The sequence below is a fragment of the Mixophyes fleayi genome, chromosome 5, assembly GCF_038048845.1.
Source record: "Mixophyes fleayi isolate aMixFle1 chromosome 5, aMixFle1.hap1, whole genome shotgun sequence".
NCBI classification, from domain to species: domain Eukaryota; kingdom Metazoa; phylum Chordata; class Amphibia; order Anura; family Limnodynastidae; genus Mixophyes; species Mixophyes fleayi.
Genome location: NC_134406.1, coordinates 74641972 through 74786150, shown reverse-complemented (window position 1 = coordinate 74786150; position 144179 = coordinate 74641972). Strand labels below are relative to the sequence as shown.

The 144179-nt window shown below is 40.7% G+C and overlaps 2 protein-coding genes across 2 annotated transcripts; one reads left to right on the top strand and one right to left on the bottom strand.

Moving 5' to 3' along the window:
- Positions 1 to 45549: 45549 nt before the first annotated feature.
- CMTM6 (CKLF like MARVEL transmembrane domain containing 6) lies at positions 45550 to 75146 on the top strand. The gene is made up of 4 exons (XM_075212392.1): positions 45550 to 45805; positions 70744 to 70920; positions 71860 to 71958; positions 74293 to 75146. Exons 1-4 carry the CDS (start codon positions 45689 to 45691, stop codon positions 74458 to 74460), a joined length of 561 nt encoding a protein of 186 aa, XP_075068493.1. The 5' UTR covers positions 45550 to 45688; the 3' UTR covers positions 74461 to 75146.
- Positions 75147 to 97243: 22097 nt separating this feature from the next.
- On the bottom strand, positions 97244 to 131647 carry CMTM7 (CKLF like MARVEL transmembrane domain containing 7). The gene is made up of 5 exons (XM_075212386.1): positions 131345 to 131647; positions 108440 to 108613; positions 106012 to 106110; positions 102579 to 102660; positions 97244 to 98806 (listed from the first exon to the last, which is right to left on the bottom strand). Exons 1-5 carry the CDS (start codon positions 131468 to 131470, stop codon positions 98793 to 98795), a joined length of 495 nt encoding a protein of 164 aa, XP_075068487.1. The 5' UTR covers positions 131471 to 131647; the 3' UTR covers positions 97244 to 98792.
- Between the last annotated feature and the right edge of the window lie 12532 nt (positions 131648 to 144179).

The window sequence follows — 144179 nt, the reverse complement described above, 5'->3', positions numbered from 1 at the left end:
CTGCAAAGTTAATTACATTTTCATTATTATTTTTTACTTCCATAATATGCAAATGAGAGAGAGCCAAATTGAGAGTATTAGAAAGTGTCACTTTTTTGCTTTTAAAATACAGTAATTAGATTAATAATAAAAAAAAAAAGCCTTACCGTCGACCTAATCTTATTGAGATCAGTGCAACCAGGATATAGGGGAAATATATCAAACCTTAAGGGGGAATTCAATGGTAGAAAAATATGCGCAAGTTGACTCTGGAACTGCCTCGAGACGCCTCATGTGGCTTTTTTTTGTACAGATATAACACTCATTTTTGCTCGCTCTCCATAGAGGTGCGAGCAAAATGGAGCATTATTTTTTTTACCGCGGTAACTATAATAAAGCGCGGCCGCGATGTTCTAAGGAATATCACGGCCAGTTGAATCTGCCCCATAGAGAGAGAGAGAAAGTGGAGAAGTTACACAAAGCAACCAACCACATACATGCCAGCTCTCCCCAAATGTCCAGGAGACTCCCGAATTCCGGGTAGGAATTCTGAGAGAGCTGCCAATTCTCCAACATCTGCCAACTTCACTAGTGATATGGTCATAGTAGAGCCGGCATAACACGATTGTCGGGGAATCGTGCCATTTTGGCCCCCGTGACGTAATGCCCGTTTTGGGTCTTTTAACGGCTGTAAAAAAAAATCCAAAACAGGCATCAAGTCATACACCTCCCCCCTCCAGGAACTCCTGAATGTGGCCAACATAAAGTTGGCAAGTATGACTAATCAGCTTGTGTCCTTTATCTAGCAGAGTCTATAAAATGGCAGAAACCAGCATTGGTTGCTATGGGCAATGTTTCCACCTTATCTATCTTGAAGGTTTAATACAACTCCCATATGTGTGTGTGTGTATATATATATATATATATGAGTAAACAGAACTACTGTATATAGCATGCAGTACTCAGCAGTGCACTGAGCTGACAGCAAAGGGAAGGTATCCTTTGACTTGTGAACTAAATGATCTATATGATTCAAATGAACTATTGAACTCCTGAGCCAGGAGAATGATTTATGACTATATAGTCAGTGATCAGCTCTACAAAGTACCACACAATGTGTGAGCACAGCAGTGCCACCTTTGGTAGATTAAAGGCACTGACTCATGAGTATTGTATATGAGAGCTGAATAGCAGTGCTGCTCTAGTAGCACCTACAAACCCAGTAGCAAATTTAGCACAGATAGGAAGTGTAGGGAGAGGGGAGTTCAGGACCCAGTACTAAAGCCAGAATTAAGACTAATAGGACAGTGATTTTATCACAAAAAGGTGAGTAGCAGGAACATGCACACACAGACACTCTCACTCACACTTAGTCTTTAGCTAGTCAGTGCAATTTCAAGTTTTTTTTCTTAAATTAGATTTGTATTTCATGGACTGGGTTGTGCTTTTTACTTTCCTTTTACATTTAGGAACTAAAGAGCCAGTGTGAGTGAGACAGTGAGCGATGCTGCCGGAGCTGCTGCGCTTTATCTCTGTCTAACTCCTCCCACTTGTTTTAGTTCCTGATGAACTAATCTTTGCCAGAGCTGTGAACTAAATGAGTTAGTTCACTTTGAAGATTAGTTAATTTTGAACTGATCATTTGTGAACTACCCATCACTACTGCACATGATATGATTGCCTTAAACAATGTGCATGGCATCAGCACATCTGGAGATAAGTAATGTAGGCCGACCAACCAGCGTACCACGCAGTGAGCTAATAAAGAAAGACTCTGAGACAAGTATTTGGCAAAATTATTTGGGTCACAGCTTTATTAAACACTTCCAAACTAGGCAGACAAGCGGCGTGCAAGGCTAATAAAACTTACTACCTTTTCCTGTTCCATCTGGAAAAATAGGGCGTGTTCTGCCTACTACCATGTAGGCACCGCAGAAACGTCCTCTTGAGAGCAGCCCCCTTGGCATAAATCACCCTCCAATTGCTGAAACTTGGCACGCCGCCCGTATTGTCCCAACCGTTGAAGCTGGAACCAGGCGTGCGACCGTCTTCCCAGGGTGATACTGCCCAGCCCTGCTGGCTCCCCCCTTTCTATGCCTTGCTTGCCGCTTTCCCGCCAAGCAAGGCCCTCATGAACCTGTCTATGGGGAGCGAAGCCCACCACCGCTACGAACTCCTGTAATAGCAACTTCCTAAGCGCCTCCTGCATATTGTTAAACATATCAAGTGCAACAACTTAAAGGTGCACAATTGAACCACGATTTCCTTTCCCAACTCCATGGCAGCCCTTACAATGGGTTAATACCCCGATCAGCTTAGTGTAGACAGGAAGAAATTTTCCCCACCTGGACCATATAAGGCAGCTTCCTGTCTCAGCAAGTGTATGACAGGCTAGTGCAGTGTAGCATTTTTTTGTTTTGTTTTATATCCGAGGGGGCTTACTCAAGGTTTGTGGCTTTGCTCATGTGCTGGCAGTATGTGCAGTCCAGTGGGGCATGGGCTGGAACTGTATCGTTTTCTCAGCTGGGCTGGTTTGAAGTCTGGATGCTGCCTGGGACTTATGAGTCGGGCGTGCACACAGGGAGGACGCGCGCGCGCATGGATAACACGCGCATGAGCAGTGCCCTGCCTGGTTGCCATTCAGCGCTACTCACATTCATCTGTACACCTGTCAAGGGACAGGTGAAAAGCATTACAGGTGGAAAACATTATCCTGCAATAGACACACTATGATGATGTCAGGACAGGCACCTTTTTAAAGTGACTGACTCCCATTATATTAGGCTCATTGTTTGCTATAGGTGGTTGTATGCTGCAGGACTTGGCAGCTATCTGGATACAGTGTACTATGGACCAGGAGCCCGCCCAGAAAAATCTGAAGGACACCCCAAGGTAAGCCCTTAGAAGTGGGTGTTTGTGTACTTTAGAATTGCTTACTTAGTACCTTTTGTTCTATTGTTTACAGTACCTCTGTGGAGCTTGTGCAGGGAAAAAGAAAATGTAAAGTTAAGAATCGAGTGTGTGCAGCCTGTGATGGCCGATTGCCGAAAGATTGCATTGATATATTATGTGTGTCATGTACCCCTGAAACAATGGAAGAGCCTGGCCCCCCAGAACAATTCAAACAGTTCTTTACATGGATGGTAAAGGCCATGCAGGATTTTCAGGCCCCACCGCAGGGGGTAAAGAGGGACAGGACTCCAATAGCGTAAGAGATGAAGGATGTGAGGCCAGGGCCATCCTCTGAAACATTCAGTTCCCTTCAGGTCTGGGATTCCGAGTCAGATAGTGAGGCTGAAGTGAAAGAGGATCCCAGAATGTTTAATTTGGATACCGTAAATGTTATTCTCAAGCATATTAACAAATCTCTCGGCATTGAGGAACCTACAGTTCCGGTCAAACCACAGGATGCACGGTTTTCAGAACACCAAGTGAAATCTTGAGTGTTTCATACCCATAAGGTGATTAAAGACTTGATCTCTAAGGAGTGGCAAGCCTCAGACATAAGTCATCCTAACATGGGGAGACTGAACCGCATGTAACATTTCCAGAATGAGGATATGCGATGATGCTGTTCGGTACCTAAGGTGGATTCAGCCACAGCTGGCTTATCCTCAAGGACCACTCTGCCATGGGATGATGGGCGACCATTGATAGACACCATGGATAGGAGAAAGGAGACTTCCTTCAGGAAATTACACATCTCCTCAGGCATAACTCTAAAGTCTGGGATAGCCATGGCTTCGGTAGCTAGAACCCTTAGGTTGTGGGCCAGTATGTTACATACAGATATTGAAGATAGAATAAATATATTGTACCTTCTAAAGTCCTTAGAGGTTATGGAGAAGAGCATTGATTTCTTGTGTGAAGCTTCATTGGATACGATTGTTTTCTCTTCCAGGAGCATGGCCTCTGCAGTTGTTGCAAGAAGAGCGCTTTGGTTATGTCCATGGGCGGCAGATCATTAATCCAAAAGCCGTCTGACAATGCTTCCATATGAAGGTAATTTCTTGTTTGGAGAAAAGCTGGATAATCTGATGCAGAGGCTAGCCAGTGGCAGTGCTAATCGTTTACCACAGTGTGACAAGACAGTCCTTTAAGCCCTTCAGACCGAAAAAGGGGAAACAAGGACAACAAGATCCAGTCTCCACTGACTCCAGACGGCGGCAGGATATCACGCTTTGGAATCAGACCACACAAGACAGGTGGGTCCAGGAGATAATTACCAGAGGATATGCCATAGAATTCCATGCCTGGCCAAAAGGAAGCAGATTTGTTCAGTCAAGAAGACCCACGTCCCACGTCCTTCTTAGAACAGCAAGCATTGGAGGAAGGCCTAGAAGGCCTGGTGAGAACAAAAGCTAATGTGCCAGTGCCGACAAATCAGGAAAACAAGGGGTTCTATTCCAGACTGTTCCTCGTCCAGAAAGCGTCAGGTGCCTTCAGAACAGTACTAGATTTACAAACTAAATTGCTATGTGCAAGCAAAACACTTTCGGATGGAGTCTATCAACTCAATCCTCAAAGCAGTAGAAGCAGGAGATTTTCTGATGACGATAGACTTAAAGGATGCATATTTTCATATCCTGGTCACGATCCATCACCAGCAATTCCTGAGGTTTTGCATTCAAGGACGCCACTTCCAGTTTACTTGTCTTCCGTTTGGCCTTTCCATATCTCCAAGAACATTTACCAAAGTCCTTATAGTCCTCATAGCAGCACTCAGAGAGAGAGGAGTAGCTCTGTGGCCGTATCTGGACGATATCCTGATTGCAGCAAAGTCAGAAGAAGCGGCCCTGGAGGTTACATCCCAGTTAATCTAGTTTCTACAACAGCACAGTTGGTTAATCAATGTATCAAAAAGCCATCTGAGACCATCACAACAGCTTGTGTTTCTAGGAGTACAAATAAATACAAGAACGGAGAAGGTCTGTCTCTCAAGAAAGAGTGGACAAAAGCCAGTCCTTAGCTCATCAAATTCAGGTTCAACCTCAAGTTTCGGCACGGACCTGTCCTCGCCTCCTAGGAATGTTTTCCTCAACAATAGAAATACTTCCATGGGCAAGATGGCATATGAGAGATCTTCAATCAAACCTGTTCTCAAAATGAGATCATACAGTGGGGTCGCTAGATTCCAAAATCAACCTCTCAAGGTCAGCAAGACAGTCCCTGGACTGGTGGCAACTACAAGGCTTGAGGAAGCAAGGTGTGACTCTCTCAATACCATACTGGTGTGTTCCTACCACAGACGCCAGTTCAGTAGATTGGGGTGCTCACATGCAAGTGATGGTCATACAGGGCACCTGGCAAGATGAAGAGACACTTCTCCAGGGGATCATGTTGGAGATGAGAGCAGTCTGGCGTGCAGTCCAGTACTTCCAGTCCTCTTTACAAGACATACATCTGCGAGTATTCTCCGACAACGGGACTGTTGTAGCCTTTATAAACAAGCAGAGTAGCACCAAGAGCAGAGCAATGCTGGCCAAAATAACCACTCTGATGGCATGGGAAGAGACAAATCTGAGATTTCTCTCTGCCCTTAACGCAGGCAAAGACAACGTGGTGGCGGACTATTTAAGCAGACACCAAGTCCACCAAGGAGAATGGGAGCTGCACAAAAAAGACTTTCAACTCATACGACACAGGTTTGGAGCACCAGAAGTAGACCTGATGACCACAGGAAGCAATGCCAAGGTACCCCTATTCTACTCCCGTCACAGAGACAACAGGGCCCTAGGAATAGATGCTCTGTCAATACAGTGGAACTTCAAGCTGGGGTCATCCTTCAGGTACTCAGGAAGATAAGGAAGGAAAGGGTAGAGGTGATAGCAGTCCTCCCAACATGGCAGTGTCGCCCTTGGTTCATGGTAGCAAGGAGGAAGCTGCTGGAACGTCCAGGGCGTTGCCGGTCAGACCAGACCTCATACGTCAAGAGCCTATTCTGCATCCAAATCCAGGCTCCCTTGGTTTGATGGCGTGGAGACTGAGCGGCCACTATTAAAATCCAAAGGTGTTTCAGACGAGGTTATTTACATTCTAATTCAGGCAAGGAAATATAATTCCTCTATAATTTATTACAGCATTTGGAAAAAAATAATTTATTGGGCGAAAAACATGACAAAGGATCCCATGTCCGCTAGTGTGCCAGATGTGTTAGAGTTTCTTAAAGATGGTTTTGTGAAAGGATTAGCACCATCTATATTGAAGGTGCAAATATCTGCTCTTAACATCCTTCTTGATACTAAGCTGTCATCTCAGGATCTCCTCTTCCAATTCTTACAGGCACTGAAGAGGTTACAACCAAGAGTGAAACCATTCTTAGCCCCTTGGGACCTTAATATTGTCCTGGACGCCTTAACCACTGACCCCTTCGAACCATTGCAGGACAACTCTCTCAAATGACTCACTCAGAAAGTGCTCTTTCTAGTGGCAATCACTTCGGCTCGTCGTATAGGGGACATACACGCGTTATGGTGTGAAGAACCCTTCCTGAACGTTAATGAAGATAAAGGGATTTTGAGGACGAACCCGGAGTATCTACCCAGACTGTCTCTTCCTTCCACATCAATCAAGGCTTGGTACTACCGTCTCTCTACCCTCATCGTGAGGAGAGGCAACACCATACTCTAGATGTGGTGAGAGCCATATCTAACTACATTGTAAAGACGGAAAAGCTTAGGAAGACAAAGCAACTATTTGTACTTCCTGAAGGTGTGTTTTGGCAAATGTCCCGCCACTGCTTTCAACTCACAACCGACAGCTACGCTTCCTTGTACGAACAAACTTTCTTTCTGCAACTCCACCTGCACAAGTCTATTCCTTACCGCATCCACCCCGGGGCCCACTAGCTTCTTCTTCTTCTTCTTCCTATTATCCCTTACTACGAGCCGCTGCTCCTTCAATGACTTACACATCTGCTCGCTCTCCGACTCGGATGAACTATCTTCACCTGAACTGTAACCTACGCCTCGATCCTTATAAACATCCCTAACCTTAATATTTGCATTACTTATTCTTATCATCAATTGTACATTACAATTTTACACAACGTTATTATTAATCTGACCATTGCCTTGTGATGCGATGAATGTTTTTCTGGCCGCGCTGGAAATGGTGTCAGCCGTAGATGATGCACCGCTAGCTGCGCTGGACTTGGCGTCAGCTCTCCGGTGTACCTTCTCCTGTAATCCAATGAATGACCTTTTGGCTGCGCTGGAAATGGCATCAGCCGCAGATGGTGCACCGCCCGCTGCAATGGACATGGCATCAGCTCTTTTTTTCGGTGGACCTTCCCATATGATGCGATAAATATCCTTTTGGACGCGCTGGAAATGGCGTCAGCTGTAGAAAATGCACCGCTGGCTGTGCTGGACATGGCGTCAGCTTTTTACGTACCCTCCCTTATAATCCAATGAATGACCTTTTGGCCGTGCTGGAAATGGTGTCAGCCGTAGAAGATGCGCCGCCCACTGCGCTGGACATGGCGTCAGCTTTTTGGTGGACCTTCCCTTGTGGGATGCTGCTGCGCTGGGCATGGCGTCAGCTCTCCGGTGTGCTAGTGTTGGAGTCCTGCTGGAGCGGGCGTGATCTCTGCTATGTTAATCAACAGCTTCTGCTGCTATTGCTTAACACCTTGAAGGCCAGATCTTGGTATGAGTGTGTTAGGTGGCTCAGGGATGAGGTTTTAGCTGTATGGTGCAAACTTGTGTACTTTTTGCCACAAGTTGTGCTAAACTCTCCAATCAGCAGGACTTCTGAAAAAGATGCTGTAATTTTTTTCAGTTATCAGACAACTTTAATGGTACTTAGGAAAATTTACGGACCACAGGGTGTTTGTGTAATATTAACTTATAAGTGGTATGCAATCTTTTACCAGAGAATTTATATATTCGGGAATAATATCACTTGTAATTAGATGTAATAAGACACATTGTCCCCAAGTGCTTGTATGGCCATAAAACTTCCAGGAGCATAAACAAACATATAGCAAGAAGGGGTTTAGCTTGTATATTTTGCTTATAGGTGTGATGTGACAACCCCCTATTAAGTCTGTGCTAGCCAACATATTTAAACCCATGCTATTCAATATTTATGATATCTTACAGACTCTTGACCACACAGGATCAATAGTAAAATCAGAGCAATGAGGCATGTTAACTGCGTTATAACACTACTATGGTATTTAACCACATTACATAATCTACAGTCTTCACTGACATACCTATTATTTAGTTACTGTTCTACATGACTATTTTACAAATTACACATATATATGCCTGCTATACTTAGCCCACCACCATAACATATATGCATATGCATTATTATTAATGCTGATAATGAGTCTAGCTTATAAGTGATGACATCAATGCTGCTAATGATATATTTTAAAGGAGTCTAACCGCGTAATAAATTAACCTGTGCAGCATAAATGTATTTTGCATTTACCTTGTAATGAAAATGCATTTGGTTGAGGAACGTTGAATACATTTATTAGCCTTACAGTATAATAATAAATAATATATGTATGCAGACCTGTACCTAATGTCTAATATAATAAGTATCAATAAGGTAGTATTCTATATCTATATATATCACCGTAGTGATAGTAGTAATTATTATTATTAATATTATTATCTTTAATTTATAAGGCACCACTAAAGGGTCTGCAGCGCCGTACATGACATATACAGAAAACAGTGAGCCATAACACAACATGATTTTGGAAGAACAAAAAAAATTATATATATATATATATATATATATATATATATATATATATATATACACAAGTTAACCCGTGCATGATACTCATGCATTCTAGTCAAATCAAGCTACTTAAGGTGTTAAAAAGGTTCTTGTCATGCATTTGGGCCTAGCCCAGGCCTCCTCAGGGGAAGAGCGTTACTTCCCGACGCAAGCGCCCTTTTTTAACGTGGTTTTGTCCACGTGTCACCACCTCATCATTTTTCTCCATCACCTCATCCTTCATCTTCATCGCCACATCCTTCATCAAGCCCTTTAAGGTGTTAAAAACTCCCCACTGTCACCCCCGGCAACCACCAACCACTCCCAACTGTCACTTCTCCTTCAAGAAATATGTAGGTCAGTGTATAACTCTGCCCAGCAGGTGGCGCTGCAGCTTGTTGTTTTTTTTTTACACACACGCCACTAGGCATTTATATAGTAGATATATATATATATATATATATATATTACACACAGACACAGGTAACATGGTAATGCAAATCAAATTATTTCTGGGACAATGAGTGAAAGTGATGGTAGAAATCAGCGAGATGTAGGCTGAAGCTTAAGAAAATAGGGCTAGGTAAGCAGGCCAAGAGGTACAGAGGGTGATAGTATAGTAGAAGGAGCACACAAGGAAAGAGGGCCCTGCTCCCTTACATCCTAAAGGAAAGGGGGAGACACAAATAGGGTGGTACTAACTGGGGGGGGGAGAGCCGGGACAAGGGAGTTAGGAGGAGGACTAATAGACTTGAATAAAGAAATGAGTCTTAAGGGCACGCTTGAAGCCTTTGAGAGTAGATGCTAACCTGATGGAACGTGTAAGATCGTTCCACAGCTGGGGAGCAGCCCAGGCAAAATCCTGGAGACGGGAGTGAGAAGAGGTGATCAATGAAGTAGTGAGGCGGCGGTCGCAGGCAGAGCGGAGCGTGCGGCTAGGAGTGTAGGTAGAGATGAGATTGGAGATAAGTAATTTAAGGTAGAGTATATATAAGACATACTTACCAACTCTCCCTGAAAGTTGGCAAGTAAGCTATAAGACTACATCAGCACAGGACAGACATGTGACCAGGAAGTGGAAGGAATAGATAAAGGAAAAGAAACCACAGCATGTATATATTCTGATTGACTACAAATCTTACTATTAAGAAATAAATGTATATAATAACATATATGATGATTCCTTATTGTAATTGTAACCACAGCCTGGATGTAACCTTGTCCCCTGCTGGTAATCAGCCCGATTAACATACAATTTCACTCCCTGTCTCCTAAACTAATCATGTCAAACAAAAGAATGTCTGAGTAAGGGGGAGGCTAATTGTTAGTACCATCAGCATGCTGGTCTATGCATGAAGTAGATCAATTTAAACATTGTCTCATAAAAAACAAAAACAAAACAACACAAAAAAAAACCCAAAGTCCAAATTATGTCCTTGAACTAAGCAATTGTGCCTCTGCCTTGTCCCACCTTAGATAGTATTATTTTGTTACATACATTAACTTGCAAGTCTCCTAACACAGACATCTCTGCTTAACAATTGCTATATGAGTGCAATACAATTTCTCTAACATTTATACTTTAGTTCTACATAGCTTCTTTATTTTACTTATTTTAATGTATTTACTTTGCAGCATTAAAAAGACACACATTGTTAAATTAATAAAAATAAAATTAATGATTTTACAGATGTCTTCTTTTTTTTTTTTTAAGTTTCTCTTTTAAAATTAATTTATCTTTCTTTTGAATTTATGAATTCATATTTACCAGCCCCAGGGCTGATGCCGTAGAGCGTCGAGGTCTTCCTCTGTTAATTTAAAATCCTTGGAAGTCCAGAGGGTTGTTCAGAGTCCTTGCAAGACTGAAAAACTATGTATAATAAACTTCCTTCCACCTCTCCTTTAAATACCCTCACCTTGTCCTGCCTCCTCCTTTCCCTGATTGGCTACCTGCACTGCTCAGGTGTAACAAAATAGGACGGATTTCGTTGTTTGCACCCCCCTTTCTCCATGTCACTTGCATCGGGCCGCCTAGTGATTATCCTCCCTTATGCTTCTTCGGCGCCATTGCTGTGCCTGCGATTCATTTTATCAGGCCATTTTGGAGCACAATGTTGAAGCCAGTGTCAGAAAGCTGTGTCTTTGTTAAAAGGTCATGGGTCTTCCAGCAGGAACAAAAACCACCCAGGAATGGTTCAAGACAACATGCTGAACATTCTGATGATGTAAGCAATTGGTCTCGATCTAAATCCGAAATAGAACACCTATGGAGAGACCTGATAACAGCAGTTGGGAGAAGTCACCTTTCAAATCTGGGAGTACTGGTCAGAGTACTTGAAGGTGGAAGTAGTATTGTGGCATATTTAGACATTGGAATATTTCAGAAATTGTTGTGAAAGAGGTTGGAGTGAAATCTGTGATCCTTTTTTAAAGAACTGTTTATTGTAGGCAATAAGTGCTGACAATATAGGATACCTTGTACAGTTTACATATGTATATGTCAGAATTAAAACAGCAGACTAGTCAAAGGGGCATTTGATGCTATATGATCTGGATGTAGTTTCAGGTGTGGCATTTGTTTGCTGAATGTTTTATTCTGTGATTCTAGAAAAACTGGTAAGGGCGGTGCAGGGGAAAAATGTATGTATAGATGTTGTATTGTAAACGATAGTAGGTTATTGTGCTACCAGAGAAAGATGTAATTTTTGAATAGCAAGGGACCTAGCCATTGAGCTTTTGGTGGCCCATAGGAACTGAGGAAGAGAATGTCCCAGAACATAAAAAGCTGGGTGAATGGTATAATCAAGTGGTGAAAGCAGAGGTCTAGGGTGAGGCGTAAGGAGACATATTTCTTTGATTTCAAGTCATGAGATCACTGTAAATTTACACAAGTTATGTCTGTGGACTGTAGAGGGCAAAATCCAAGTGGAAGAGGAGATTGTCTGTCATATAATATCAATTTCAGCAATTTAGAGGGCAATGGTAGGAGACGGGGGGTATAGTAATTGAAAATATAATTTTAAGGGTGTGAAGATTATTGTGTCAAAGTATGAAGAAAAGCCAAGCAAATAGAATTAAGTAAGCAAAGGGTGAAGAAAGCATAAGGTAGGACCTGAGCGTGTAGTCCTATATAAACTTGGCACACATGACTTAGCTGTGATTAATTTATTACTCACTCGCTGCTTAGTCTCCTTTCTAGCAGAATATACAAATTAATGAAGACTCCAAATAGACTGCAGTCTTCCTATTGCTGCCTTTACTGATGGTTAACTTAAAATATATAACCTAATGCCTTCTTCTAGCTCATCAAAAATATAGCAATTCAGCAGTCACAGAAAAGTGAATTCTGCTCTACAGCAGACAAATAGTGAATATAACCAATCCCATATTAATTTGTGAACAAAGGCCTTGTTAGCATCAAGGCCACACTATTTTTTCTTGAATTTTTTTCTTTTACCGAAAATTAAAATTGTTAAATACTATCTGCAATGAAACCAATATTGTCCAAGAAAGAGGTGAATTATACGGAGGATAATTCATTTTTCTCAATGTACTCCATGGCCGCCATTACAATGAGCATTACACTGAGTTTGTCCCTTCTAGCTATAGCTAGAGACAGGAAATTGGAAATGCCCCCAACTAGTATATAGTGCAGCTCCTCCTCTACCCCTGTGTCTTTGACTTCTCAAGCTGCTCCTGAAAAATATAAGCATAAACATATCAAACAACATGAGTGGGAAATTTGGACTACCATGGGCAGCACAGTGGCCTAGTGGTTAGCACTTGTGCTTCGCAGCACTGGGGTCATGAGTTCAATTCCTGACCATGGCCTTATCTGTGTGGACCTTGTATGTTCTCCCTGTGTTTGCGTGGATTTCCTCCGGGTGCTCCGGTTTCCTCCCACACTCCAAAAGCATACTGGTAGGTTAATTGGCTTCAATCAAAAATTGACCCTAGTCTCTACCTCTCTGTCTGTATGTATATGTCTATGTCTATGTGTGTGAGTGTGTGTCTATATTAGGGAATTTAGACTGTAAGCTCCAATGGGGCAGGGACTGATGTGAATGAGTTCTCTGTACAGCGCTGCGGAATTAGTGGCACTATATAAATAAATGATGATGATGATGATCTCAAGGAAAAGGAAGTATAGTTCGCCTTATTAATGTAATTTTATCGTTTTCCAATAAGCATTGTCTAATCGATTTGTGTGGTTCCGAAGCACAAGCAATTTATTTAGCAAAAAGCAAGAAAAGGTTTAGCAGTTCCATAAACAAGTAAAATACAGTACAATATAGCCGATACATGATACATATTAAAGATGTTACATTAAAGCAGGAATGTATAAAACACAAAATACATTACATCTTCCTTATAGGGTTCACCCAGGTTCAATGAATGCAGCCATGCCCTCACGTTTCCATCATCAAAGAGAGCTAACAAAAGCCAACATGCTTGTATATACTGTACAAATTACAACTCTTAGTGAGGTCTTCATTGGTCCAGGGATAATGGTACTCCAGTTCCTTGCAAGTTATAGGTCAGTTCATTTGATCCTTACAAAGGGTGAGTGGAAACTTCCCCCACCCTATTGTTCCCATGACTTGACTCTGAATGACCAGTTCAAACTGACCCACACAAGTATTTTTTTTGAGCATTAATCTCATATTGCTTGTATCTTGTGATCGCTAGATGCAATCGCTATTCCGTCCACACCTGGTTAATGCTGGTAAAATAAGCTTTAATATGAGACCAAACTCTTTATCTTTTAAAACACCTGAACCATAAAACCTTTACTACAGTATTATATATGAATAAATATACAATCTAATACCTTTTACTAATAAATGAATGTGGATTGGAACCTTAATAAATATGAAGTATATAAATAACTAAATATGAGAGTGCGAGTGTGTGCGTGCGTATCTTACCGCGTGATCGCACCATGCCACGTGTTACGTGGCATACTGATCGCAATCGCACAGTAAAACAATATTAACCAATATACTTTCCTTCATCCAATTATACGACTTTGACAGCCTCTTCTTCCATTTTCCATGGCAGCCATTAGAATGCAATGTACCCAAGCAATAAGAGTTAGAAGGGCAACAAACACTAGATCAGCCATGTATGCTGCATGATCAAAGACAATTTTATTAAGTAGTTATGTGGAGAATCACTCCCAAACTGTGAATCAACAAATGACATTACATCCAGTAGATAATGTCTGTTGAAGGTATAAATAGATGGCCATCTATCTACTTTGCAGAGATTCACTGTTGAGGCCTGAGCTCTATGTGCTCAAGAATTTGCCGCTCCTCTTGAATGTGCCTTTATGATTCTTGGTACCCTGTGTCCTTTTCTCTTTTATGCCTGTACAATAACTTCTGTGATCCAGCTTGAGTCTGTTTGGATGGAGCACATTCTTTTCTGTGCTCTTGGGGGATCACGAAGAACTGTTCTGTGTTCCAACACCTCTGTTCTAGTAAGTACACAAATATCGCTCTATCTAAATACAATGTGTGTAACTTTCTTTATCATCAGCTAGTTGTAAAAAAAAAAAATGATGGCTATATGATTTATTGATTAATATGAAAAGTGAACACCACTTTAGGTAAGAAGGCTGGATTAGTCCTTAATACTATATTATCTCTGTAAAAAGTTATACCATAGAGTTTGCAGTTCTCCAATTCTCTGGTCAGAAGTATTGCAACTAGGAATATCACCTTCATTATACTGTAAGCCACCTTAGGGAAATCTCTCGCAAAGGCTCAAAGAGATCAGACAGTAGAGTGTTGAGAACTAAATTGAGATCCCAGAGAGGACTTAATATGAGGAGAAATTAATTTCACTGCCTGAAAAAAACCAAACCATAATACAATTCTTATGTACCTCACTTGATATCTAGTAAGACACTGAGCGCAGACACTTGTACTTTTGGAGTGGAGAAGACAAGACCTTTGCTACGGCCATCCTGAAGAAAATCGAGAACATAAACAATACTAGCCAAGGCTGGATCGACTTTAGACTCGCACCATAATGAATTTCTTCCAAATTTTAAAGTAGACTATGAAAGAATTATTTTTATGTTTTTTTCCTGTAGAAGTGTGTCAATCACCTTCTATGAGATTCCTTCACGTCTGAGTAGTAACCGCTCAATCTCCATACCATCAAAGATAGCCTTTTTCGATTTGGATAAAGAATTGCACCTTAGTGTAAAAAGTCTAGCTGAAGAGGTAGAGGCCATGGTTGCTCATGATGCATCTCCCAAGCTACTGCAAACTGAATCTTTCGCCGAGCAGTCTTGAAGGAAGAACAGAATAACAAAGCCGCTGGACATACAGATATTTCTAAAACCCAAAGGGGTATATTTGCTAAACTACGGGTTTGAAAAAGTGGAGATATTGCCTATAGCAACCAATCAGATTCTAGTCATTTTGTAGAGTGCACTAAATAAATGAAAGCTAGAATCAGAATGGTTGCTATAGGCAACATCTCTACTTTTTCAAACTCGCACTATAGTAAATCTAGCCCTAAGGGTCTTGTCTCAATTAGTGAGGATGTCAACCTGTAACCTCAGATTTAAGCAACCATCTGTGAAGTTGGGTCACAGATTCATTGTGCCTTATTAGATCGTTAAAAAGTTAAACCCAGTTTCATTTCAGCTCCTGTTACCTCCATCTCTAAGGATCCCCAGGACTTTTCATTGTCAACTCCTAAAACCAGCTTATCAATCTACATTTTTTTTTCTATTCAAGAGAGATATAGACCGTCTCCTATGCTGGTAGATGGACAGCAAGAGTTTGTTGTGGAGAAGCTTCTTGACTCTAAAAAAGTGCAGGGTCAAGTCCACTATCTAGTGCACTAGAAGGATTACAGTCCAGAAGAAAGATCATGGGTAACAGCCAAGAATCTTCATGCGGAGAAACTTCAACAAGAGTTCCATAGGAAATTCCCACAAATCCCGAATAGTGGGTCCCTTCGACTCCTCCTCAGGAAAGGGAAATGTTAGGACCCACCAGAGACGTGTCATCAGTCCGTGCAGCTGATAATGTGGCTTCAGATTGGTTACTTGGTGATCAGGTAGTTTCTTCACTGGGCACAGCCATGTTGGAATCAGCTGTTCAATGTGTTCAATCATTGCATCTTAGACACAGCTGTTAATCATTCAAATAGGTTGCTGCTATTGGATTCCTGTGCTTGAAAAGGTTTTCTTTTCCTGTGCTGGTTGTAGTATATCTCATCTAGTGTGTGCTTGCCAAGACCTTTGGACTGTATATTGAACTTTGCTAGAACTCCGCCTGCCCTGACTTTGAATTTGTATTGACTTCTGTTGTTCACTCTTCTTTCTGGACTTTTGTTAGACACTGGTGCTTGTTTTCTATGGACCTCCCTGTCTCACGTCCTACCCACATGAGACTTGTCAACCTAAGCCTGCACTACCTAGAATTTAAGACCTGACAGCACCCAAGTGGTGGTGAGCTCCTTGTGCTCTATAGGAATGGTGGCTGCTATAGGTGAAGAAGTCAAAAAGCTGGTTCTGCAGGTCTTAGCATTGGCATATTAGTATCATACCAGTACCAAGATAATAGAAAAGCAGTTAATATGAGTATAATCACAATCTGCAGTTTAGAATAAAAACTGGTACAACTGAATGATATTACCCTTCATGAGATTCATGAGGAGTTCTTTGGCAACATGATTGGCCTATAGCTACAATCCAGACCACCTCTGATGAAGTCAATAATTCATGGAGCCATCATCAAACTGCGCAACAAAAACTCAATAAGCAGTGTAATGTTCAATCTGTACTGCCCTGTGCCTAGCCGGTTGCCAATCCATTCATCAAAGTCTGCTGCATTTACTGAAGCTAATCTGACTGGACTCTTCCTATTGGCCATAACCCTGGCCTCAGTCTGTGTTATGAATCATGCCTTTGACCTCCGCCTGCTCTGACCTTAGGTCAGTATGTGTTTTTATAGGGAAGAAAGGCATGAATTGATCAGTGTTTAAGTCACTTATTCTGTTTGACTTCGCACCAACATATTTTCATTGCTTGGGTATTTCACATTGGTGTGGGCTGCTATGGAATCTGAAAAGGAAATAAGCAAATTATGTTAACCTGACTATTTCCTTTCCTCAAGAAACTCCATCGAAGCCACCTTATTTCCCGCCTATGTTTCTTTGGATATATTTTTCAGGGACAGTTTGGAAAGTCACTCAAAAGATAAGGAAGGAAAGGAGGAAAGGAGTCACAGTCAGAGATTAACCCATTCATGGAGGCTGCCATGGAATTCCTCAAGAAAATAAATTATCAGGTAAATATAATTTGCATATTTAGTGTAGCCAATAATGCATTAATTGGAAACTTTGTATGAGTTGTCATTTATATATATATATTTATTTATTTTATAACTGAAAATAAGTTTATTGAGTTTTATAAAATAATAAAATATTTGCTGGAGGGCAGAAAAAAAACAGTGGAAGGGAAGGGGGAGACATAGATCAGGGGGGAAGGGGTACATAGTGGATATGGAACACAACAATATATCATAAAACAAAGGCAAAATACATAGCCACCTCTCTGAAGTAGTCAAATACTAGTATAGCCAGTTGGCTAATGAAGTTAGAATTCAAAACCATAAACATAAGTCACGTCTTCTTTTACAGTATGGAGACCAGACCATTATAACCATGTACTTAAACCTAAACACTGTGAACCTCTTAGATAAAAAAAAACGTTAAGTCCCAGGTCATGTCTAATTGATGGGGGGACCATTGCGGGGCTCCCTCTCCCTCCGTATCATAACCATAGCGGGGAAGTGGCTGACGTGGAATACAGAACTCCTAGAGTCTCCATCTCAAAACTGAAGTTCACTTTTGCTATAATCTTAGGCAAAGACGGTGGAGTCAGTTGCTTCCAGGCCTGTGCTATGGCAGTTCTCGTTGTGATAAAAACTTGACCCATCACATATCTGTCCCAAGAGGGGATTGAGGGTGGATAGTGGTGTAGTAGGGCAAGGTCTGGGGAGGGGTTTGTTGGATATCCAAGGACCATCTCCAACAGATGAAAAACATCTAACCACAGGGTTATAGGATTGGACATGACCAAAAAATATTGAATTACGCCAGCATGTCAGGGGTACTGAGGGACACATTTTGTGCAACTTCTCAGGGGTCATGAACAGTCTGTTCAAATGTTTAACCAGCATTTTTTGATTGAGACATTTGGACATTGTGAAGGAGTTCCGAAAAATACGTTCCCCTTCTTCCCCTGAGAACTCTACCTGGAGATCTAACTCCCATTGAAGTTATATTTTGGATTTGGAAAGTCAACTTATGAAGTTAAAATATTGTACCAGGTGGTTATACTAGCTCTGTTACTACTATTTGTCAGGTTCACATGATATATAGCCGGAGGGGATCTTATGGCAATATATCTGAGTGAGGGCTCTGCCAGCCAGTGTCTAAGCTGACGGAATCTGTAGAAGTCACTTCTAGGCAAGTGGTATTGCTCACATAAATGGGAAAAGGAGGAAAGTGTACCTGATTCAAACAATTGCCCTAACGTCAAAATCCCTCTAGATGCCCATCCTGAATGGTTTTAATCAGTGATCTGTTGGGCAACAGCTTGTATTGAGACATTTGCCGTAAGTCGGGCAAATCCCTCAGGGCCTGCACACAGTCGGTCCCATACTATCATTGCATCCCTAGTAAGAGCGGGCAGGTTATGGGCTTGAGGTCTCCAGTCTCGAGAAACGCACACTAGATCAACCAATGGAAAATCAGGATTACAAGCCTCTTCTAGGTCGACCCAAGGCTTTCTTCCCCCTGGAAAGAACCAATGGCGCATCTGCGAAAGTAGACATGCTTCATGGTACCTCCCTAGGTCAGGGAGGGCTAGACTTCCCTGTGCTTTTCTCCTAGTCATACGTTGTAGGACCATCCATGGAGGCCTAGCCTTCCACACATATGTTCTCATAACCTTAACTAGTTTATTTATCAGGCGAGCTGGGAGTCGGAATGGGAGCATGCGGAATAAATACATCATCTTTGGGGGGCATGTGTGATGGAAGCAGCGCTGGTACAGGGGGCATGTGGGATGGAAGCAGTGCTGGCACAGGGGGCATGTGTAATGGAAGCAGCACTGGCACAGGGGGCATGTGTGATGGAAGCAGTGCTGGCACAGGGAGCATGTGTGATGGAAGCTGCACTGGCACAGGGGGCATGTGTGATGGAAGCTGCTCTGGCACAGGGGGGGCATGTGTGATGGAAGCAGCGCTGGCACAGGGGGCATGTGTGATGGAAGCTGCTCTGGCACAGGGGGCATGTGTGATGGAAGCAGCGCTAGCACAGGGGGCATGTGTGATGGAAGCAGCACTGGCACAGGGGGCATGTGTGATGGAAGCAGCGCTGGCACAGGGGGCATGTGTGATGGAAGCTGTGCTGGCACAGGGGGCATGTGTGATGGAAGCAGCGCTGGCACAGGGGGCATGTGGGATGGAAGCAGTGCTGGCACAGGGGGCATGTGTAATGGAAGCAGCACTGGCACAGGGGGCATGTGTGATGGAAGCAGTGCTGGCACAGGGAGCATGTGTGATGGAAGCTGCACTGGCACAGGGGGCATGTGTGATGGAAGCTGCTCTGGCACAGGGGGGGCATGTGTGATGGAAGCAGCGCTGGCACAGGGGGCATGTGTGATGGAAGCTGCTCTGGCACAGGGGGCATGTGTGATGGAAGCAGCGCTAGCACAGGGGGCATGTGTGATGGAAGCTGCGCTGGCACAGGGGTCATGTGTGATGGAAGCTGCACTGGCACAGGGGGGCATGTGTGATGGAAGCAGCACTGGCACAGGGGGCATGTGTGATGGAAGCAGCGCTGGCACAGGGGGCATGTGTGATGGAAGCTGTGCTGGCACAGGGGGCATGTGTGATGGAAGCAGCGCTGGCACAGGGGGCATGTGTTTTGGAAGCAGCGCTGGCACAGGGGGCATGTGTGATGGAAGCAGCGCTGGCACAGGGGGCATGTGTGATGGAAGCAGTGCTGGAACAGGGGGCATGTGTGATGGAAGCAGTGCTGGAACAGGGAACATGTGTGATGGAAGCTGCTCTGGCACAGGGGGCATGTGTGATGGAAGCTGCTCTGGCACAGGGGGCATGTGTGATGGAAGCTGCGCTGGCACAGGGGGGCATGTGTGATGGAAGCTGCGCTGGCACAGGGGGCATGTGTGATAGAAGCTGCTCTGGCACAGGGGGCATGTGTGATGGAAGCTCCGCTGGCACAGGGGCATGTATGATGGAAGCAGCGCTGGCACAGGGGGGCATGTGTGATGGAAGCAGCGCTGGCACATGGGGCATGTGTGATGGAAGCTGCGCTGGCACAGGGGGCATGTGTGATAGAAGCTGCTCTGGCACAGGGGGCATGTGTGATGGAAGCTCCGCTGGCACAGGGGGCATGTGTGATGGAAGCAGTGCTGGCACAGGGGGCATGTGTGATGGAAGCAGCGCTGGCACAGGGGGCATGTGTTTTGGAAGCAGCGCTGGCACAGGGGGCATGTGTGATGGAAGCAGCGCTGGCACAGGGGGCATGTGTGATGGAAGCAGTGCTGGAACAGGGGGCATGTGTGATGGAAGCAGTGCTGGAACAGGGAACATGTGTGATGGAAGCTGCGCTGGCACAGGGGGGCATGTGTGATGGAAGCTGCGCTGGCACAGGGGGCATGTGTGATAGAAGCTGCTCTGGCACAGGGGGCATGTGTGATGGAAGCTCCGCTGGCACAGGGGCATGTATGATGGAAGCAGCGCTGGCACAGGGGGGCATGTGTGATGGAAGCAGCGCTGGCACATGGGGCATGTGTGATGGAAGCTGCGCTGGCACAGGGGGCATGTGTGATAGAAGCTGCTCTGGCACAGGGGGCATGTGTGATGGAAGCTCCGCTGGCACAGGGGGCATGTGTGATGGAAGCAGTGCTGGCACAGGGGGCATGTGTGAAGGAAGCAGCGCTGGCACAGGGGGCATGTGTGATGGAAGCAGTGCCGAAACCAATATCTTGCCTAGGGCACCATGAGGTCTAAATCCGGCTCTGCTTAGTCCCCTCAGTTTCTTTGCCAACAACCTGCCCGCTCTATTGCCTGCCACATAGAATTTTTGACGCAATCTATACAATGCTAATGAAGTGCGGGCCATGAGTAACATTTGCAATTCAGCTTTGACCAAAGAGATCTCCAAACCAATGGATCTAGTGGGGTTCTGTTTGTGTTGTGTTTCTAGGTGTTTAAGTTTAGTTTCCAGCTCTGTCTGTCTGTGTAGATTTGCTTTCTGCAACCTAGCTGCCACTTGAATAGCTGTACCTCTCCCTACAGCTTTGAGAGCACACCAACAAGTAAAGATCGAGGTCTCCTTGGGATCATTAGGTTGTATATAAGATAAAAAAAAGACTCTTTAATTGCTAACTTGGCTTCCAGAGAAGAAAGTAAGTGGGCGTAGGGGAGGGTACTATCCTGTGGGTTTCCAGGACCAGACCACTGGTGCATGATCTGACCAAGAGATAGGGAAAATCTGTACCCTACATGTGTTCTGCAGTGACCATTTATCTGATAGGATAAGATCTATTCGGGAGTATGTATTGTGCACTGAGGAGAAGTACGTGTAATCCTTTACATTTGGATTTGCTACCCTCCAAACATCATACAGGCCGTGTTCTGCCAGGAGCCTCCCAAACGCTAAATGATGGGTTGCCCGGGGTTGGGGAATCCGAGAGACTAGAAGGGAGCGACCTGTCAAGTCTAGGATCTATGACTAGGTTGTAGTCTTCCAATATTATCACACTTCCACGTTTAATCCTGTCTATTAATGCCAGCGTCGACTTCAGGAATAGTATCTGTCTAGAGTTGGGGGCATATAAGGACACTAAAGTGACCCATTTACCCTCCAGCTGGCCACTAATTATCAAAAATCTTCCATTCTTGTTCTCCTTGTACTTTTGAGGGTAATGTAAAGGTACATTTGGAGCTAACTAATAGAGCTACTGCAGAGACTGGTCATCGGACCATTGTTGCCTACTGGTCTGCGCATGCACTACCCTGGGAAACTTCAAACCTCTGCTCAGCTGGGACAAGCGTGACTTCTATCTGCAGTACTGGAGGCTGCCATCTTGGGTGAGACATTTGCTAAACATCTTGCTGAGTCTGAACACCTGATCTCATCCACCAATTGGCTTCCTCTGCAGACTATAAGAGTCTCCTCCTACACTCAGCAAATTGCCAGTGCAACACTGCCTAGTCCCTGGTCAGCACAGTTGCTGATTCATTCTGCCTGCTGTATACAGATCTCAACCCTTCTTGTGAGTTTAGCTTCATCCTGGTTTCTGCTTCTATCCTCCTGCTGTATACAGATCTCCACCATTTACCTCTGAGTGAATTCAGATCCATCTTGTTGCTGTTATATGAACTGCAAACCATTAACCCTGAGTGTGAATGCAGCGGCTTCATCTTGTTGCTATTATATGAACTGCAAACCATTAATCCTCTGTGTGAATTCAGCTGTATTCTGCCTTCTGAAATAAATACATTGGTTATTTATTCCTCGTGTGGATTCACCTTCATTCTACCTGCTTGTGTACAGAATCTAGCTGTTATCTTCTGTGTGGTTCTTCCTTCTAACATCCAGTATACAGGATTAGAGCAAGCTCTATGAGCAAGGCATTCATCCAGCCTCCCAGTTTCCACTACACTCCTGCCACAGCTAGTCTCAGGGGTCCCGAGACGGATCCCAGAAACCCTGTTGCCATGACACTAAACCTTTGACGTTCTCATGAATACTGAAAAATCTCAGTTCATTGTCCCAATGACTATTTTGCAGGTTGTCTACCTTGTCAATTAAGGCACTGTCTTGTCCTGTGCAGTAATGGTATTTTACTGAGTCCTCCATATAATTTGTTCTCTGTTTTAGTGTATTAATTCTCTTTGTGTTAGCCTCTAATTGTGACACAACTGAAGTTTATGCAGTAGAAGCCTGAACAACGTCAATTTTTTGTTCATGGACACGTAATTATCGGCATTTAATTTGCTGTTTCTGCCACTGAAGGAATGACCAGAAGCTCTGATTTCATGTGGAACGGGATTTGGGTGAGGAGGGAGTGCTCTTTTGTGTATGGCACAGGTTTGTTTCATTTTTTCCATCCTGCTGCTAGATGTTTAATCTAAATAATTATCCATATCAAGAATAAGTGGAAATAAAATTAATTAGGTCACCTATTTTTAGAGAGACATATTGGAGGAAGTTAAAATCACATCTTTTATAACATTTGTATATTGAACCATGGAAATATGTTATATTTTTAGCCAGAAGTGTTGTATTGTTCTAAGTGCTATATTGGTATATCGCTTAAGAGGCTGCAAATTAGTTAATTGTGGAGTTACAAAAACCCATTAAAGTCTCTGATTTTCTGTTGGTTTTGTAGTTCTGGATCAACTTCTCAATGCGGCTCCTTGTAGGCAATACCAGATTATCTATGTTTCATGCCTTGCAGCATAAAAGTCCAAAGTTAATCCAATATTAAATAGGAAGACCCAGTGCTTGGGCAAGCAGTTGGATGATATTAGGACCTGTTAGTTTGGACAGAAGATGGCAGCACACTCAGGCATATAATGGACATTTTCTGACTGGATTTATGAGCATGCCTATAGTGAAATGATCCAATTAATAACGAATGGATCATTATACAACTTTGGTATCATTATGTGGTCATTGAATGCATAATCTACCCAGTCCTTGTGCTTATAGAAAGATTATTCAATCAACGCTCAAGTTTTCCAACTGCACTTTGGATTTTGATTCCTCTATTAATGTGGGACCGACGGTATATTGTTCCTTGAAAATATTTCTAGTTGAATCCGTGCACCGATACAACTTTCCGGTTCCTCAAACTGGCAGTGCCATTATCCTGTTGAAGACATTTGTTACATCTATTGTTCCTAAGACTGTCAGACACTTTGTATTGTCAGGTTCAATTTCATGATTATCAAGTAAAGTATTTTACCTTGGCATATTATTTTCTTAATATTATAATTCATCTCATTTACTACTAAGTTATGATTGTCTATCAAAATACAAAGTGATTGATTTGTTAATATATTAACAAGTTAATCAATATTTAATATTATTCATTTTTAAATCAATGTATTCAATTATCAATTTATTAATTATTTATCTTAGATTTGACTGTGGCTCAGTCATGTTATCCTGATTGATGTTAGCTCTTTTTTAAAACAAAACATAACTAGCGCTGTTTGTTCAAAATTTTATATCCTTTAGACTTTTAGGAGTTAGCAGTACTCCTTTCTGTTGAATTACCATACCATCAGATCAGTATATTGTATTTTTATTTTATTTTACAACTAAATAGCGAAATTATCTAAATATAAAAGCATAATACTCAACTAAATTCAGGAAAAATATATTAGACTGAAAATTCATCCTCTGAAATAAGAACATTACCACGCAATTATGAAAAATACAAAATGGTTAATTTTTATTGAATTGCAAAGTGTGCAAGTCAATACCAAAAGGTAAAGCTGGTCATACAGTGCAGCACGGTGGCTAAGTGGTTAGCACTTCTGCCTTACAGCACTAGGGTCATGAGTTCAATTCCCGACTATGGCCTTATCTGTGAGGAGTTTGTATGTTCTCCCCATGTTGCGTGGGTTTCCTCCGGGTGCTCCGGTTTCCTCCCACACTCCAAAAACAGACTGGTAGGTTAATTGGCTGCTAACAAATTGACCCTAGTGTGTGTGTGTGTGTGTGTGTGTCTGTGTGTGTGTGTTAGGGAATTTAGACTGTAAGCCCCAATGGGGCAGGGACTGATGTGAGTGAGTTCTCTGTACAGCGCTGCGGAATTAGTGGCACTATATAAATAAATGGTATTAATAACAATACAAATTTAAAGATGGGGATTTCAATTAGCCACATGATGCCACCAGACATCGCTTCGATGTCCAACTGTGCCCATTGCAATATGGTACAGAATCTCTGCTCCTTCTCTCCTCGCAAGTCTATGGGACGCAAGGGAAAATGAGCAGAGATTTGAGAAAAAACATTGAGGCTATGTTTCATCATGGTAAATGGCATGTAGAAGATAAAATGATCAGAATTTAGAGAGGTCTATATATTAAGACCATAGATGCCTACTCTCCCAGAATGTCCGGGAGACTCCTGAATTTTTGAGAGTTCTTCCGGGAGCAGGGTAACCTCTTGCATCCTGCCCACTTCGCTAGTGAAATGAGTGGGGACGGGGCTAATCAAGTCATTCTGACTCCGCCCCCTGCTGTAATAGGCCAAAATTTGTATAATTTGACAGGGCCAGAGGGGAGATCTCCAAAGTTGCCAAGTATGATTATGATCCACCACTGGTAAAAGATTTTCTATCGTTGCAATAAACAGTGATAGAAAATCTACTTGTCGGGTAATCTATTATTAAAATGTCACTGAGGCAGCTGAGCCTGCCAAGCCAGTCCTGGAACCCTCTGCGCATGCATGAACTGGTATGCAAACAGATCCAGATTCAACAAAAAAAAGTATTACAGTTCAAAAGTAAAATAAAAAAAAATTAATTTTTAAAAAGAATGAATTAAATAAAATGCAAATATGCAAAATTCAGAAAAAAAATCTTGATTTTAATAATAAAGCATTTTAACATGTGGGCAATGTATCCTGATATGGCTTTAGCAATCAGAGGACAGTAGCGGATGTAAAATAAGATGTAAAAGATTATATACAATATCAATCCCCAATATGGACATATTGACCCCTTCTATGCCGAGGCTTTTCGCACCCTTCTGCTTAGCCTATTTTGCCACTTTTTTGGGCTGAAATTGAAATGAATTAGCATGAAAGTGAACTAAAAGCAAATGTGTGCTTTTGTTTCTATAAAAACTGTTCTAAACACCATCAGGAAACACTTTGCGGTTCTTGCTGTGGTAGCAATCTGCCTTTCCCAAGAAGCAAAAAGCAGGATTCTAAATATAGGTTTTCATAATATAATCTGCCCTTGAAAATGATAATGCATTTTTTTGCTAGTTTGCACTGTCGTCAATGAAATGCATAAAACTTGTAGGAATAATATGTGTAGCCCAGCAAAGGATACCATTTTGCAAACAAGAGAACCTACAGCATCAGCCTTTCTAACCAAAGACTGCAATTCTCAATAGTTTGCACAAGGTGGCACAATAGCGGAAAATTACATTTATTTGTTGCCTGGAGATTTGGACATTATAACCACAACCCCATCCCAACCCATCTCTGGACTTCTTAACACTTTCTGTAATGTAGGGTGATCACCAGACAATATCTACATAGTGGCCACATCATTTGAAAAAGAGGACTATTCTCTTTTAAAGGAAGGTTCCCCTTAGTTTCTTGGCGTTAGGATGGGGGAGATCTGGGTATTACAACACCTCTTCCCCTCCTTGGCTCCTTTTTATTCTGTATTGTAGGGTATTATTGTCTGATGATCATTGTCACAAGCATTCATCTGAGCTTGCGTGACGTGTGTGTGACAAAGGGTTTATGAACAGCAACCACCTGGTCTGTCTAAAATTAATAAATCCTTCCCTATGTATGCTGCACACTAGCTTTTCCTTACTAATTATGCCACCACCAATGTTTTTTGTTGAAGAGCTGACATTCTTATTCAGAAAGCCTTTGATTCTCTCTTAAAACTATTCTATTACAATTTACTTTTATCAGAGTTACCATAAACCACAATGTTCTCCCGTTTCAACTATGTAGCGTTTTGACCAAACTGTTGCTTGAATTCGTAAGAGACCTGAACGTATTAAGTGTAATTTAATATGGAAATTACATCCACAATGCTTAAGATAAAACAATTAGCAAATGACATACAAAGGTATAATGCAATGGTTTCTTTTAAAATAAAAAGGATAAACACAGAATTGATAAACTCACGTATGATCAAGTTTCTCCTGCTGGGAGAAGCAGAAAATGGGACACTCTTCAAAATCAGATTGACTCTCTAAAAGTGAACAATTCCTTAGTGTTACAGTACAGTTTTAAAACATGCTGCAGGGCCCACAGCCCCCCTTCATGTGATGTCAGAACTAAAAGTCTGTGTAAATGCAAATTAGGGTTTTAGGACTCTTGTCTTAAAATATAGGTTTTATTTACCCTGTCCTAACTTTTCACCAGAATGGCTTACAAAAATGATTTTTACCACCACACAACAGATCATAAGTTCCCCTTCATCTGCATACTACACATTCCTCCTGTAAGTATGATCTTGGAGTAACATATAGTAGGACATTTTCCTGTTACCCTATTCAGCTTGAATTAGTCATTAACATATAACCTTGTCTCAGCAGTCGACCATTAAGGTGCCAGAGTATCAGGTTTCCTGTCTCCAGCATTATATACTAATAGTTATTGCTTCCTTTGGTTTGACCCGGCTTCCTTGACTATTCTCCTGTATTGTTACCATTATTGTCTATTGTTGTGACCTTGGTTCCCTGACCATTCTTCAGGATCATCGCTATTCCCGTCTGATTATTGTGACCTCAGCCTGTCTGACCTCTCTGTGGATCTCCTTTCAGTACCATCTCTTCCTGATTGGCTTGACCCGGACCGTCCTGACCATTCTCTATCTCTACACCGGTAACTGTGGGGGTCCCTGGTGAACACCAGTGATACGTTAGACTCCGCACTTCCTTGTTCAGTAGCGTAAATGCCAGTTAGTGATTCCAGCAGTCTACAGTCTTCTACGAGTCTGACAGTTCAGTATGAAAGTATTAATCCCTGGCTGTACTCGACTCCTCTGAGCCATATCAAGCTATTTCTAGGAATTAATTCACAAACACATATTTGCAGTTTTGTATGCCTAGAAATTAGCTTGCACATGACAATCACCTTACCTCATCTTTCTAAATCTGCCCAATTGATTTATTCTGTAACACCATCTCTAATTGTTACAACTCCTGCAAATTTCACTTTCTATTATCCTATCCATTCTACACACCTTTCGACACATAACCTGTATATACACAACTACCATCTTAACTTCCTACTGCACTATACCAACCATCTTCCCCAATTGTAAAGCGCTACGGAATATGTTGGCGCTATATAAATAAATGATGATGATGATGATGATGATTGGTATCCTAATACATTTGTACCACCATGTACTCTTAACATAAAACCTGTTTAATACTATGTTATACATCTCTATCATCATTTAACACTCATTAAATATCTATTATTTATAAAAAAAAATATTAATAGTATTATTATATGCTTTTCCAAGAAATTAACCATCAATTTCATGTAGATACCACCTCTACATTGAAATACTACTACACCCTTACCATTTCCTACCTACTAATACCCTCCTAACATCCCGCATATATCTCCTTTACTACCTCTCCCCACTCTATTGCCTGCCTCCTACCCCCCCCTTTTTCTACTGCACCAGTATTTTTACCTCAACAGCACTCAGCCCACTACTTATTCAACTATTTTTTGCACCTTCTGGCTCTTCGTATTTTCAGTCACTCACTCATTCATTCACCCTCTATGGACCAAGAATGCATATATTTAAATCCACCATCTTCGAACCACCAGTCCTGTACAACACCACGACAACTTGCTAATGGAGAACTCCATGGCTATAAACAGCTAAGCCCTTGATGCTTAACAAAAGCCCCTAGCCACTTTTGGGGCTACCTGCAGCTATAGACTACATGCAAGCAACAGGGACTCCTAGCCATGAAAGGCTGAGGGAAACACTTGGCAAAGGAGACATCAACCAGGAATGGAGACATAATAAAGGATGGTGTCACACACCGCTCTCCGGGTATCTCCACCTGAGCATCAGCACACCTACCCTCATCTTAATTCTCCTCATTGTACATGCTGTCAGCAGCAGTGTGCACCTGTGCTATGCTTCACCTGTGTTATCTGGCCTATCTAGCCATTGGTCAGTACTCCTTTATTCCTTTATAAGGCTCCTCCCCTCACCTTTTCACTGCTGGTTCTTCGAGTCTTCACCTGGCCTGAATCTGCTTCCTTCTCTCCGTTGTATCTATTCTGCATGCACCGCTGAGCTCCGCTGATCCGTTCCACCTCCAAGTGGTAATAGCTGTGATTCATCGTTTGCTGTATATACTGAGTACCTCTGATCTCTGCCTAGCTACCTCACCGTGGACTGCCCGTTCGGGCTCATCACCTCCTCCTCTCTAGTGTTCTACTAGGACTCATGTATCTGCCCTTCACTGGGTCTACTCCTCAATGTCAAGTTGTCTCTTTAAATCACCTCGCTGTTCTGTCTCACTGGGAACTTCCCTAGAGGGCTGCGACCTGCAGAGTGGGAGCCGCTAAGCCCAAATCTCCTTGCAGGGATCCCTGGTGAATACCTTCCACTCTGTTAGACTCCGCGCCTCTGGGTGAGTCTAGCAAATACCTGAGACAGCAGGATCTCACTCATCCTTTGTGTGCAAACCTGATAGATGAACAATGAGGGCTTAACAAATATATATTTATAGGGATTTGAGCTATGAGTGTTGGAGTGGGGATAACCAGTGGTGGGATTCAAATAAATTAACTGGTTCTCTGCCCTAATGACCGTTTTAAGTATACAAAAAGATATACCGAAAGGTAGTTTAATATTTCATGCATTTATTACCCAAATAAGGACAATAAAAGATGTACATAAAACTAGATTATGTTATAAGAAAAAGTTTTAAAATATTAATGAAGGGGGGGGCATGGCTTGAGAACTTTTCTGGCCGGAAGTATTGTGAGGGAGCTCCATACCTTGCTGAAGATATTGCACCCCTTACTCTACCTTTGCCCGGCTGTACAACTGCGACTCCACAGCGCAATTTTGCAGCAGCCTCTTGGTCACCTATGAGGCCACCCCAGGGGAGTTGTGAAACCCAGACCCTCCAATGTCAGAAGTGTCGCCTCTCATCCACCCGGTCCTAAGGACTGCTTGATGGCTCCTGTCAGCTGTCAAGAAAAGAGATCTGTAGGTCTGCAGTGGCTTGAAGCTTCTGATACACAGAACTGTTCCCACCACAAAGTGTTAAAGCCTGCAATAACTCCTCAATATAATCTACTCATCTGCACAAGAATTGACTTTCTCTATAGGCAGCTACACCTAGTGGTGATTTTACTGGTAACTGTTAATACTACATCTACTGCTGACCTGAAATCTTTCTAAGCTTGTGGCACAATTTAGTGGAGAACATCAATATTGAAAGCCTCAATCTTTGTAATTGCAACCACTTCACATTTGTATCTCTCATCAGGTTGTCTAATATGTGATTGGCGGAACGGACGCTGTCCTGGCCTTATGGCTCCCTAGGCCTCTTAGCAGGGGGATGTGACCAAGTGTAGCCATCAATTTCACTCCAACCTCAAGACTAAGGGAGAGTCGGTTTCCTCTGGTTCATACGTTTACTCATGTATTGTATGTGTGTTTACTGCTTATATTGTAGTTTACCAGAGCTGCCTTGTCCCCTTATTCATTTAGGAGGTAGCCGTTAGTCCTCACAATGTTCCATTTATTGTTCAAGTGTGTTTGTTTCTGCCTACTTACGTTATTTAGGCCCCCATGGGCTGGCTCTAGTACTGCAGTCTATTAATAAGTGTTTATATACCCTTACGTTTTTTTTTTTAAATCCAGTATTTTTATTGGAATTTTTCAAGGTACAAACATACCAACAGGCCCGGCGCTCCCATTAGGCAAGGTTAGGCACTTGCCTAGGGCGCCGGGCTCTGGAGGGCGCCTGGAGGGCCCCACAAGAATGTAAATTACTTTAAAACTGTGCGGCGACCGCTGACCATACCTGTCACGGCCGCCGCACAGCATTCAGATGCACGGGGGAGGGGGGAGAGGCTATTGCTCACCACTGCCGCCTCTCTGCTCCGTCTCCTCCCCACCACTCACTAGTGTCAGTGAGTGGAGGGGAGGAGACGGAGCAGAGAGGCGGCGGTGGTGTGACAAGGTAAGGAAAGACGGGGTGAGGGGGGAGGAGGGCGCAGATTTTTTCAAAATGCCTAGGGCGCCATGGACCCTAGCACCGGCCCTGCATACCAAACAACAAAAAGAAAAGAAAAACAATCGCATACACATCAGAATTAAATGACGCAATTACAAGACTTCAGTAAAGCATAATAACAGTATATGTGCTATACTCATTAGGATCATACATCGTAAATGCTCTTACATAGGTATGTTACACATGCAGGGTTCACCATATAAACTCAAATATTTATTATAAGAACTGCGGGAGCCATACATTTAAGTACTCGGAGCATCTGAACTAGATGACACAGGATAGAATGGAGACTCTAACCATCTGTACCATATACTCTCAAATTTCTTCAGAGCCTGTCTGCTAGTATAGACAAATCTCTCGTGCCTTATGGTGGTATTAACCAGTGCCTTACAATTTTTAACCGTGGGACTCGTCGGGGCCAACCACAGCCTCGCTATACAGACCTTAGCCAACATCAATAACTGTGAAATGTACATTTTTGTCAGTTTATTAACTTTACCCTTCAAACGGACCCAAAGAGACAAGTGGCCGGTGAACAAAGAGGCACTTCAATTCCAGTAACCCGGATACATCGCCTAACCCTGCGCCAGAAGATTTGTATACATGGACACGCCCATAGAAGAGGCCAAAAGTTAGCATTCACCGAGTCTGTAACCATTCCCCACTCCTTGTCTGATAAATATACCCTTACGTTTTACAATTTAGTAAGCTTTCTTCAGTGTGGAGACTAGGGGCTAGATTTACTAATGGTGAAATCGCCGGCGATGTCACGGTGGGATGTAATGCTCAAAGCCGCCGGCGGCTTTGAATAGAACATGACGCTTTTGCTTTAAATGACGGCACTTTCGTGTGAAGGCGTTTTTTTTGAAAATTACACCTGTCTCATGGCCTGTTACTATTGGCTATTTTCAAAGTCACGAGATTTGACATCACAAGCCCTATATAAACCACTGGCCTGACACTTTTTCTTTGATAGGGTTTTGAGGAGTTTTGTGAGAGGAGTTTGGAGGATTGTGGTTTGGTGAGAGTTGGAGTTTGGTGGAGCGATATCTGATTGAAGTGTGAGTAGTCCTGTGGTATTTTTCTGTTCTGTACATTTATTTTCTCATTTATTTTCTGTCTTGTATTTTTGGTATTTGACTTGTCCTTTGTCTGTGTTACTTGTGTGTGACTGTGTTGAGAGTGTGTCTGTAGTTATTGTAGTTTGTCCTTTGTGTTTGTAAGTCTTTCTGTGTTTTCTGTGGTTCACATTTATTTGTGAACATGTCCAGAGAGAGGAGGAGAGCAGAGGCTGAGGAGAGGGAGATGGAGGTTGAGGGGGCAGAGGAGGGAGAGAAAGAGTTTGAGGAGACAGGACAGGGCAGGAAGACAAAATCAGGGAGAAATGTCAGATTCTCCCATGATGAAAATTGTGTGCTGGTGCACAATATCATTCCCTGCTATGAGGTCATCTTGGGGAACCCTGCAGCCCGGACTCCGCTAAGGCGGCACCACCAATTGTGAGCTAGAGTGTGCGATGCCGTTAACGCAATGAGTCCACTAAAGAGGACAGTGGCGCACTGCCGCAAGCGCTTTTCTGATATAAAAAGGCGGCTGAAAGAGAAGATGGCCCAGGAAAAGAGGGCAACAAGGCGCACGGGTGGTGGCCCCCCTCTTCGTATTGAGTACACAACGTACAAGGAGGAGCTGCGCCAGATAATGCCGGCAGAGATTGTCGAGGGGATAAACGTGCAAGACACGGATTCGCCCTCTTTTGGCCAAGTAGTTGGTGAGTTATTTGTTTTTTTTTACTCTAACAGTATTTAAAATGTTTTTTTCTTTTTTAAATGCTTTTTTATTTTTAAAAGTGACTTTTTTCTTGTAAAAGTGTATTTTCTACTCTATTAGTTTGTAAAGGACAAATGTTTTTTTTATTTGCAAACACATTTTTGAAATAAACTGTATATTATTTTTAAATTGGTTTTTGCTGCAAATACATTGTATGCTTTTTCTAATACATCCAGATTCGCCAGGACCGCAGTTCAGTCCCAGTCCGAGACCTACACCTCCACCTTCAGTGAGAGATTCGGGCACAGACGAGCAAGCAGGTGCGTGATTTCTGTTTAGGAGAGAAATAATGGAGTTAATTGATTTTCTGTGAAAATGTTGCTGTCAATGTTATATTTCTTTTTTATTTTATGGTTTGCAATGAGAACTTAGGGCTACATTTACTAAACTGAGATGTTGCCTATAGCAACCAATCAGAATATACCTTTACTTTATTTATTGCATTCAACAAAATGACAGCTAAAATCTGATTGGTTGCTATAGGCAACATCTCCACTTTTTCAACCACGCAGTTTAGTCAAAATACCCCAGCATGTACTACACAGAGGGAGTACTAAAATAGTATTAGTTTACCCCAAAGCACGGTCTAGCAGCATTTGGCTGACTAAATCCTCATATTTGTAGGTTAAAAATACTTTGCTTTTTTAGCCCCCTCAGCCATACATAGTCCAAATGATAATGTGTATTCAAAAGATAAAAATTGCATCCTTAAGCAGGTAGCATAGGACAAGAAATCAGGAATGCAAACATTGTGAAACAATTTGTAGTTGCAAAAGATTATTCTTTCCTATCCAGTGTTCAGAATGCAATATACAAACATATTATATCCTATATACTTACCGTCATTTTTCATACACAGGGCCCTCTTCATACCAGGCACCTCACCCGGAGTCCCTGCAAATGTCCCCTGAACCAGATGATCAAACCATCATCACCCTGGAAACAGTGGATGCCCTGTGTCTGGCCTCCAGGATGTTTCACCTGGCCCTGCTGAACCACCAGCACACCAGCAACCTGCACCTCCAACTATGGACCCAGCCAGAGAAATGGCGCTGTCTATTGGCGCTTTCCAGCAGCAGCAAACCGTATTCATGCAGAGCCAAACTCGCCACATGTCCCAAATTGCGGCCCAGTTGAGGCGGATACACCGCTCCAATAGCCAGATCCCTGCTGCAATCAACCGTCTGGCTAATGCATGGGAACAATCAAATGTGCAGATGGCCCAAATGACTGGGGCTGTGGAGGCCTTACATTCCACCGTTCGTGAGGGGAATGCTAACGTGACCCGGCTGGCAGGGCAAATACAGCAGGAACTTATTGCCCGCTTGCCGGCACCTTTTTCTTCTACCACCACCAGTACCGCTAGTACGCCTAGCAGATCAGCACAGAGTACTCCTCCAAGGAGAGGTGCTCGCACCAGGGGTGGGCGAGGGAAAGGAGAGAGTGGCTCCAAACATAGCGATATGCCAGCGAAAAGGCGTCGCTAGCGCTAAAACATTATTATTGCCTAATGTTTTGTTAAGTTTGTGTAAGCATTATACTTTATTATTGTGTTCTACTGCAATAAATGCAGTTAAATTTCTATGGTGTCAGTGTTTCTTTTCTGCTAATTAAACAAGAGTATACTGATGTTTTAAAAAACTATGCACTCAATTCACTTACACATTGACCTCTGACTGTCAGTTTCCAGGGATGTTCATATTTACCACATGAGGAGTACACACTATCCTGTTTTTAATGGTTCCAATGTAGAAAACAATTTAAATAAAAAAAACATTGCACTCACATCAAACACATTTTAGAGCAATAAATGTTTTTCCTATTATGCACTTACATGTAAAGTAGTTTGTAATGAGACGGTCTCTAATCTGCCTTCCGACCTCTGTGCTCTGCACATCACCAAATGTGACACGGACCCCTTCTTCTTCACTGTCTACTGCAATAATCGGTGGGGTAAGTTGATGTAATGCTAGATAATGTATCAAACAGCCAGCCAGAATAATATCAGACCCCTTTTCAGGTGCATACATAGCCACCCCACTAGATTATTCTAGTAACCTGAACCTGGTTTACCAAAGTACAAAGGTACGCTATAACACACCTCTACTAGTGGGTATGTGCCTCATTGAATATGTGCTGTGCAGATGTGTGAGGATGCAGCAGAGGAGTCATCAGCCAGAAACCCATTCTTTATTTAGTAAATTTAGAATTGCTTTTACACTCTGTTAAGGGATTTGTTGCAATATTAAAATAAAAAACAACAAATGTGGAAATCAGTAAATAGATTGCATGGTGGGAAAACACAAGAGAAAAAAAAACAAAAAAAACACTGCAATTACAAGACACTGGCAATTTAACATATACAATCCCAAAGAAACAAACTTTGTACATGAAATGGCCCTTTCCCTTCTGTTCTGATTGACCAAATATCTCAAACAGCACACCGTTTGAACAATCTCGCCGCTCACAAGCAGCGCTTTAAATTTGGTCTTTTGAATGGCGGTTTTCCGGCGGCTTTATAAACCCCCTAATAGTAAATCCGGCTGTTTGTATGTTGAACATTGTTGAAACCGTCATGGCGCTTTATACAGAGGCGGGTTTGAAAACATCATTTCTGGCCGTTTGGACGGCGGGTTTAGCGTTAGTAAATCCGGCGATGGCTAAACCGCCGCCAAATCCGCCGAAAGTCGGCGGGTTTACAAACACGCCTGTTAGTAAATCTAGCCCTAGGTCTCCTTGGATAGTTTCTTAATTTGTAGTTTAGATGGTTGTCTTGGTCACCAACCCAAGTTGACCCCTACCGCAATATTTTCTCCCAAAGGATGGGAGTGGTTTGGTCCCTTCCCTTGCTTTGGGGCGGTATTTGTTGTATATTACTTTATGCAAATGCTTTTCTCTATGTCTTTCCCTTTTACTTCTGCCTTCACTCATTCCCTTTCCTCTCCTCCCCTCATTCCCCCACTGGCTTCTGGGTTATAATTTGTGTTTGGTTTAGCTCTGTTGTTTTCGCCATAGCATGTCCTGTTGTGGGCTCATTCTCATGAGTGGTATCCTTAAAGTGCTCTCGGTCAACGCCAAGGGATTGAACTTACCAGATAAATGCTCACGCGCCTTGCGGAAGTTTCATAAAGAAGGTGCTGATGTTGTTTTTGTACATGAGACACATTTTAAACAGGGCGTGTCCCCAGTTTTCCGGGATCATTACTATCCCAGTCTGTACTTTAACAACAACAGCACAGGTAAAACCCTTGGGTTGGCAATATTATTTTCCCAAAAATATCCCTTTAAGGTCTTTGTCACGGGCACTAGGAGTCTTGCCCAGGAATTCACAAGATGACTGGGCTTACCAGAGTGGTGAAGTTAACACAACGGTCCTCTGGTAGCAGGGTGACTAGCGGAACATATATATCACAGCAGATGGAGAGAGAATGCCAATAAATAATAGGAAAGTCAGTGACTTGCAGCAATCTTGGTCAATGAGTCAGTGACTAGCTGATATTGTGGAAAGGCAGATTTGAACACGGAGATCAGGATGGATGTGAGCAGATGCGGGGAGGTAGTAGGTAAGTCAGTGGTCTGCGTACAGCAAGTTGTACCACTGCTATGGTGAGAAGACTTGTCCAAGTGCAGGTAGGTAGCGGGAAGGTCAGTGGTCTGCGTACAGCAAGTTGTACCACTGCTTATGGTGAGAAGACTTGTCCAGGTGCAGGTAGGTAGCGGGGAAGTCAGTGGTCTAAGTACAGCAAGTTGTACCACTGCTTAATAGGTGAGGATGTGTACAGGTGTCGATGAGTGGAGGCATACAAAGGATAATAGGATGCAGACACTGAGAGCACAGAGGAACTTGATCCCAATAGATATGCAGCGTATCCAGCAAAGTCTATAACGGTATGTGTGGCGCTGCTTGGTAAAAACTTGCTCAGCACAGATATGCAGGCCAATAAAGGATAGTCAATCACAATTTTGCATATAACGACTGAGTAGTATGGTTTGTTCCAAACAGATATGCAGCGTAACAATAACAGTCTATAGCGGGTATGGATACCGCTGCTGAGAGTGGAAACTTGTCCTAGCGGATATGCAGAGTAAACGTAGAAAGTCAATAACAGATAGGCATACTGCTATTCAGTAGAACAGTCTGTCCACAGGGAGATGCAGGGACTGCAGAGACGCTGAACGGCAGAGACGAGTGTAGGAACCTCAGGTGAGAAGATCCGGTAATCAGAGTCCAGCTGAGGACACAGGCAGGGAAACAGGAGACTGTAGCAGGTATGGAAACCAGCGATGAGTAGCACAGGGAATCCACAGGAACTGAAGACACTAGTAGTACACAGGAGACTGTAGCAGGTATGGAAATCAGCGATGAGTAGAACAGGAATCAGCAGGAAACTGAAGACACTAGTAGAACACAGGAGACTGTAGCAGGTATGGAAACCAGCGATGAGCAGAACAGGAATCAGCAGGAAACTGAAGACACTAGTAGAACACAGGGAACACCTTCAGAGACTCACAGGGAATGAGACTCAAGATCAGGCAATCAGGTAATGAGCACAGGTGCCTTAAATAGGGAGAGTTGCCTGATCAACCAATTAGATTAAAAGCAACAGTCACAAGAGTTCTTGGGTGCTGCGCATGCGCAGTCCATCAGGATGGCGGACGGCCGCGGTTCAAGATAGGTGCCGGCAGGAAGGCTAGGGAGCCACGCACCAGCGTAGAGGCACTCACGGTCCGGTGAGTAACAGTCTTGCAGAGAACTAGACTCGTAGAGTGAAGAGCCCTCATGACTAAATGCAAATTGTATGACACCATCTATACCTTTGTCTTGGAGAAGGTGACTATGCTGGCGGAGGATATACTGGTGGTGGGATGCGATCTCAACTGGTCACTGCATACTGGGCTCAACACATCCAACAGGGCTCCCAGGTACCGAGAATATCTTCATGGGAAGGTAAGGCGCACTTTACATGGCTCCCAGCTGGTTGACACTTGGAGATTACAACACCCCTCAGAGAGAGATTACATCTTTTTCTCCCACACACATGGAGTTTACTCTCGTATTGACTATATATTCCTATCGCATAGACATCTCCCACTGATTCACTCCACATTCATAGGTCTGGCGACTTGGACAGATCATGCCCCTATTTCTCTGTCCTTACACTTGGCACAACTCAAGACTAGAAGTTGCTTGTGGAGACTTAATGAGCTCCTCATACAAGACCCTTTGTCACGAGCCACGGCTCGCTCCTGTCCGTCTTTGGCATCCTGGCCGTCACCATGATGACCAGGACGTCACTCTCATTGGTTTTGGCGTCTGTTTGGGAGGCACATAAAGGCAAAATAATACAGCTGAGCTCTTATATGAAGAAAGAAAAGGAAATTCTTAAAAATCAGCTCCTTCAAAAAAAAAAAAAAAAAAAAAATCACTGAATTCGAATCTAATCAGGTTTTAGTGAAATTGACGGAATCTAAGACAGCTTTGAACAAACTTCTCTATAATAGAATTAAATTGGACTTCTGAAAATGTCGTAACAGGTATTTCCTTTGGGGCAATAAACCCGGGTCCAAGCTGGCAAGGGCCTTATGTTCCCAAAGAGCCAAAACTTTCATAGCTATGGTTAAAAACGATAGGGGTAAAGAATGTCAGCTTACTACTGACATTGCGGCAGCCTTCCATTCTTTTTATTCCCAACTCTATATTATTTCAGGAAAGGCACCCTGGGCAGACTTACTGGATGAGTCCCCCAGTTTTATCCTATTTAAGAGAGAGGTCAGTTTCCCCACTCTCTCAAAGGAACTTATGGCCTCACTGGGAGAACCCTTCACCCACAGTGAATTGACAGACGCAATTAAAGCTACTCCGTGCCCCCGACGGTTTTTCTATCTCTTATTAAACGACCTTTAAACATAAACTCTTTCCCGTGATGATAACGGCCTTTAACGCTGTGTCAGAAGAGACCTTCTTTTCCAAGCAATCCTTGAAAGCCCATATAACAGTGATATCTAAAGAGGGCAAAGACCCATCACAGTGCTCGAGCAATAGGCCGATAGCCTTAGTCAATGTGGACATTAAGCTTTATGCTAAGCTCCTTGCCAACCGGCTGAAGCGCTTGTTACCGGAAATAATTCACTCAGATCAAGTGGGCTTTATCCCAGGCCGAGAGGCTAGGGATAATACGACTAAGGTTATCGATCTAGTTCACTTGGCACTGTGTTCAAATACACCAGCTATGCTGATATCCATGGATGCCGAAAAGGCCTTCGACCGCATTGACTGGTCATTTTTGCGGTGTATGCTATCCCATATGGGTTTAGGCTCATTGGGTCTACACTGGATTCTGGCCCTTTATCACTCTCCCACAGCCCGGATAAAAATCAACAGGTCGCTCTCAGATCCAGTATTGACCGGTAACGATACCAGACAGGGCTGTCCGCTCTCCCCACTCATTTTTGTGCTCTGTATGGGTAGCCCTGGCCAGGACCATAAGAGTCAATCCTGACATTTTAGGTTTACTAGTGGGAAAGGTGGACTATAAACTAGCGTTTTTTTGCAGACGATCTCCTCGCTGTGGTAACCAACCCGGTCATATCAAATCCTAATTTGGTTAAAGAGTTTTAGCGTTTCGGCTCCTATTCAAATTTTAAAATCAATTATTCAAAATCGGTAGCCCTTCAATTATCCTTGCATCTAACCATGGTTGAGGGACTTCAGCAGGCATTTCCATTCCAATGGAACCCTGCCCACATCAAGTATCTGGGAGTGTTCATTTCTAAAGATTTATCGCAACTTTTAATTTTGGTCCCCTTATAGCCAGGTTGCGGACTGACCTGAGAGAGTGGTGGGGCAGGGCTTTTTCTTGGATGGGATGAATTAACATTGTTAAGATGAATATCCTCCCTCACATTCTTTACCTCGTACAAAAGTTACCTATTTGCATTCCCGACAAATGCTTCAATGACCTACAGAGACTGTTGAGGGACTTTGTGTGGGGGCGGAAGAGGCCCTGTTTTAAACATGATGTCCTATATAGGCGCAGACACTTGGAGGGGCTTCAGCTTCCCCACTTCCCTTCTTACCATAATGCTGTCATGCTAGGAAGGATCCTTGAGTGGACAAATCCCAACTGTAAAAAGCAGTGGACTACTATTGAGGGTTCATTAGTCCCATCTCTGCCTCAGTACACTCCCTCTCTGAGCAAATAACATACTATCAGACATCCCGCTATTGGTCCCACTATCTCAAAGTGGTCCAGACATCCCCCTTTGTCTCTTCTCCTATCTCACCTATCTACCCCTTATTTGATAATCCATTATCCCTCTGGGCTTACAAGTTAGCACATTCAAGACATGGGTACAGGCGGGGATCACACGTGTCAGCCAGCTGACCAGTTCGTGTGTGTCTTCCTTCAGGGGACATTTAAGCCAAATGGGAACTTCTGCATTCCAAGATGTGGAGTATTAAAGTAATTCTATCGTTTTCAAATAAGCATTGCATAGGCGATTGTATTGTGTTTCTAACGCACAAAGTGATTTATTTTAGCAGATGTAAAAAGTTAACAGTTCAATACATTTCTCTAATATAATCAACAGTACAGTACAGGCAATACCAAAAGATACTTATTAAAGATGTTACATTAAATCAGGAAAGTATAAAACACCGAATACATTACATTATCCTTATAGGTTTCATTCAGGTTCAATGACTGCAGCCCTACCATCACATTTTCAGTTTCCAAGAGAGAGAGAGAGTCAGAGAGAAAGAGCTTTGGCTGATAAAAAAAGCTTGACAGTATCTGGTTTCAGTATAGAACATGTTTTCATTGGTTCAGGGTTCAGGACAGTCTAATGTAAATCAGGTCTTAGGTCAGTTCAAAGGATTTCTCTGGGAAGAGGGATCACCTTCCCCCAACAGCTGAAAAAATGTGCTTCTCAAGGAAACTGACCCAAACCAGTTCTAAAGCAACTTAAAACACAATGCCATTTTGATCATTCAATATTTTATCTTCCATAACTATTGATTGCAGGAAGCGATCACAAAGCCGAAATTATAAGATGAGAGATGGTAATGTGTAGATCAAAATGATATCAGACATGACACTTTTCCTATAACCTGAACCTTAAATAACACTGAAGTGTACATATAATCAATATATATAAACTAATAATAAACTAAATACTATCTGCTCATAAATCACTGTATAACGGAACCAATATGAATATGAATTATATAAATAACTAAATGTTGTAATGCGAGTGTGTACGTGCGTATTTTACCGTGCGATAGCCGTGTGCCACGTGTAGCGTGGCATACTGAGTGCAATCGGCCAATAAAACAATATTAACCAATATACTTTCGTTCATCCAATTATACGACTCCGACAGGAGATACCTCCAAATGAAACACTTTTTTATCAGTGGGGCTCGGCCACACTGACACGGGTAAAGACCCTATAGTTTTCGAATCAATGTGCTCGGCCTTGAGTTGCCCTTCTCATCTACTATCCAATATCTAGAAACTCCTGGTATAAAACCTGTTTGGCTCTCTGCCCAAATTCACTACGGCCTGGGAGCTTGACTTGGGAGGGAAGGTTCGGGAGGCAGATTGGCAAGCAATTTTTAAGACCACTCATGCATGCTCGGTCAGCGTCTCTGTTGTAGAGACCCAGTATAAAGTTCTCTCGAGATGGTATAGGTGCCTAGCCCAACTAGCTAGATTTTATCGGGGAGTGTATGATTCCTGTTGGAGATGCCTTATTGCACCGGGTACTCCCAAACATATTTGGTGGGACTGCATGGTTCTCCGTCACTTTTAAACTCAGGTCATAGAGTTATCTGCTGAAATATTGGGGGATGAAGTTCCTGACAGCCCAGAGTTTTGGCTCCTTAATAAGATCAATACCCCAATCTCTCGCTTCCCAAAATCCATCTTAAAATACCTAATTTCAGCGGCAAAAGCAGTGATATCTACTCATTGAAGATCACCCCTCCCCCCCCCCCCCCCCCCCCCGTCCATTTGGGACTGGTTTCAACGGTTAGACTTCTATAGATCAATGGATGAATTAGTCTTATCATCAACAGATAAATTCACTGATTATTGTGCGACTTAGCTAATTCTCACCTCCTTTGGTTTCTTTCCTCATTTTCCCAGGAAGTCACATACCCCCTCTACCCCAACCCTCCCCTGCCGGAGCTTGGCTCCGTTCCTCTTCCCCGTCTGTCCTCTTTTTTTCTTTTTTCATTTTTATTCTTCCTCCCTCATAACAGAATGTATTTTTGGTTGTTTATTTCGCTGTAATGTTTCCTCATATTTGGCAGTTTGGCTTTTGATATCTATGTTTTTGTACCTTTTTGTCAATACTGCCTTTGAAACCTCAATAAAGAATAATTACATAAAAAAATATTAATGGAATAATATTAATACCTGACAAAAACTAAAAAAAATATAAAGTACCAACAATGGAAGTAACATGGCAACACATAAATTGAATCACAATAGGAATTAAATTTAAATATAGGCAAAAAAAGAGTACAAATTATTAAGACATTACACAGACAATAGCAAAGTAATAAACAACAAATACTGTAAAAATGGCACAATGATAAATTATTTATATCAATTTCAAGAGGCAGTTATCTAGTCAAACCCAGGTGTGTGTGTGTATAAAATATTTCTTATTTTATGCCGCTAATATCAAGCTAATAATAGTAGTCATGTTATGCCACACAGTAATGCCCCTCTTCACACTGTGCCATGCTGCTTTTACTTCCCTTCACAATGTGCCATGCTGCTTTTACCCCCTTCACACTGTGCCATGCTGCTTTTGCCCCTCTTCACACTCTGCCATGCTGCTTTTACCCCACTTAACAATGTGCCATGTTGCTTTTACCCCCCTTCACACTGTGCCATGCTGCTTTTGCTCCCCCTTCACAATCTGGCATGCTAATTTTGCTCCCCCTTCGCACTCTGAGATGCTGCTTTTACCCCCATTCACACTGTGCCATGCTGCTTTTTCCCCTCTTCACACTCTGCCATGCTGCTTTTGCCCCGTTCACACTCTGCCATGCTACTTTTGCCCCTCTTCACACTGTGCCATGTTGCTTTTGGCTGTCTTCACTCGGCCATGCTGCTTTTGCTCCCCCTTCACACTGTGCTATGCTGCTTTTTCTCCCCCTTCACACTCTGCCATGCTGCTTTTGCCCCCCCTTGCTACCGTTCCTTCACTTACCTCTTCTATCGTCTTCTTTCTTCTCTTCTGTCTTCTTGCTTGCTGACTCCTCTCTTCGCCGCTCCTCACTGAATGTCGGGTATGACATTCAGTGCGAACGGAGCAGGGAGGAGAGGTGAGTACTTTTTTTTTCTAAAGGACCCTGCTCCCCCCACCAACAAAGAGGGTGTTCTCAGTCCTTAGCCACCGGTTAGATGAACTGACCTTAAAATTAGGTATCGGTTCTGGCGAATCTGTGCAAACCGTTTGAATCCCACCACTGGGGATAAGCCATTATCATATTGCCATCGGATATACAAGGAAATATATTTTGCAGCAGCATTTTCAGTATTTTGTCTTTAACACTGGGGAAATGTGGGAAGGGATTATTGTGATTATTATCCTTTATTTATAAAGCACCAACATATCACTAAGTAATTTATTTAGTACATTGGAAGGAATATAATACAAATAAATGGCATACAAACATATGAAACAGAAGGTAAACATGGCCCTGCCCAAATGGGTTTACAATCTAAGATGTGTGGGGAACAAATTGATACATACGGTGGTGGAATAGCAATTACAGCTGTTGGTGGAGAAAGTGTGACCAATGTCAGGGCTGCCAAGAAGAATTTGGACCCCGGTACAGCAAGTTTTGGATCCTCCCCCTTCCATAGGAGACAGGCAAAGGTGTGTGGTCACATATTATTGGGGGCGTGGCTGCACTTCTTTACACATGACATATTGAGGGAGATGCAATTGCCGGTGATGTGACACGCAGAGATCGCGCAGCGCCCATTGCCAGCAATTACAGTAGATATCTCCACTCATTGTCCTTCGCACCTCATAGAAGTGCAAGGAAAAATGGGAGGAGACACCACGTCACCCCCGCCCCCCAGACACACCACGCCACTCCCCAGGCATGTCACGCCTTACCGCAGACACACCACCACTCAGACATATGCAACCCCCTAGTTATATTATCGTGCCACCCCCCAGGCACATTATGACCCCCCCCAAGACATATTTTAAATCCCCCAGACACATTAAGACACCCACCCCCAACCTACCTGTACTTACCAACATGCTGCTGACATCAAAGTAAAAAACATCCTGCAGAGTGAGCAGGGAGGCTATTAGATTACGAAATCTTGCGAGATTTTGAACAACTGGCTTTCTGTGCAGTCTAATTTTTTTTTACCTATAGAACTCCAGTGGGACCCGGGCCCGGGTAATATGTACCCACCCCAAGGGAGGGCTGGCAAATTTTAGGCTGGGGAGCAAGACTCGACTCAGCAGCCTATTAGGAACATTTTTAATGAAAAAAATGCAGATGGCCCAGTAACCCAGCCCGAGGTAGTCCACTTTGGGAAGGTGGCATTACTTTCTTTTCCTGTGTCCTGGGGAGGGGTTGTCTCTCTAATATGGTTCCTTAGAAGACCTAAGGGAAAGTGATTTTACATGTAAACAAACATGCAGGTGACCAGTGCCTGATCATTAGGACATGCACTTTGGTAAACTACCCATTGACACATATTTTAGTTAGAATGGGCAGTGTCTCGTGTTGCCAAGTCGGCTGAATAAAACAACACGTGAACTATACACAGTTTCTGTATGCAGAGAAGCAGAGGACAAAACTTCCTCCAACCCTCCCACCGATTGGGACAAAGCTGGGACGGCAGGACAGAGCCCTCAAATCGGGACTGTCCCACCTAAATCGGGCCAGTTGGGAAGTATGTTATAATTTTGACTATGCAGACACTATAACTAAGTGCAATGTACCCTAAGAACCTGTGCAGAGTTGTGTTTTTTTTTCCAATTCCCTGCATTGAGAAGAAAGCAAGGAGGGCTCACCAGTAAACATTTATATTTGTGCCAGCATTGCCATTGCCTAGAATGGCATGCAGTGTTCTCCTCAGAAAGTTTTGCCAGCCAGGTGACATTAAGACGCAGCCGGGTGGGGGCAGTTGTAATAATTTGCAATAATATTGAAAAATGTTGGGAGTGTATTGCCCACATCTGCCACGACTGGTCAGACTGGTGGTCAGTGGTTTAACACACACTGCTGCCTGTAGTGCTCACATAGTGCTTGTTAGAACAAGAGAAACAATGGTTTATTCTATTATAATAAGACCCCAGGAGCTGTGTGGCAAGTAAAAACAGCTGGGTGTAGCACCCGGAAAATAGGTGATGGGGAGAGCGAGCATGGTGAAATGGGGACATAGAATGGTGAAAATTATGCAGTGCCAGTCTTTGCATTGCACATTGTGTTTGTTTATGTGCTTTTAAACTATGGGTGATTTTAATTACACCTCGATTGTTCCTCACGTGGAAGATATCACAGATAATAAAGAAAACACACACATTTATTTAACCACAGCAAGATGCAATGCCACTCTAAGAATTTTATTTATGGATATAAGAGTTGTCTTATATTGAGTTATGGGAACTGTTCAGTAAATTGCTGCTTACAATAAAGAATATGGATTAATTTCAAACAGGCCCTTATTAAAATAGCACATAAGCAAAAATACAGATACTTGGCTCCAGGCAAAGAATAAACGGCAAATTATCAATACACATCAAGTTGTCACTCCTCAAAACTGTGTGGGGCTGCCGAACAACATACCATGAAAACAGAAAAGGGCGTAAACAGTACAAAATATTGTACAACAATCCAGATCGCCCCAATGAGAAGCGACGACAGTTTTGTTGGTTTCACTTTCCCTTTGAAGTTACGGCATCCATTTTACAGGAATCGACGGAGAAGAAGGAAGTGCTGCTGCAAGGAAAACCCCGGTTACAACGAGCAGTACCAGGGCTGTGTACGATTTGGGGACTCGTGTAATATAGATCACCATGGCGGACCATCCAGGAGCAGCGTATACCCCAACCACAGAACCCAACCCTAAGAAAGATTCTTGTTTTAGGAAAGAACTTACTCCCGTACATCTGATACTGAAGGTCTTACAACTGGTAAGTGTTCCCTTGTCCTCACCGTGTAATGTTATTGTGCTGGATGTGTATTATGTTACAGGCCTGCTGTACCTAGTGCTTACCTAACTGTAGGAACATACTAGGTGAGGGCAGGGCTGCAGAGTACACAGGGTCCAGGAAGTTCATCGAACGCTCCATTGTCTGACGAACACAGCACATTGTTGGTGTATAGGTGAAACTGCAGTGTAAATCAGGGATAGGCAACCTGATATACTTCAGGGGCGCATAATACTGTCCTCTAACCTTTATGAGGGCAACACATTGCCCTTAAGCTCAGTTATAAGTTAAACCAATAAAGGGCATATTCAGTTAGGTCCGGGCATCGCAGCTGCGCATGTAAGTGTGTCAATATGGTACCGCAAGTTCACTGCGAACGGAAATCCGCTGTATTGCGTTTCCGGCGTGTGACCGCGATGTCCGCACCTAATTGTATATGCCCCTAAATGTAATAAAGAGAAAGAGACTCATATTTGTAATAACATATCAGCAGGGATTTTAAACAATTGTTATAAGCTACAACAAAGCAGACTATAAAGCATACTTGCCTACTTTTGAAGGTAGCTGTCTGGGAGGGAGTCCGTTGAGGGGGGTGTGGCCACGTGTACTGCGCTGTTAGGCTCCACCCCTGTCAATCTTAGGCAATTTTAGCCAATTGCAGCAGGGGGCGGGGCCAAAATGGCACATTTAGCCCCGCCCCCACCATCTTCAACAACGGCGATAGCTGGATCCGGGATTTTTGCCTGTTCTCTCGGGAGTCCGGGAGAACTCCCAAATATTCGGGCGTCTCTGGGACATTCCAGGAGAGTAGGCAACTATGACAGCTCAGAGGGCCGCATGCAGCCCTAGGACGAGAACATACAAACTGCACACAGATAAGACCACGATGTTGCCTAAACCTGGTACGCTATATCATTTGCTGTAAACAGACATTAAAAACTAGGTTTAATGTTTGTATTGTTTAAAAATTATCTGTACAAGTATGATTATATATCCTTTTTACAAAATAGTTTAATATTTACAATATGCTATGTGGCGCATTAACTAAAACATAACATATGCTATGCTACAGCAAGTGATAATGGATAGATTAGCACATTGATGCCACATTTGTGTAAGGGTCAATACCCACATAAGCGACTTACACACATTTTTTTTTCACTGAAAATTATTTTAATAAAACTGCCATTAAAAATCAGTGTTTCAGTGCACAGTGTTGATTTATTAAGTACATTCATTAACTGCCTGTATTTGAATTCAGTACAGAAATAATATATATATATATATATATATATATATATATATATATATATATATATATATATATATATATAAAGCAAGATTCTTAGGTAATGCAAGACTGTTGAAAAGCTTCTTGTCGATCCGTTACTTGTGTGGAGCAAAGAGAGGGTGCAGGCAAAGGAGGAGTTTGCCAGTCTCAATGCTACCATTGAAACTGCTGCCCCTTGTCAGTGTTAGGCTGGTAGAATTGTGTCGCGATATGATGTCACAGTGCAGCGCAACACTCCAAGCCTATTACTGGCATGGAGGGACAGTAACATCACCACACAACTATGAAACTCACTGTGTGTGTTAAAGATTATGTAAATAATTAAACACAGATTGTAAGCTCTCTACCCAGTGTCTCATGTACACACCTTTTTTCTCTATCTCGAATGTACCTGTTATGTCTTTAGGTTCATTTTCTATCTGTGTGGTTGTTGTGCTTTATTGTTTAACTTGTACTTTTATTGGTACATTTATGACTGATATTCCCATGTTTCATTACTGTGATAACAGCAACTTTGCAGAAACTGGAACCTAATTAAACTTCACCCAATAGGGTCAGTGTCACTATTTGGCCCAGAGAGAGCTGCAGAGACTTAACCCATATATTAAAGACAAGGGAATTAAAAACAATAGAGTCTGATACTTTCATAAATGTTCATTTCTGTATTAAGGGACACTGACACTACAGTTGTGTACATTTTAGGTTTAAATATAACATTATGCAGAGCATAGTTATCATTGGAAAAATAGGTTTTTGAGAATGAGATAGTCTTTTGGTGAAAACACTCATCTTTCCCCTCATCTTATTTTTTACATGCCTTATTTTTTGTTTCACCCCCAGCATATGAATTCTCTGACAATGCCTACTGTCTTATAAAGAGGTCGGTGCTATTCACATTTTCCTGGAAAATCTTAAATATATGTTTGCTGATTATTTTGGGGAATACCCTGATATCAGTGTAGTGTATGAAAACTGAATTTCTGTACGTGCAGAAGGCATCACTTCTCTGTGTTTTCCCCTGAAAGGCTTCAATTCATGTACATGGATGTCATGTCATATCATCTCCTCACAGCAACACTTAAGTTTTCAGCTGATATATTTGTATCATATCTTTCAACACCAACATATTTTCATCTAGACCTAGCAAAGCCAGAAAGTAACTTTGCATATTAGAGAATAGCAAATTCACAGAAACATTTTATTGACATTCTGGAAATACAATTTTCATTTCCACTTTCACTTTACCTTTTAGCACTGTATATGTGAATACAGTATTTATTGTCTGTGAATGGAGCTGAGACCAAAATGGTCAATTCTTTCTGCTGTGTGGTATGGTAGGGGATATGCTAAATGTCATGGGCAAATGTTGAACGAGTTGAATAGTCCACAGAATAATTTTGAACATTTTGCTCATTTTAATGCTGTAGGCAAAGTATAAAATACAGGAATCTATACTTTTTTGTAAGCAAAATATGAAATAAACCATAAAGGAAAGGTTCCCAAGGCGCACTGAAAAAAACTAATTATGTATTCCAAGTCATAGATAGCATGCGAGTGGTCAGTTCTTGTGTGTGTGTGGTATGAAAGACATGTTCTTTGGGAAATAAGGTTGTCAAATTAAAATTGGTATTCATTGTATTGCCCTCTGGTATGTGCAAGAAATAAGCAGGACCTCTCTTTCCCCAAGTAAGCTCAAATTCTTGTTTGTCATTCGAGTTAGGCTATATACAAGCAGGCTTTGAAAAATAACGCTCATTAAAGCCTAGGTAATTTGCCCTTTCTTAAGAGAGGCTTTGAGAGCCACAAGTATCCGTAGTTTAACCCCAAGTGCTGTAATGTTTGCCATGTGTTGTCCCCCAGAGGATGACCAACCATAAGGCACTTGGTAGATTTCATCATCATCACCATTTATTTATATATCGCCACTAATTCCGCAGCGCTGTACAGAGAGCTCACTCACATCAGTCCCTGCCCCATTGGGGCTTACAGTCTAATTTCCCTAACACACACACACACACACACACACACACACACACACACACACACACACACACACACACACACACACACACACACACACACACACACACACACACACACACACACACACACACACACGGTCAATTTGTTAGCAGCCAATTAACCTACCAGTATGTTTTTGGAGTGTGGGAGGAAACCCACGCAAACACAGGGAAAACATACAAACTCCTCACAGATAAGGCCATGGTCGGGAATTGAACTCATGACCCCAGTGCTGTAAGGCAGAAGTGCTAACCACTACGCTTTTAGTTCAAACACTTGTTTTGAACAGATGTATACAAAACAGGAATAGTGCAAGTCATTAACAAACAAGCATATAAAGTCCAATATCTTTAGAAATAAATATAAACAGTAGTAACGCTGTATAGAATTCAAATAAATAACATGCTATATTAACACATATATTTTATATAATATATAATTGTCCATTGATTGGCACTCAAATTTATAAAATAAATTGACCCCGGTGTTCGCCTCCAGCAGGAAAGCGTCACTGTGCTGCATAGAGATCCAATAAAGGAAGCACTCATCACCATCATCGCCATTTATTTATATAGCGCCACTGATTCCGCAGCGCTGTACTCATTCACATCAGTCCCTGCCCCATTGGAGCTTACAGTCGAAATTCCCTATCATACACACACAGACAGAGACTAGGGTCAATTTTGATAGCAGCCAATTAACCTACTAGTATGTTTTTGGAGTGTGGGAGGAAACCGGAGCACCCGGAGGAAACCCACACAAACACGGGGAGAACATACAAACTCCACACAGATAAGGCTATGGTCGGGAATTTAACTCATGACCCCAGCGCTGTGAGGCAGAAGTGCTAACTACTTAGCCACCTTGCTGCCCTAAGCACTCAAAGATTTACTCATATAGTGTAGTGTGAAATATTCCTTTATTCCAAAGATTTATAAGAGTGTAACTTTCGTCAGGTATAGCGTAACAGTGAGACTGTGGAGAGCATAATACTGAGACCCATTAATGACTCCCAAGATGAAGGATTCACCCTGCGATTGAAATGTATGTGATTGGGAAAAGGCAAAGACGAAGGTGTACAATGCAATCAAGGGGGCATATTCAATTGACGGCGGGATTGCCGAAAATCCCGTGGTCCGCGCACGATTACCGTTATTACAGTAATCGTGCGCGGAAAAACTGTTACTACGGTAATTTACTCGCTGGATTTTACCGTATTACTTGTGTTAGTTTTTCCGCGGCGGGATTTCCCAACAATTGAATATGCCCCAAAGTGTCTAGATAGCAGTGAACAATGTGTGCTCTACTACCCAAAGTATGTGTTAGAATGTCCTGGTAGTGACTAATTCTTTGTGATTAATGAAGTTTTGAATGTGAAAGTTGTGGAAATTAATGGATAAATCCAAAACCATTGTGCTGAAAATTACGAGAGAAATAAAGAACAGTGTAAGAAAAGTAAGGATGAAACAAATCACTTACAATAAAGAGTGGGTAACATTCAAAATGAATTGATAAAATTCACTGACAGTATATAATATTGACAATTACTGTACTAGTATAACTACAAGGAAAACTCTATTCTATTAACAATACATTTCAATTAAATCCAAATGAAAGCAGCCTTAATCTTTTTGTAATATTGGAATAGAGTTACTTACATAATAATTAAGCATAACATTAAGTCATATAGTACTATGTAGAGACCTGCACAACACAATGAGAAGTGAGGAATAGCATTATCCATCAGGATAATTGTTCTTAAAAGAATTTTAGACCAATTAGAAAAATATAGAAATATCAGGATATTAAATATATATCAGCTTATTGCTGGAAGGGTTTGCTGGGACTTGTAATTTCACAACACCTGGGGGTAAATGTATCAAGCTGAGAGTTTTTCGGCGGGTTTGAAAAACCAATCAGATTCTATCTATCATTTATTTAGTACATTCTACAAAATGATAGCTAGAATCTGATTGGTTGCTATAGGCAACATCTCCACTTTTCAAACCCACCGGAAAACTCTCAGTTTGATACATTTACCCCCTGGAGTGTCACAGGTTAGGCAATACTGACCTAGTCTGTCAACCCTGACAGACTCCCCTAATAATTACCCTGAATGTAGCTGGAAAATGGCTCCTTATGGACCCAGTTTTTTCTGGCTCCTGCACATAAGTTACTTCACATGTTTGTGAAATTATGACACTGTTGTGTGTTTTTTGTTTGTTTGTTTTTTTATTTTGCAATGTATTATTGAAGTCTTGCAGAGTATTTAATTATTTTGATTACTTTTTGTTGTGTTATTATGAAAGAAAAAATATTCAAAATAAGCAGGTGTTTATTCTCAAGTAAATTGTCCAATAACTAGTATTCATGTAGGAATATTTTATTTTCACATTATATCTAATGAGAAAGTCACATGGGAGTGACTGAGTGGTTCCGTATTCATTGTGGAACTATCACTGTTGCAAGTTGTGCGGTATCTACCACCTGGCCTGGTAGCTTTTGCAACCTTTGCAGCAGGGGTAGTTACACCACTGAATACAGAAATGTCAAATGATCAAGTTTAAGCAACTTTAAAAGGTTGAAGCAGGAGAGGACCAGTCACAGGCCTCATACCCCCACCACACATGATATGGGTGTACTAATTGCTTGAAAATAATGTGTATAATCATTGAAAAGTGTATATTATTCCTTTTTATTTACTAATTTCATATTTATACTTCTTTAAAAATGCTACCAAAAGAAAGCCTTATCCATCCCTGAAAAACCATCTGAAATTTACTTTAATTAAAAAAAGCTAGTGTTGTTTAAATAGTATGTAGTAAAAATGGTATATAAAAAGTGTGTCTGGTACGGAAGCTATAAAGTAGTCTTGGCATTAAGTGGTTAAGAAACATTAGGGCGTGTGCAGCACACACTGAGGCAGCCAAATGGGAAACATTGTTTGGGGATAGAAGTAGGTCACTTTATTGGCATATTTCAACTATTTCAAGGGTGTGCATATCATTTTTTGCGATATTTTTTTTTTTCACACAAAGGCTAAAACTTGAATCAATGTAGTAAACATAGTCCCTTCAGCTACAATAGCCCTAAAAATGTTCATGGTCCATCTAAAAATAGGCTTATATAATCTTAAGGACTTTTATTGAATGGTTTTACATACTTGTGAATGTTGTGTCCTAGTAATGCTAAACTGAAGTACATTCAATATTGTAACGTTGGCTGGATAATATGTGAAATGTTATTCTGAGTCAAAGGAGTTAGATAACTGTATTGCTTTATTTGGTGGTATATATTTTTTTCTGTATGTTTTGCAAAATGCTGGATGTTCAAATATAACTCTTTAATGCTATCATCACCTCAAAGTGTTTTATTTTTTTGTATTGGAATACAATTTTGATAGATGTATAGAAGCGTTGTATTTGCTGATGGTTACCTGGCTCAGATTGTGAGTAAGTCTGACTTTTAAGCACAAAGGGGCGTATTCAATTGTTAGTGGTAACGCTGATAAACGAGCGCTCAAAAAATCTTACCGTTAATACGGTATTTACTCGCGGAATTTCAGCTCGCAGCCCCCTGAGCGGCGAGCTGAAATTTCGCGACTAAACTACCGTATAAACGCTTTTCGCGCGCAATATTACCGTATCAACGGTAATATTTTTTGAGCACTCGTTTATCAGCGTTACCGCTAACAATTGAATACGCCCCAAAAAGTGCTTTTATGAAATGTGCATGCTCAGCAGACATCACTTCCCATTGCATCTCTCTACACTTCACCATCATCTATTTATTTATATAGCGCCACTAATTTCGCAGCGCTGTACAGAGAACTCATTCACATCAGTTTCTGCCCCATTGGAGCTTAAAATCTAAATCCCCTAGCATACATACACACACAGACCGAGAGAGATTAGGGGCAATTTAATAGCAGCCAATTAACCTACCAGTATGTTTTTGGACTGTGGAAGGAAATCAGAGCACTCGGAGGAAACCCACGCAAACACAGGGAGAACATACAAACTCCACACAGATATGGGAATTGAACTCATGACCCCAGTGCTTTGAGGCAGAAGTGCTAACCACTAAGCCACCGTGCTACCAACTTAGTCATCATCATTAACACACAGCTTGAATTGTATTTTTGAAAAAGAAAATACTTTTGAAGAGCTTAACCAGCCCTAGTGTTGCCGACCCAGATTGGTACTGGCAAAATCAGGGACAAAAAGCATGAATTACCAGCACTAGGCTTTGCCATTCAGGGCTACTGGGTCTATAGCAGGGAAATACACATCATGGGGTCCACCTGTCATAGTATCAAACCAGCCCTTAGGCCTGTCCGCATGTGAATGGATTCCCTAGGGGGATCTGGCCTGCAAAAAACAGCCCTGGCACTAGGTCTATTCCCACATCTCTTGAGCAGTGGTTATGGGGGAAATTGTAACCAAAAATAGAATTTATTAACCATTTTTCTGTAGTTCACTACAGGCCCCAGCATGCCCAGGCTGCCTTTAAGAATTTTTAGTACTACAGTCGCCAACATACCCATAGCTGTCACATGGTGAACCACTGCTGGAACCTGTAGTGCACCAGGGAAAAATAGCAGTGATACAAATACATACTCTTTTAAAAATACTTTTATTTGAAATAAAAGCACCCCTACAATACCAACTTTTGCACTCTTTATTGTTCGCCTATATCTCTGTGCGCATCTGTGGAAGCCTCTTCTTTTTGTATAGATATAGATCTTGGCAAAAGAAAAAAACATGGAAAGAAGGTAATCTATATGGGGGGAAACCTATGTACTAAACATGCTGCACCTCAGAAATCTTACACCACTCAACCAATAACATATATTAGACAACTCCTAAATGGCTGTCTGACTATTAAGTATCCAGGCTTACCGGAGCTTAATTAATTTCTCCTTGGGTGCAAATTTATTGCAAAAAGAAATAAGGCAAGTTGCTCAAACAATTTTACTAGCAAAAGGTGCAAATTATAAAAATGTACAAACAGGAGTCCTCTCTGTCATCTTCCAGTTTAAAATCTGCCTTTGGAACCGTATGTGGTTCATAATACAATCAGAAGTTTTAGTTGCATAGTATGAATGCTGGAGGATTCCTTTGTATGTGCTATTGTAGTGAAGTCCCTCCCTCCTTGCTGCACACTTTGCTAGTGATAAATTGATTGAACAACATGAATTTTTTTCTTTTAGTACTAAAGGTTACGTTTAAAGAGGATGTGGCCGAGATGGATGAATGCATCTGTGGAGCTCTTCAGTTCTTAAGTTTAAGAGTATTCGTTGCTATTGTGATTATGGCCTAATCATGAGTTAATAAAATAAAATACATAAATGATTACTAAACCGGATATTACTTGTTTTAACATTAAGGGGTATATTTACTAAATTGCGGGTTTGAAAAAGTGGGGATGTTGCCTATAACCAAACAATCAGATTTTAGCTTTCATTTATTTAGTGCATTCTACAAAATGACAGATAGAATCTGATTGGTTGCTATAGGCAACATCTCCACTTTTGCAAACCCACAGTTTAGTAAATATATCCCTAAGGGTTAATACTATACCTAATTCAAAGTCAGAGGGATGTTTATCTTTGAAAGAGAATGGAACTATAAAGTGTCACACAACTGGGGGTTTATATTTCACAAAGACCTGACATTCTGCTACAGGATATAAGATATGCCACCTATGTTTATGGCCCATCTGCATAGATGCCTTCAGATAAAAGGTACCTTTAAGGTTCCAAAAGGATACTGACAGTGATGTACAGTATGTCTTATATATTCATATAAGAAAATATACATCAAAGCAATGTTCTTCATCATTTATATCTGAGATAGTTCCTGTATACATTTAAAAAATGCATATCATCTGACAACATGCAGCTAAAACTTGCATCAGTAACCCGAGGGTCTGTCTCTCCTCTGCAAACTGAATTCTGCAGTCTGCCACAACAACCTGCTACCACCATGGTGGGATGATTTGAAAATTGTCTGAGACAGACTGATATCCAGGGGCGGGCTGGGCCGGGGGGCATCGACCCCCCTGGGCCGCTCAGACTTTCCGCTTTTAGGGCCGCCCCCGATGCAATTTCTCCGGATTTTTACCTGAGGCCACATCTGACGACATCAGATGCGGCCGCGTCAGCGCACAGGCGGCTGCGTCACATGACACGGGATACGGCCGCGTCATCAATGAAGTATCCCAGCCCGCGCCTGCTGATATCCACATCATAGGTCAGAGAGAAAGCTCAGGGATCTTTAGAGGACTGTCAGTCAGAATTTTGCAGGGATCTTTCCCTCCACTCCTGGTGGTGCACACCCATAGGTGGTCTGACAAGACCTTTACAAGATCTTTTCCAGCTCGGTTACTGAACTATTAGGACCTCAACATGGTGCTTGCTTTGGAAAGGATGCATAGAGTTTCAGAAGCAGTGTCACTCTTTGTTTTTTCCTGATTTACTCCTCCTTGGTACAGCATCAGCAACAACTTGGAGCCCTATGTTTTGTTGTACCAGCCTAGGTTGCGAGTAGTTTTGGATGGAATGATTTATTTCTTCAGCTTTCCAGATGAAGTCAATGATTGTCTTGGTTCTCAGGGTTCTGTCTCACGAGCTTGAACTTCTCAAGAACCTTGCCTGTTAATTCAGAATAGTAGTATTATGGCGCAACATAATTCAATACTTTTGTACCCTTAAAAAGACAAGTTTTAGGGGTACGACTCATTTTTGTTTGCAGACTCATTCTGCTCTATTCTGAGGTTTGCAGGGTCTACAACTGCTGATGTTGCTTCTTGATTCATCAACTCATCAGCAGGCCCACAAATTTCTAGTGTTGACAAGTATATGGGTGGCTTAGGCTGTTTAATACCTGTTATCCTCATTTGGAAGTTTCTGTACTGGTCCATAAGTTGGTATAATTTGTGACAAAGCTGATTTCCAGCATCTTTGGTGTTTTTAGGTGACTTTAATAACACACATAATGCTTCTCTGGATAGACTGACGCACTCCATGGAGATTGCTTAATTCTGACATTCTAGCTCCCATAGGAGCCTTTCTAGAATAGACATTTTTCCTCAGATGACATTCTTCTGAGGGGGAGTCGTCCTCCTATATAGGCAGAGGATCACTTCATCATGCTCCTTTCCCTTAAACAGGGAACCTCTGAATCCCCACTCTCCTGTGGAAGCTTAGCGGTTTATGGTTGACAGTTGCTGAAATTGCCAATCCAACTACTCGAGTACTAGAGCTGTACTAATGGAAACTAGAGATTTGTCCTCTTTTGACGGTCTGGAATGTCTTCAAAGTGCAGGTTGAGATAAATCATACTTTTAGAAATTATTATAAAATGTTGTATGCTGCTATTGGTAAATATTCCAAAGAGGATCAATCTGAATACCTAGTCTCAGTTTCTTTTCTCTCTTTCCTGATTGCTCAATCGGATAATTCCCTGCAAGTTTAAGAAATAGAGAACAATGTTTCCAGTTTTCTCTGCAGGAAAATTCCTGGGCTTCAATTCGAATGTTAGTTGCTTGCTAAGATGTACCGAAGGTGTACAATGCAGCCATGGAACCATGTTCTCTTTAGCCCTTCCTTTATTGATTTTAAAACCAGAGACTGACCACTCAGTTCATCTTAACCACATATCACTGTGCAACATTGACGTCAATATCCTGCTAAGATACTCACTACCTGTTTGTGTAGCATTATTATTTCTATCACTCTAACAGTTGCTTCAGGTTCGTAGTTGCCCTGGACTCATATGAAGACTTTGACTTAGTAGAGTTGAGTTACTTTGATGTGTTCTATCCAGATGTGACTTTGGCCAAACTTCAAAAGTTGGAACCATTTGATGTACCAATACCCTATGGCCTTCGTACAGTCTATGGGGTATATTTACTGAACTGAGGGTTTGAAAAAGTGGAAATGTTGCCTATAGCAACCAATCAGATTCTAGCTATCATTATATAGAATGTACTAAATAACTGACTTATCTAATATCTATGCCTTTTTTTGCCCACAAATGTTTTCTTTCACCTTTGCTTTTCTCTTTGGTGATTAAGCCACTTGCCATATTAACCCGATCCTCCCAGCAAGCTGTAGGCTTAAAGTATGTAGGATATAATGAATAGATCTACTTATATGCTGATGACCTTTTGTTATATTTGACTGATCTGGACTCCTTGTTCTCTCAAATTGACAGTATTGGAACATATTTGGGGCTATATTTGTGGCAGATTTTGAGGATATGCTGTTGAGGGAACCCTCTCTGTCTTTTCAGTGGGTATATGCTTTTAAATATTAGGGTGTCCTGTTAGGTGAGGATTGACACTGTTTACTCAGGGACTCCATCCTGATCAGGATAATGTTGCACTGGTGTTGGAGGGTGCTTGATCTCGATGTTTTGACTGCTTAGCCAGTTCATATTGATAAAGCCTGCGGTGAAACGTACGTCGGGGTCACAATGTCATTTATGACACCACTAACCCAGAAGTAGCGGATGATGTTGGCTTTACAGCCGTGATTACCGACATCTAGCAGTCAGTGTGTAAGTTAGATTTCTATGGACTTCAGGAATGAGGCATTCATGTAGTATTATCATAGAAAACAGAATATAAAGATCTTACTGGGAGGACCTGCTAACAACGGTTAGAGAAATAGTAGAGGAACACTAGCTATTACAAAATATCTGCAATCAGGTAGCAGTCACTAGTATTCTCAATACTGAATTGAGGTGTCCTATTCATAACCACCGTCTTCTAGTGCACCAGAGGAATTATTTCCCCCTCTCTCTTAATTATTTAGTGATTCATAAACCCAATGTTAGGCCTGGAATTATCTTTGTAATAATACAAATAATAGAGCACATAATACTGCATAATTTGAAAATTCTATTCAATAATTACATCCACCATATGAGATATTCCACCTATAACAGTTCAAAATGATATATACACTTCTACTCCCCTTTGTTTAGAACATTAGCAAGATCTTCAACTTGAATGACAACCTTCCCATAATTTTGTCTCACATAATGAAGATCACACGTCCTTCTGAGGACTCACATGTAAAGAAACAAAATATACAACACCTATAAAAGTACTTATAGAGCCTACTTACTCCCCTGTGAAGTATAATAACAATATATACACCTCTAGGGGAAATACTGATCCCCTACACTACTGATACAATTATAATTGGTATCTATGCATGTGTCCTCCCAAATGCTAACTCACAGTTACCACTAAGAGCATGTCTTTTTGCAATGAAATATGGATTATACCAACAATAATATTATCATTTGTGATAAATGCAAGTCTGAGATGTGAGTACACACTTGACTTGATGAAGTATGATATGTGTTCTGTGAGCATATATTTGAAACACTTTTCAACAATAAAGATGCCGAGGTAAAACATACGACTTGATATTGTTAATACAGTATTTTGACAAGGTGCTAAGCTATTAGTGCTATATAACAATAAGCAGTGTGAGAGCATAACAGATCTGATATAGACATAAGTAATCCTTATCTCAATATTGTGTAGATTTGGTTCGGTTGCTACAGAAGGGTTATTTGTTTTGATAAGCACTTTATACTTTTTCCTCTATTTACTTTATTATTTGTTGTTTTTAACATATTTCCCCCAACAATACTTGGTTTAGATATTTTAATAATTATTAAATAAAAGTGGTTTAAAATAATTTGAGGGATTAGTGGACTGGAGTGTCTTTACTCTTTTGGGTTTCCAACCTTTTTCCTGTTGATACTATAATTCATCTTGTTGGACCTTTTGTGTACAGGGAATTTACCTATTTAGTAAGGGGGATGGTCCCCTCTCTTGACTGGTTTTTCCTTGTGTGATGTAGATTTCATCAATCTCCTCTGGTAGCCGGTTCATTGTACAGGAATGTAAATATACTTCCATTTTAGGTATCAAGCAGCAATACTGGGGTAAATTTGTTGAGAATTGCAGTCTCTTAATCACTGATCAGGGAATATACATTTTCCCTGGAAATCAAAGTTCCATATGTATTTGCAACTGGTTCATTCTGTTCTACACTTGTACTCTTTGTATACCATCACTGTACAAGGGACTGGGGAGGATTGGGAGGAAGTTGTAAAGACCTATGTTCAATATCAGATCCAATGACAATATTTGTTGTGTATGTATAACCTTTTGTTGCCATACAAGTTAACCCATGCATTCTAGTCAAATCAAGCTACTTAAGGTGTTAGAAAGGTTCTTGTCATGCATTTGGGCCATAGCCCAGGCCTCCTCAGGGGAGGAGCGTTACTTCCCGACGTAAGCGCCCTTTTTTAACGTGGTTTTGTCCACATGTCACCACCTCATCATTCTTCTCCATCGCCTCATCCTTCATTTTCATCGCCACATCTATCCAGATGTCTATCCAGACACAGGGATCTCTCTAAGCGGTCCTGAGTATCACACTCCTCTCACTCTGTCACCCCCGGCAACCACCAACCACTCCCAACTGTCACTTCTCCTTCAAGAAATATATATATATATATATATATATATATATATATATATATATATATATATATATATATTTTAAAATCTTTATAAACACTTTTAACAATTAACAAATTAAATTAACAAATTAAAAACATCTTAGTATACCAAATTTCAGCCCTTTCTGAATTTTTTTTTACACACACACTAAGAATTTAGTAGGTCAGTGTATAACTCCGCCCAGCAGGTGGCGCTGCAGCTTGGTTTTATTTTTTCCACACACACACAGACAAACTAACACACGCCACTAGACATTTATATTATAGATATAGATAGGAGTATGCACATCGCCACCCATTTGTAGAATATGTTAATTGTATCTATAGTACGTATAGGTTAATTATTGTAACTATTTGATATGTATTTTGTAAATTGGGGAAAAAAAGAGTTGTATTAAATTATATTACATTTGTTTTGAAGACGATAATTGTTTAATTTACAATTCTTGTAGAACCTGAAAGTAATATGGAATAATAAATGTTTTAAATTCTAACAAGGTGCTTTTAAGTACAGCTATTTGATGTGATTGATTAGTGTCTGTGACAGGCTTACTCTGCCACCTTGTCCTTCCTTTATCAGTTTATCTGTGATTTCACAGATTGGTCTTGGGACACCCAGAACAGCTTACTTCTGGGTGTTGTGTATAGCTGCTGCAGCAACTCTTTGTTGGCGAATGTGGCTATTTCTTCCGGACCACTTACTTTGGGTTGTGACTGCAGAGTTGCAGGCAGAGCTTTGGACTGTGGACTGTCAGGGAACCAATTAGAGGTTTAGTTCTTATCTATAGGTGCCAAGATTACAACAGATAATAGGCATCATGCAGGATCTTGTAAGCAGTGTTGTTTATTGCTCCTAAATTGTCCTTACAAGGACTGTTTCACATCCACATGTTGTAGGGATGATCACCCAAATGGAATACTATAATGTACATACAAAATGCAGCAACATATGTTCTTTATATAGAGCCAAAATGGTCTCTACCACTGTCATAAGTTCAAAGAAGCACTTGAAATAATGCACCAATCCTATTGGATGTTTGGGCAATCTGAGAGATGGGGTAGGCTGCACTGAGAGAACCAATCAGGACCAGATTTGACGAGGCCAATGGGCCGGTACTTTATACTTCTGCCCAGTTAATTTCTTCCCTGGCTTTCAAAATAAGTCTCTTAATACACAGACGCACAGAACCCCCTGGTGTGCATTCAAGCCAAAGAATATGGTAGACAGTATAACACCAGCCCCTACCTGGCCTCAGACAGCTACTAAAATGTGGTTTCCTGCCTAAGTTTTACACAACCATCAACCATTCTGTTGGCATCCTACAGCAGAAATCAGTATTTTCATACACTTTTTGCATTTACAGTGATATACAACATGCACCCTGCACCCTGCACCTATAAGTGAAATCCGTTTATACTATAAATTTATTTCTTAAATTTTCTGTGTGGAGGACGGTAAATCCAGCCATAGTATCCTTTTAACATCATTATTTTTATTAAAAGTTTTAAGGTAGGGAGGGGGGTAGAAAAAAAAGAAAGGGAGAAAGAGTGTGGGGGGTACATAGTGGGGAGCAGACAATACAATGTATATGAAGCAGCATAAATATTAAGACGGGTATAAACAACGTAGCTATGCAGGGAAACCAGAGATAGCGCAGCTTGCAGGGGTTTTAGTGAGGTAGTAAAGGGAGGATTACTGGGGCCACAGTAACCTTTTTGCTGTTGTAAGCTCAAGGCAGCTTTCCTGTTTCTTTTTGTTTTTTTATACATCTAGTGATCTACCAGTGCGATCAAGGTCTGTAGTGTACTTGTCCGTTCTCGCACCTTCCGAACCCCCCCCTTCCGCTGTGTGTGGTGTCCCTCATATCTGTTGGCCGCAGTGCTGACCTCCGTTACTGTGGAGACTAGAGAGAGAGGTATAGAGTCCCGCAGTTTTCCAAAAAGCGTTTACCAATTCCTTTTCCGGAAATTTGGGAGCCTTTCAGGCTTTTCCCGGGAGAGTAAGCAAAATTGTGAAACCAAAGGTTCACTGTATAAACACCACTTTGCAGCTGACTAAACACAGCCCACTCCTCCTCAATATGTAATAATGAATGGAATTAATCTGCCTGCTTCTTCTTCACACAGCAGTGCAGAATTAAATGTGGAATCTGCTCCTTTAGCATCTTGACTGCAACAGTTCCTTCTAATGGAACACGTATGGTTGCCCTTCACATGCGCCTTCTCCACTGTAGATAGGTTATGTTATGTGAAATTACATCCTCTTCAACTTTGCCTTTGCCGTCATCAAGTTTCTGTCGTGCACAGTCCTTAACGTCACTCTTCTGACACATTAAATACTTGCTTAATTGTGGAAAGTTGGGGGAAAACGATATGAGAGTGCTTTGCAGAAAATCTATATTGGCTTGATAAACCCCATCAAAATTCTGTGCAGTTCAGACACTGACAGAACATTAATCACGTTTCAAAGAATTTAGAGTTGCCATTTTTCAAATCCGGACGCTTTGTTAAAGAGGGTGTAACATTCGATGACTGACATGATGAGGTAACGGCGCTGCACTTTTTCCTTCCCATTTTCTATTTCTATCATAATGTATTCCTTCCTACCAGGGCATCCATGGTTGATGTCATCTCGCAGAAAGAAATCATTTACTTGCTTTTTTACTTCAGGTACATGGGGGGAAATCACAGAAATGTTTCTTCTCTGGCAAATTGGTCTGAATTTTAAAGGAATCTGCCAAAGGGGTGCAAATTAGTTTATTATTTTACACACAAGTTAAATATTTGTACACTGAAATTTAAAGTTGATATTTGTGTGCTACATGAAAAAACAGTCAGTATTTAACGTGTGTAAAATAATAAACTAATTGCACCCCCTTGCATTGTAACATGATTTTGTCCAGGAGACTACTTACTCAATTTTTACTTTCCTTAGTGAATCAGGCCCCCTGTGTTGCCAGTCAGTTACAGTTAATTAGATATAAATGTCTTGTGTCACATTTACACCTTTTAAAGTCATGGGAAATTAAAATGATATACTGTTTTACATTTGTGAGATAGGCTAGATATAAACTAATTTTAAGACACTAGAAGATATTCCCTTTGCAAAAAAATGTTCAATACGTCTATCTTATCTTCATATTTGATAATAGTAATTTTGTCCCTTTGATTGTGGAATTGGCCATAACCTGGTATTCATGCCCAAATGTCATATTGGAAGTCTAGCCTGGGATTTATGCATTTTAAGTCTGAATTTGCCCTTGCCCTGCAGGTTTTCCAATGGTAGATGGGAGAGGGGTGTCAATTTGTCTTGTGGAGAGGAAAATCCTAAAGTCCACTTTGGATTTGTAATGTTCTATGTGAGGAAAGCAAACTCTCTAAAACTGAAGGACTTTGATAAATGTGGGCAGTGCGGTGGTCAGTGTAGCTGCTTCTCAGCACTGGGGCATGGGTGCGATTCCGACCAGGGAACGATCTGTGTGGAGTTTGTATTTACTCCATGCGCTGGTTCCCCCACAGTCCAAAAAAACATACTGGTAGGTTAACCCCTTCAGTGCTATGGATGAGGGGGACTTGTCTTTAGCACATAGGGGTTCAAAGAAGTAAATATTATACTTACCTGTCCCCTATAGCTATTTCCTGATGGCGGTGGACAGAGGACGGAGCAAGGCTTAATGATGTCATCACTTCAGCACTCAATGATGTCATTAAGTCCCACATCCTTAACCACTGCCTACAGACAAATAATGAAGATCCAGGGGATGGGGGAGAGTGCATCCTGACGCTTAGAAACTCAGAGACACTCACATTTGAAAGAGGAGCGTCCCTCTTCCAAATGAGGTGCTCCCTTAATAGTTATTTTCTGGTGATAATTTGTGTTCACCACACAATAGCCACCTACACTACAGAAATAAGTCCAGGAATGATTGAGAAGAGCACATATTTTCCCCATCTTGGCTTCAAAAAGTCAGGGTTACAGTCATTTGAAAGTTGGGAGTCCCCTCTTTTATATGAGATGGCTCATTAATAGTTATTGTTTGGTGATCACCAGATAATAACATCTTACACTATAGAAAAGGAGCCCAGGATCGTTTTTTTTAAAAAAAAATAAAATAAAATATTATCTTTTATTTATAAGGTGCCACAAGGGTTCTGCACTGCTAAACATAGGGGTATAGCATATACAACAAAATAACATACATAAAGTACAAAAGTGACAAAATATGCAAACAACATATTTACATAATTATATCATCACAACTTGCAAAATTTAATAAGCAAGGAAAACACTAGGAAAAAGGCCTCTTCTCGTGAGAGCTTACATTCTAGAGGGGGTGGGCGGGCACAGAGGGGGTAAAACCGAGAGGGGAAGATGATGTGGGGTCCGGAGGAGGGAGAGTTAGAGGACTCGTGGGCTTGAATGAAAGTTGAATTTTAAGGGCACATTTGAAGGCTTGGAGACTGGTGGATAGTTAATTGGGCATGAAAGTGTAAAAAAAAAAAAAAGACACATTTGCTTTTAGTTTACTTTCTTGCTATTTAAATAAAACAAACAAAAAAAAGAAACCTTTTTTGACAACTGTGGGTAGATGTTTTTTGCGATGACAAGAGGTATAAGCAAACTAATGGTATTTTCTGAAAATTTAGTCTTCTGAAAAAAAAAGGTATATTTTTTTTGTGGGTACAGCATGAACAAATTACTGATATTGACGTAGGAATGTGACCAGCCCCAAAACTGCCAAAATAGGCTCAGCGGTAAAGGGGCTAATTGGATGCTGACAAAAATGGACCCGTATATGTGCTTGTGTGGTAGATAATTTGGATTCACTGATGTGAGTGATTATTATATGTACAGTATTTTGAAATACGTTGGTTCTATATAAATAAATAATAATTAATAATGCACTCATTATTGGTTTATTTTCTTTAGACAAGATAAATTTGTCAATATTTGGCAACTGTGGCTGGATTGAATAACTCCCAGCAGACCACTGTTGGGGGTTGTATGTTAAAAGTGCATCACAGATTAATCTTATCTGACCTGGCTTATTAATGCTTCCTTACTTGTCTTACATTGTTGGTTTGTGCTTTGTGGTAATCGCTGTACTGTTGTAGCTCGAAAAGGTTATAGCAGCAAAATGAACATTAAAAAATGTAAATGCTGAACACATCTGTAAAGAGGAGTAGGCCAAAATATCAACTAGCGGATGTGTGGGATCACTCAGCAGGTGCAGGTTGTTTGAAGTCATAGCTGCCAAAGGAGTTGCCACGGTTACTGATTCTCAAGACTCACAAACTTCTCACACATAGACCATTTGGATTAGTGTGTTTAACAGAGACACAAAAAAGTATATAACATTTGTTTAATCAGATTGTTTTCTGCATTATTTAATTTCAGATTACATTCTGGTTAATACCTGAATACAGATCATTCTATATCCTTCACAATCTGTATGAAGTTAAAATTGACTGTTCAGTTTTGTACACTTTTCCTACTGCAACTTTTGTTTACAAAGTATTTTAAGTAGGCACATTGCTGTATTTCCTGCTCCCTCAAACAAAATCGGAGACAGAACATATAGCATTTGGTCAAAAAAATATCTGCTGTCAACATGGTGATTTAGCTTGCTGCAGTATCAATTATGAATACACAAATCTGTACATAACATTTCTATTACCTAGGAAACTGCAAGATAATAATCATGAAAAAACAGTCAGTATCTAACTTATATGCAAAACAGAATACTAATTTGCACCCCTTGCATTGTTACATGGTTTGTCCAGGAGACTGAAATAAGAAATTTCTCTAGTTAAGATCCTTAATGAATCGGGCCCCATGTTTCTGCACCATCCACACGTCTCCCTTTTCAATACAGTCTGCTTTCTGCAAGAGGATAAGACAAATAGCAAATATATTAAAGCAAATATAAAAACGTCAATACAGTCTACAGTCTACTCCCCCCACCAACCAACTCTGGTGCTCCTTCTGCCCCACCTCGGGTGATGAAGTTCGCTCACTTATTCTATCCTCTCCACCCTCCACCTGTCCTCTCGATCCTATCCCCTCTCGCCTCCTTCGCTCTCTCTCCTCCACGGCCTGCTCTTACCTCGCTCACCTCTTCAACCTCTCACTCTCCTCTGGCATGGTCCCCTCTTCTTTTAAACACGCTCTTATCTCTCCCATCCTCAAGAAACCTAATCTTGACCCTACCTCTACTGCTAACTATCGCCCTATCTCTCTTCTCCCCTATGCTTCCAAATTACTTTGAGAGGATTGTCCACAACCGCCTCACCAGACACCTCTCGGACTACTCCCTCCTTGACCCTCTCCAATCAGGCTTCCGCCCCCTCCACTCCACCGAAACTGCCCTGGCCAAAGTTACCAATGACCTCCTACTAGCCAAATCCAAGGGTCACTTCTCCCTACTCATCCTACTCGACCCCTCTGCGGCCTTTGATACCGTTGACCACCCCCTCCTGCTACAAACTCTTCTCTCTCTTGGCCTATCGGGTTCTGTCCTCGCCTGGTTGACCTCTTACCTCGCTAACCGCTCCTTCTCGGTATCCACCTCTGGCTCTTCCTCAACCCCCTCCCCTCTCCCTGTTGGAGTCCCTCAAGGCTCTGTTCTTGGCCCTCTACTCTTTTCACTCTATACCTCCTCCCTTGGTGCTCTCATCTCCTTCGGTCTTCAGTATCACCTCTACGCTGACGACATTCAACTCTACATCTCCTCGCCTGACCTCTCCCCCACCCTTCTCTCTCTTGTATCCGACTGCCTCTCTGCCATCTCCTCCTGGATGTCCTCGCGATTTCTCAAGATCAACATCTCCAAAACGGAGCTCATTGTCTTTCCTCCCCCCAGGCTCCTCTCCCACCATGACCTCTCTATCACTGTTAATAACACTTCCATCTCTTCTGTCACCCAACTTCGCTGCCTAGGCGTTAGCTTCGACTCTTCTCTCTCCTTCACCCCCCACATTCAATCCCTTGCCCAAGCCTGTCGCTTCCAACTTCGCAATATTGCCCACATCCGACCTTTCCTCTCTCAGGATGCCACTAAAACTATCATCCATGCACTCATTATCTCCCGCCTGGACTACTGCAACCTCCTCCTCTCCGGCCTCCCCCATCTCGCCCCCCTCCGCTCTATTCTTAACGTGGCTGCTAGACTCATCTTCCTATCTCGCCGCTCCTCCTTTGCATCCCCTCTCTGCCTTGCCCTACACTGGCTCCCCATACCCTACAGAATCCTTTTCAAACTCCTGACCACAACGTACAAGGCGCTCTCCCAGTCCACTGCCCCCTATATCACTGACCTCCTCTCCATTCACTCCTGCCCGCTCCCTGCGCTCGGCCAATGACCGTCGCCTCTCCTCCACTCTGATTACCTCTTCCCACTCCAGAATCCAAGACTTCTCCCGCGCTGCCCCTCTTCACTGGAATGACCTGCCTCGCTCCATCCGTCTCTCTCCCACTCTTAGCTCCTTCAAACGGGCACTAAAAACCCACTTGTTCCTCAAAGCCTACCCACCTTCCACCTAACCCCTCCTCCCCTCCTTTATACGCCAACTCACTCCCTCTGTAACTGTGTTTTGTTCACCCCCCCTTAGGATGTAAGCTCATTGAGCAGGGCCCTCCTCCCTCTTGTGTCCTTACCAACTCTTCTGCTCCATCTCTACCGCATTTGCCTGCTTGGAGCTCCTGAAGTGTCAGTATTTTTTTGTTTACTGTTCAGTAATGTAATACCCTGTACTGTCTACTGTTTGTGCATTGTACGGCGCTGCGGAACTCTTGTGGCGCCTAACAAATAAAGGATAATAATAATATATATGTTTTTATATATTTATTTTCATTAGGGGTTTTACTTGCAAGTAAGTTAAAGTTAATAATTTTTCCCGTTGTTTAGGCAAAGCACTAAGCATGTCAGTTGCTCAGGTATCTTTACACTTTACTCTGTATTTTCAACTGAAGTGATGTTGAACTGTGCAGCAGTGTGGACAAATACTGGTTACTGTTACCAGACCAGGCATTCTGTGCACCTCTACATTGGTAATTTCAGTATGCAATCTACTAATGTCTAAATGAACATGTTATGCCAGAGATCGCCTAGCCTAATGTTAAAATCTGAGTTCTGTGTGTGTATTAAGTGTACATACATCAAGTGTACCATGACAGAACACCAATCATCTTAGCTGTTCTGAATGTTGACAGTATATCTATTACAAATATTTTTACAAATATATTTCTAAGAACCGCAGACAAATTGATGACATAAGAACTTACTAGGAAGTAAAATAAAATACAAGATGATAAATAGAACATGGCATTCTTGTGATGATGTTGTTATAAGGGTATGTATAAGAGAGAACACAAATATGTTTATATTCTGTGTGCTTTTTGTGATTTTTTTCCCCGTACAATAGCATAGAGTAAATTAGAAGAAGCTGTAAACTTCCAGTGAGTCATAAGCTTGCAGGGAACTCCCAGCATCGGTAGGAGGGATGCTTTGGAAAGGAAACAGCCACACCTTTCAAGTTCTGCTCTGAACAGCTGGCTGAGAGATCCAGAGCTATAATGTATAGGTTCTCTTGGGAGGTGAAGCCTCTTCCAAGTCTGTTGCTGTTTAAGATTTTTCCTGAAACTTGGTTATTTGTATCTTCAGTGAAAACGGTTGAAGATAATGATTGTGATTAGAGCTGTGCCTACTTTACCATCTTATAATCACATAAACCTGTCCATTTCAAATATTGCAATCCTGGGCAAAAGGGTTGATGCTCTATTCCCCAAGCGCACACCCTCTTCATGTTCCAATCACTCTTAGGGCTAGATTTACTAAGCTGCGGGTTTGAAAAAGTGGGGATGTTTGTTATAGCAACCAATCAGATTCTAGCTTTCATTTATTTAGTACATTCTACAAAATGACAGCTAGAATCTGATTGGTTGCTATAGGCAACATCCCCACTTTTTCAAACCCGCAGCTTAGTGAATCTAGCCCTTAAGGCTCAACTGTTTTCCTATTCCACTCCATCCGCAGTCACAGTCACTTCTAACAACCTACTCTTTTTTTTTATACATAATTTTATTTATTAAAATAAAATGTATAGTAACAAACGGATTTATAGGGAGAAATTAGTCAAAATGTATTGTTTTTGATACTACATATTATTACAGCACATAGCATACTGCTAATTCACATTCCAGTGGATCTCTGAAATGTCACATTAGCAATTCATCATTTCAGCAACCCTGTACTCCACATTGTCAGCTTGTGAGAACATTTGTTGACTATCTGAAATCTGTATACGCCTGTTTCTTATAGTGATACTGTACTCAGTTCAACAAAATAAATATTTTATAGCCTTGCTTCTTGTAAATTGCTTTGTTACGTGTTAGAGATATCAGATGTGATTTGTACTAGGAGAATAAGGCAAATTTAAATATGATATTTAAGTATACTATGAAAATCCATGAAACAGTTGAAAAGAATTTCCTGTTAAGAAGATCTGTGTACAAGATGGGGCAAGTAGAGGTGTGAAATCCAAATACCATACAGTGGTTAGAGCATAGCTTTATTGTTGTCTGAATGCCCTCTACACTTGGTGTAGTTTTTGAGGCACCTATATATATATATATATAATTTACCCAACCAGTCTTAATGCCTCTCCATATCCTCTTGGGTCTATGTTATTTACCAAGCTAGATTTAAGATTCCTCTTGGTGTTATGAAAAGTAGAGCTTGTTAAACAATTTTTAGAAATGCCCTCTTACTGCATCAGTGTGCTGCAATGTTTTCTATTTTTGGTTCCACAGACATCTCTATTATGGGGCACATTAAAAACAAAGCCCAGTAGTGTGACGGATGGAAGCCATTCTGCAGAATTGTATTGTTACTGTTCCAGCCCTGTACCTAATTTTCAAAAGCTTGTCAAAAATGCAGCACCATAGAGTCCATTGAATAGTCAGATTTGTTTGTTCTACCTTGTAACACTTATTTATCTTACATAAAAATACCTGCTGATATGTTATTGTGGATTGTGTCTTTATTTGAATACATTTATTTTTTTAACTTATTAAAGAGATTGAGGGTAATGTGCGGCCTTTTTGCAGGTTGGAAGGCTACACATGCAGCCATAGAAATGTATCTGATTGACCATCACTGATGTAGGTAGACCTGATCTAGTGCAATATTACTACATATTGTACTAAATATGTTCTTCCTTCCTTTTTATGGGATTCATATATTTTTATTGGGAGGGTTGAATGAGTAATTCCTGCCAGTGGTCATGCCTCCTTCCTAAGATGAATGCTGGGAAATCTTCTAAAGGTTGAAATACAATACAGGACCTCCTAACTGGATGTAATAACACAAGGGTGTTTTTGTAAGTGCACTCACAAGACAGAACTATCCTCTTCATTGGTGTTTTGGACTAGAAGAAGCTCATTGGAGTTTTTCATTTTCTGTTATATAATCATCACGCCATTAATATTCCACAGCCATAATTTTCATTAACAGTTTATTGAAGTTTAAAAAATATTGGTAGCATCCACAGTCTCACAGTGTTGTACTATTATCTTTTATCTGTTGTTGTTTCTTTGTAATATTACTGGATTATATTGTCGCAAAGTTAAGAAGAACGACTACACATCAGAATCCAATTTAAGTGTTATTTATTTATTCAATTGGATAGTATTGTGAGACATCAATAGCGCTTCATCCTTCTTGAATTCCTTCTATTTGTACTAATTTGTCAGCTGGTGTATAGATGGTGTATATATGCTATCAAAATTTACCCTAATCTCTCTCTGTCTGTGTGTGTATGTATGTTAAGGAATTTAGACTAAGCTCCAATGGGGCAGGGAATGATGTGAATGAGTTCTCTGTACAGCGCTGTACAATCAGTGGCGTTATATAAATGGTGATGATGATCATGCTGCAAAATATTTTTATTATTATTAGTGGTAAACATGCTTCAGTAATATTGATAGAAGCAAAATAACAGACTTGCATATGCATGAATAGCTGATGTAACATATGTATATTTTTCTTCCCTAGGTGCTCTCTTCGGTGGCGTTCATATGTGAAGAGGTCATCAGTTTGTGTAACAGCTGTGTAGGGCTGTACATCTTTGAGTTTGTCAGTTGCAGTGCTGTTTTGCTCACCATCCTCATGCTAGTTATATACTGCACACCTTTAGGGGGTAAAATCAACATTCCAAGCTTCAAGAAGATTGTAAGTATACTTGTATAATGAAGTTAACAAAGTCTAACTATACTTTAATGAAGAACTCCACCCAAAAATAAAAATGTAGCTTCTGGTGAAGTTCAGGGAGTTAAAGACTAAAGTGTCCCAATCCAGACCTGTTTGTGTGACATTGGAGTCTTTCCTAAGAGACACCTGGGATTGCTGTAATTGGCAACATATAAGAAGGGTATTTAAGTTGGCAAAGTTAGTTACAGCAGTGAAAATAAAGGTATAATATATAATTGCCAAGCGCTACAACCACTGTAGTATATGTAAATCTCAATTATGGTAAAGAACAACATGTAACTTTATACATGTTTAGTACATTATCTGCATCACATATCATGGCCGAGCAATTGTCTGAGTAATTGTCTCTTCAAATGTTCTCACACCATGTGGTGAGGGTGATGTTATGGTATAATGAATCCTAGGAGTTATTGTACATGGGCAGTAGATCCTAAAGTAATGAATGTCTTATAACGAAGATCAGTCCATACTCAAATGTTTACACGCAATATTGTAAAAATTAATGTGCAAAGCTGGTAGAGACCTAAATAGACTAATAGCCGCAATAGCAGCCAAAGGTGCTCCTACCAAGCATTGAAACAAGGGGTTGATTCCTTATTTAATCATTTATTACCTGTTTGTTTTTTTTTTTGTTTTTTATTATCTAAGGAAACCTTTTGAGCGTTTATTTTAATTTCACATCTGTGAATATTTTGTGTTGATCGTTTGTAGGGATTTACAAATGGATCACAATTATTCCATGATGTTAGAAAAGAAAATAGGAAAAATGTCAGTTTTGTTTTTTGGTTGTTTTTTTTTGCAATTCTAGGTTTACTGCTTCACATCCTAAATTGTGTTTTTACTGTTCGTTTAGCTCCACCTAGAGGAAAGTAATGTGATATGCAAACATTTCCTTTGCAGGATTTTGTGATTACTATAGCGGTCGGAGTTGTCTTTTTGCTTGCCGCCATTATATTTGTGGCTACAATTGAATCAAGTACACTTGTACAAACATCCGTGGTAAGTATTTTATGTTTTGTAATATGAATTCTCTAAAAGTGGCAGCTAATGTTGGATTGTATGTCAGTACTAATGCCAGTAAATACATAGATAATTAGCTAAGCAGTCTTTTCAAAACTGGTAAATGTCAGTATATTAATTAATTAATAATTAATAAGAACACTACTGGGTGAAAGGTGCTGATGGAAGCACAACTTGATTTTACTGCTGCCTGGAGTTTCTTTTAGTTGCAGTATGACATACAGCGTTTGGCGAGGGGGATTGTCAGGGATGAAATAAGGAGGTCAAACAGCTGGTATTTACCCAATGTAGTGTGGGGAAAATCATTTATTCCTGAAGATGGTTTTCTAAAGAATAGAGAAACTCATGTATAGAAGAACGGAGTTGCAGCTATGCTTAAAAGAAAATAAATAAGCAGGTCACCACAACAAAGCCGCCAACATCTCTACAAACACAATTGTTGACAAGCTTGTACTGATAGCAACCACATCTGACCAAGCACAGCCCTAAGGTAAGAATGTGCTAATCACAAAGGATCCTTACTGCTGGCCAAGAATATTTTTACGCAAAGATTTGTACCATGTCTGAAAACTTTCATGAGCAAAGTATGTTGGCCGAGTACAATTCATTCAAATAAATACAGTTTAAGGGCAGGACAGGGGTAGATTTTTTTTTCCTCCTTTGGGTAATGCTAACATAAATAGGGGAAGGAAATATCCAAGACTGATCCACAAAATATTAGCCTTATTCTGCATTTTCTGGTGGAATTTAGCATGAAGTGTTCCCAATCCTATCCAAATACAGGTAAGGTAGCAAAAGTGAAGATTGCATCCCTGAACCTTCACACCTTCACAGCTGTTGTGTCGCAATTCTGCTCATATCCACTAACAAACACTCCTGGTAATAAGGGAAATGAACAGATCTAGCTTTTATTGACCGTAAAGCCTTAGGGTAGGTTACATAAGCAGTGTTCAGTTGTATGGTTTTGCGAGATTCGTCTCCTCACTATAAAAAATTGATATTTTTGCAGATAATTATTTGCAGCGAACTGCGCTGCACAGCTGGGTTTTAATTGGTGTGTAGTGTGATGATCTCCATCGTCTTGCTCCTCCTATAAGCTTCAGGCGATTAATATCAACCATAGAGTTAAATTGGATTGGTGATTAATTACTGATTTCAGGAGATGTCTGCCAATTTTGTGTTGACAGTGCTCATTTAAAATGTATATATTTTTATTTTTTTTGGGGGTGGTGATTAGTCTAGGGGAATGGTTCTTTGAAAATTGCATGAAGGTAATATTCAGAAAAGGTGCGTTGCAGACTCTTGATTTGTTTTTTAAATTGCTAAGAACTGTTCATTCATCTGTGTTATTTTTCCTACAAAAAGGGCTGTAGCAACCAGAAGTAACACCCTACTACACACAAAATCCTGTGTAACATTCATAGTATGAAGACATTTCTGTGCTTTTTCAAAACTCTAACATTGTTTTAATTGTACATTCCATTTTTGTAAACATGTAGGGTGCACAGTTACACTGTTTACCCCCTTACTTCTGGGGAGCCCGATGTTGGTGCTGTCACTATTATTCTGCCACAGTTGCCAACTGTCCATAGTTTTCAGGGACAGTGCCAGGCTTCAAAGATTTGTCCTTGGAAATGTCCCAAATTTTCAATAATGAAATAGTAGAATTCCTCTTATTTTGTATATTGAGTGCCGTACAGCACTACACAGACGTAGCCATATCACAAGGCCAAGCAGAAGCCCTGGTTAATACTCTAGCTCTGCAACATCAAGCCAGTGATGTCAGAATTCCTAGCTGCGATTGCCAAATCCAGACCTGGCTGACCGACACACTTACAATAGAAGTCAGAACGGATATAATAATCTTGAGACAGTAAGGGGAAGATTTACTAAACCTTCTAAAACAGGAACGTGGAGATGTTGCCCATAGCAACCAATCAGATTCTAGCTATCATTTATCTAGTACATTCGAGAAAATTATAGCTATAATCTGATTTCCCCACCTTCCCCTTTTAGAAGGTTTAGTAAATCTACCCCTAAATCTCTGAAGTCCGGGACCATGTGGTAGACAGGTAGTGCTGCATTTCTGAGGTAGAAAATCGCCTACAGTGGGTGGAAAAATATGTTGACTGTAGGAGTCGCTACATGATTTAATATGTGTCTGATCTCTGTGCACATAATGATGAAAAATGAACAAATCAAATATGTTTAGTTGCTATATACTGCACTACTTTTGGGCTAGTTGCAACATATTATTAAATATTTAATGTTTTCAAACTTCACAAAAGTTTCTTCCTTTTTTTTATTTTTCAGGCTTTTGGATTTCTTGCATCATTTGCATTTTTAGTAGAAATTTATTTCATGTTCAAAGATGGCTACTACATAAAACAAAAGAAAGCCCCAGCAAATGCAGTAAATGGCAGACCTGAGGTGGAGCCATTAACCACTCCGGTTCAAGCTGTCGGAACAGAAACCGCATAATTTACCTATACGCATATACCCAAGATCATATTAATATTGGAATTCGGGCCTAATTGATGTTTTACAGGAAAACTTCATAAAATCATAAAATTCAATCCAAGGATCATTTTATCACTTGTTTACTCCCTTGCCTAATAAGCATTTTATGTGAATACCTTCCAGTGGTTTGGAGAGTATAATACTCAGTGCTAAATTGTCCAGCAGGAGAAGTTTGCATGAATTAAGTACACACTAACAAAATGATGAGTTCCACAACTTGACCTTTCCTGAAAAATGTTATTTTTCATATTGTCAGATGTTATTCTAATAATTCTGTGCACCGCCATTTTGCACGTATAGGTGAAACCTTTTAATTATTTATTTGCAATTTAATCTGAAATCATTTAAGATAATTCTAAAATCAGCTGCTGAAAAAAGGAATTTCTTCTTTATTTAGGCTGTCACAATTTATTTTGCCTTTTTAAGCAATGTATTTTTATATCTGTAATTGAACCAATTTGTGACCACCTACATTTAAAAAGAAGTGTAATCATATCCCTCTGACATGTAATCGAGTGAGGACATTAAACACTTTTAAACTGTTGTAGATTTTTAGCATTATTTCTTACTGCAGGTTGTATTCCTATGTAAATCTGTAAGATCTATATCTTATAGATCTTTTTATTAATAAAAGCACTTGCGTAACATTCCTGTGATGCTGGATGGAAATGGGGAAAAATATATTTGCAGCGTTGTAAAAACCTTATTATTAGAACACTTCAGATTTTTGATACATAAAATAGGTTTACTGCTCTTTTTAATATGCATAATCTTTTGGGATTTGTACAGACTAGTACAATGATATATTAAAAGAATTAAAAATGCATGGGTTAAATATCAAATTAATAAAATAGAATGGGACCAACTGTTTGTCATCTGCTGCCAAACTGTGTTAAACAGTTTTTGAACTTATTTGGACCTAATTGGCTCCAAAAATTTGGGATCTGTGTATAAGTGCAGATTTACACAGGCAGTTTTGTCAACATAACACTGCTATAACAACCTTTTATTTCCTAAGATGCATTTAGTTCAGATCATCATGATCATTTATTTATATAGCTCAGTGTTTAGTTGACTGTGCATGACAGAAATGCACTTGTCATCTGCTAAATGTTTTAAACAAGTTTCCAGATCTGCTGTTATGGCTGTCGAAAACCTGTTCATTTTACGTTCTTAAAGCTGCATTACCGCCTAATCGCTAAATTGTAGTCACCCTGTTCCTGCCCTCTGCGGACCCCCAGGCGAAGCTCCATGCAGCATGACACTGGAAGGAGGGGGATGAGCGGAGATTGTAGCTTCTGATTGGTCTCCTGTAAGCAAGTAGAATTTAAGGATTAGATGGTAATTTAATAGCTAAGTAGGCAGCCCGTCACCACCTTGCTAATACGCAGAACTGCAAATATGGCATTCTTCTGTAACCAGTATTCAATAATCTAATGTTAAGGATGGATACATTTTTAGATCACAGTGCTAGGTTTCATGTGTCACATGAAATTATATGTTAGAGGGAAAATGTTTTCGAAACATATAGTAAAGACTGGGGATCAAAAGAACATATATTTTATTAGACATTAAAGGAAATAGCTTAGCTCTGCTCTGTCTTAGTTGTTTGTTATTCCAGCTGTTATATCATGTAAAATATGACAGAGGCCAATAAATCAGCAAGTGTGTCACAACACCAGAAAGGTGGAAAATACTGTCTTAAACCTTTCTTTCATCTAAAAGCTTATTCAATAAAGAAAAGTAATCACTAAATATTTGCATATTTATCTAAACATACAAAACACTCTTCTCTATTGCAGGTTGTTTTGTTATTTTGTATTGGTGTAAGTATAAACTAAATAAGTTTAACTAAAGGTTTCACCTTCTTTTAGTAAGACTAAAGGGCGCAGCAGGAAATTCCTTGATCTATGCTGTAAATATGTTTGCACTTTTATATTATTGCATTTTGTTTAATGCCTTAATGAAATTTTTAGCATTGCCCCCCTTTTAAGCTGTGATGAATCAGAATATATGGAAACTGTTTTTAAGTGTATATATTTCTCTACATATACCTTTTACTATGCAATATGTCTTACTAGCTATAATTTTATTTTCACCATTGAATACCTTTAAGATTATTTTAATCACTAATTATACACTGTATCCAATATTATCTTTACATGTAATCATGAATACCAGAATAAAGGTTAAGAGTATATTAGTGCAATATCTTGTCTCATTTATTATGGGGAACAATGTTTTTCTGTGTAGGGTTGATTCATCTCTGACAATTTTAAAGCTCTCTGTATCTTGAGTAGTAAAACACCTGGGGGTAAATGTATTAACATGCGGGTTCTTCAACACCCGCGAGTTCAGCGTCTTCGGCGATTAAATTTAAAGCGGCGCTGCATTGTAAAGGGAAGTTTCCCTTAACAGTGCAGCGCCGCTTTAAATTTAATCGCCGAAGACGCTGAACTCGCGGGTGTTGAAGAACCCGCATGTTAATACATTTACCCCTTGGTCTATCTACACGCAAAATTAAACACAAGTCCTACCACCAATAAGATTTTGTGAATTATTTCAAAACACAAAAGGGGTAGATTTAATTCCCCACGTTTTTCTAAAGAACAACACGGCCCGCCCATAATTACCATTACTACGGTAATTGCTCTGCTGTTTTTTGCTCATGCTCACAGAGCTGCGGGCAAAAATTAGCGGAGAAATTACTGTAGTAACTGTGTACCTCTGATCTGTACACACATCTTTGACGCACTTTACCTTTGAAATTATACCACTCAGGGCCTCTGCACCTTTTTATCCCCAAATGAAGTATGGATCCATAATCATGTTGTGGGGTGTCTCAGGGCTATTGGGTATGTTGGTAAATCCCTCCTATTCCCAAAGAAAGTTAACCTTTGCTCTTTAGCTGGCTCAGAAGGATGACCAGTAAAAGTACAGATGTACATTCCTCACCCTATTGTCTATAGGCATAGTGGGTTAAATTGGTGCATTGTTAAAAGGGCAGACGGCTCCCTACCTCCCTGTTAGACAGTTCCCTGACATTGTGATACACTACCCCTTTTGCACAATTCTTTGTAAATGTGTATTTATCAATAGGTTTACTCTACTGTTAACCTCATGTACCTATCACTATCGGATTCTCCAGTTGTGGGCTAGCACCCTCCTTCCCCTTAGACTTATTTGTGTAGCATCCCACCTTATCTGCTACAAATTTCTACAATTCTGCTTCTGATAAATGTGAATATGTATCCTCTGTCCACTCTCCCAGTCAGATTGTACTTCTAACTCAGTACCCGGTATCTGTGGAAAACCATTGTTTGCAGTGGTACAGGGAAGGTTATCTGGGACATATTGGGAAAACATTCTACCTAAATCAGTGCCTAGCAAAACATTTGTAGAAATGTTGTCAGAAACCCCCATTTCCGCAGCCCACTGAATGCGTTCTTTCCTCTAATGAAATCATTTTTATACAATGAAACGCGTCAGATTAATAGACTTAACGAAGATCAGTATACGGCACTGCTACATTGATATTAGAAAGTTACATTCTGCTCTAAAGACAGCTTTCGTGAGGAGCAAAAATGATTTTGAACTTCAGATCTAAACTTGGAAACTATTAAAATCATAGTCATGATCGGGAAACAGATTGCAGAACATCTTGTAAAGGCTCCAGAAAGAAGGCATGATAGCTATATGCATCAGCCCTATCCTTTGCTAAAAATTTGATTTAATACAGCGGTGATTTATAGCCAGAAAGCTTGCTCTGGTAAAAACACTCACAGCCTGTTGGTATTAGCAGTCAAGCTGTATGCCACTTGGACAATATTCATGCTATTTGGGAGAGATATATGCAGTTTTCGATTGAGATTATTTACTTTCTCTGGCTTATTGGACTGAGCAGAGTGTACTGTGAATTATTACTATATGGAACTTTAAACTATATATTGATGTAATTAAGAACATCGTGCACCCCACTTTTAATTTATTTTGAAGTGAGCAGATTGTGCCTGGTTTACTGTTGAATGGAACATTTAACTACACAATATTGTGATCAGGAATATCTTCACTCTACTGTTTTATCTGTTCTCTCGGTAGACTAATACTACTTCAAATTCAACAAATCAGTGCACTTTTCCAAACCCGCAGCTTGATAAAAGTACCCCCTAGACTTTGCAGTAAGTAGATCATTGATCACTTTTGTGAGCGCAGTTTCAGTGGAATGTTGGGGGCGGAAGCCTGATTGCAGAGAGTCGTTAATGGAATGACAGGAGAGAAAGTGAGACATGCGTTTGTACACTAATCGCTCAAGTAGTTTGGAGGCAAAGGGGAGGAGAGAAATAGGGCGGTTGTTGGAGAGAGAGTTTATTTAGAATAGGTGAAATGAGTGCATGTTTAAAGGAGGATGGAAATGCGCCAGAAGAGAGAGACAAGTTGAAAAGGCGGCCATGCAGTGGAGGAGCGAGAGCGGAGAAGTTGGGAGGGAATAGGGCGAGAGGAATATGTTGTAAGGTGAGATGAAGAAAGCGTGCAGAGACTTTGTCTTCAGTTACTAGAGAGAATGAATTAAGGGTGGATTGGGGAGTACAGGTAAAGGTGGGTGGAGTGAGTGGAATAAAATGAACGTATAAGCTAAAAACACTAAGCTCTAAATACAGGGATAGACCTTTGTAGCTTTTAATAATCCACGACAGATATAAAGCAATACTAGTGCGTAAGGATATTTACCACTAAATCCTAGAACCATAATATACCCCCATATCTCATTAATAAACATATCTTTGTCTACCAAAAACTTCACTATACAATTCCATTAATTTAGTCTCGGATCTCTGAATATCATTATTATTTCTATCTTTATTTCCGTTTCATTGCCCTTTTTTTTTTTTTTTTTTTTTTTTAAATCCATCGACACTTTTATACATATACCCTTTTGACCCACACACACACACTACGTATATACGTATATATATATATATATATATATATATATATATATATATATATATATATATATATATATATATATAAACGTAAACTCATAAGAACATAATACACATCCTTTCTAGATTCACCAGCACCTTCCTGTCATGTCTTCCCTTTCATCACTTCACTCATCCATCAGTTCTCTACTTTCCTTCCTTACTTTTCACATCTGATCAAGACATCTATACATGAGCCACATTCCCCACATACCCTCAATGTAGGAGATGCGTGCGCACCTGGTGGCAATGTGCACATGCATATCCTATATTGGTGGAATATCTCCTCTATATACACTAATGACATCATGGCTCTTTAAGCTAATTATACCCAGTGCACCACCAACTAACATATCTACCAATAATATTCATTAGTCCAGATTATTAATTTGTTTATTCTGTTATTATTGTTATTTATGTCTATTCCATTGTCTTTCATCTCTTATTAAACACTTTATACTCTACATACTGTCCATGTCCATACCAATTATCTCCACTACCATTCATTGTATGATAGGTCCCATTTGATTATCTATTTTATCCTGATAATTATTGTTCTATCCAGACATTACTCTACTCCACATAACCTAAATCAGTCAATTTAAAAACACCTCACTATGTTCAACTGAATTACTGCACACTCTAATTATTCCATCCATTCTACTTTAAACACCTTTCTGTGTATTTTCCCATACATTGCCACAGTCATACCTATAACAACCCACTTTTACCTTCTGAATGCATCAATAACATTCCTATAACTTTTTTTTTTTTTCCTAACTGTTCCTCATCTTTAATAATCCAACACAATTTTTAACATATCTTGTTGCACCATAATTATGGCTCTATTAGTGCTTAATCCATCACTGACAATATTACTACTTACAATCCCCAGCTCTCATAACCAGGTACCACCTATCTCCACTCACCACCCACTTTCTACGGACCATTATCATATCTCCAAATCCAACTTCCATAGAACAGAACTCCTGTACAACAACACGTTGACAACCTACTACAGACAGCGCTCCACGGCTACGGAGAGATAAGTATTAATTTATTGCTAGGTTTACCAGGTGGAGGAACCTGTGTCTGCAGTGCAGTGCACACACTATTCTCACAGTAGCCAAGAACATTAGTGTTCCCTAAAGTATTGCAAATATTGTGTCATGCGCTTGGGCCTGTTCAATGCTCCTTTTACTTTTCAGCATTTCATTAATTGTGTTTCTGCAAGCAACAGTTGTTAACATTCACTCTCTGCGAAGTGCACAACAGCGGGAAGAGCTTACATGTCATCGTAGTTGACAGTCGGCCATGGCTAGAGGGGAGAAGGACTCTGAGGAGATTGGCGAACTGTGGCATTCACTGCATGTACATCATGATCACCGCTATTTCCTACATCCTGCCAGATGTTTCTAAGGTGTTCTTAGGACTGCACACACTTCTAGAAAATGGATATGTCATGTGACACAGAATGGACCACCTATGCCACCCTGTCTGTTGTTGCTGGGAACTGGCTGGGCTTACTTTGCCACCGTCCACTTTCGTTATTCCGAATACACCCTTCCTGCCACAGTAGGAGGAGCCTGCTGCCACCACTGGGCTCCTTTATGGCGCCCAGAACCACATTCCTTCTGGGTAACTGTCACTGCTGGGGGGTACCCCCTTACTGGTGTACCTGGGCTGGTACTCCGGACCTCTTACTATGGATCAGGGTTGCTGTAGGTGGATCCCCGCCTTGCCTATCACACTGACCAGAGCTGCAGGGTAGTAGGCAGAGCAGTGGTACTGAAAAAGCTGGGTCAAACCTCAGAAACAGCCGGAGAACAGATTAGATTTAGGGTCTAATCTGCAGGTCACAGGATTACAGCAATATTTAAGATGTTTTCAAGCAGGTCTTTGAAGCAATTGATGTTTATTTCCTCTCACACTGGTTGAGGGTACCAGGTGATCAAGTCAGATGGAACATCAGAAGGATACATTTCAGTGTATAAGGCAGGGCTTTTTATACTGATTTGGACACAGGCTATTTTTATAATCAGAATGCTTACACAAACATGGATTTACATGCATTGCAAAGCTAATAATATTTACACGTATCTGTGAAATTCAACTTTTTTTTGGAAACAGGAAATCTAGCAAGTCAAAAGGTCTAATTCACATGAATACTTTCCTCAGACAGTCGCAGAATACACATTCCCAAATAAAGAACAAACCCCAAACAAATAATTTCCCCACATCTCGATACACAAAGACTTTCTAAACAAAGGCTCATTGTATCAGATATATACATCAGAAATAAGGCATTTCCTTTAGCAAGGTTAAAACAGAAAAAGCAAATTTTCAACCGTGGTCTCAGAAATAACGATTTCCTATCAAAATATACACAATAACAAAAATTAGTGCCCTGCGCTATTTCCTTTAAATAAATTTATACCATAAGTTACTTATGAGTGATCCAGTCACATCATGTCACGTGTGGGTACCTCCCACATAGCGCTGATCGCCAAAGCTCACAATGACCCTGTGTTGGTGTACTTGCTTGCAAACATTATTTAAAGTACAGCTCCCAATTCTGCCCCAGCAGAATCTGATGTTCCATCTATGAAAAAAATAAATAAATTGGTTTAGACACGGTCGCGGCTGGTACAATACTTCAGTGCCGTAACTAGACATTTTGGTGCTCTGGGTGAGACAGGGCACTGGCGCCCCGCCTCCTCATCTAAGTCGAGTGGGCGTGGTCAACCTACTGTGGGGGTGTGGCTAGCACTTTCCAAGTTCTAGACCGCACTGAAACTCCCTCCCTCCCCATTCTTTATGTTCTGGCTTTGAAAAAATCTTTATGCAATTAGTCCCCATAGAATCACAGTACTTTCAATGCAGCTATCATATGCTAACTGTATAAAAAATGGATTGGTTATTGAAATAAAACTCACTGAAACAAATTGAAAAATAATTGTAATGGTACAATTTTTATCACACTGCCCTTTTATCACACCGCACCCTCCATCACAGTTTCCCCTTTATCACCACTGTGCCCCCTTATCACCATCACACTAATTATATTATATATATATATATATATATATACACATATACATATACACACACACACACACACACACACTGTAAAGAGCATCCTAGTTTCTGCCGTACCATATGGAGAGCATCCTAGTGACCCCATATAATACAAAGAGTAATTTTGTGACTGCCTCACAATACCACACCCCTAATCATGAATTAACCCCTTTTCAAAATTGTTAACTCCAGGATCATCATAAAACCCCTATCAACATTAACTCCCTCATTCAGTTTAATCATTAATCCCCTCATAAATTAATTTCATTCATATTCATTAAACCCCCTCATTACTTCCTTCAGTCTCATCAAAGGACTGTATGTGTGTGTGCCCAGAGTGTCTGTCCCTGTATGTGTGTGTCCAGTGTCCGTACCAGTGCATGTATGTTCAGTATCCGTACCTGTGCTTGCTCAGTGTGTGTAACTGTAGTTTCTGAAAAATTACTTACCATAAGATGTTCAGGGACAGCACAGCATGGCCTCAGTTGCATAGGAAGTTGTTTGAGCTTGATATTACGAGTGGAGAGCCAGACCTTTGGATCCACTCTAAAATAACAACTTTTTCGATAACAGTCTGCAAATTTTTTAGATTGGAATGAGGCCCGTAATAAGGCAGCGTGGACTTTCTTACAGACAATCCTGAGATGCGAAGCCATGGAACGTATCTCCGGGAGGCCAGAATGGTTGAGAGAGGACAATAAATTGGACCTTGGATGGAAACTGAAATTGCAGAAAAATGGAGAGGTACGAGTGGAGGAATGACATGAGTTATTATACGCAAACTCAGCCCACGGGAGCAAGGATGACCAATTGTCTTGAAATTCAGAGGTATAAAAGTGTAGAAACTGTTCCAATGATTGGTTAACTCTTTCAGTTTGTCCATTGGACTGAGGATGATAGGAGGCTGATGTTAATCCCAAGGAGGCTAAAAAAGGACTTCCAGAATTAGGCAACAAATTGGGAGCTCCGGTCAGAGACAATATTAATAGGCAAGTCGTGAAGAAGAAAAACATGTTGTATAAAGAGCACAGCCAGACTCTGAGCACTAGGGAGCTTAGTCAGTGGAATAAAATGGGACATCTTACTGAAACAGTCCACTACTACCCAAACAGTGTTGTTTCCTGAAGAATATGGCAGATCCACAATAAAATCCATTGACAAATGTGCCCAGGGTTTCGTAGGAGTAGACAAGGGCATAAGTGGACCTGAGGGACAGGTTCTTGAAGTTTTGTTTTTTGCGCAATCTTCACAGGAAAGAATAAAACTCTCGACATTCGAGGACAAGGAAGACCACCACACTGAACGGGAAAGAATCTCAAGTCTGCCGGATGCCTGGCAGATTTGTTCTCGTAGGCCTCAGAAAGAACTGCTCTTCGCAGATGAACCAGAACAAATAGACACCCTGCAGGGGTTTCAGAAGGAGCTAATTTCTGGAATTGATTAATGGTATTACCTAGGTCTTTAGTCAAACCAGCGTGAATAATGGATGAAGGAATAATGGATTGCGGTTCTCCAGCAGATAACTGGTGAGGAATGAAGCTCCTAAACAAAGCATCCGCCTTGGTATTCTTTGGCCCAAGGCTATAGGTTATGACAAAGTTTAAACAAGTGAAAAATAATGTCCATCGAGCTTGTCTGGAGTTTAACCATTTAGCAGTTTCAATATACAAAACATTTTTGTGATCTGTGAAGACTGAAATCGTATGAACCGCTCCCTCCAACCAGTGACGCCACTCTTCAAAGGCCCACTTAATTGCAGAAGTTCCCGGTTGCCTACATCGTAGTTAACCTCAGCAGCAAAAAAATTGCGTGAAAAGAAAACACATGGATGCATTCCGTGGTCATAGGAGTCCCTCTGGGATAGGAGAGCTCCAGCGCCTACTTCAGAGGTGTCTACCTCCAGAATGAATGGTAACTGCGGATTGGGATGCTTAAGGACTGGAGCAGTGGTGAATGCCCTTTTTAGGGCTTCAAATGAAGCTATGGCCTCTGATGGCCAATTACGGTGATCCACCCCTTTGCGGGTGAAGACTGCAATAGAAGCCATCAAATCAGAAAATGCTCGGATGAATCTCAGTTAATAGTTTGCAAAGCCGAGAAATCTCTGGCTAGCTTTTAGATTCGTTGGACGTACCCATGCCAGAATGGCTTGGACCTTAATATGATCCATAGAGAATCCATCTGGAGAAATTACATATCCAAGGAAAGACACCTTCTGAACTTCAAACTCACATTTTTGAAGTTTGGCAAAGTGATGCTCTCTCAGTCTTAGGAGGATCTGTTTGACATGGAATCGATGCTGTGGCAGAGACTGAGCATAAATCATGGGGCCCAGTACAATGAAGCAGGCATTATATATATATTTTATGTAAAAAAAAAAAAAAAAAAAAAAGGGATTATATGGGTGTGTGCATTTGGAACTTCCTGTTGCTGAAGATAGCGACCCCCTGGTAAGAGTGTGCCGCCGGGCCACCTGGTGAGCCCAGGCCCAATACAAGGGTACCCCCTGTATCCACCTGATGGCGGCCCTGCAGGAGTGACCTGCGAGGTTCTGGCGACTTCCTCTTGCGCAGATAGGTGGTGAGACAGTGTTAGGAACCCCACCAGCTGGTACAGTAAAACCCGGAGACTGCTCTGAAGTCTGGTGTTCACTGTTGCCCCTAGTGGTGGGGACAGACATGGCTGCAGACAAACAGAGGGTCGAGAGATGTGTACCGGCTAAGGAGAACCCAGGAATAGAGTGTTCTGACAGACAGCAGCGTGAGGTCCAGGCCAGAATCGGGGCCGGCTGTAGATAACGTATCCAGAGAACAACCAAGGTCAGGGGTCACAGGCACAGGTTCAGGATCCAGGGACAGGCGTAAGATCAGGGTCACTAGCAGAGAATCAGAATCCGGGTTCAGGTAATAGATCAGGGTCAGAAGCACAGGTTCAGAATCCAGAAACAGGCAATAGTCATACACGGGAAATCAATCTTAGGTTAAACACCAAACACAGGGACAAAGTAGCACGCAGCAGTAATTAAACAGGACGCTATAACCGGCAGTGAGGCTCAGTCCTCACTGCCTTAAATAGTACAGATGGCCAATCAGGACACAGTCCAGAATGTGTCCTCAGCTGCAGTATGATAAATAAGCAGAGCCTGCAGCCAATGGAATAGGCAGAGTGCCAGCGGTAAACTAATCTCTAATCAGCCTTGCAGGGCTGGCCCTACCTAATCCTGTGCCGTAGCAACGGCCGGGACGTCACCAGAGGACCCAGGAGAGTCACGGCAGTACCCGCGGCCGCCGCGATCTCTAACAAACAGAGTTTGGACCATCTGGGATAAGGTTTGAATCTGGCCTGCCAGCACCTGAGCTGGAGATGGATTTGTCACGGTTTCATCCATGGAAGTAAGTTCTTTTAGAATCTTCACTGGCCTGTTATAATGTCACGACTACCGGTTATAGTCTTAAGCTTGTAGAACAGGTGGTAGTGGTCTTCGCCTTTAGCAGCCGCCTTTCCAGTAGAGCTTGATGTGCTCACAGGAACTCAGATGCCTCCAGGTTTTATACTCTGCATAGTACAAGCTTATGGTTTAAACCGTAGCACGACAAGGGAATGGCAGCAGTAGATAAACATAGTCAGGAACAAGCTGAGGTCAAAGGGCACGAGCAGGCAGTGAAGAGAGGTCCAGACAAAAGGGTCACCAGCAGAGAATCACAATCCAATTAACAAGCCAAGTGTCATACACTGAAGGGTCAAACCAAGAGTACAGGAACTCAGTGCAACAGCAGGTCAGTAGCCAGGAAACTAAACGCTATAACCGGCAGGGAGGCTAAGCCCTCCCTACCTTAAATACTAATAGTAGCCAATCAGGAGCAAGCTCCATAAACAGACAATGAGTCCTAGCTGTGACAAATGTAAACTGCACATGCGCCTGAGTAGCAGCTTGCCGGGTCGGGGTCGCAACGCTAAATAAAATTAATTACATACACATGCCCCTGGCTGTTTTGTTACCTGCCTGGACACGAGGACTTTCAGGAAGTACAAATAGGTGCTTTGTCTTCCTAAGATTTTTCATCTTGATAAATCAGATATAGCTCTCACCACATCTAGAGTATGGAATTGTGTTTAGTCACTATTAGTGGGATGAGGGTAGAGAGAAGGCAGAATCAATTCTTGATTGATGTGGAAGGAAGATACAACCTTGGGTAGATAATCCGGATTCGTCCTCAAAATTACTTTATCATCATAGATATTCAGGAAGGGTTCTTCACACCATAACGCATGTATGGCCCCTATTCAACAAGCCACAGTGATTGCCACCAGAAAGAGCACCTTCAAAGTGAGCCACCTGAGAGATATGTCTTGCAAAGTTTCAAAGGGATAAGCTGTTAAGGCGTCCAAGACAATATTAAGGTCCCAAGGAGCTAAGAATGATTTCAGTCCTGGTCGTAAACTCTTCAGTGAAAAAAACCCTGAAAAAAAACAGAAGACGAGACCCTGAGCTTGATATCAAGAAGGATGCTAAGAGCAGAAACTTGCACCTTTAATGTAGTGGGTGCTAGTCCATTAACAAAACCATCTTTGAGAAACTCTAACACATCCGGCACACTGGCAGACATGGGATCCTTCGCCATGTCCCCTGCCCAACAAATTTTCCAAATTCTGTAATAAATTATAGAGGAATTGTTTTTGCTGGCCTGAATTAGAATGTCTATTACCTCATCTGAAACACCTTTGTATTTCAGTAATTGCTGCACATTCTCCACGCCATCAAACCAAGGGAGTCTGGACTTGGATGCAGAACCGGACCCTGATGTATGAGGTGTGGTCTGACTGGCAACGGCCAATTGTGTTCCAGCAATATTCTCTGTGCTACTGTGAACCAAGGCCGCCGCCGCGGCCATGCCAGGAGGACTGTTATCACCTCCACCTTCTTTATTTTTCTGAGTACCTGTGGGAGGCTGAAAAGGGAGGAAACACGTACCCCAGTTTGAAGTTCCACTGCATTGACAGGGCATCTAACCATTGGGCTCTGTGTTCTCTGTGACGGGAGAAGAGGGGTACCTTGGCATTGCTTCCTGTGGCCATCAGGTCTATTTCTAGCGTTCCAAACCTGTGTCGTATGAGTAGAAAGACCTCTTCCATTCTCCTGGGTGGACTTGGTGTCTGCTCAAATAGTCCACCACCTGTTTTCTTTGACTGTCACATGGAGGGCTGAGAGAGATCTCAGGTTCCTCTCTGCCCATGCCATTAGTGTGGTTATTTCGGTCAACATTGCTCTGCTTTTGTTACAACCCTGCTTGTTTATACAGGCTACCACAGTCCTCTTGTCAGAGAACACTTGAGGATGTTTGGTTTGCAGATAAGATGAAGTACTGGACTGCATGCTAGACTTCTCTCGTCTCCAAGTCTCTCCATCTCGCCAGGTGCCCTGCGTGAAAATGCCTTGCATGTGAGCGCCCCAAGCTATTGAACTGGCGTCTGTTGTAAGTACACACCAGTCTGGTATTGAGAGAGTCACACCTTGTTTTCTCCGGCCTCGGAGCTGCCACCAGCGTAAGGACTGTCTCGCCGATCTTGAGAGGTTGATTTTGGAATCTAGAGACCCCACTGTCTGATCCCATTGTGCAAAGAGGTTTGCTTGAAGATCTCACATATGCCATCTTGCCCACGGAAGAATTCCTATTGTTGAGGAAAACATTCCTAGGAGGCAAAGACATGTTCACGCTGAAATACTAGGTTGAATCTGAACTTGGTGCGCCAAGGACTGGATTTTGTCCACTCGTTCTTGAAAGAGACAGACCTTGTCCTTTCTTGTATTTATTTGTACTCCTAGAAATACAAGCTGTTGTGACGGTGTCAGATGGTTTTTTGATACATTGACTAACCAACCGTGCCATTGCAGAAACTGGATTACTTGGGATGTAACCTCTAAGGCAGCTTCCTCTGACGTTGTCGAAATTAGGATATCATCCAGATACGGCCACAAAGCCACTCCTCTCTCCCTGAGTGCCGCTATGAGAACTATAAGAACCTTGGTGAATGTTCTTGGAGACGTTGAAAGGCCAAATGGAAGGCAAGTAAGCTGGAAGTGGCGTCCTTGAATGTAAAATCTCAGGAATTGCTGGTGATGGGATGTGATTGGGATATGAAAATATGCATCCTTTAAGTCTATTGCCGTCAGAAAATCTCCTGCTTCTACTGCTTTGAAGATTGAGCTGATCGAATCCATCCGGAAATGTTTTGCTCGCACATAGCAGTTGAGAGCCCGTAGATCTAGTACTGTCCTGAAGGCACCTGATGGTTTTCGGACGAGGAACAATCTGGAATAGAACCCCATATTTTCCTGATTTGATGGTACTGGTATGATAGCTTTTGTTTTCACCGGGCCTCTTAGAACACAAGCATTGGAGGAAAGCCTAAGGAAGATGAGGGGCTTCTTGAGTGAATAAATTTGTTCCCTACTGGGTAGGTATGGAATGCTATAGCATATTCATTGGTGACTATCTTCTGGACCCATTTGTCTTATGTGATCTGAATCCAAACTTTTGCAAAGATCTGCAGATAATCATTGGGATCTTTGCTGTCCTTGTTACCCCCTTTTTGGTCTGAGGGGCCGAAAGGACTGTCTTGCCATATTATCTTGATGTCTAGAATATTGTTTCCCTGGCCTATAGGCACAGGATTCTTAAACTGTTGCTTTGGAGAATGAGAGAGGAAACGTCTCACCTTTCTGTCTTGTGGTAGACGATTAGCATTGCCACTTTCTAGCCTCTGGATTAGGTTATCCAGTTTTTCACCAAACAAGAAATTGCCTTCATATGGAAGCGTTCTCAGACGGCTTTTGGATTGATGATTTGTCACCCATGGATGTAGCCATGCGCCCTTCTTGCTACAACTGCCGAGGTCATGGTCCTGGAAGAGAATACAATGGTATCCAACGAGGTTTTACACAAGAAATCAATGCTTTTCTGCATAATCTCTAAGGATTTAAGAAGATACAATCTATTTATCTTATGCTCAAATATCTGTATGCAGAGCACTGGCCCACAACCTCAGGGCTCTAACTACCGAAGCCATGGCTATCCCAGATTTTAGAGTTATACCTGAGGCGATGTGTAATTTCCTGAAGGAAGTCTCCATTCTCCTATCCATGGCATCCTTCAATGGACCCCCATTATCCCATGGGAGAGTGGTCCTTAAGGATAAGCCAGCTATGGCTGAATCCACCTTAGGCACTGGACACCATTTCAGCATATCCTCATCCTGAAAAGGGTACATGCAATTCAGTCTCCCCATGTTAACTTAGGATGGTTTTTGTCTAAGGCTTGAAATTCCTTAGTGATCAAGTCTTTAATCATCTTATGTGTATGGAACACTCTAGACTTTACTTGGTGCTCCGAAAACAATGCATCCTGAGGTTTGATCGGAACTGTTGGCTCCTCAATACCTAATGATTTGTTAATATGCTTAAGTATAACATTTCACAGTATCCAAATTAAAAATCCTGGGATCCTCTTTCACCTCAGCCTCACTATCTGACTCCGAATCCCACTCCTGAGAACTGAATGTTTAAGAGGACGGCCATGGCCTCATTTCCTCCATATCTTCTGCTATAGGAATTCTGTTCCTCTTTGTTCCCTGGTCTGAGGCCTGAAAATCCTGTATCACTTTAACCATCCATGGAAAGAATTGTTTGAATTGTTCAGGGGTGTCAGGCTCATCTACCATTTCAGGGGTGCATGACACACATAATGAATCAGTACAGTCTTTCGGTAATCGGCCATCATAAGCTGCACACACACGATTTTTCACTTTACGTTTCCTTTTTCCCTGCACAAGCTCCAGAGGTACTGTAAACAATAGAAAAAAGGAACTAAGTAACCTATCCTAAAAGTACACAAAAACCCCTTTGTAAGGGCCTACCTTGGGGTGTCCTTAAGCTTTTTTGGGGCAGGCTCCTGGCCCATAGTGAACTGGTCCGGATGGCTTCTAGGTCCTGCAGCATACAATCACCAAGCAAACACAGACTCATATAATGGGCTTCAGCTTCTTAAACAAGCTGCCTGCCTAGACATCATCATAGAGAGCCTTTTAGCAGAGTAATTATCTCACCTGTCTCATCCTGACAGGTGAGTTGAACGAGAGCAAGCCGGCAGCACATTGCGCATGCATCCTTTGTGCGCGCGTCCTCCAAGACTGCACGCCCGCTGGAAGTCTCTGTCCTGAACTCACTGTGAGGAGAAAAGAATCGTCCCGGCATTTGCACCGCTGGTACTGCACACATAAACAGCCAGCTTTAGAGAAAGGCAAGAAAACCTCCTTTAGGTAAGCCCTCTCAAACAAAAAAAAATAAAAAACACACTACACTACACTACACTATTAACCCATTGTAAGGGCTGCCATGGAGTAGGGAAAGGAAATCAATTTCTTTGAGCTCCGTTTCCCCATATTTCTCAACAGTAGTAGTAAGACAACAAATGTCCCATGACCTGTCCCACTTGGTGGGACAGGTATTTCCCTACATCCCATGTTGATGCCAATGAAAGGGTTAAGTTGTGTTTCTAATGGCTTCAGACATGCATCTGTTAAGAAGCAATTATTATTCCTCACTGAACACTTTAAGAAGAATTATCAGCAGAATGCGATGTTCACTTCATAATTTAATCTTACTTTATGGTATTACAGTATTAGGGTATATTTGGGAATGAAACTCTCACTCCTCTCTCCGGTCAGAGGTTCATCAAAACTTGGTAAAATATATGGGTAGGCTTTTTATGAATGTACAGCATAATTTATTATGTTGTACGAAGATCATTGACAGCAATTACTACAACTTGACACAATATTATAAATTGTAAGCTCCCTGTATATGGATATATAATTGTTGTATGGCAGCTAAAAGTGATATTGCCTCTGGAATACGGTATGTGTTTTACTCTTACATAAAATGGCTGCTATGATGGAGGATAATCTGGATGTGTTACCAAAACTGGCATCTCTGTGGCTCAAATCTGAGAATCTATTTGCACTTGTTTGAATACTTGACTTAATTTTATTGTAATTTTTATATGCTTGATATAATGGAATTGTATTTAGTAGGGCCCTCTTTGCACAAATGAAGCAAGATGATTTGGGGCAAATTGTTGTCTTAAAGAATTTTGCGACACCTGTAAATTTATTTTATACATTGTATAATCTAAGAACTGTTATTAATTATTGTGATAGCATTATAGTATACTAATATGTTATCTTAATTTATTTACAATTACTTTTTAATAGTTGTATAATTGTTGCATTAGAGACATTTTCAGATTAGTCCACGATTATAACATTCTTCTTATGTGCCTGTATATAATCATCAGTACATCTCTGTATAATATGTATATACCCAGTGCTCATAGTGTGCCGGTATGAGATAGTATGCCATACCACCACTTCTAAATTTCCATTTCGACCACTGATGTGTATCATTTAAATAGTGCACCTCCGATAGGATCATTTTGTTAAAACCCTGTGACAGAATACTGATCACCTCTTGGGAGGAATTATACTCATGTGTAAATGTGAACATCCAAATGCTCCACAGTCTTCTGTGAATTAAAAAAAAGTTATTCTACAAATAAAATACTAAAATACTGTAACATTGACACAACTTCACATGTGAGTGTATTCAATTCTATGACTCTATGAACTGGTTAAATCAAGCATATCATCCAGAGGAAGTTCATAATCCGGTTGGAGGAACTGAAACGTCATCTTTAGATGTACAGTGTGTAGCAAAGACCGATATTGTATCTATTCACTATTTTTATGCATTCTGTAGGGGGAATGGTATCATCATCAGTTATTTATATAGCGTCACTATACCGCAGCGCTGTACAGAGAACTCATTCACATCAGTCCCTGCCCCATTGGAGCTTACAGTCTAAATTCCGAGAGAAAGAAAGACTAGTATTAATATAATGTGTGGGGGTGGGATGGTATGAATATAATGCATGATGGCATTAATGTAATATGTGTGTGTGTGTGTGTGTGTGTGTGTGTGTGTGTATGTGTGTATGTGTGTGTATGTGGGTGCTATTAGTGTAAAGTAGTAGGACTTGTAGGGACTATTACATTGTGACTATTAATATAATATAGGGGCTGTGGGGGTTTATTAATATAATGTAGTTGCTATTAATTTAATAGGTGGGTTTCTTTTTTAAACGTGGGGGCTATTACTATAATATGAGACTGCAGAGGCGGAACTAGCGAGCTGTGGGCCCTGATGCAGAGAGACGTGGAGGAAAGAACCAGGGCCCCCGACCCTCTCCATCTGCCATGCAGCGGGCCCCATTATCTCCATGGGCCCAGGTGTACTGCACCTTCTGCACCAATGGTAGTTCCATCACTTCGGTGCTGAGGGGGACTATTTATAATTTGTGGGAGCTAATAATTTAATGACTGCGCTAGTATGGAAGGAGGCCTATTTAACAAATTGAACTGCAATTGATTTAATGTTGGGGAGGTTGAGTTTTCTTTTCTTCGATAAAGAAAGGTTGCATAAGAAAAAACAAGTTTACACCTGAGACAATCAGATATACAGTAGAAAAAACAAAAAAAAATTTGTACAATTATTTGTGTTTACACATATATCACACAGCATAAACTGGAATATTGGTATAAAATATTGGAGGTGCATAAGGGTGATTAATAAATTAGTTGCAATGTAAATTTATGATAGCTATAGTGATGTGGGCTATAATGCTACCCCAGCGAATCTGGTAGATTGGTAGAATAAATTATCCTTACGAGTTGTACATATTAAAAGTGTTGAAGCGTAACAAAATAGTAATTAAAGTGGGGGGGGGGGTAAAGAGAGGAATAAGAGGGAAGAGGAGGGGATGGGTGGGAAAGAAATCACCAAGGTTATAGGGCCTGATCTCTGATGGAATCGGCCAGGGGTTAGTTGTTACAGGGCACATTGGTAGGGTAAGCGGGCAGTGTCAAAACTGATTCATTTATGTTACACAGTGTGTCATATTTCTCAGTCTCTTTAAATTCTGGCCATCTGAACCAGCTGGCACAATACTTTTCAAAACTCTTCAGCTGATGAAAGTATTAGGTCGTCAATACCCATATAGAATTCCAGTTTTGCAAACCACTCTTAATAATGGAAGGGAGCAGGATCTCCAATGGGAACCATCACTTTTGCAGTAGTTTTTAGGCATTTTAACAGGGACTTTCTATAGTTTTATATTAGTCAGGTTTATGATACAAAAACTAGGGGTCTTGGGGCCTCACTAATTTATTTTGATATGGCAATCACCCCACCCCAAAATGGGCAGATATTTGGGCATTGCTGCCAAAATGAGGTCTCCCCATTGCCTCGTTACATTTCCAACAGGTGTTGGGAACCATAGGAAACATTTAGGCAACAAGGCCAGGGCAATGGTACCATCTGGAGAGTACTCTGTAGTGGGTCTCTATTACATTTATACTTGGAATATGCTTGTGTTGCCCAGAAGATATAAGGCAAGCTCAATTAATTGCCTAGAGTCCCCAAGTCCCTCTCACAATTCCTAGTGCATTTTGGTAATGTACAGAAGAGGCTCTCTATAGACAAATATATATATATATATATATATATATATATATATATATATATATATATATATATATATATATATATATATATATATATATATATATATATATATATCAGGATAGTATGTATGCGGGGCAAGAGGGAACCGAGCACATTATTTGTAATAGAGTACGCTCTCTGTCTGCGCCCTTATAAATTTCCTCCTTCTTTAAATAGTGTAAGTAGCACTGGAGTTCTATACTAGGCAAGTTCCATTTGGTTTGAATGTGAACACCAGAGACGCCCACTAACTACCACTTGTGACTTGAGAGTCTGAAAGCATGTGATCAACTCATGGAGTAAAGGTCTGGTTGGCAAACAATGGCATCAGAGTTGAAATTAGTGAAGGTATATCATCAACAATAAATAGAATGGATAAGCGCAAACACTTAAAACAAAACAATTTTCAGCTGTTCTTATAGCTTTGTATTAAGGCCTTAAAATATGCATGAAATATTATGATAGTGCAAACATATCACTTCCCCTTATGTAGAGGACTTACACTTTAGCTGAATTAAATAGTATTAAAGGAGAGTGGCGCAATATATGATCTCACAATGTTTCTGTTATTTTCCAAATGACACTTCACTTCTAACATAATAAAAATAATTTCTTTCGTTTTCATAAGTAGGTCTTCATGACAATCTGCACTTATTGTTAATCAGAGGAGCAGACTTGTTCATTTGCAATGCAATCTCGTAATAAGAAGAAAGATGAACAGTTTGTCCTAGTGCATATTTTTATTATTAAAAAAGGTTTTCATCAAATCATATAAAAAAAAACAGATTATAAATCAAATCCTTAACCAACATTGTTTTAGTTTAATTACCCCTTTCCAATGATGTATTCGCTTGTTAAACACTTAGCAGTAAGATGTAAATCTGGACCAGTCTACTGCTGCAGGATCACAATGAACACATCAATGGTCGGTAACAAAAATCATTTACAAATCTGTAAAACAAACACCTCTATCACCAACGCCTTTCAACACAATGCAGGTCTTTTTCAAGGTATGATTATCTTCCCATAGTTTGCTTCAGCTCACCAAAGTAGGGTCGAATTTTGGGTGGTGTACAGGTGGCACAATAGCATGCTGCACCAGGTAAAGAGCTGCTGGTAGTGTCTGGTGGAGGAGAGGTCAAAGTATAGCACGACACCTCCCATATCTTTAACCAGTAGCTCTTGGCTGGCACCTAACTGCTCCTTCCATCATGACCAACTCCCTGATCATTACCTCTGCATTAGTGGTAACTAACCCTGGCTACAAACACTGGTGCTTGGTATAAAGGTTTTTTATAAATGTGCTGTTAATGCACAGTCATGTGGCACGCCATGAAATTTGCTTATTACATAGGTGTAATTAGACATTTTTTGAACAAAAGAACAAGATTTTATAAGGGCCTCTGTACCTTACAGGGTACAGAGGCTTAAAAAAACCACATACACATAGAACTTTGACAGAATAGATGGGGCTCCATATCTGTAGACCCCATAGACGCAGCACCCACTCCTACTATGGTAGTTACACCTTTGTTGTTAAATTAACCATTACAGTTAGCTGATAAAAACCACAATACAGGATTAAACCACTTCACAGATAGAAAATCATTTTATGCAAGTGCATGGCCCAAGATGCACACTAGCTAAGGGCTCCAATGCACAGAATCCTCCCTCCAGTTACTGGGTGCTGCAAATTAAAATAGAGGTGCTCTCTGCATGAACATCTTTGTATGTTGTCATACCCCCCACTGTATTAAACCATGTGGGACATACCCAATTATGGGTGGCTGTCCTGCCTCCCTGGCAGCCAGGATGTTTGTCCTGACTTGCTGGGAATTCTGGGAGGTATGTCCCATTGACCACTGCAGCAGGATGATGAACAGGCGTTTCATGGAAGGGGAGGGATGTTGGCAGGGCAAGCGCTAGGAAGATGGCATCCCCCTATTCTGCTCTTGTGATGTTCCTCTTGGTCTCTGCGGTAAACGTATCTTCCACACTCATCACAGTACGTACTTGAAAAAAGCTGTGTGGTGGAGGTGGCCAAAGTCACTGCAACTAAAATGTGATTGTATAATGTGAAAAGGCCCTTATTCTCTATAAGTAAAGTCCACAGTATTTCTACTTCTGTCCAGTAGTTCAAGAAGCTTTTATGTTCACAGTATATTTGACCTGGGCCCTATATACTCTAATTTAATAACATCTAACACTATGGGCCCGAGTCATTAAGGAGAGCAAAGCATAAAAAAGAAGTAGTGACTTTGCACCTGGGCAACACCATGTTGCATTGGAGGGGATGTAGATTTAAAATGTGGGGCAGATTTATAGGTGGACAGGGGCAGGCTGGGCTGGGGGCACCTGCCCTCTGGGCGCTCCCATAGTGGGCTACTTTGGGCTGGGTTACTGCGCCAGCTGCATTTGTTTCCCTTTAAAATATGCTGCTGAGTCAAGTCTTGCCTCCCCCCGGGTTAAAATTTGCCATCCCTTCCCTGTATGTGGGGTATGGCATGTCCTAGATCAACTTTAAATTTAAGTGCAAAAACAAAGCTATCAAGTATCTGTGTGCTACATGAAAAAACAGCCAGTATTTTCCTTATGTGCAAAATAATAAACTAACTTGCACCCCTTGCATTGTAACATGGTTTTGTCCAGGAGCAAACTTACCCTTTTTTTGCCTTGCTCTCATTTAGGACTCAGGCCCTTTGTTAATAAGCAACATTCTGTGATTCAACTGTACTTGTTATTTACATAAAGCAATTTAACTAAACAAAAAGTATTTGAAAAATATCCACTAGAAATCCTACTTTTCTCCCTAGACACTTACAACATGTGTTACTTAAAACTTGACACGCTCTCATGCTTTTTTGAGACATATTTGGCCTAGGAACATGATCTTTGGTTATGTAGAATGGCACAAGGTATGAGGGAGCATTAAATGGTCTTGTTGCAGATACACCTCTGGGACTCTTGGTTGCCACCATTGCAACAGCCTATTTATTTTATTAGCCTCTAGCTGCAAATGTACTTAATAACTAGATTACATAATGAAAGTAAAACAGAAATAAAAAAGTTTAGTATGTACAGCATATCTGTATTTGCACTTATGTATTAAATGTAGGTTTTCAAAAGACAACTTAATGTCATGCTTTTATTTTGAATTATATATCTCTAAAATTAAATCATGTTTAACACATCTATAACTGGATTGCCATGAATTGAATGTTGTTATCAAAATATAAGTATAGTGAATGCTTCTTGAAATTCCTCTTTTAGACATGCTTTTCCCCCATTTAGACTGAAATCCAACATTATGAAATATATATATATATATATATACACACACACACACATATACAAACACACACACACACACACACACATACGCACAGACACACACAAAGTAAACATACATTTCACATTGTGGTAAAAAAAAAAGTGTAACAAACTTTTTCAAATCAATTATAGCTTCATAGAAAAAATATTAAATATTAAAAACTAAGACCTTGGAAGGCATAGGTTTATGCATGCTCTAGCAACAATACTGGGTTAGTAAATTTGGTTCTCAATTTCAGAGGATAATAGCTTTATGGGCCAGAATAAAGAAAGGGATCAGGAAGGTACAATATCTGATTAACCCTGTCAGTGCCACCAGTCACCACAGATCCCATGCCAGTCACCATCATGTGCAATCTAATGGCTATGACAGGTAGAGATCTTCTCTATTTATGTCTACCATCTAAAGGGTAGACTCATGTGTGAGCAAGCAGCATTGACCTTTGCCTGGGTTTCTTTTATTTATACCCAATGCTGTATTATGAAGCAGATTTTATATAAAAAAAAATAAAAAAAAATTCCGACAGTCAAAAAGGACCTGTTCGCTTCCAATGCCAAATACTGCATACTTTATAAATATAGACTTTTTTCATTTCCAAATTTTGCCTTCTATTTTATCACATTCTGTTATCTGGATGCTTAATATCATGCATGTTTGCATATGCTTCAATATACTCATTTCATTATTTTGCATAATTAAGACCTATCAGCATTGTGTTAGTGTGCTACCTTCTACTTAGAACAACTTTTGTGGGTACTACAGGGACAAAGACATATTTGCATGGTCATACACAACAAACTTTTTATGTAATTGGCAAAGGGGTGAAAGTAACTGGCAGCATAAGCATATTCGTATAAAAATGTATTTTAAACATGGTCTGTTGGGGTGCCAAGTTTGCATGTTTAGATGGCAGCATGACAGCTGAAAAGGCAGTTTGTAATTTCACATTTTTAACTAGTAATAAATCATCTCCTATCCATTCCATTATGAAGTGCACCGCATTTGTTGAAAATTAAGCTTGTCCAATAGTCAGGGAACTTATCATTTACCCCAAGATTTTCAAACATATCTGCAGTGCGATAACAAAATCCATCATTCACTACTACAAAGTAGCTGCCTTAAATGTTCAGATATGCACATAGATTGGCATCAGTAAGTTCTGTGTAACTTGTTCACTGACAAAAGGAGTTTTCAAACAGTGCAAACAGCGTTTAGATACAAGTATTTTTACAGGTTCATTCTATTCTCACTTCATCTGTGGAATCTTCATCAGCTGGTTAGGCAGTCATAATGTAACATCTGAAACAAGACATTTGAAGCATTACAACCAGACAGCAATTTTAAACAAAACCTACTTTAAACTGCAGCAACATTCACCCAGACAACCTTTAACAAATGCAACCAAAATAAGAATTTAAAAATGACTACAATTAAAATAATCAGTGGGACCTCAGTGACTGCAGCAGTCAGGGTGACTTCTGTAACTCAACATGTTGGTACTTTAAGTAATACTGGTGCCAGGTTCGTCTGTGACATCACACACTGAGTACAGAAAGTAAGCATAAATTTTGGTTCTACTGGCTAGTTTCAACATGACATGCAAATAGAAAACACTCGTAAATAGCTCCCACAACTAACTCCCATATACACTATATGGACAAAACTATTCGGATGCTTGACCATTATACAAACAGGGACTGTAATGACATTGTATTCAAATACATATACTTTAATATGGAGTTGGTCCCCCTTTTGCAGAGATAACAGCTTCCACTCTTCTTGGAAGGCTTTCCACAAGATGTTGGAGTGTTTCTGTGGGAATTTGTGCCCATTCATTCTGTAGAGCATTTATGAGGTCAGGCACTGATGTTGGACGAGAAGGCCTGGCTCCCAATCTCTGTTCCAATTCATCCCAAAGGTGTTCAAAGGGGTTGAGGTCAGGGCTCTGTGTGGGCCAGTCAAGTTCTTCCACACCGAACTCATCAAACCATGTCTTTGTAGTCCTTGCTTTGTGTATTGGGGCACAGTCAAGTTGGAATAGAAAAGGGCCTTCCCCAAACTGTTGCCACAAAGTTGGAAGCATAGCATTGTCAGAAATTATTTGGTATGCTGAAGCATAAAGGATTGCCCTTCACCGGAGAGAAGGGGCCTAGCCCAAACCCTGAAAACAGCCCCATACCATTACCCCTCCTCCACCAAACATCACAGTTGGCATAATGCAGTCAGGCAAGTAACATTCTCCTGGCATCCGCCAAACCCAGACTCACCCATCTGACTGACAAATAGAGAAGCGTGATTCGTCATTCCACAGAACACATTTCCAATGCTCCACAGTCAGTGTGCTTTACACTACTTGGGGATGTGAGGCTTGCATGCAGCTGCTCAGCCATGGAAACCCGCAGTTTTTGTGCTTACATTAATGCAAGCGGAAGTTCAGAACTCTTCAGCTATGGAATCAGCAGAGCATTAGCGACTTTTACGAACCATACGCTTTAGCAGTCGTTGACCCTGCACTGTATTTTACGTGGTCTTCCGCTTCGTGGCCGAGTTGCTGTTGTTCCTAAACGCTTCCACTTTCTAATAATATCACTTAAGACGGTTCGTGACATTTCATCCCTGCTGGATATTCCACAATCAACTTTAAGGCAAAGGTGGCATCCCATCACAGTACCATGCTTAGAGTCACTGATCTCTTCAGAATGACCCATTTTGTATCACAAATGTTTGCAAATGGAGATTGCATGGCTAAGTGCTTGATTTTATACACCTCTGGCAACGGGTCTGACTGAAGCACCTTAATTCAATAATTAACAGGTGTGGCCAAATACTTTTGTCCATATAGTGTATATCCTTTTAACTCACATTTCTTGCGCCCGCTTGTTTTTATCCTGTGATATTTATAAGGAGCAGCATTTAGATGAACGCTGTACCATAATGCTTTATTACTTTTTTACAGTCTCTGCACTTTAAGGGTTCCAAGAATTTGGAAAAAATAGCTTCTAGTGCCTTGACAACTGCTAAATACACAACACTTAGCAGATCTTAAAGCAGCAATACCACATAATCTAGTAAGTTTAGAAACTTTTAAGCAAGTATCGGATCATTTTTCTTAGCTGTCCTCCTACAAATCATTATTTGATTTTCATAATCTGTCTGGAGGTCAGTCAAATATGGCTGCCAGTCACACACAGATACTGAGATTCCCAGCATGCCATGTGATTGCAAAGCAGGGAGAAGGAGGATTTTAAAGTGTATACTGAGCTCAAAGAAGGTTCCAAAGCCTCTCTGCTCACTAAATCATGTGACTGTGTGCGCCATGGTAGTCACATGACACTGTGGAATCTCTGCTGAATTAAATCATTAACAGCAGCCTGAAGGAAAAAACAAACATGGAAAAAAGGTAATTACCAAGATTCTTTTTATAGCATGCCATCATGATTTCCTTGCTATGGGAAAACATTAGCGGATACTTAAGGACAAAATAGCTAGATGTTTTCTGAATTAAAAAAAAGAAAGAAAAAAAAGAAAAGAAAAGAAAAAAAGGTAAATAAGTATGAGGCTAATGAAATATAGCATACACTTCCCACCTACCAGAGAGGTTGGGTTAGGGAATCAGATGGCCACAATTTTGTACTGTACAGGCCTGCTTTATTTTTTTTTATATATGAGCCAGGAAAAAAAGGTTTCATATTTGCATTTGTCTTTAATACATGCATGTGACAAACACACCACGGTTTCATAGATTTTTGTGCCTCAGTACAGTGTAAGAGTAAGCCTGCAACAGTTGGGGCATAAAGTGTTTAAAAGTGGACTATATATGTTATCAGTGGTCAAAGTGGGGGGAGTATACAGTGGTATGCCATACCACCACTTATCCCACTTCTTTCATTGAAACACTATTAAGTTTAATTTACGTACATTACCATTACATTTTCCATACTGCTACTTCTAAATTTCCAGTTTGGCCATGGTTAGTTATAATACACGAGTGGTGAGAGATAGCCTTATCACCACTGGTAAACATAACAATATATTTCACTATGGTGGCCATGTTCTAGCAAACTTCATCAATACCAGTGTGAAAAAGATAATTTACTTCATAGTTGTTCATAAGCTGTGTTTAATCTATACCCACCTACTTTTCTATTTTATTTTTTTGTGGTACCTAACCCTGTATTCTGTGTTGCTGGCGTGTTCTGCTTGTCAGCCACGGAGACAATTATTCTTCGAACAGCAGTTTTTGAGAGACTATAACCAAGGATTTCTAATTATTCTATGAGCTTCACCCATTTCAAATCAGTGGCCAATCAGAAACAAAGCCGCTTGGATTTGAATACGGTTGGAACTGTGCTCAAGTTTCTTGCGCTTTATTAAACCGCAACTTGAATATAAATTGCTTTCAGATTTGAATCAGGCCCCATATGATTTATTAAAAAACAACAAATACTGCACTGTAATGATTATAATTCAATATTGATTATTGCTACAACACACATCTTAACAAAAGCACACATGATAAACTGTGCTATCACATTGACCCTTCCAACATTTGCACTCATTATCCCATCTCGCCTTGAAACTGTACAAAAGTTATACAAAACTGGAAGCTAATAGCAGCTTCTGTAAGGTCTTGTTCACTTCAACATTGTTGTGTGGCAGAGGGAAGACACAAGGTTCTTAAGCAATATTTTTTTTTTAGAAACACTGGAAGGGCTTTCGATGTTTTAAGATATGTTTTTCTATTATTTACGGATCTAATTTCTCTATACATTAACTGTTAAAAAAAAATTGCATAAAAAATCTGTACTTCTACTCTTCAGAATGCCTCTGGGTGAACCAGTTGATGGGGAAAATGTGCTCTAAAAGTTCAAAACCATAAGAACACCCCCCCCCCCTTCCCTCCACAATGATGAGGAGTTATGGCTATTTCTGAATTTAAATGTTCTCAAATGGTTCTGGTATTAGTTGAGGAATTAACAGGATTCTACCTTTAAAGGAACACCTTTTCCAATAGGTATCTCAATAGCTACATTTGAAGGTACCCTTATATTGCACTCTTACCATAACTTACCACTAGATTGGGCTACAAACGATACTTTATAGGATAGCACCATGCCCACAACACAGAGCACTGTAGTTATGAATCCGAAGATCTGAAAATTAAAATACACAGCAAATTCTTAAGGGAATAACTCAAAACTTGTAAAGTTAAAATGTATTAAACTTTTATAAAGAAATTTGAAATACATTTTGACACATGGCACTGATTTTGTTCAGCATGCAACACGATATATCAATTTTCCCCTTTTCATTCTCTCCACAGGTATTCGGACTCATAGAGTAGAAAGCTTAGCTGAAAAAGAACAACTTATTTGGCTTGAAAAGTAAATAATATTTACAGTTTATTATTTATGTTTAAGTGAATAATTAGTTTTCCATTAAAGAATCAAAAAGAGGTGGTGTAATACTACTAACCACAGTTAACAATTTCAAGAGGCAATTGTATGAATTAAATGTGATTATTACTTGTTTGTACTGTGGCTTTTCCTATCTCCCAGGATGCCATATGTGAAGCAACCCCCTGTAGATGCACCAACAAGTGCCTCTCACTTACATAATTGTATGCGCATTTTTAAAACAATAATAATCTAACACATAATGTGTTCCTGTTATGGGTAAAAGTTTTTCTTCCAAAAAGTGACAGCCACGATCTTGCTGGGTGCCTACCAGATATTCATGAAGTGATATTATAATCCTATTATTTATAGGGGGGTATTCAATTGTTAGCGTTAACGGGAAAAAATGAGCGCTCAAAAAATATTACCGTTTATACGGTAATATTGCGCGAGAAAAGCGTTAACACGGTAGTTGACTTGCGAAATTTCAGCTCGCCGCCCAGGCGAGCTGAAATTGAGCGAGTAATTACCGTATTAACGCTAAGATTTTTTGAGCGCTCGTTTTTCCCCGTTAACGCTAACAATTGAATACCCCCCTTAGAGTACCAAAATATTCTTCAGAACTGTACAATCATGGAGACATACTGAACACATCATAAAATAATACAGTAACATTCAACTAACAAAAATGGAATGAGGGCCCTTATAGCTAAAAATTAAACTGGATGTAGGGATTGAAACAGTCCTTACGTTGGACAATGGACAATTCACTTATACATTCAGAGGGTATGGATTGGCCACCCAGCTAGTTTCCGTGCTAGAGGAAAAATAATGTGCACCAAACTAAGGGAATAGATTCCAGAATATTTGATAAGTCATAAAGCGGTATTTTCAGAGAAAGGCTTAATCCTTTGAAGTTATTGAACACTGGGAAATGAAGTGTATTACATGGAAAATGTTTTTAAGATGGGAGGTGGTAATAAAGGAGTATGATAGAAGCAGGACGTTACCAGATCTTAGAGTGTAACTGGGGAGGTACATGGAGCCTAGAAATGAAATGTAGGAAACTACAGTATTGTCAAAAAATGTAATTATAAATTTAATTTCGCAAGAAACAAGCATCTACTAACAGTAACTGACATTAAGTTGCAGCATTAATAACACCATTAGGAAGGACAGTCTAACAACCAATTCCATAGATTTAAGATATACCAGTTCATGTAATGGAAAACCACACAATTCCAATAATTAAGACTGGAAATGATGTGTATGCATAAAGTTTTAGTAATGCCATTGGTAAAGTAATAGCTGATGCAGACGGTATTTTAAAAGTGGAGGCAACATGATTTTGCAGTGAAGAATGTGGAAAATGAAGAGCAAAATAGGGCATGACCCCAATAAAACAGGAGATGATGAGAGTGATGGTAGAATGGATTCCACATATAGGAATTTCAATTATTATGATATCAAGGTACAAGACTATCCGCATCCAAAGATTAACCATCAACTCAAAAAGGAATTCTCCTATATTGCAATACAAATACTGTCCTGCCCAGGGCCATCAGGTGGGTATGGGGGGTACTATAATATGGGGCCCGGGCTCAGGAGAAGGCCCGGGCCCGTAATGCACAGATCCCACAATTTTTTTTTGATACACTATATTTTTAGTTTTTTTTTTACACCTGGTGGTCCAGTGAGAATGAGGTGCAGGCAGCATATGCGGTCCGTGTGGACAGAGGGAGACGCGTGTGTGTGTGTACAGCATGTGGGCAGAGGCGGATGGACATGTGTGTGTAAAGCATGTGGGCAGAGGGGGACATGAATGGCTATTTGTGTTAGTGTAGTGCCCGTCAGAACAACATAGGCTAATTTTACACATTATTTAAAGTGAAAATCAACACGGACATAACTGTTAAATGGACACTTAATCTGTAATAAAAGTCAGATTATTTAGATAAATATATGTTTGTGATTATTATTAGAAGTGTGTCAGGTGTGTACCAGACCAGAAGATATTTGGGATAGTTGTAATAGTAGGGGAAATATATAGACGTGCCAAATTTCCTGTTAATAATCTGAGTGAAGGACTCTGCAGTCATCCTCCTTATCTGTTATTAGCCATTTCAGAGAAAACAATAGCTTGTACTGTGCTGCACAGAAAATGTAAATACAATGTGAAATATGGCAAGTTCTGTTAAGGTATGATCATTTTACGCAAATATTAGTAGCTCTTTTATATAAAGAACTTGCATTGTTAGGCTTGTGATCTTTTGCAATTAGATTCCTCTTGAAATCAGCTACCTGACGCGATCACTTCATTCTGACTGGAGTGGATCACAAGTAGAATTTTATTTTTTTGATGTCCTCAACTAGCTCACATGGTCTTCAACTCTTAAGTGTATACAGAAATCCAAAACATGTGTAAAGTAATGCTTTCAATATACCACCATTTAATATTGCCATTCACACAATATTTGAGAGTTTATTGAAATTGACATTTAATCCCTTTCTGACTGTTCATTGCTTTTCTATATTGTCACTGTGCAGCTATTGCCGTTAGATAATCAGGGCCTGATTATCGAATAGGCTGAAGTCTAGGGTTCTGGACTTTAGGGTGGGAGGGCTGCAAAAATTGTGGGGTAGAAAATTGTGACAGGGAGAGGTATCAACTGAATTGAACTTTATGTTAAAGCTATAATGCAAGATTTTGCATCCAGTAAAGTGAGAAGATGGTTAAAGAATATGTAAATATTAATATCTTAAACCTTTTTACTCTTTTATCCTATGTGGGACACTGGATATGCTATAGCATGAGGAGTTTGGGCAGTTTTACATTTGCCTTCAAATACATAAGCTATTCACTGGGGTGGGGGGCAGACAGTGGAGGGTGGGGCCTGCCTGTTTCATTTGTACTGGGCCCCACAATTTCTGATGGCAGCCCTGGTCCTGCACCCCCCCCCCCCCCCTTCTCCCAAGCATCACACTTGCATCATCCACCCACAGGCAAAACGATTGGAAGACTGCATGACAGGTACACTTTAAGAGAAAACGTATGTATACTCTCCACTGGATGCAATATTTAGCCTTGTAGCTGAATGTATATCTTACCGATCCAACTACTAATCCGCCAATACCATGACTTTTTACAGCAGCCACAATGGAGCCAATGAAGAGGAGGAGTGTACAGATGGCATAGTGCAACAGTTCCTTAAAAAAAAAAATCAAAAAAAAATCATGAAATTATTATTTTCCCAAAATAACAATGACTTTATTTGATTGAAAGATGTTGTCAGGTACAATGTTTATTTAAGTACACCAGTTCAGCTAGAGTGTGAGCAATATATATATATATATATATATATATATATATATATATATATATATATATATATATATATATATATACACACACACACACACACACACACACACACACATACATACATATACACGTACATACATACATATACACATACATACATACATACATACACACACATCATCATCAGAGAATTCACTCACATCAGTCCCTGCCCCATTGGGGCTATTAAATTATATTACTTTTTTTTTATTTTTCAACTAAAAACATAAATCAAACAGAAAGTTGTAGCATACGGTTAAAAGGAAAACCAAGAACAGTACAACAGTAAATGTGTATAAACAAATAATATGTAGGATTAGAAGACAGGCATGATTTTGTTTTGCTATTGGGGTGGGTTGTGGGAGGTGGATGTAAGGGAATTTGTATTATGTTAAGGGTTATCCACACCCCGGCAACATTCATAAGTATTAAAGGGATACATTGTAGCGAGTTTGCAAATAAGGTTTATTACAGATGGTACTACACCCCGACGGTCTCCTTAACCAGTGCAGAGATTGAACTGGAGGCTGCATTTTCTCTAATCAATGCCCAGCAGTCCTTCTCGGGGAGGTGGGCTGTGTAAAGCTGGGTCTGACTGGTCCATAAAGTGCCTGAGTTGAAGATAATCAGAAAATAGAAGACCAAGATCAAAAAATTTGGTGCACAGATCCCGAAAGAAGAGCAGTACGCACCTGTTCCCGAGTTAATCCAGACCCAAGAGAAAGTATGGTAAAGGCCTGGGGGAAAAATCAGGGTTCTCCCAGAGTGTTAAAATGGTAAGGAATGATGGTGGTATTGATATGTGGAGATTGCAAGTCTTTCAGTAATTCAGATTGGGGAGAGTTAAATAGCATGGACTCCAATTTTGGGACAATAGCAGTCCATGATTTGGATGAGATTAGGGAGACAGATTCTCGGCTACTGGAGAGTTAGCAGGATGCTAAACGAAAACAGGGATAATTTGCTTTCCAGGTCCCCCAGTACTCACACCCTGTACGTCTGCTGATGCTTTAATGGTTGCCAGAAATGGCACTATGAGAAGGGGGGCAGCCTTCCCACATGCAGTCTTTAATGGAGATGGGGTCTGAAGGAGAACCACTGACCAGGAATCTGGCAGAAGGCTGGGATTATAGGGCTTTGGTCTCTCTGGAAGTTTTCTCACAGGTGGCAAAGTGATTAGATTTTGGGAGATAAATTGCCATGATATCCTATCAAAAGCCTTCTCTGCATCTAGGAATAACATAATAGCTAGAGATTTTATAGTGTTGATGATGTGCATCAGGTCAATGGCTCTCCTCTTACTGTCCCTTGCTTGACTTCCTAGGACAAAGCCTAACTGGTCATAATGGAGTGTATTAGCAAGGATTTAGGCGTATAATTTAATGCTGCTATTAAGCAAGGAGATCAGGCGACAGCTAGCGCAATTATAGATATGCTTACCCTCTTTGTGAAATACGATAATCCTAGCCTCCAGGAACGACCTGGACCAAGAGTTACCTTTGAGGATGGAGTTGGAGAGACTGTGGAGACCAGAGTATCAGCACATGTTTTATTGTAGGCAGCCAAGAAGCCATCAGGTTCTGTAGCCCTGACCTATTTCTGGCTTCTAAGTTATAATGTTGGAATGTGATTTTGGAATCGAGCTGCTCAGCTGTTTGAGAAGGTACTCTACGAAGCTTAGTATCAACTATAAATGTATCCATCATCTGCTACTGCCTTTCCTTGGGTGCAATGGCTGGTTACTGTGGAAGATTGTAAAGTTATAGATAGTATTTTGGAATTCCATGATAGTCAGGAGATTGCGGCTGGCTATATAGGCTCATAGTTTGGTGGCCTGTATTTGATAATATATTAGCTAAATGATAATATCTTTGACATATATTTTTCCTACTATTGGGAATTGGAGCACAGTCATACATTTTTTTTACTTTTCTACTTTGATTAATATAGGAGTTTACATAGTTTATTTTGGCAGTAGATTTATCTGAATTGATAACATTTTTATATATATTTAATGAGCACCTAAGGTTATTAGCTTCTTTGATTCTGTTGTACACATGACCGACTTTAAGATTAATCACTTAGCCGTGAAACGAGAGTCCAGTTTGCGGCATAATAGTGGTGGACATATGCGTTTTAACAAGTTACTGTACAAACATATTATGGTTTACCTACCGTTAGTGGCCATGACACACAAGTCAGCATTCTGTAAATTCGGAAGATGTTCACCACATACAAGATGATTATTAATATCATGAAGCAAATTGTAATAACTTCGAAATAGCGGTAAGCACTGTATTCTGGCCAGCCAGTGAACCTCACACAAAGAAAGGCAATCAGCAAACACACCTGTAAGACAAAAAAAAAAAAAAAAAAAAGAAAAAAAAATTACAGCAACATATAAAACTACAAGAATGTATTTTCTTTAGCAAAGTTCAAAATAATAAAGCTGTCCTCAACAGCACTTAAATTTTTTAAACCTATATAGTCCTGTTTTAGAACTAAGGTCTCTTACCCCACTGGTGTTAAAAAGCTGTGCCTGATGTTGGTATTTTAAGTGTGAAACTGCATGTTAAAATAAAACCAGTGCTAATCTATGTGATAACCATTTGCATTCATACTTATCGGTGCCAGAGGTTACAAAACTTTTTTTTGTACGCTGATTGATCCATTTCAGGGTGTTCAAAGCATGTCACCACACTTGAAAAAGACCATCTATGACTACATGAGCACAATATGTATATACCCATTAGCGGTTAAAAAGATTGCATTGATCATTTAGCTGTAGGCAGTGGTAGTGTTTGGACATTGTTTTTTCTCTGGACTTTTCTTCTCTAGACCCAGTTGACTATTAAAGATCAAAATAGAACATAGAAGAAAATAATTTTACTTCCCATTGGATTACAGCAGATAAAGAAAGGAACATTTTTTTTATTTTAGATTTAATAAAAGTAGTAAACAAGAGCTTGATAGCTTTATATTTACACAGTCATTAAAAGTTGGTTTAGGACATGCTCTACCAGAATTATAAATCTGTCCTCACATTTTAAATTTACCCCCTCCCCTCCAATGTAACATGGTTTTGCCAAGGTCCAAAGTTACTCATTATTTTGCTTTACTTTCCTTAATGAATCAGGCCCTGTGTGTGTCTAGGGACACCTTAACATTATAATGGGCCCACTAGAGTGGCAAGGTTGCTATTAGAGGGAAACCAAGTTTCCTCATTACCTACAGCTCTGGGGAGGTGTGTGGGGAGGGGGGGGGCAGGAAAATCACTAAATGAGTAAAATATCTGCTGCGAGAAGCATGAAACAGTTTGGGGTTTTTTGTTACTTTTGCATGCTTTAAAGTATTAAAAATAAAAATGTATTTATCAATGTCACTTTGCTAATATAACGTGAAATAGACTAGTGTACACAAGGCAGATTAAAAAAAATAGATCAAAACTAATACAGTTATGAAGGGGTTAAGATCTACTGAAGAAATGTAGTAAAATGTACAACATAGCACTTAATTACAAGGCAAAAACATAAAAATATAAAACATACTATAATCAAAATATATACTCAGTGGCCATTTTATATCGTCAATAAAATATTTCAGCCAATAAAGTGTTAGCAACAGAAAAACATGCAGACATGATAAAGAGGTTCAGATGTTGCTCAGACCAAACACCAAAAATGTGCTTTAAGTGACTGACTGTATAATGATTGTTAGAGGCAGCTGGTATGGTTTGAGTATTTCAGAAACTGCTAATCTCCTGGAATTTTCATGCATAACAATCTCTAGGGTTTACAGAGAATGGTGTGCAAATCAAAAAACATACAGTTAGTGGCAGTTCTGTGGGCACAAATGCCTTGTTAATGAAAAAGTTCAGAGGAGAATGGTCAGACTTGTTAAAGCTAAAAAGGGGACGACAGTCACTCAAATAACCATGCATTACAACAGTGGTATGCAGAAAAGCAACCCTTCATACACAACAAGTCACACCTTGAAGTAGATGGGCTACAGCAGCAGAAGACCACACCAGGTTCCACCTGTCAGCTGAGAACTGTAAACTGAGGCTATAGTGGGTATAGGCTCACCAAAACTAGACAGCTGAAGATTGAAAAAAAATTGCATGGTCTGACAAAACTCTATTTCTGCGGTGACATGCAGATGGTAGGGTCTGAATTTGGTGTAAACAACGTGAATCCAGGTTAAGGGTGGTGATGGAATTAAGGGGCTTAATATGTGCCAAGAAAACATTCTCACACCATTACAATTGTGCATTGTTTAAATGGCACAACCTACATTGTTGCTGACCATGTGCATCCCTTTATATAAGGCCACAGTGTACCCATGTTTTAATGGCTACTTTCAGCAGGATAACGTGCCACATTAGTCAACAGATCTCAATCCAATAGAATACCTTTGGGATGTGGTGGAACAGAAGATTTGCAACATGAATGTGGCATATGGGAGATGTCAACAATGGGCAGAGTATTTAAGGAATGTTTCCAGCACAGAATCCATGTCATTCAGGTTCTTTTGTTGTTAAAGGACTAACTATGTTCTATCATGGTGCTAGTATCCCAATGTCTCTGTCAATTTCAACTTGTGGGCTAGCAGCAAGAAATAAGTGTCCCCTAGGGGATCATCATCATTTATTTATATAGCGCCACTAATTCCGCAGCGCTGTATAGAGAACTCACTCTCATTAATCCCTGCCCCAATAAAGGTTACAGTCTAAATTCTCTAATACACACACACACAGACAGATTAGGGTAAATTTGACAGCAGCCAATTAACCTACTAGTATATTTTTGGATTGTGGGGAGAAACCAGAGCACCCGGAGGAAAACCACGCAAACACGGGGAGACCATACAGACTCCACACAGATAAGACCATGGTCGGGAATTGAACTCACGACCCCACTCTGGGATCTGACTGGTAATATGACAGAGCTGGTTAAGAGGCGGTAGACTCAATCCCAAGTTCATACATTAATTGCACACCAGTTCCTCCTCTATTTAAGTATAGTGTCGAAGTCAGCAAATTGGATAAAGTCATTTCAATTAAAGTCTAGCAAACTTGGTTGTCTTTGTCTGAAAAGATGCGTACGGTACGCATCGACGTACAAGGGCACGCTACGGCGTGAAAGGGCGTACGCATCCACTACACGTGGCAACAACAGTAATTGGTCTTTTACCATACATTCGCACAAACACGCATACTTATAAAATAGTACACATTAATGATAGTTGCAACACATAGTCAGTTATGTCGAAACATAGTAGTATTTATATGTTATATCAGAGTTACATGCATATTAGTGAAATACACGGAATGGGTTAAAGGAATAACATCATGAGTGGTATCATAATGAACCTTATTACATATCCTACTGTTTGGTTCACTCTGCGAGGGAATAGCAGAGTGCATACGCAAGTTATGAATGATAGGGAATTATGAACTACTTAAGACTAAGGAATCCTGGCGGGAAGAGCAGAGCATACCCCCTGCAGAGATGACCCCCTCCTTTGGATTCCTTAGGATGAACCAGCCAATGATTGACGACCCCTTGGACATTCCTGAGACCCGGACCAATAGATGCAAGCTATACCATCTTCATTGTATTACTGTATTTGATTGTGTATATAAGCAGCAGCTTGTGATCCAGAGTGCAGACATCTTGTCCCCAGACTTCAGGATTGAATGACTGCACTGGATCCAGAGCGCCTGCGATAAGTAACGGCTGTATTTACTATTACTTCGCTTGAGCATATTATTCCACTTATTGCGAATAAATCTTTGTGCTTTGGAAACACAAATCGAGGTTCGACAATCGTTATTGGTTAGCGACAATACGCACATAACAATAGACAACAATTTTACTTTCATCACTAGCCCTGCCCATGACCGCCACCCCCCCCCCCCTCCTCCTCTCTTTTTTTTTTTTTTTTTTAATTCCCTTCCACAAGCTACAACCTGTCTCTTAAAACAGGTCATGCTTACAGATGCTTATGTTCTTGATATGTTTCATTATACATGACACTGCTGTACAATAGTTTACATTCACTCATGTTTCCTCTGTTGTACTGTTTTAATGTCTCTTGTTTGTAACCAACCAAAATAAAGATTTTTTTTTAATGTCATTGCAAGTTTATATTTTTATTTTGGGCGATTGCTCAATTTTGATTATTATACTACACAGTATATCAGTGCTGCTAAGCTCTCAGTTTCACCTAGAATGTGATACTGAGAAATTGTGATAAAGGGTGGCATAGGTTTGGAAGTCTGATAGTGAAAAACCCATGAAAGTCACCAAAGTGGGTGTGCCATTGAGTAGGCAGTAGAACAATGGTGGTACACACTAGTAAACTTAACTGTCACCAAAGTGAGCTGACAAGGTCACTGGGAGGGCAGTTTAGGCAGCCGCATCACCATTAGGGGGAACCCTATTGTAGAATAAGCAGGTGTAATAGAGGTCAGATAATGAGGCAGTAGTGAAGGTTTTAAACACTCTCAGCAAAATCACTTCCAGCAGTGGCATTATTATGGACTAGTTTTGAGATGGAACATATGGGTGGGAACAATGCAATTTTTAGGGGTTAATAATGAAATTGCAGATGTATTATCCAAGTGTAATATTCCAAAATTGCACATCTTCGCTCCGCAGACAGATGTGATCCCTTAACGAAGCACAAACCACATTTGGGGGCACTTGGTTGATGGCTAGACATTCATTTAGTCAACATTCAAAAAGTCGACAACATTAGGTTGACAGCTGAAATGTTGCAAGTATAATAGGGTTAGGGTCAGGAATATTATTGTCGACCTAATTATACTACCAACTAATTATACGGTCTACCTTTGAATTGTCGACCTAATTATACGGTCTACTTTCGAATTGTTGACCTAATAATACGATCTACCTTCAAATTGTCGACCTAATAATACGGTCTACCTTCAAATTGTCGACCTAATACGGTTGTCATTACTGTCGACCTTGTAACTGTCGAACATATGTAACCCACCCATTTTGGGAGTTTGTGACCACAAGAGTGTCAAGCACACTCAGGTCTCTACGGCACAGAACACCGGGACCACCTACTGACACTGGGATACCTGGGTGACTTTCACACAAGCAAACAATTTATGAACCTCAAGACATACTACAAATAGCTATGGAGCAGTTCTTGTAGGATAATAAAGGAAGAATGTGTGTTGACATCTCAGGAGAAATAATGCTGGCAGGTATTTATTTTTGCTTTCAGTCTCTAAAATTGCCAGATGTGATGAAGGACTTTAAAATAAGGAAGCTGTTGGCAGGATGGAAAAGGTGTTGAGTAGGGCTGATTGTACAGTCATGTGGCTGTGTGTCAATACCAGTGAAATTCCTGCATATCTACCTCACATCCAGTTTTCTACTTCTATGAAATCACTGTGGCAGTCAAAATGCATGATTTAAGTAACTCTTAACATTGACTGAGGAAGTGATGTACCTATTATAGTAAAAGAAAAAGAAAGCAACATTTAGTCTAATATTGGTGAAAATGTTTCAAGAAACACTTATTTCCTTAAAACAACAAAGACATGTAATTGCCTAATGAGTGCTGCATATGCTGTTAAGAATGCATAATGCAAAAATCACATGCTTCCTGTGTACAATACCCTTTTATTTAAGCACTCTTAGACATACAGTAATTACTAGCACAGTAAAAGATATGCAGTCATGTGAAATGGAAAGTACACCCTCTTTTAAATCAGTGTCTTTAATTATCAGCACATAATTAATCTAATCCTCCCCAACTCCTAACATTAGATACAACTAATCTAATTTCATTTGACAAATAACCTACTGTATACCATATTATACTTGTCAGAGTTCAATGAAAAATAAACCAATGGGAAGAAGACAACTATAAAAAGTAAGTCCATCCCATGATTCAGTAGAACCACCTTTAGCAAGAATAACTTGCAGTATTAATTTTATGCATGAGTTTATTAGTCTCTAACATTGTATTTTAGAAGTTTTGGCCCACTCCTCCTTACAACACAACTTCAGTTGTATATTTGCTGCTGTACTTAAGTTCATTGGATCATTGCATGAACTAATTTCAGGTAAGCTTCAGTTGTCAGACAGATGGCCTCACATTTTCCTCCAGAATACTGTGGTGTAATCAGGCACCATGATTACCAGCTAATATCGGGTTCTTGTTGTGATATGCTTTGTCTGGTTTTCATCAAGCATGGTGTTCTGCATGAAGACCAAACAAATCTACTCTACTAAAATCTTCTGTTTTCATTGTATAGAATCACAAAGTTTGGAAATGGCCTAACAACCCTTTCCAGACTGACTAGCAGCAACAACTGCTTCTCTGAAGTAGCTGCGGACATCTTATCTTCTTGGCATCGTCCTAACACAAACCTGATTGTTCCAGACCAAACTGCCAAAGGTAACTCTTTTACACAGAGGTGGTAGCACTTCTTGATGATCAAAAAATTAACTTCAAACGACCTTCTTTATTGATATGGTATCAGTAATTGTTAAATAATTAAATATTGACAAATTAAGATCTGCTATGAGCACTTTGTTACTAACTTTATCAACTTTTTTTTGGGGGGGGGGGGATTCACTTAGATGCAAGGTGTCTAAGGAACATCTTGTAGTAGAGAAATCTCCGCTCATTTTTCCTTGCACCCCATTAAGGTGGCAGGAAAAATGAGCAGAGACTCCTACTGTAATTGCTGGCAATGTGCGCAGCGTGATGTCCGCGCCACATCGCTGGCAATTAAATCTCCACCTTAGGATTTGGTGAGGACTGTTGAATACGTCTTGATGTATAAAAACACATGATTGAAAGAGTGTGCATTTTCTTTTTCATGTGATTGTAAAGCTTGGATAGAGATGTTTAAACATCGGTCTTTGTATGTATGCAGAAAGTACAGCTCTTTAAAAAAGTATAACTTGCATATTGATGTTTTACGGAACATTTCTAATACCATTAAAATGTTCTACTACTGTATATTAGACAGGAAGGTCCAATGGGGCAGGGACTGATGTGAATGAGATATGCTCTGTACAGTGCTGCAAAATTGGTGGGATGATGATGCTAAAGCCATGGGAACCTTATAGAAATTTTGGGATTTTAGAAGGAAAGATCATCACCCCAGCATCAGAGTGGTTCCTATAAATCATACAATTCAGTGATATTGATAGATGCAAAATTGTTTTGAAAACATCATTTAAAAACAGATGTAGGAAGATTATTGGGGGATCTCATTCTTATCAAATGTCTCTACAGACCTTTCACCCACATGATGCTTGTGTTCATCAACCAATTCAAGGTCACAGATGGAAGGAATAAGCATTATGTGATCAATGTCAGTACAGTTTGCCTAATGGGTGGGTAGCCCAATCCCTGGTAGATTGGGCTAATGGGGTTGAGTAATGGGCAGTTAGGCCTGTATATGATGCTGTACAATTGTGCTGCATCATACTGGACTAGTTGGGGCTGTATACTTTACTGGTTAATTGGAGATACATTGTATGATCTGGGGCTTGTTATATATTGGTCATTTGAGGAGGAATAAAATGCTGATCCATTACGGTGGTGTAAAACGTTGATCACTTGGGCTGTACAAAACGATGGCTCTTGGTTGCTGTTTATTATGGCTGCAGGTGTTATTAGGAATGATGGTGATGGCAGAATGAATTGGTTAGGGAGTCAAGCAAATTGTTATCATCGTTTCATTTACAAAGCAAGGACATTATGCAGCTCTGTATATTGAGGCGGATAGGACATGACACAAACAAAGGACATACATGTTAAGATGGCCCTACCCAAATAAGGTATGGAGAATACATGATACATAAGGTATTTGCTGATGGGGAAAATGTGCTAATCTTAGGCAGCAGCATTATTAATCTCCATTAATAAAGCGGTCATTGATGACCGTCATTTTTGTGCAGCTTATTGTGGTGTACTATGGTTGGAAAGAGGAGACACAAAACATGAACCAGTCACTGTAGAAATCTTAAAACAATAACCATAACTGTCCATCACCTCAGGGAGCGGCGAGCTGAAATCCAGCTTACTATTACCGTAATAACGGTAATAGTTTTAACGCCGCGGGGATATTCAACAATTGAATATGCCCCTTAGAGTGTCATTATCGGTAGCTTCCCCCGATCATGTACCCATTAGACCAAGTCAATAACTACCATTGCCTCTCTATCCATAAAAAGCAAAAAACTGTAAGACTAAGGGAGAAATTGTTTCACATTAAAATTGCTGTTAAAAGAACATTTATAAATAAAATAGTGTATTTTAAGTGTCCTTCTTCCTTAAAAGTAAATAGTACGTACATTTACTAGAACAGGAATATGGTCAATCAATGCATTATTTATTCATATATCTCTTTGTCCTAATATCCACTAATACATTTTTAGATTTAGATTTTATTAGTATGCATCTCAGAAAATAGGGACTTTATCAGACTACAAATATATTATATTTTGTTTAAATGCGTTTGTAATGGACATATTATTGTATTAAACCATGGACAATTGATTTACGAGTGAATATTTACTTGGCTGTAGTGCAGTGACTGACCAGTTCAGTGAAGTGGGGGCAGTGGCGTCAAAATGCTTATTCTTCCTCTTCTCTAGTTCTTACTGCTCACACTGTCAGCCACTGAACTACAGTCATTGCAGAAAGGCATTCAGGAGACTTGTCAATTACGGCCAACTGACCAGAGCACTTTGGGAGGAGGGCTGAGGTATAATGGAGGCAGGGTGGCAACTTTGTCTCAGCTGCCCTGAGGGTGGTGCCACTGGTGGTTCTCATATTTACTTCATGGGATCATTGGAAGGAGTATGCAAGAATGGAGATGTAGACAGTTAACCATTTGACATGACATTCACCGGGAAACCTCAGAGAAGGAAAATTTATTTTGCATAATAACAAGTTGGCCAGTCACATGGTTCCAGTGATGTGTGATTACACAGTCTTCTTTCTGTACCATGCTCAGCATTTTCAATGTAGTACAATAAATACAGAGCACATGCACCAGAACTATGTATGTAAATGGTGCATATCTGGGACAGGGCAACTTTAAGGCAAGTATGAATATTTTGTTTATATCCTAGAATATGCAGTGAAATTGGTGTTTAAGTATACAGAAGTAGAGGAGCAATAAGAAAAACGAATGGGAAGGAATGGTGAAAAATATGATTAGTAAGCAATACTGGCATTCAAGAACCGAAAGAAAAACTCAGGACGGATTAGGAATAGAAGCTATAGGGTAAGAAGTGGTTTCCTGCACAATGGAGGTAGGTCATGCAGCACAACCAATCAGAGGAGGAGGAGAGGTAGCAGTGCAGTGTGGAGAAGTGAGGGGATTTTTGGTTGCCAAGGCAATTTTCAGGCTGTTTTATCGTTCTTGAAATTAGGGGAAATGTGTGGCCCTTTTGGAGGTTGGAAGGCTGCAAACGTGGCCCTTGATATATATATTGTGCTGCCAATCACTGGATTAGAGGCTAGAAACTGTTCCTGTGGAACGCGAATATTTAACTTCTTCATAACATGAATACTGGTTCAGCCCACATTTACTTTACATGCTGGACACCATAGAGAGCTGCCGCGCATGCGCAACAGCTCCATTTCGCCGGCACTGCACTGAACAGCAGCAGCGGCGCTTTCAAAGAAGCGTCCGCATCGCCGCAGACGCTTCTTTGACAGCGCCACGGCTGCTGTATAGTACAGTGCCTCAATGTAGGGACGCTGTTCTTCGGGGAGCAGAGGGGTTTCTGAAGAACTAGAAACCCCCCCTGCGTGCGCCCCTGGGACATTATAGTTTATCATTAACATTTTCAATGGTGAAGAACACTGGGTTCCTTTTAGCCTGCAAATGTTGCAAACCAATATTACTGCTTTTTATAAATAAATAAAAATAACAAAGTTCAATAATATTTAATTTTACAACAGTTACAGTTGTGAGCCTATCAACTCAAAAGGAATTAGGGACATCACCAAGGCACAGAAGAGGAAAACCTGCTCCATACATTAGCACAATAAATTACCAAGTGCTCAAGTAGGAGAAGGTTACTGCCAAAAACTTAAGACACTTCCTGAATGCAATTAAATACAATATGTCAACTCAAGTTCAGTGTGGTTAAACAAATTGTCAATAGTGTTTATCCACAGCAGCATTGACTGCACTGACAAACACTGACAATTACCGACGGACTCATACATCAGTGAGGACACTATTCCCTTGTAAATTGCTAGGCTGCATTCTCATGAATGTTGGTTCAGGCCACAAAATGGCTGACTCCACAGTCTATAGGCAGCAGTTACACTTTGCCCTCCTAGTAACACTGTGTATATCTCCTGCAGCATATATGCCATGTGTAGCTATAATTGTTTACTGGAAGTACCTGGAATTGCAAGTAAGGTGGCAAGTTCTTCAAAGGCACGTTATTTTGCATATTTCGATTGGAAGAGCCGGGCAGATCAGAAGTGTTCCATTCATGCATCTAGTAATGCACCCACAAGCAAAAACCAGATTATGCTTTTTTGAGATGAGATTGAAGTAAGATTAAAAGGAGTTGAAGCAGATTTAGGAGGGCATTCCCTATTTAGAAGGGGACTGTAGAGCATTTTACGCCCCACAGATCTACTCTTATTCTCATATAGAGATAGGAGTTAAACAGGAGTTGATCTATACTTTCAATGCCTTTTCCAGGTGCACTTTATATGGAAAAACGCGTTTCTGGGCACATTTGGACCTATTAATAAAAACACACAGACAACAGTGACATGTGATCAACACAGTCAAGATTCCCCCTCACTCTCACAACAAAATTAAGACATAAATGAAGCTAAATAAATTATCACTCTTTCCACCATGCACCCTTACAGTCAGTCTGCAATCCCACAAAACATAAGCGCAGATTGATTTTTCAAGGACAGATCCAGAATGTAGGTATGCACATATGAATGCGCCTGGCAGACCTAGAGGAGCATTTGCAGAAGTAGAAAATCTCAGTGCACCCACGTTTTGCACTTTCAAAATGACCTATATTGTGTTTACACGAGGTAAAGAAAAGTAACAAAAATAAGAATAAATGGAGAGCATAGAAAACACCAAAAATGGAGCAGTTGGCAAATTCTTCCCATGTATAAGCCATTATTTTTGAGCATTGTCTTTACCATGAAATAATACTTTATGCCATATGTGTTTATGATGTCAAGTTCTCTAAAAAGTTCATAACTCACTGTAAGGCCAAGGTACTCAGTAGCCCCATGACTTAAGCACGTGGTAGTAGTATCTTATCTACAGAGCAACAGCAATGTAATAGTGGAGACAGAATAAATTAGATAAGAGTCACTCACAGGTGATTGTCCAGAAGTCCAGGAACCAACTAAATGCTGACTGATAGCGATGGACAGACAGAGGGTAACAGCCAGAGGAAACAAACACACTAAGAGGTAAATGGCAGGCAGGTAGAATAGCCGGGTCCAAGCACTGCACTGGGATGGTTCACTAAATGTTTCCATTTGTATGCAGGTTGACATTCAATTGTACCATACAATGCAAAGTAAAGGTGGAATCATAACCTTAAAGAGATGCTGAAAGGTTACAAACATTATTTTAATTATATTTCAAAGAGTGGGTAGGTGTTTCTGACAACGAACTAAATTTCTGAATATATTTTCTAAATTTTAAATTAATATTTTGAGAAAAAATTTAAAGCATTAGAGATGAAATTGAAATGAAACATTGATAAAAATAGAATGAATCAATACATTTATAGCTTTAGCAATAAGGGGGCAGAGTTAATAAGATAACTGGGTCTGAGACTTCCTTGCCTGCAGGTTCTTTTAAATGTAAGGTTTATTTTCCTTTCCATTTGTGTATAAACACTTTATAAGACTGTCAGGATGAGAGCATAAATCCGATATGATGAAATTGAATACTGAATGTCAGGGCCCAAATAAAATATTGCATTGATACATAAATGAACCTGGTTTTTAACTCAGATACATGTTTGACCAAAAGGTTTTTAAAAAGGAAACAATTAGCCCAGTAGGAGGTAATTAGGTTGAGCAACCCAATTTGTGAGGAGACCTGCTTAAGATATGCAGATCACACTATGTACCCCCCCTTCCCCTCTCTTTTTTCTGGCCTTCCCTTCCCCTTTACATTTTTTTTTTCTGTATCCTTTAAATCTGGAAGAAAAAATAAAATACTATTGAAGTTAAAAAGATATGCAGATCACAGAAACCCACTGTTTTTGAGCATGTATTCCACTTTCTAATTGACTTCCTTTCAATAGGTAGTGTAAACACAAAGAATCACTAAATGTAAATGAGAGAGCCATATGCCTAGGTGAGAATCTTGAAGACAAAAGCCACATTTGAAAGCGTATACAGGTATATAGAAATATGGGATTCAAAAGGAAAATGTTTTCATAGCTCATATTTTGGGAAATCTGGGTGCAACTCCATACCAAGGAGCAGAAATCACACCATGGTTGTGAATGACAGGTACTGGCAGTATCCGGGAACAGTTAAAATCAGATGTCTGTAGGAAAGGTATGTCCCATTGTTATAATTTCCTCATGTTTGGTATTTAAATGTGCAGGAGATTATGACCGGTTTATTAAAGGGGGAGTTATGTCTCTGGGATATATTTGAAGAATTACCAAAGGTCAAACTTTTGGAATATTTGTGAGCAAACTATAGTGACACCCAGGGGACATCCCTGCCCCCCTATTAGCATTTAACACTGCCCCTGTGAATGCCGTCCCATTTCATTTTGCTTAAAAGACCTGTGTTTGGAAGGGGCAAATTGTCAGTCTTTTGGGAAATCAAACATTCATTGATAAGCTGTCCATCTTCAAGCCAATTTCACTTGGCTCAGAATATACCACTTCACTGTAAGTTATACTCTGAATCTAATCCTTTTTATTTTAAACTGTTTAGCTTGTGTATGTTATCTCAATCTATGAATTGTTTATTAATTATTTTTTATATCTGAATGCTGTGTGCTTTTATATATAGAATCTATAATTTAATATGTTGCATCCTTGATACTCTTACGAATCCAATAGCCTGTTAAGAAGAATATAGCTCAACCAAGTTAACCCCTTTGAATGCCAGTGTGTGATTTGTTGATACATTTGATTAACGAGCTTAGTGTTTGCTTGCATTTAAATATGTGTAACAGTCTGGAGGTGTGAAGATTTAATCCTTTGTTTGCTGGTGTGGGTGTTGCTAGTCTGTGAGCAGCTAGAAGCCTTGTGTGTCAGTGTGGGACAGTACATTGGGGTCCTATTGCCCGTATTCAATAGGTGATGGCAAACCTGAAGTGTGTGAGCACTGTTTGGGGGCGATTCAGTAGATCTATAACCTGTGTGATAGGTAGAGAGAGACTGCGGGCTAGAATCGTGTGTGACCTCATACAGCAAACACCCCAAAGTTATGGCAGCTGGGAGCGTGTTCGTGACAAAGACCATATTAACCATAAATGCTTGTCTATCACCAATTTGCCTCTGCAATTCCCATTCATATTAATGCTCCTCACAGAGACCACACAACAGCTGTGTACTTTGAAGTGTTTTCTTGCTTCGCATGCTTTCTAGATAATGACCCCAAGGCTATAGACTTTTTCTTCACTTTTCTCTTTAAATGTCATAAATTATGTTTGAAATGTTTTCCAAGTAACTTTCTCTATACCAATATTTAATGAATTGGTTTAATAATATTTTTGTGTATATTTTATTTACTGATATTACAAGTAAGAGTGAAATGACTAATGCACCCCTTGAAATAGTCTGAGGGTTACATGAAAAATATGATGAAAACTTTCTGATATAGGGGTATGTCTTATAGGCATAATTATAAATGTTAGTATATATTATTTTATTTTAGGGATGAAACAACAGCTAAATGAATGACTGGCTGTCAAAAGCCCTAGATAATACTAAAAGTTGGACAACATTACAAAAGGAGATATATCAAATATCTCCACTCTATGCTTCATTGCATTCATATCAGACACAATGCAAATATATGGAAGATGTAGTATGAATTCCCACATCTCCAAAAAATTAAAAAAAGCTATGGAAATGTATATAATTGAACTTAGAAATCTCTACTAAATATTTAAGAATGTGAATTAGTTGTATGATGAGTTGATCATTATAGTGAAATGCACATTACTCCACCTTTTTACTGTAGCGCCACCTTCTCTACCTCCATCATATCTTACCACCAGGTGTATTCTCTGTACGAAATACATTTTACAAAACAGTATACGGTTTTAGAGCTCACCTCGTTGAATAAAAGAAATGTACTCCCATGATTAAGGGATTTTTCTAAATAAAATAGTTCAATAGTTAATTTTTCTTTACCAGCAATAATCATTGCATATTTCCCATAATACTATGGCAGTTATGGGCACATTTCTTGACAATATTGCCGTAATGACGAGATTAGCTCCTAGTCTTTACTGGTAGACTGCATACTCATACATATTGGTTCAATCTACAAAAAGCAAGTAGTTACATGCATGTTTAAAAAAGTGAGAAAAATAATAAGTTATATTTACATGACAAATAATGCCTCACTATTTTACATAATATTTATGGGGTAAAAAAAAAGTTAGCTATACTTGAAAATATACTATAGTTTTCAGTTAAAAAACAAGTAGGAGAGCTTCAGTAAAAACAACCATTCAATGCTTGGCAGAAGCCAACTCTACTCCCTTAATACTGGGAATTTGTAAATCACAGCTTTCTGGAAACTTAAAATTCCCTGTATAAATGTACAGTAAAATAAAAATCTTTGCAAATTCTACTCACTCTGGGGAAAAAAAAAAAAAGAGAAGTCTAGCCAGAGAATGTGGTACAAAATAAATTCTGTGAACAGCTTCTCTGCAGTTGCATAGAAAAGAGCCATTTATTCCGTAATCTGATACACCGACAGTCAAAGGGGAACTGTAGTGTTCTTATTTTCTGGAAAAAGTAAACTCTGCTGCAAAACACTACATCTACTGTATCCACTACATCTACTGTACCTTGTGATATGCAAACAAAATATCACAATAAGAACAATAAAACTAGGAGCGTAACTGCACAATTGTGGGTCCCATAGCATCATTTTTTAAGGGTTTCCATGTACCAAGCAAGGATGAAAAAACCAAACAAATACACATTAGGCACTGACAGGTGAGGTGGGTGCTTATAGCACATACACTCTGTGCTACTAGATAACTACACCCTTTTTAATAAAACTATGGAAGTATACCAAAGACAATGTATGCATAAAATATCAGAACGAATGCCAGTTGTCAGACTGCCATAAACTTGGTTCCTGGCATTTGTTTAATCTATCTAATCTCTGTCATCATGTGCAATTATTTCTATATCATAAAACTTTAAATGAATATGATCTGTATCATGGTATTTGGAAGAATTATATATTTTTATGGAGGTACTTTTGAATTTTATGGAGCACTGGTGTTCACACACTCATTCTTTTAAGGGCCTAATTGTATGACCCATATACTGGAGGTTACATGGGCAGGTTAATATCTACACGGCATAACTAGATTGGCAAGCGATATCAGCACTAATGGTAAAACTTCTAGGATTACTAAAAGAGGAAAACAATCCTATCTTTTATAAACCATACTTACACATACTACATTATTGGCAACAGCTAACACTGCCCGAAAGAGAGGTGGCAAGTGTATTTTTGAGTTGGATGGCATTGGAGTAAATTAAACTGGGTTTATCAGAGATGAGAGAGGCTGACATTTATTTCTAATCAAATGTTATTTTTTGTATTGATCACTACTACAACCTGATCTGAAGTTATATCTAAAGTTGGTATTGGCCTTGTTATCAATCGTCTTATATGTTTTATGAATAAGAGGATTGATAACCGTGTCATACGTTTGGTTGGCACAAGACTGGTATAATGTGTGTGTGGGGGCATATGATGGATGGCTCTTATGCATGTGGATCGTACATGAAAAGTGTATTTTTTGGAGGATGATGCTGGCAAAATATGTGTGTGGGGGGAAAGGACTGGTATTTTATTTGTTTCGGCACATAGCTTCCATATGTTTTGGACTTTTATTAAATTCTAAAATAGTTAATTAAAAAACATATAGGCATCACATTAATAAATAAAATGTTAAATGAGCAGGGTAGCAAAAGACTACGAGTGAATAAAATTTGAAAGAGAAAACATAATTATGTAAAAAGTGTCCCATAATACTCACACTCAGTTGATCTGAGATTTGCATATGGCCAGTACATCTGTGGGAGGGGGCACAGGGCCGGTACATTACATCTGTGGGAGGGGGCACAGGGCCGGTACATTACATCTGTGGGAGGGGGCACAGGGCCGGTACATTACATCTGTGGGAGGGGGCACAGGGCCGGTACATTACATCTGTGGGAGGGGGCACAGGGCCGGTACATTACATCTGTGGGAGGGGGTACGGGGATGGTACATTACATCTGTGGGAGGGGGCACACCTAACGCCACTTGATTGCTGCATTTCACAAGTTTATCAAGCGGAAAAAAACAAAAATCAGATTGAAAGCGCAGGCAACTTTCCAATTTGGACTTCATCCCTTATTAAACTGATGTTTTTATTTTGTTCCGTACTGCTAGTTTAACTCTCCACTTGCTATAATTAAATTGGCCAAGTAAAGGTGCCCCCTACACGAGCAGATCTTGTGGCTTGTCCCAATCGGCCAGATCTCTATCCAATTTATCCACATTGATTTACTCGTGTGGAATGTTCTCTGTGTTTGCGTGGGTTTCCTCCGGGTGCTCAGGTTTCCTCCCACACTCCAAAAACATACTGGTAGGTTAATTGGCTGCTATCAAATTGACCCTAGTCAGTGTGTGTGTGTGTGTGTGTGTTAGGGAATTTAGACTGTAAGCCCCAATGGGGCTTATAGGTGATGTGAGCGAGTTCTCTGTACAGCGCTGCGGAATTAGTGGCGCTATATAATCAAATGATGATGAAGATTGCTGCTAGGTGAGGCAATTGTCTCTATCACCCCCCCTCTGGATCCGCCAATGCGCACACAGCGAGATGGCTGCATGGCTGGCTTATTAAGTGTGTGAGTGTGTGGCACAGGGCGGGTAGGTTATATGGAGGGGCACCTGGCTTTATTACACAACATCAAATATAGCAGACATATTATTTGTGGTAGAGCCAGTCAGTAGTGTTGGGTTCTGCACAAGGATCAACTGTATTTTCTCCCAGACCCAATTGACATCAGGACTGGAGGAAAATAAAGCCGTTTTGTTCCAACGCAATTTGTAGTTTGCCGATAATTATGTCTGACAGAGCATAGCTGGTTGTTAAAACTGCAGCATCTGCAGACACCTTAAGGGAATATCAGACTTGCCTTTATTTCAAGTATCTTTGTAAATGTCCCCGTCCCCCCCATTTTAAATACATTGGTTTACTTATACTGATCTGCGTACCTGACTTATAATGAGTGCCTACAGAGAACAACCTATACCCCAATAAAAAGTACTTAAAGTAGTGGTTAATGCCATGAGAAAGGTTGTCCCATTGCGCAAACTAGTGAGCTCTTTACATTTTCACTTACCCGATACTTTCCTTTAGTGAAACCTACGAAACAGTTTATCCTGAGGTTCCTCGCTCTCTAGAAGAGCACAGGTCTTTCGCATAGAGCATATGGGGTTCTAACTACACAGACCAATAAGAGTTTTTTGGCCCTCCTTCTCACCCTCGCCTCATCAGTCTTTATAGAAAATATTTCTGGTGCTATACTACAGAAACAGAGGAGCCCAGGAAAGCCTGTTTCAGCGTGCAGTTCTAGAGTCTCCACTAAGGGAAAGCAACAGGTATCTGAACATAAAGGGATGCTGGTATAAATATCCAGTGAGCACAACAAAACCTTGTCTTTGTAATTTTTGTGCCTACACTACCTCTCAAATGTAAGTGGATTATGTCCCAATTGCAAAAAACATCACCATCCTACCTACAAAGGCATGTTAGAAGCATGAAAACAGGTGGAAGATGTCACATTAGAATAAAAATGCTCAAACAAGGTTCTGGGGGGAGGGAGGGTCCACAGTGAACATTAATTAATGTGGGCCATTAAAAGGATGGCTAAGGGAGGGATGAAGGGTGATCTGTCCACTGGCATTCATTCATTTTGCAGGTGAGGCCTGGCACTGATAGAAGGACAGGGCTTCATTTTGTCCCACAGGTGATACAGTCATAGCATGCAGCCCCTATCTGGTTAGCGCCTCCTACCAGCAATCACAAAGCTGTTTTACAAACAGGGTATCAGGAAAGGAAATGGGTACAATCATGATTATTCTGCAGCAGAACACTTAATGGACCACTTAACCTAAAATACAAACTGGTGGCTTCTAATAACATTTAAAAAACTCATGCACAAACATTTCACAAGCTTATCAGAAAGGAAGATTTGATATAAAGTTTTGATCTTTCATGGAGACATTTCCAGACTTGCTGCCAGTAGTCACATTTAAGAACACTGACAATTAGCCACTTTCAGCAAGCTTTGAGAGAAAACGACTGAAACTAGACAATAGCTTGCTCTCCTCATTACAGATACTGTAAATTGTATGTCAGACATCTCTAGTTCCATCAAGGTATGGAATATTTACATATACATTTGTTAATGTTATTAGTTATTCTTTTATATCAGGTAACGTGTATTTTAGGTTTTAGGATCTTTAGTGGTCATTCCACTAGTTGGCTGTTAACAGTAGTGGAACTATATAGGAAGTGCATGGGGTGCAGGGGCAACATGGCCAGGAGATGGAGGTGGCCAGGCAATGCCACTTGCAGGCTCCCCGCTCCCCCTAGGTCTCCATTCTGTTCTCAAAAGCAGAGGGAAGACACCTCTTATGAGCATGCAGCAGCCATGAATGCCCAGAAGAGGCCTCTGCTCTGGTCTAAATTGAGCATAGAGGTGGGCCAGGGAGGCGAGAACGGCATCAGTGGGCACCTGCCCAAATTTTGCTATGGGGCTCTGTGATTCACTGTTCCGCCCCTGGTAATGTAAATATTTGAAGGGATGCTGCTGTAATATGGGCAACTTATTTGCAATAGTTCCATGAACAAATTATATCCTCTATGGCAGCAAACACACAAAACAAAATTGTTCTAAAATATCATACCAAGTAAGACAAATTAAGTGTAAAATAAACTTGCTATAATACAATAATTTACAATATTCCATAAACAATCTGCATTGAGACATGGAAGTTAGAGACAAAACTAATTTCTACTGTCTTAAACTGAAATAAGCCATTATCTTTCATTTATTTGCATATCTGGATATGTTCTAGTCTTTTTTTGAACCACTTACACCTAGGACTTATAAAATGCTTTTTTTTTGTAGACATCTCCAGTTTTTAACTTAGTTAGCACAGTTCTGTAAAAGTATTTACAGCTGCTTGCAAACTGCTGTTAGTTCCTTATCACAATATAACAAGTAGTGAAAATAAACTTATTTATGTAGTTGTAGATGTGCATCATGTAAGAAATAGAATTCAAGTTTCACTGCAAAAAAAACACCACCATCAGACCTTATGCACAGTACACTAAGATTTTTAGGATTTTTTTCTGAAAATTAGTGTTCCAATAAAGTGTATATTTGTCATGAGATCTCAAATCACTTAACACTAGACATCATATGTTGCACTAGGCAATATAACCTGGCTATTTAGTAGATATTAATGGAAAGCAATATGAATAAATAATTGACGTATCTAAAACAATCACATTTCACCCAATATAAACATCACATGGGAGTGTTGTAAATATCTTTGAATAATATTTTTTGATATTCAATCTGCTTTAACAAATAAGCCTACAAATAGCTTCACCAATACTCAACATGCAGCGGTGACAGAAGACAATATTCAAAATTGACACATCAACAATATACTGTCAAATTATGTGCAAAATGAAAACAACGGAAAAGTAAACCACAAACACATCAATAAGCTTGTGAAAGTAGCCCAGCAAAAAACATGCACACTATGCGAAGTTGATTTCTGCTACAGTGTTTCAGACTTTAAGGTATCTATATCCCACGAATGCTTTGACCAGGTTGAATGTATACTTCAGTGACATTTAGCTCTTTTAAAATTATTGGATCATTTTCTTTTTCAAGTATATCTTGGGTACGTTTTAAACACTGATTTTATCCAACAACCTTACTGTACATTAAGACTATAAATAATAAATTTGCCTCATACACATCCAGGGCCGGACTGGGACTAAAAATCAGCCCTGGCATTTCAAGCATACAGGCCCATCTCTGTTGATGAGCATGAAAAAACTGGGTGCCGCTAAGGGCGTGGCCACATTATGCAGGGGGCGTGGTCAACATGGGGCATTGATACATACATTACATACATTATAATAAAACATTACATTTATCAGGCCCTCCCTATCATGCCACCCCTCCACCCCAGAAGCACATTACAACACCCTGAGTCCACTGTACTTATCTATGCTTCTGATGCTGCTGACATCCATCAGAGTGGGAATGTCCTGTAGAGTGAGCAGGGAAACTCTTAGTCTCACAAGATTAATAAATCTCATGAGACTTAGAGCTCCTCGGCTTGCTCTGCAGGCTGTGTCCTGTCGGGGAACTGGGAGTAGCTATCCGCTCCCTCCTGCTAACCAGAGCTGGACTTAGTCTCAGGGGGCCCTAGGCACTTAAGACAGGGGGCTCCTATTATGTAATATGGTTATTAGACACATTTTCAACAAATACATAGGCAATACTGTGAGCACTACTGTTAGGTGCCCACAGTTCTGCCTTCACAAGCAGTACAATGTGAAGTAGGACATACCTCCCAATTGTCCTTGCAGTCAGACCAAATCCTGACTAAGCGGGACAGTCACCCACCAAATTCAGGACAGTTGGCAGACTGTCCTGCTCTCTCTTACCTGTCTTGTCATTGTCACCACTTGTGGCTGCTGGTGTCTTTAGATCAGTTGCTGCTTGTCTGGATCCTGGCATGTTGGGGGCCCTATTTGGAAAAAAATGGGTACATGAAAGTTAGAAAACTCCAAACAGCACCGGTGTTAACACAATATAGCACCCACGTTATAAAATTAGGCCTCACTCCAGCCCCAATATTAAAATAATAGTATTCCAATTTAATAAATAAATCTATTTCCCTCCCTCCAAACAACCTCAGCAAGAAATTAAATAGCATTTATGTTTAATAAAAATAACCATTTCCCACAAACATCCCTGGCATTAAATAATTCATAATCACATTTAATAATTAGACCTCATTTTCTCCAAACAGCCCCACATTCACTTAATAGCACACATTATAGTCATAAACTGTCCCCCACACACATTATAGTCATATACTGTCCCCCACACACATTGGCCATTTTTATTTCCCCCCTCCTACAGCCATTGCTCCCCCCCTGCAGACATTTTCAATCACCCCCTCTCCCCCCCACAGACATTTATTGCCCCTCTTCCCCCCCCCGCACACATGTTCCGTTTCTCTCCCCCCCTGCATACATGTTCCGTTTCTCTCCCCCCCTGCACACATATTCCGTTTCTCTCCCCCCCCCTCCCTGCGCACATATTCCATTTCTCTCCCCCCCCCTGCACACATATTCCGTTTCTCTCCCCCCCCCTCCCTGCGCACATATTCCGTTTCTCTCCCCCCCTCCCTGCACACATTATGCGTTTGTCTCCCCCCCTCCCTGCACACATATTCCGTTTGTCTCCCCCCCCCCCCCTGCACACATATTCCGTTTGTCTCCCCCCCCCTGCACACATATTCCGTTTGTCTCCCCCCCTCCCTGCACACATATTCCGTTTGTCTCCCCCCCCTCCCTGCACACATATTCCGTTTGTCTCTCCCCCCCCTCTTTGCACACATATTCCGTTTGTCTTCCCCCCCCTCCCTGCACACATATTCTCTACACTTACCAAAGCACTGACAGCTGGCCTCCACTGCAGCTAGTCCTACGCGGGAGCCGGGCCGGCGCACAGAGCCGTCATGACGTGTGACGTCATGACGGCTACACACAAAGGTGAAAAAAAAATTTTTTTTATTTAATCGGTGTATCGCGGGGACCGGACCGGCCCACACTGCCATCGGCCCTTCTGGCATTTGCCAGAAGTGCCAGATGGCCAGTCCGGCCCTGTACACATCAGACAATGGAAGAATGTCAAAAATGTATATTAGATTTCGGATAATAATGTTGTAACATATGTTTGTGTTAAATTGCTTAAATAGACACAAAACCTAGTGTTGAAAGCATTTTTTTATTGCCAAGGTCCAGATGATGTATTTTTAGATGACAATATAATAGGAGTTCAGAAGAAAGGTTAAAACTTTCAACATTCTGGAAATCCTGTCATCACAGAACATTGTACAGCCCTGTGAGCCACAGTCTACCAGCATCATGTAGAGGAAGTAAGCTGTTCATCCCTTCTATGGTACAATTCTAGCTACAGTATGTGGGCTGACATCTAACTTCCAGCTTCAACAAACCAAACACTGAAACAATGTTACAGTTTAGCAATAAATGATATATATATATATATATATATATATATATATATATATATATATATATATATATATACACACACACACACACCATATATTAAGACATCTTATAAATACCACTATAGTGTACCGTATTAATATGCATGGTTGTTTTTGTTGGTTTGTAAGAATAAACCGTATAATGAAGTTAGAGTTTAGTCAACCTATGCAGCTGCTGTGGAACTGTAGAACACTGTTGCTGGCTGTGATGGGACTTTGGTTGTACAGCGGCTGGAGAGCCGCAGTTTGGAGATATCTTGCTTACCAGGCTCATATTTGACTTTATAACAAGCTGCTAATTACCACGAATGACTAATGCTGTCATACACCGGAGTAAGATGTATTTACCGCGCCCCCAGTACGTGCCTGGAAGATGGACGATCAATAGTGTGGTGGTATGCTAGGTAATTATTATGCCCGACAATTATAGTGATTCCCGCTTCTTACCGCCTGACACAACTTTAGCATGGCCGAGCAGGACCGGGGGTAGTCTCTGTCCAACAGCCCCGGGCTGGTCTGCAGGACGTTGTTGCTGCTGCTTGTAGTCCGGATCACAGTCACGTTGCGGGACATGGTGCTCGGACCTCCTCACACACACTCAGCCCTGTAATGCTCTCACTACAATGTCCGCAATCCGGGGCCAGGCGCCGGATGAGGTAGTGATGAGGTGATGCCTGTTCTGCTCTGGATGGGGAGGCACAGACCCTGCAGCTGCTCCGCCCGACGAGGGTCTAGCACACAGCACAGTGCAACCCCTTCCCTTGCTGTGTGTGCAGCCCACAGTGTTTCATACTGCTACCATTAATAATATAAGGCCGAAGTTGTCGGCTTGTTATGTGGGCAGCTTCTTATTAAATTAAACTTTATTCAATTGTTAAATCAAGTTGGATCCTGCTTTGAGTTTGGATTTACATGCTGGGAGGAGAGGATCCATTGCATAAACTTATTTCGATTTTAGACTAGCCCAGCACGGTTTTAGCAATTAAACCGGTTGACAAACTGAGAACAGAAACTATTTATTTTTTGTTTTACAAATTTCAATAAGTAGCTGTAGTTTTCAGGGGTTTCGGCCCAGAAATGCGACATTGAAAATTGGGGCTAGTTGACAGACTAGCCCGGGAGCAAGCACATACACTGGCCCATAAGTAGCGGCCCATCCTTAAAGGGTAGTTTATTTACTAAACTGTGGGTTTGAAAAAGTGGAGATGTTGCCTATAGCAACTAATCAGAATTTAGCTGTCATCAGAGCCATAACTTAGAATTCTAGCGCCTGGGGCGAGAAAGACAAATGCCGCCCCCCTAGACCTTAATTTTAACCAAATGAACCTAAAACATTCCTAAATTGCGCCCCCCTTCAGCGTTGCGCCCTGGACGGTCGCCCCTATCGCACAGCCCTAGTTACGGCTCTGGCTGTCATTTTGTAGAATGTACTAAACAAATGATAACTAGAATCTGATTGGTTGCTATAGGCAACATCTCCACTTTTTCAAACCCGCAGTTTAGTAAAAAATACACCCTGCTCTCTCCTAACTGTTCTTGTCACTTTCACCACCTGTGGCTGCTGGTGACTTTAGATCCTGGAATGTTTGGGGCCCTATTTGGAAAAATAAAATGGGTACATGAAATTCAGAAAACTCCAACCAGCCCCGGTATTAAATAAAATAGCACCCATGTTTTATAATTTGGTCTCCCTCCAGCCAAAATATAAAAATAATAGTATTCACATTTGATAAATAAATCTATTTCCCTCCAACTAGCCCCACCATTAAATATTATTATTATTTTATTATTATCTTTGACTTATAGGGCGTCACAAAGGATCTGCAGCGCCGTACATTACATATACAGAAAACAGAACCAAGACACAACATGATACAAAAGTGTATACATACACAGGTGACAGGGTAAAGCAAATCAGATTATATCTGGGACAGATAGTAAAAGGGATGGTAGAAATCAGCAAAAGAAGGCCAAAGCTTAAGAAAACAGGGAAAGCAGGGCTAGCGCAGCAGGCCAAGAGGTACAGAGGGTGAAGGAAATAGCATAAACATTTCTTAAATAAATCTATTTCCCTCCCTCCAAACAGCCCCAGCAATAAATTAAATATCATACTAAAGCAAATCAAATTATATCTGGGACAGATAGTAAAAGGGATGGTAGAAATCAGCAAAAGAAGGCCAAAGCTTAAGAAAACAGGGAAAGCAGGGCTAGCGCAGCAGGCCAAGAGGTACAGAGGGTGAAGGAAATAGCATAAACATTTCATAAATAAATCTATTTCCCTCCCTCCAAACAGCCCCAGCAATAAATTAAATATCATACCACTTTCATACTGCCGCCCCGGCAGGCCCGGCGCTCCCATTAGGCAACGTTAGGCAGTTGCCTAGGGCGCCGGGCTCTGGAGGGCGGCACTGAAGTGGGGGACCCAGTGATAATTAAATAAATGCTAAGCCCGCCCGCTCGTTTGCCCGCTCGCCCGCCCGCTTGTTTGCCCGCTCGCCCGTCCGCTCGTTTGCCCGCTCCATCGCTATAATGCGGTGCTGCACTGTAGCAGCACCGCATTTTAAAATTTACCCGGCGCCTGGCAGCGTCGTGACGTCACGACGCACGACGCTGCCAGTGTAGAGGAGACAGAGAAAGAAGACAGAAGCGCGGAAGAAGAGAAAGGAAGGAAAATGAAGAAGTTAAGGTGAGTACAGGAAAGAGGAGGCTACAGATAACAGGAGGGGATGGGGGACGGATGCTATACATAGGGGGGAGAACGGAAGCTACAGAAAGAGGGGAATGGAAGCTACAGTAAGGAGGGAGAATGGAGGCTATACAAAGGGGGGAGAATGGGGGCTATAGAAAGGGGGGAGAATGGAGGCTATAGAAAGGGGGAGAATGGAGGCTATACAAAGGGTGAGAATGGAGGCTATACAAAGGGGGGGGGGAGAATGGAGGCTATACAAAGGGGGAGAATGGAGGCTATACAAAGTGGGGGGAGAATGGAGGCTATACAAAGGGGGGAGAATGGAGGCTATACAAAGGGGGGGAGAATGGAGGCTATACAAAGGGGGAGAATGGAGGCTATACAAAGGGGGGAGAATGGAGGCTATACAAAGGGGGAGAATGGAGGCTATACAAAGGGGGAGAATGGAGGCTATACAAAGGGGGGAGAATGGAGGCTATACAAAGGGGGAGAATGGAGGCTATACAAAGGGGGGGGAGAATGGAGGCTATACAAAGGGGGAGAATGGAGGCTATACAAAGGGGGGGGAGAATGGAGGCTATACAAAGGGGGAGAATGGAGGCTATACAAAGGGGGAGAATGGAGGCTATACAAAGGGGGGGGAGAATGGAGGCTATACAAAGGGGGAGAATGGAGGCTATACAAAGGGGGGGGAGAATGGAGGCTATACAAAGGGGGAGAATGGAGGCTATACAAAGTGGGGGGAGAATGGAGGCTATACAAAGGGGGGAGAATGGAGGCTATACAAAGGGGGGGGGATGGAGGCACTAGAAAGGGGGGAGAATGGATGCTACAGAAAATTGGGGGGGGAGGAGGAGGCTGGAGAAAATAGGGAACTTAGGGGATTACAATTAGAAATGTCCTTGAGTTAGAGACTATGGGGTCTTTATACTAAAATAGTGCCGTGACAAAATGCAGCGATGCATAATGAAGCACAGCTTTAATTCACTTTGCTGGGGCTACTCTAGGATAGTTAAGGAACCATTTATGTGTATTAGTATTTGCCCTCTATTTGGCTCTCCTTTGTTGCCCTCTATTAGTATAATTAATTTTACATCTGCAGAATACATTAACAAATGCAAATAAAATAGAACGGTCTAGATTATCTGTCATTTAGATTACCTTTCTGTATTTATTTGCATGTGTTAGTATATTTAATATATCATCTACAGAATACATTAATAGACAGCAACAGAGGAGAGCCAAGTAGTGGCCAAATACTAAAAAAAAAAGCCAAGTAGTGGGCAGGGGGGCATGTGAGTAAAGCTGGTGTCGCCTATGCGGCTGGCATATGTGACAAAAGCTGATGGGCAAGGGGTGACATTGTGAAAATAGCTAGTAGGCAGATGGGCATGTGTGAGTGAAGTTGGTGGGCAGAGGGGTACATGTCAGTATGTAACAGGTGAGTGATGTCATGTTTTCTTTTCTTTCATTTGTTTTGTTCTGAAGTCTAGCATTTGGAGCCTCCCCTCTAGATATCCTGTGTTTGCTCCTGGGCAGCAGTGATACCTGGACAGCATTCTGCATCAGACATCAGTGCTGCGTCAGACATCTGGACTGCATTGTAGCCAGCCAAGAGGAGGTAAGAGTTATTATTTTTAAGTGTGTTAGTGGCTGGGAAATTAGAATTTTTTTTTATTTGGGGGGTGGGGGGGGGGGGGGGGCGGCAACCTAGGGCTTTGCCTAGGGTGCCGGGCAACCTTGCACCGGCCCTGCGCCCCGGCAATATCCCGGGTTTTTCAAGGCGGGTTTTTGCAGGGGCTCGGAGTGTCCCAGCTCAGAAACACCATTCATACTGCACCTCGGACCTGGGAATTTCCCGGGTTGACCCCATTCATACTGCACAAGTCTGTGCCCTGGCAATTTGTGGGAGTCATCACCGGAGCACTTTTCATTGGCTGAAAGCTGGAATATGAAAAAAAAATCTCTCTCTCTCTCTCTCTCTCTCTCCCCCATTCATAGTGCAGGCGACCCGGGAATTACCCTTCGATAAATCCCGGGTTGAAGACCCGGGATTTTTCACTTGTACCCTTCATACTGCACCAAGACCCGGGTCGTTTGAGCTCGCCCCGGCAAAAACACGGGATTTTGGTGCAGTATGAATGGGGTATTAATAAATATAACAATTTCCCACAACAATCTCAGGCATTACATAATTCATAATTACCGTATATACTCGAGTATAAGCCGAGTTATTCAGCACATTTTTTGTGCTGGAAAAGCCCCCCCTCGGCTTATACTCGAGTGATGCTCCAGGACCACAATGAAAGACCAGACCAGCGTACGGAAGGAATCTGTGGAGAGTGACTTGCAGTCTCACCTGAGAACTGAGAAGCAACGGCGGTCTAGACTATTGCAGGACGACTCACACCGAGCCATAGCGCTGCGCTGTGTACGGCTTGTTACCTTGGGGACGCTCAAGCGTCCTGATACCGGGCGGACGTATTGATTCTCCAGTGGTGGATGTGCGCATGCGCAAGCGTGTGACGTGGTGCCGCTGATCAAGCGGTTGTAAAGCTAAAAGTCCACAGTCTGTGAGTTTGCGTAATGAATACAATCCAATGAGTTTCGCCCTGGCGACTTCCTCAGGGATCATTGTGGAGGATATCAATGTCTTTCAATATCTGACCAGTTTATGGAAGGAAATTGTGGAGAGTGACTCGCAGCGCTATCTGACAATTGAGCTGTAACGGCGGCACAGATTCTATTACCGGGCAGTCTATGCGGAGTAACAACACTTGCCCACTTTTCATGGAGGGAACCTATGGTATTTACTTATTGATGTAACTGTATTGTAACCTTTTGTTAATACCGACTTTGGTTATAACCTCCGATACTGAAATATACACAGAGCACAATAACTTAGATCGTGGGTGATAAGGACTCAATCGGTTAAACGAGGAGGACTCGAGTCATCAAACATACTAGTAGCATTTACTACTCATTACTCAGGGAATTGGAAACTCAGGATTCCGTGCTAGGACTGTCTTATTATTAATCAGTTTATACTATACAAGTTTTCTATTTGAGGACTGTCAGAATTTACCAGTAGCTGCTGCATTTCCCACCCTAGGCTTATACTTGAGTCAATAAGTTTTCCCAGTTTTTTGTGGCAAAATTAGGTGCCTCGGCTTATATTAGGGTCGACTTATACTCGAGTATATACGGTACATTTTATAAAATAGACCTCATTTTCCCCAAACAGCCCCACAATCAGTTAATAGCTCCCAAACAACCCCTGCATTAAAGTAAAGGCCCAATCACTCCATCTTAAATTCATAGGCCCCAAAATTAAAATAAATTGTCCCACATCAAATAATTAGCCCCCATCTGCACTTAATGTTTAAATTAAGTCTCTCTCTCTCTCCCCCCCCCCCCCCCCCCCACACTGGCACTCACCTGGTTCCATTGGCGCGCGCTGTCCAGTTCTTCACCTCTTCGCACATGGGACGGCACCTATCACGTGGTAAAAATAGAGGAAAGGAGGGAGATCGGCGCCGCGGCCAATCGGAGAAGGTGGCTGGTCATGGGGAAGGGGCCAGCCACTAAGTACAGAACTCAGAGACCGTCCAAAAATAATCTTTTTTGGCCCGGCCCTGTGGAAAATTCACAGAGAGGCTTGGCTTACATAAAACCCAACTATAGTTAGCCTTGCACAATAAGATTTTGAGCAGCAAAGCAGTTTGAAATGTGGCCATAAAACCAATTTTTTTTAATCAATGTAAGTAACTTTTTCAAATATTAACCCATGATGGGCCAGGCTAAATTCAAATGGCTTTTATGTGAGGAACCACCTCTGCCAAATTTCACTGTGAAATTGCTGGTACAAAGGGACATATTTAGCAACCATTTATTTTTGCACTATCATTTTTATTCCTTATCGCAGTCATGAGAAATGAAAGTTAGTGACCATTTATTAAAAGTATTCTGCATTTACAGCAGTCATGATATTCGGCTGCCCTGGTGAACACCTATCTCATATCTCTCCTATGATCACTACCATAACTATCTCAAAGTGGCCACATTTGCTATAGAAACCAGAGGTGAGAGCAGGTAGGATGCAGTGAGGGATCCGAAGATGCTTCTACCACAATGCTTTCCCCATAGGCATCAATGGCTAACACCACCTTCAGATGGTGTGAGCCATCAAGCACAAGTTCCGAAAATCCTTGATTTTCTGTAGCTCTCCACTGTGAAATCTGTGATACAACTTGATTTAATTTAATTAAAAACAAAATGTGTTTTTTGTTGTTTTATTATAACATGAAGCTGGAGCACAAAAATATGATGAAAAGTGATTGACAAGATAATAATAATAATAATAATAATAATAGGTGAATATGAACCTAATTCAACCTCATAAAAGACCAATGACTGATGGAAATTGTATTCCTTGCATGACTGACACATGCAAACATATTGAACGGTTCTTTGCACTTCAATTACTCTTCTAAAATGATTGCAGTTCAGTGCGGAAGTTACATTTCAGAAAGAGGAACTAAAGAAGATTTAACCCTCAAAAAAATTATTGTTGTTAGACATGCCATGGTGCAAGTACAGCTTCCTCAGACCTAAAAGAAAACTAAACTCCAAGAAGTCAAGTCAATAACAAACTGCTAAAGTCAGCTGAAGTACGGCCAATACAAAAGAAATTTAGTAATTATCTTTTTCATTTATGAACTAATTCACATATTTTTAATCATTAAAGTTACTTTTACACTATATTTTATATATATATATTTTTGTTAATGTAAACAGCAAGTGACGAATGTATAAAATATTCTTACCTAGTTTCTAAATCTATGCCTACATGCAGAGCTCACTATTAAAACGGATACATTTTTGCTTTCTGTTCCACAAAATCCCTTTATATCCTCCCACATCTGTCCTGTCAATCTAACTGATGAGTGAGAAGCCTTTTACAATGCAATAATTTGGCGGTATGGTCTAATGACTGGCAAGGGATATGTGTGAAGATTATGGAGGCAGAGAATGAGTTAAGCATTGCCTGGTCTGGAAATATGACAGATTCATCATCATCATCATCAGACGATGATGAATCAGGACAGTTACCCAATGGCATTGAAATTTTGCACCTGACTAGCACTTTTAATACTGATTTAATGCATGCAAACACATGTAAAAATAATGCCCTTTTTTATGTGCCCATAGCTATTTGCATTCATACTTGCATCTGAAAGTGTACTTACACATTTATCAACCACCGCATAAAATGAAAAATAGTTTTCAATCCTTATCGCATTGATAAGGATTGAACTATTGCTCATATTTATGAAAAAAGCAACACAGGAACAGCAGTTCCGAAAAACTGCTGTTCCTGTGAAGTGGAAAACATACCACTGCCTCTTTACATGCAAAGAAGTGTGCGATCCACGGGGGTCCTCTCCTCACTCCAGTGCGCATACGCCGACTGAAAACCTCAGGCATGTGCACAAACATCTCTGCACTATACAGTTGCAGAGAGAGAGCGGTGAGTGACAGGGAGGGATCATGTGATCCCTCCACACATGTGCGGTCCAGCTCTGCTCTTCGGAGCAGAGCTGACAGCACTGAAACTTTTAAATTATGATAATGTATGCCAGCTTCAGGCCCAAGGATGCTTTGTCAGTCAGTAGCCAGCTGATAGCTGGTAGGGCATGCTGGGACTTGTAGGTTTACAAAGCCTAGAGAGCCACAGGTTGGCCAGGCCTGAATTATAGCAACACATCGTGACCGGAGGTGTTCAACCATCTTTAAGAGAAACAAATTTTATAAATTTCAACATGTGAGTACATATGGGAAAATGACTGCCTATAATAACTTGACTAATGCACCCGTGCAAGAATAAATAAACCCTCAAACCTGGTATGTAAAGAGACTAATTTATAACCTAGAGTCATCCCTCAATGCAGTTTGACTCGGTAGCTCTTATACCTATGCACTTCCAGTACACAGTAGGGATATATGTGGCAGAGTGAGGAAATTGATAGGTGATATGAGGAGGCTGAAAAGAAGACAGAATGACATATAGATAACGCAGTAGTTGAATGAGAGTAAAGCAGGCGTCACAAGCATCACTTTGTTGCTGTTGTTTTTGTTCTGAACAACATTATTTTTGTACAATCACATTAATATACATTTGAGGCGGCACACACGTTATAATCTGATTGTTTTCAATTATATTGTAACTGAAGTAACAAGCAAATGCTTTCCAAGCACGTTACAACATTGATGTGTCAAAGCAGAAGGACATTTGTAGTCCATGTGCAATACAGAAAAGTTGAAGGTTCATTAAACTTTAATTGCAAGATTAAAATACAGACTCATACATCAGCTTCAATCGGATCATTTGTAGATGAAACTGTTTTGAAAGACTATAGGTGAAAGGAGGTAAGTACGAGAGAATATAGATTTAGAAGATATGGATGACATGACAGAACAGGGTACTGTCTAAGAGGTTGATGAGAATATACTAGTGGGAAATGGACAAAAAAATAGCATAGTCATATGATGGAAGGAAAATATTTCTACTTTTGGGGGGAATTCAATTGGCCGCGTTACAGGTGAAAGTAACGCGGCCTGTGCATTATTACTGTTATTACGGTAGTTTTAATGCCGGCTTTTTGCTCGCAGCTCCCTGAGCTATAATAATAATAATAATAATAATAAGCTATAACTATAATTTACATAACAAAAAAGTGACTGTGAACATTTTGTACTTTATTGTGGATTATCCTATAATATGTCTTCACAGTACTACTCTGACAATCAATATGCTCTTAGTTCACTTTTCAGGTTCTTTAAAATCAAAATCATCAGAAATTTCTCATTGTCAGCAGACTACAAGAAACACCCGTCAACTTCACATGTGACCTGCAGGCCATTTGTTCTCCATGAGTGCCCTATAGCTTAAGGACAATCTAATTTAATCTATTAGATGGGTATTTTTGACTGCATAGTTTTTCATCCAAAAAATGTGCCTTTATAAAAAATACAGTTTTCCTGTCACAAGAGAATGGTTCAGCCATCAAAATGCAGCCTGCATTGTTTTGACAGCTCAAGTTTTCTATATTGTTTGTATGGCAGAAAAACAAGCATTTTGTTAAACCAATATGCATGAAAATGCAGCCTATCAATTCAATGAGAACCATTATAATTGCCATCTCTCTGTAATTCCCAGGACAGTCACAAATTTTAAAGATTTGTCCCTGGAAATGTCCTTATTTTTCAAAATTGAACAAATGCTCAATATAGTTGCTCTTATTCTGCATATTATATGCAGCTCTCAATATCTACTGTTATTCTCTAGGATTTAGAGGTTAAAATTTATTACAGAGGAGTAGTTAAAGTAGCCACAATTAAATGGAAACAAAGTGCAGTGATCATGACATTATGGGGATTGTAGTACTCCAAACTCTACATAGACAGTACAGCATGATATTAATGAATGCACCTGCTCATTAGCAAAGAATCCCTGGAAGATAGTTCAAATATTGGCTACTAGGAACCAGTGCATAATGAATATGGGTCAGGAAGTATATCAGTGATGTCACAGGGTCCTTGTGTATTGGCAGTCTGCTTTTTCATGAATGATCTTTCATTATTAGCTAAATTTAAATCTATATAAACACTTGTAAATATTACTATGTTAAAGCGTAACTGGCTTTAATACAGATTTGTTAATATGTAGGTTAAAAGTAATCTCTGTTGCAATTTGCAATGTATTACTAAATTAGTGCTGCTATCAATGATGTAAAATGGTATTGCACTAGGCCTAGAAGATTGATGGCATTGGCACTGTTTGAACAACGCACAGAATGCATTAAAGTACACAAATGTGTTGACACCATTTGGACAGCGTGTAACCTGCAATAAGGTACATGTAGCTCTTTGCACTGTTTGAACAACGCAAAGCATGCAATATGGTACACGGAGATGTTGGCACTGGTTGAACAGCATGTAGCGTATAATGAGGTACATGTGTTGGTACTGTTTGAACAGTGTGTAGCGTGCAATAAGGTGCACAATGGTGTTGGCACTATTTGAACAGCATATAGCCTGCAATAAAGTAGACAAATGTGTTGACAACGTCTGAACAGCGCATAGCCTTCGATAAGGTACACGTAGATGTTTGAATAGTGCATACTGTGCAATAAAATACACGGATGTGCTGGCACTGTTTGAACAACACAGTTATGTACACAGAGGTGTTGGCACTGGTTGAACAGCACATAGCGTGCAATGAGGCACACTGATGTTTTGCCACTGCTTCAACAGCGTTTTGCATGCAATAATGCAATATTGGCACTATTCGAACAGCGCATAGCGTGTGATAAACTACACAGAGGTGTTGCCACTGGTTTAAAAGCATATAAACTGGTTTAAAAGCATGTAGCGGTAATGAGTCACACGTAATTACCCGGAGGTGTTGGCATTATTTGAACAGTGCGTAGCATGCAGTAAGGTACACTGAGGTGTTAGCACTGGTTAAACAGCACGTAGCATGTAATGAAGTACACAGATGTGTTGGCATTGTTTGAGCAGCACGTAGCATGTATTGAGGTACATACAGATGACAATAACTAGCAGGTGGTTTTGGCACAACCAAATACACTGGCACTGAGTCTACGACACAGATCCCTGTAAGAGGATATGGACTTCACTTAATGAGGACCCAGGTCGCGGCCCTGTGTAGTTAATTCCCTCTGTGAAAGCAGCATAGCACTTAGCTGGTCTGAGGACTCTACTGAAAACACAGCAGATAGAAACACGGGTATGAGTGTGTTGGTGTCAGGGAGACTGGACACAGGAGTTAAAGAAAAATGAATAGCTGCTATACTTCCCATTATAGTCCTGGAGCAGGAGTATCGATGTTGGACATAATTGATACTTAGGCACTGAGGAGTGCACTGAGCAATTTTGCATTGTGGGCTCATTCAGCATCAGATCACCCAAAACATGAAATGTCCACCACCCATCTCAGATTTGTTCGAAATTTTCTTCGTTAAGAGAGGATGTCAAAACAACTATTTCTGCCAAATATCTCAACTGTCTGACAATTGGTTGATTAAATATGGATATTTCAATTTATTAAATAATTTACTAATCGCCGCTTCTTTATTCAGTTTATTTGAAGTATCACGGGTGTTTAGTAAGGAATCACCACAAAATTTGGACCCCCTAAGGTAACTCTTCCTCCTGAATCAAAAATCCAAACAAATTTACTTTATCTGCCTCACGTTTTGCGTTACGGAAAAAATGCACGTTTTTCCAATAGAATTAAAAACGCTAGGTTCAATCAACATTAGGGATTCCATTTTTAGGGGGGGGGGGGGGTGTTTAAAAAAAGGTATACATTACTACCACAAAAAAATCAGCAGGGTACTCTGTTTCATAGTGGAGAAAAGAAATAATGAAATTGATGTTCGATTACTGCTGTACAGCATACATAATTTACACATTGTTAAAAACCATACCAAAAAAGTGAACTAAACTGAGGCAATGGGAGAAAACTCCCATACAAGGAAATGAAACAAACATAAACTGATGGGAAGAGGATTCCCTTTAGAGAAACCAAAACTGAAACTTTCCAGAGAAAGAGAAAGGGAGACACAGAAAGAGTCAATCATGGCAGCTGCTCATTTGGTGGTCTTTTAAATACGGACTGCCATATTACTGTCTACTCAGAAACCATTGGATTACATAGCTGGGACCACTTTACAGATGAAGAAAAAAAACTTTTGATTCTGAGAACTTAAGTTTCAAATGCAGTAACCAATGATCCTGGAACCTCAGTCTGCTACCATCATGAAAAGTTTCTGCTGCTAAGACATGAAGAATTTCAGAAAACATGCTGTAATCCTTTCTTGTCTCACTAAAAAGGAGCCAGAAAAAGCTTAAAAGTTATGTCACTGAAGTGGACCAAAGAACAGGGCCGTCTTTCTGACTGGACATGATAGGCATTGCTAGGCAATGGGGCGCTTCTTTCACCGGCTATTCGGCGGTCAGGTGCATCTCACCGCCGAAATCACACTCTACTATCAGGGTCCACATTAAAGTTACCTATTCCCTATAGTCTGTACCAGAGTATTCTTTGCACCAGCTCCAGCGTCCTGTATCCTGTTCCCTTGCTCCTGTTATTTGCTATATTGGTTCCTGATTCCTGGCTTGTTCCAGACCACTCTCTTGTTCTGCGATTTGGTTGTGTTGATATCTGAGTTCTGACCTTTGGCTTGCTTCTGACCTTCCCTCTGGATCACCCTTGTGTACTGCACTATCATTTGGAATCTGACCTGGACTGTTCAACCATTGCTGTTATCTCCCACTGTACTGATAACTAACTTGGAGAACCGCGACCTACACACCTCATGCAGCCAAGCCCATACCTCCTTGCGGGGGTCCCTGGTGAATACCGGGGGTGCGTTAGTGGTATCTCAAAAGTTATTAACGTGACATTGAGAAAGTTTTTGCAATTCTTATACTGCCCAGTACACCCAGCACTGAAGTAACACACATTTTTGACAGTAGGAATGTTTATCTTGATGTAATGAATAA

Coding starts and splice junctions, on each gene's coding strand:
- CMTM6 (XM_075212392.1), top strand. CDS start 45,689: ATGGCGGACCATCCAGGAGCAGCGTATACCCCAACCACAGAACCCAAC. Junction 45,806..70,743: donor TACTGAAGGTCTTACAACTG/GTAAGTGTTCCC, acceptor TTTCTTCCCTAG/GTGCTCTCTTCGGTGGCGTT. Junction 70,921..71,859: donor TTCCAAGCTTCAAGAAGATT/GTAAGTATACTT, acceptor TTTCCTTTGCAG/GATTTTGTGATTACTATAGC.
- CMTM7 (XM_075212386.1), bottom strand. CDS start 131,470: ATGTCCCGCAACGTGACTGTGATCCGGACTACAAGCAGCAGCAACAAC. Junction 108,614..131,344: donor TGCTAAAGTTGTGTCAGGCG/GTAAGAAGCGGG, acceptor TTTGTCTTACAG/GTGTGTTTGCTGATTGCCTT. Junction 106,111..108,439: donor GTGTGTCATGGCCACTAACG/GTAGGTAAACCA, acceptor TTTTTTTTTAAG/GAACTGTTGCACTATGCCAT.